The 144,179-nt window shown below is 45.6% G+C and overlaps 3 protein-coding genes across 3 annotated transcripts; 2 read left to right on the top strand and 1 right to left on the bottom strand.

Moving 5' to 3' along the window:
* Nucleotides 1-62,228: 62,228 nt before the first annotated feature.
* Fam43a (family with sequence similarity 43 member A) lies at nt 62,229-65,306 on the bottom strand. Its single transcript, XM_051191284.1, has one exon. It carries the CDS (start codon nt 64,402-64,404, stop codon nt 63,136-63,138), a length of 1,269 nt encoding a protein of 422 aa, XP_051047241.1. The 5' UTR covers nt 64,405-65,306; the 3' UTR covers nt 62,229-63,135.
* A 10,722-nt stretch (nt 65,307-76,028) lies between these two features.
* On the top strand, nt 76,029-100,842 carry Lsg1 (large 60S subunit nuclear export GTPase 1). The gene is made up of 14 exons (XM_051191283.1): nt 76,029-76,146; nt 77,761-77,887; nt 80,928-81,048; nt 81,756-81,842; nt 83,105-83,191; nt 88,781-88,841; nt 89,874-90,038; nt 92,277-92,672; nt 94,292-94,393; nt 94,476-94,619; nt 95,192-95,315; nt 97,734-97,813; nt 98,277-98,450; nt 100,423-100,842. Exons 1-14 carry the CDS (start codon nt 76,048-76,050, stop codon nt 100,600-100,602), a joined length of 1,947 nt encoding a protein of 648 aa, XP_051047240.1. The 5' UTR covers nt 76,029-76,047; the 3' UTR covers nt 100,603-100,842.
* An 8,993-nt stretch (nt 100,843-109,835) lies between these two features.
* Nucleotides 109,836-139,792, top strand: Tmem44 (transmembrane protein 44). Its single transcript, XM_051191281.1, has 11 exons — nt 109,836-110,085; nt 112,569-112,695; nt 114,407-114,500; nt 115,429-115,592; nt 115,770-115,856; nt 118,138-118,308; nt 119,526-119,669; nt 121,648-121,752; nt 129,123-129,281; nt 134,618-134,650; nt 138,854-139,792. Exons 1-11 carry the CDS (start codon nt 109,949-109,951, stop codon nt 138,962-138,964), a joined length of 1,332 nt encoding a protein of 443 aa, XP_051047238.1. The 5' UTR covers nt 109,836-109,948; the 3' UTR covers nt 138,965-139,792.
* The last annotated feature ends 4,387 nt before the right edge of the window (nt 139,793-144,179 follow it).

Below are 144,179 nucleotides of genomic sequence, written 5' to 3'. Positions count from 1 at the left end.
AAGATTTCTCTTCCTTTATTTCCTTCCTTCCTCCCCCCCCCCCATTTAAAAATTGTGTATTTGTATAAAGAAAAAGAAAGAAGGGGAGAGAGGGAATATAAACAATTTGCACTATGGGAACCTAAAGCATTTCCTCTTTCTTGTGTTGGGATGAAGTCCAGGCAGGCAAGGATTGAACCTCCAGTTTCCTTTTGCTTTTGTTTTGTTTTGCTTTGTTTTGAGTCAGGGTCTCAATAAGTTCCTCTGTCTGATCTTCAACTTGAAATGCTCCTGAGTAGCTGGAATTTCAGGCCTGTTCCACAGTGCCCGGTTGTTCCCCCCACCCCCCAAAAAAAAGAAAGAAAGAAAGAAAAGAAAAAAAAGCATTTTTTGACTCAACTGAGAACATATCTTATAATTTTTGAATGAATGCTGTTTGAAGGTTTTTCTTGTGCCTTTGCTGTCCTCCCCCAACCCCCACCCCCACCACCCCACACTTCCCCATTTTGGTTGTTGTTGCTGGTTTTGTTTCCTCGGGCAGTCTTTGTAGACATGGTACACATGGCCCAGTGGTGGCGAAGGTGGGCTCTGAGTAGGGAGCTTGTGGGTTGTTCTACTGGGATAATTCCCCTGCAGACCCACCCTGAAATGAAGGGAGTGTGCGCATGTCTTAGCCTTACTGCTGCTGTTTCTTTCTCCTAACATTGGTAACTAAGCAGCATGACAGCAGGGACAAAGGCACAGACAGGGCAAGATGCTCCATCAGCCCTGGTCCAGGCTCAGCATCACAGCACGTGACAGAGGAGGCCATCGCTTTCCTGCAGAGCAACTGATGTCTGCCATATGCTGAGGACAAGCAGCGCTGCAGGGGATCAGACCTTTAGCTGTGGTTGACACAGTGGAAAAAATTATCCAGGGGCTCAGGACTCTGGATTCTCCCCGGGAGCTCTTCTGCTTGCTCAGTCACCCCCTGCAAGTCCATCTGACCTGAGTGTTGGTCCTATGAGATGAAAGCACTGAACCAGACCTAACAACACACTGCCCTTCTGCCCAGTACATCACTCACAAGGCAAAACAAAAATAGAAAAACAGTTTGTATTTGGTTATACATAAAGAGACCAAAGACAATCCATTTGTTGGGGCTCAGTCATAACTGTTCCCCTCTGGATTCCTATGGGAACCTGGCTGGATCCCAAAGCTGCATGTTGGCTGGGTTAGGAGACACGCTATAGAGAGCATGCCCCAAGCTAGAACCTCCCAGAGATGGCAAGAGAATGCAGTTCTTTCAAGGTGTGGTCAGGTGATTGGGAAACACCCTAATGTAATCTCAGCATCACACCCCCATCATTGGCACCAAAAAGATCATAGCCTGGGACAGAGATCCGTTCCTCCCCAAAAAGGGCTGGAGGCACCTGCTCAGAGCCACCCTTCCATGATCCCCTGCAGCGCTGTTTGCTTTTGTCTGTGCACTGTAAACTAGGCACTTTGTCGGAACGGCATCCTTCCATTGGGCGATGAGTGCGGATCACAGAGCTAACGTCCGATGGGATCTTGGCATTTTTACTTTTTGCATTATTATCCTAGCTTTTCTGTGTGATTTAGTACAGGTCCTGTGTGGAGAATGCACTGTTGCTTGCTTTGCCAGGTGACTAGGAGCTTCAACAGCCATTTCAGTGGCTGTAAAATCAGGGCCAATTGGGAGAAGGTGGGGCTGGGAATAGCTGTTTGCCAGATGCCTCTGAGCGGACTTGTGGTACTCTGGCTCCAGAAGGCTGAGTCACTCCATTCTGCATCAAGGTCCTGGGATCTGTGGGAATCGAGGCATTTCTTCACATCTGCATCTCTATGGAACCTCACGTTGTAAGACAGAGGGATGGGAGATACATGTGCTACCAAAAAGTTTCAGCCTGGAAATGTTTGCTCCCTCAGCAGAAAACTGCCTCATCTCTCAGAAAGTCACAAAAGTTCAGGGAGCCGGAGTGTTCGGAAAATATGCATCTAGGTGTGAAGAAGCCAGGGACAAGTGATTTGTATTAAAATACATGTGCACAAATGAACATGCTTTGTCAGAACACATTCAAACAAAACGATTAATGTATACAAATGAAAATGGCCACCTTTATATAAAGAAGCAGAGTGCGATTGGGGCACAGGGATAATTACCTTTGGTACTCAATAAAGTCTTACCTTGCAGAGACCACTATTCGAATGTGACATGAAAGACTGAGGGATGTAATTGATTCAGCCATCAGGACTTAGGGTCCAAATTGTTTTAAAGAAAAGTAAGGGCTATGTAGGAGGCTAAAGCAGGAAAATTTACATGTCTAAGGGCAGCCAACCTGTCTACATACATAGTGAGACCTTCCCTATCAAAAAAAAAAATTAAATTAAAATAAATAAGGAAGGAATATTGTGAAGGAGGGAAAAAGAGAAGTAGGAAGAAGAGAGAAGACAAGAAATAACAGCCCACTAACCCAGAGGTATCATTAAGAATAGCATTTGAGGGCTAGAGAGATGGCTCATCAGTTAAGAGCAATGGCCATTCTTCAAAGGATCCAGATTCAATTTCCATCACCCACATGGCTGCTGGCAACTGTCTGTAATTCCAGTGCCAGGAGATCTGGCACCCTTTCACAGACATACATCACAGACATCACAGCAAAACACCAAAGTATATAAAAATAAATAAATCTAAAAAAATGGCTTTTGAGCCAGGTGGGTTGGTTGCACATGCCTTTAATCCCAGCACTCAGGAGACAGAGGCACATGGATCTCTGTGAGTTTGAGGCCAGCCTAGTCTACAGAGTGAGTTCCAGGACAATCATTTGAAAGTCTGTGTATGTTTTCGTAGGATTTGAATCCAGACAGGCTGCACAGATCAGAGGTACCTTGTGCTCTCAGCCATGGGAGCATATTCCACAGCCCAGGGCAGTTTTGAAGAGACCCTGGATGCCTGTTAAGTTGTCCTCAGGTGGGCCGAGGCTTTGGTTTCCTCAGAGCCTGGGAAGGCTGTCTAGTAGCTGGCTTTAAGGACTGCACTGAAGATCCTTGTGTAACACCTGGCATGCTCGAGAGACAGGAGGGCCAGCCGGAGCTGTGGGAAAATGTCTTTACAGAGAGGAAAGGTGAGTCACAGCCAGGGGTGGGACAGGGGTAGCATGTGGTGGGCACTGTTTTAGAAGAATGGAGAAGAAACTGGAAAGGAATTAGGGCAGAGGGTGCCAGGGAAGCCAAGCAGAAAGGAGAGCGGTGGGTGCCAAGAACAGCGATGGTGTCGAGGGGACAGGGCCAGGGGGGTGCTCATTATTGAAACAGTGACAAAGCCAAGGCTGAAGGTCCCTTTCCCAGCCATGGGTCTCGAACACAGCTCCCTGACTCCTCTGTCCCACGGACCGTTCTTCCTTTTCCTGAGGGGCACATCCTCAGATGCTCATCACAGAGGAAGGAAGAAGCTACCCCAGAGGGAGCCACCAAGAACAAGAAGACCATAGCAAGGAGTCTCTACTTCATAAATTAGGTGTGATCACTAATCCCTCCCTGGATAAGCACTTCCAGCCACTGTAGATGTTCTAACACCCTAGAATTCAGATCTTCTCGGCTTATTCTCCCTGTAATTCAGAAGGTCGTTTTTTTAGATTGTGTCAGTGTGTGTCAGTGTGTCCAGCCAGGGTTGTTCTTGTCCTAGCCATCCCCCAGCTTCCTGATACTCTAGTAACCCATATCTCATACTGCTGAGAAAGGGGACCCCAGCAAGTTAGCCAAAAGCTCTGAATGCCCATGTGTCCACAATACTAAGTGTTCTCACATGTACCTGATCTTTCCAGACAAGCAAAGACAGCCAAAGAGAGCTTTATAAATTTCCAAACATGAGGAAGCTGCTGTTGGAACTGGTCTTACACAGTTGGCCCTGACCAGTGGCGGTACCTGGTGGACATCAAGCACTCACTGAACTGAAGGAGATTGTCCCCTGGCCTCCTGTCAGGCACAGCTGTGGGGGCTGGAGCCCTCATTTGTGTTCACCATCTTAGTTACACTGTGATCTCAAAGGGTCTGGCTGGGTCTGCCCACAGTTCCACCCAGTGAGTGCTCATTGATGCTGGGGTCAGCCCTGCAACCCTTCTCCTGGTCACCTGGGTCCCAAATGTCAACTTCCTGGCAGGATGTTCTTCCAGAGAGCCTACTGCCAGTGTAGTCCTGTGAAGTAATCCTGAAGAAACCCCAAACTTTTGAAGATGAAATAGGAAGGAAAGTTCTTCAGCCTTAATGTCCACTTGCCTTCCCTACATTTGTCTGTCCACACACACACACACACACACACACACACACACACACACACACACGTACAGCTTCTCTCCCCTCTGACAACATTTCTCCCATTTGGTTGTTGGACTTATAGTACATTTCTAGTTTGTTGTTTCTTTACTTATTATTACTAATATGGAGAGATACACAGGAGCTATGGGGAGGTTCCTTTGCAACATCTCAGCTAAAAACCCAACTGATCGCCAGCATTAGTCATGAGACATGTAAGTGGAGATGTAATTGACTATATATATTCCATGTAACAGACTATGACAGCATCATGAACAGTGCTATCAGAGCTTGTGGGGGTGGTGGGAACATCACCGGAAGTAGCAGGTAAGATGGGGAAAGGGTAGACTCTGGGCTTGCCTGTGGCTACAATGAAGAGTGACTAGAGACAAGCTATGACATGTCATGATGGATGCCCCACTAACTTTTAACCAACCAGAGAAACCCACAGTTCTGGGAGCCCCATACTGCCAGTAGATTCAGTCACTGGGTGCTGTTGCCTTGCTCCAGGGATCTTAAATAAAACATCAGTAACTCATAGCTGGAGAGTCCCACCAATCAGGGGAGGGCAGGCAACAGGGAGGGTGTGGAATCAAGTGCCACTGTGGACATGGGTAGCACTGGCCTGGGCAGCTGCTACCTGCTGCAGGTGTGGCTCTTGTTAGCTGGGCACATAGTATCTTAGTCTCCTGGTCTGTAAAGGGAGGACAGTCTCATGTCCATTAAGAAACACAGCTGGAGAACGTGGCAGCAGAAAGAGCAAAGACTGAGCTGGCTGAGGGTGTCTTGTGCCGTGGCCTTCTTACCGCTCTTCTGAGCATATCTCTGCTCCATCCTTCAAAGGGTTCCTGAGGAAGTGCCAGTGAATGACACCAGGACATGGCCATTGGGGGGGTACATACAACAACTATTGCTTCACAGGTTAAGGATTTAAATACAACTTAAAGACAGTTTGTCTCTGCTTCACTATGTCTGGGGCATCATCTGGGAAGGATGAAGACTGGAGACTAAAGATAGCTAGGGTTATCTTCACTTACGTCTAGTGACTCATGTTGGCTATTGCCAGAACAACTATGTTCAACATTTCTGTGAGTTCTCTGAGCACAGGCTAGTCTGGGCTTCTCCACAGAATGGTGACTGGGTTCTAAGGGGAACTATCCTAAGAGAGAAAATGCAGGGCTTGTGCTCGCCCTGGCACTCATAGTGTGTTGGTTTGAATGAAACGGCCCCCATAGGGAGGGGCACTATTAGGAAGTGTGTCACTGGGGTGGGTTCTGAAGTTTCAGAAGCTCAATCCAGGCCTAGTGACACTCTCTCTTCTTGCTGCCTGCTGATCTGGACAGAGAACTCTCAGCTCCCTCTCCAGCACCATGTCTGCCTGCAGGCTGCCATTCTCCCTGCCATGATGACACTGGAGTAAACATCTAACCTGTAAACAGCCCAATTAAGTGCTTTCTTTTATAAGGGTTGCCATGGTCATGGTGTCTCTTCACAGGAATAGAAACTTTAACTAAGACACATGTAATATCACTTCTTCCATACCTCATTAATCAAGGCAGTCACAAAACTCTGGGTTGAAGATGGGGAGAAATGGACCTATGCACACACTCCATGGGAGGGGTATCGATGTCAATTTTCCAGGGAGATATGCAAGATGGCCTGTCTTATTGTTGCAACAAGTTTCGAAAACTATCTGACACAATGTCTGTTGATGACATGGCCCTGTCATTCAAATCCCTCCCCTAGACACTCCCAGTGCACAAACCCTATTGCAGGCAGGTGTCCGAGCATGCCTTACTGAGTTCAGCCTAAGTAGATGGCGTTTGTAGTTGGTTGTTTTTTACCGTTTGGTCTTTGCTGTTTTGGGGGTAAAGGGGGCTACCCCCAGCTCACAAATAAATACACATATGGAGGCTTATTCTTTCTTGTGAATCTCTGGCCTGAGCTTGGCTTATTTCTGGTCAGCTTTTCTTAGTAAATTATCCCGTCTATCTTTTGCCTCTGGGCTTTTTACCTTTCTCTGTTTCTGTATACCTTTCTTTACTTATTACTCTGTGACTTGGTGTATAGCTGGATGGCTTTCCCCGATGTCCTCCTCCTTTTCTTGCTCCTTGATCTTTTCTTCTCAGATTTCTCCTCCTATTTATTCTCTCTGCTTGCCAACTCCACCTATCCTTTTTCCTGCCTAGCTATTGACTTTTCAGCTCTTTATCAGGTGTTTTAGGCAGGCAATGTAACACAGCTTCACAGAGTTAAACCAATGTAATATAAAAGAATGCAACACATCTTTGCAAAATTAAAACAAATGTTCCACAGCAGAAACAAATGTAACATATCTTAAAATAATATTCCACAACAGGTGTTATGTTTTGTATTGGTTCCCTGGGTAGCAAGACCCTAACATTTACAGGATTCAGCTTCCTGACTTTGTTTGAATAACAGTTAAAAATTTTTTAAAAAATAGAATAAGGTAAAAGCCTCTTATCAAGCATGGATCCTGGGGTCCTATTTATTACTCTAGCCTGGGATACTTCTCTCTTGCACTTCATGAAAATTTTACTATGCTGAAAATATTATGCTGGCTCTGAAAATACAACCAACTGATGGCTTGTTTTCAGCTATAGTTATTGCTCGCACACTTAGAATTGCAGGTTGTCTCTCCCTACAAAATTAATAGCTGCAATAAATTAAAGGCAGCTTGTTTCAAACCATCAAATGGCATAGCTGACATTGGGTGTAAATATGATTACAGTTAATGGAATTTTTTTTCGATCATGCTTCATTTCAGCTCATTAGACCCATGACTAATAAAGGACTGGTTAGCATTGCTTACTAATTATTCCCCAATTAAATCAGCAAGTGAGCTCCTGCCTCCTATATAGACCCCAGTCCATAGTTCAGTGCATCTGATGATGCTCAGGAGTTGCTTGAAAGACAATGGAAATGCATGAATCAGCCACAGGAAGATATCCCTCCACATTCTGCCCAGAGATGCCAGGCCCTTCTGAGCACAGAAAACTAGGCGGAGTCCATACCAGTACATGGAGTTCCCACACCCATTCCTCACAGCTGGTGAAGCCTGGAGGGAAGCTCCTGTGGAGGAAGCTGAAGTTCAAAGAGGTTAAGGAGCTTTGGAAGATCAAGGACTCTTGGACATAAGGCAGGAACTTTGGGCAGAGACTTGTTGTTCCTGAGTTCAGCTTCTGGTCTCCTGTACTGCCAGAGGTTTAGCTGGCTCAGTCCCTCTCTGTCACTCGTCCCACAATACACACTCATGTGGTTGTTAATGTATAGCACAGTATAGCCCTGGGGAAGCAGAGGTGGGCAGAGCAAAGGCCTGCTCTCAATAAGCATTCGTTCCAAAGGAAAAGACAGCAAAAAGCAGTCAATTATATGCATAAGATAAAGCCATAGATAAAGTAGAATTCTGGAATAGAGAGTGGGTGGCTAGAATGATCAAGATGGGTGCTAGAAAGAGATTCTTATTTGATTTTGGGGTTGCTGTAGATCAAACCCAGGGCCCCATGCATGACAGGCATATGTTTTACCTTTGCAGTATTCCCCAGCCCGAAGAGAGGCCCTTTAGATGGGATAGTCAAGGCAGCCTTCCCTGAGAATGTGATGCCAGACTAGACTTAAGTGATGGTTAGGAACCAGCCCTGTAAAGATCTTGGAGGAGGAAAGTCCCATGAAGAAGAGGCAATGGTACAAAGGCCTTGGGGCGGGAGTAGGAGTGGGCCGCTCTTGTCAGAGGGATAAAAAAGCCAGTTAAGTCTGGGGCTGGGAAGAAAACTGAGCAGCTCTATGGAGCTAGATTGTGTAGGTCTCCAGAGAGAGTAAGGAAACTTTGGTTGGTTAAGGAAGGCCTAGGAGAGCTTGCTACCCCATACACGGCCTATAGATGCCTACAAGAACACGGCGGGTTTGGTATGTTTCTAATTTCTGTTTCTTTCCAAAGCAATCACGAAGGTAAAGGTATATTCTTGAGTCTTTCAAAGACTAAATGCAGCCTCATTTTGTGTCAGGTCATATAGTGTTTTTCCCACCCTCGCCATCTGTCAGTAGGTTGAATTTTTTTCGAAGGCATCACTCATTTCTGTTAACACGAATTCAGCATCAGTAAATTCATCACAAAATGTCCAGGCTCAGTTTCCACTTAAAACTCCATTTGATTCTGACATATTTGTAAACTTTCTCATGACAGAGAGTTGAAAAGTAGTCGGACTCTTCAGAAAAACACCAGGCCCCTGTAGAGGTGCCCTGTAAAGGGTGGGGTTGACCTTAAAATGAGTCTTCAAGTCTGAAGTTCCCCACAATACCAGGCGGTCTCTCGGTAGCTTCCCCAAATTGAAAACAATTCACCCCTCTAAACTTCAGGTGGAGATTACTTCCAAAGACTGTGATGAGGATTAAATATGTCGGTATATGTAGGACCCCTTCAAACAAAGCCTGGCTCAGAGCGTATGTTCAAGCACAGTTCTGTAGTCCGTGGCTGCAGTCAGGACTGTCAGTTCTGCTCTTCCAGTGTCATTCCCACAGATAATCAGATGTCTTCCCTAGCCCGTCATTTGATTTGTTATTTTCTCAGTCTGCTATTGTTAGCAGAACCTGCTGCGCTTTGTCTATTGTAGCTCACCAGTGACTGAGATGGCCCCACGGCTCTATGACACCCCCACACTGAAGTCACTGAGCTTCCATGGGGAAGACTGTGGGACCCGTGCACATCCTCTTGTTGATAGGATTGTCTAAGGGATGGGACAAGAGCAGGAAGACTGACTAGAGGGAACTTTTGGGTTCCTGGGTTTGATAAAGAGCTGAATGGCCAATAGCTAGGCAGGAAGAGGTTAGGTACACTTCTGGGAATAGAGAGGTCTTAAGAAAGAAGAAAGGCAGGGTTGTCAGCAAGCAAGACATGCAGGAGTAGAAAAAAAAGAAGCCACAAGTCACGTGACAGCATGTAGGTTAAGGTTAATATACATGGATTGATTTAAGTTATGTGAGTTCGTAAGAAACAAGCCTAAGCCAGGGCCAAACTTTCATAATTAATAAGTCTCAGAGTCATGATTTGGGAACTGGCTGTTCAAAAAGTCTGCTGCACAAGCCTTTCAACCTGCCTTCTGGACTTAGCCGTTGGACCCTGAAGATGGAGGAGGAAATGCCTGGAATTCCATGACTGCTTCACCGAGGTTTCTCTGCCATGGTTCCTGGTGTATCCAGGGCCAGCCTGCAGTCAGGCACTACCATGGCAGCATGAAGGGAAGCTGCCAAGATACAAACATCTTTTTTACCCACACAGGGAGACAGACAGACTCACTGGTGAGGGAGAGGGGCTCTGGGCTTACAATGAAAGTGGTAGCCTCTCTGAACTGAAAACAAATTCTCCCAAAATTCATGAGGCACACCCAAAGGCCAATTCCACTGAAAAAAGAACAGCAGTTTATGCCTGTGTGTTCTACGGTCACAAGTTGCCACTGGACCCAGCACCAGCATCTCTCCAAACTGTGGCAAGGACACCAGAGCACATGTACACACACACACACACACACACACAGACACACACACACATACACACACACAACTTAAAAAAAAAAAAAAAAAACAAGTCCACAGGGTGACTCACAGCCTTCCTGGCTCCACTCCCCACATCCCTCAACCTCAAGTGCTGAAATTACTGGCAAGTACCACCAGCTTGGGGCCCTCCCTTCCAATTTCTTTCCATTTCTTCTAAATTGCTGTGTGCTCGAGCACTACCCCCTCCCCCAAGCCTGTCTCCACATCAAACCGAAGACCGTGTTTACTCACAGAGGACCTTCAGGAAAACAGACATCCTGGGTTTTGCTTCCTAAACTTCCTATTATGCATACAGAATGCATTGTCTTTTCAAAACCAGGACTGAGACCTAGTATTTGTCCCATGAGTCACCACGACACAGTTAAAAGAATACAGGCAGCCTATAAGCAGCCTAGCAAGTTCTCAAGGATGTGACGCCATAGGCACTCAACTCCAGCTAGATACCTGTCTGCCAAGCTTTCGGGTTCCACCTGATGAGAATGCTTCAACCCAGCAAGGCCACCAGCCAACCTACAGGGACACTGGTGGGAGATATGGCTGTTCTCTCAGAGACATAGACAAGCAAAACATGGTGGATGCATTTCTTTTGGTGCTGTGGGAATGTAGCATTTAGGATTCATTATCTAGATGCACAGTTAGCTGTACAGATCAATCTTAAAACTTTAGTGCCAAGTTAAAAAAATCAGAATGAATGAGACGCATAAAACCTCACATCATTTGCATATATTACACAACATGCATCCTAAGCAAGTGAACACCAGTACCCTTTGTACAAGAACACCAGTCAACAAGACTACTAACGTGCCATACTGGAATACTTGCCTATATTTGGGGAAATGAGAATAATATTTGAGTGAAATATGAGTGGGAATTTTGTAGGGACCAACGATGGTAGTCTATCTATTGTGTGGTGTGGTGTGTGTGTGTGTGTGTGTGTGTGTGTGTGTGTATGTGTGTGTGTGTGTGTGTGTGTAATCAATCCTTCCTACCAGAAGAAGGAAAGGGAAGTTAGGGATTCTATAGCTATGATAAAACACTTGAGGTAAAGGCATATTTTGCTTACACTTTCACACCATAGTTCATCAAGGAAAAAAGCAGCAGGAACTCAAGGCAGAAACCTGGAAGCAGGAACCGGAGCCAAGGCTGTGGGTGTTAGTGGCTTGCTCACTTGGCTTGTTCAGTCCGCTTTCTATCAGCACCCAGGACCATTCACCAAGGGTAGCACTGCCAACCGTGATCTGGGCCCTGCCACATCAATTAGTAATCAAGAAACTGTACCATAGCCCAGTCTAGTGGGGACATTGTCTCAATTGGGATTCCCTCTTCCCAAATGACCCTAGCCTATATCAAGCTAACATTTAAAAACTTGCCAGCATAGGAAGGGAAGGGGAGAGAAGAGAATGTGGGAAACAGGTCTCTTCCAATCTGGCCTAGCCTATTTTTCACCCTCAGCTCCCATTTACTGTCTTCGAGGTTCAGCTCCAGCTGAACCTTCCACCCTACAAGAGGCTGTCCCCTATCTCCCTGAGCTACCTGACACTTCCTCTTTTCCACTCCGCAAAGTCAGTGGGTGTAGTCGGTAGTGTGCCATTCTTTCTAAGTCCAAATGGAGCCAAGCGTGGAGCAGCCCTTCCCAGGCCCTTGTCACCTTGGGTTATCAGCCCTCCTGTTGCAAATCACAGCTTCTAAGGGTGCTCTTCAAGGGACTTATCCAAAAGGAACAATTTTTCATCATAGAGGTGCAAGCCTTTCCCAGGAAAACCCTCCCAAAGGGGCCCAGGAGTTTGCTGAATGGCCAAATGGGACACTTCCAAGAATCTTTCCCTAGGGAAACCTAAGCCTTTTTCCCACGCCTAGCAGCCCTCAGGAGTATTCTCTCCTCCCTTCCAGCAAGCCCCAAGCCTGTCCCTTTCAGAGCCACTTCCAGCCACTTTCTCCTCTGGGCCTCCGTTCCTCTGTTATTCCCAACAGCTGATTCCCTCATGGCGGCAGATACTTCATCAGAACCAGCCTAGAGTCCTACAAACATAAAGCTCTTGGGATGGCAAACCTTAGAACGAAGAGAAAGTGCTGTTTCTGAACCTGCTGTAAAGCGCCTCCTGTAGGCACCTTTGAGCACCTTGTACCTGCTAGAGGCAGATGTGGGCCCTGGGGGTAGAATGGGTGGTAAAAGCAGGTGAGACTCCCTCCTGGGGCTGATTTAAAATCAGCTTCCCTAGGTGCCACCCCATCTCCTCTCGAGAGACTGAATTTGGCAAGTTCCATTTCCATTCTCCAGGGCTATGCGGTGCCGACTTCGAGGGAAGTGACTGACTGGAGCCCAGCTGCCCCGCTAGGCTCTGCCAGTGCTGGCTTGGGAGGCCTGGTGTTTCCCTTCTCAGTGCCTGGCTCACAACCAAGAGAGCCCAGCAGACTCTCACTGCCCTGTGACCTAGTGGTACTCCCAGCCTATTGACTGAGTTTTCTTTAAGAGTTCCTGGAGTTATTGGTTTTCTGTCCTGGGCGTGGAGGTCACTAGAATTATCCCTAAGGATGGAAAAGCTTGAGAAACCAGATCTGGAGATCTCGCTTATGCCAGGGCCTGAGAGAGAGGGACCCCACCCCACACCCACCCCTCTCTGCCCAGCCACTTTCCTGAGTGGCTCTGACCTTTTCTGATCGGGATATGGAGGGCTCTCCCCAGATAGGCATCCTGATCTTGCTGGAGTTGGGAGTGTTTCTTGAACATGTGATATCATGATTACTAAAGGGTTTCTTATACACTGTAAGAAACAAAAAAAAAAAAAAAAAAAAAGAAAGGTCCTACTGACCTTGTGTATTCCATTTTGCTGTGAATCTACCAATTTGACATAGATTAGAGTCATTTAGAAAAAGAGATGCTCAATTAAGAAAATGCATGTGGTGCATTTTATTGGTTGATGATTAATGTGGGGGCAGCCACCCCTGAGCAGGTGGTACTGGGTTCCATAAGAAAGAAGATTGAGAAAGCCATGAGGGAAATCCAGTAAGCAGCATCCCTCCATGGCCTCCACTTCAGCTCCTGCCTCCAGGATTCTGCTTTGAGTTTCTGTCTGTCCTGACTTCCTTGGAGAATGGATGTGTAAGTGAAAGAAAGCCTTTCCTCCCCAAGTTGCTTTTTTGGCTATGATGCTTATGACAGCAATAGAATCTCTAAGTAAGGCATATTCTTAAAAAAAAAATTAAATCTAGGGCCAGCAAGTTGCCTCACTGAATGGAAGAATTTGCTGCTCAAGCCTGGTAACCTGAGTTTGCCCTGGAACCCACATAAGGAAGAAAAAAAGAAAGCCAACTCCACAAAGTCGTCCTGACTTCTGCATGCATGCTGTGCACACATGCCTCGTATATGCCATGCCCCTCATATACAATAAATATATATATATACATCATGTATATACATGTATTTATATACATGATGTATATAATGTGTATATATATGATGTATATATACATATGTAATTTTAGAAGAACACTGGAAAGCCCTGGAGAAAGTAAACATAGGTAGATATCTACTTCGTGCATTCAAATGGAACAAGAACGGGAAGAAAAGAAAAAGGAGGGGGGAGGAAAGGAAGAAGAGAAGAAAGAGGTAGAGGAGGAAGAGAAGAGGGAGGAGGGGAGGAAGAGAAGGAGGGGGAGGAGGAAAAGGAAGGGGAAGAGGGGGGATCTACAGTCGCTTAAGAACAGGCAGAAAGAGATGTCAGAAGCAGAAGCAAATCATCCTAGTCAGAGTAGATAGTGAAGAACGGATGCACACAGAGACACAGGAACAAGGAAGGCAGCGCCGACCGAAGCCAGGAAGGAGAGCAGCAGGTGTGAGGGGTTGACAACAGAAGTCAGTGCAGAAGCAACAGGAAGGCAGAGAGCTGAAAGAGAAAGGGGGCAAAAGAGAGAAAGGGAAGGAAGGAGAGGGCAAGGGAAAGGGGAGGGAGGTATAGAGGAGACACTTGGGAGGCTGAAGGAAGTAGAAGCAGATGACAGAGAATCTGGAGCCAAAACAGAAAGCACAGAGGAAAGCCTCAGGGCCTGTGGATAGCTCAGCAGCTAACTGAACTAGCCACCAAGGCTGACGACCTGAGTTCAATACCCAGTATCCACATGGTGGGGGAAGTGCCCTGTCTTCCATACACATTTCATAGTGTGTGCATGTGTGCACATACATGCATGGCATGTGCAAATGTAAATACACACATATACACTAAATAAATAAATATATGGTTAAAGATAAGGAGAGAAATGGAGATACAGGGAAAAGAAAAACCAGAACAAAATAAAAGCCAATGCAGAAAACATTTGATGAGTAGAATAATCAGAATCCAAAACCAAAAAGAGAGGATGCCAAGACAGTGGCATAGAGGCAGAGGTTGGGGCAGGAACACAGAGGCAGAGACAACCCATGAGAGGCCAGAGATGACACGTGGGCCTGGAACCCTGGCTGATTTCCAAATTCAGCTCCTCCTGAAGACAGACGCAGGTGAGCTACTGAGTATTTGCAAGGTACATGTACAATAAAGAGCCCATATGCAAAGTGTATAAGGAACTCATAAAACTCAATAGCAAAACCAACAATAACATGATTTTAGAACGAGCAAAGGACCTGGATAGACATTTTTAAAAGACATACAAATGGCCAACAAGTGTATGAATATATACTCAACATCACTAATTACTAGGGAGGTGCAAATCAAAACCACAAAGTGGGGTGTCATCTCACACCTGCTAAGATGGCTGTCACCAAAATGCCTCCATGAGAATGTAAATTGATGCAGCTATTACCAAAAGAAATAACCCAGCGATATCACTTCAGGGTCGATAATGTTCAAATCAGCGGATTGAAAAGATACATGTCATCCTATTTAATTACATCTTTTACTCACAGCTTCAAGTCCCAAACATTTAAGTGCACTGACAGATAAATTGATAGAGAAAATCTGACACACAGCAGGGTACACAGTGGAAGAGAATTCATTCTTTACTTACTTTTTTAAGATGCATGCATTTATTTGTTTTATTGATATACGTGTGTATACACCACATTCATCATACCCCCTAGAATTATGGGTCATTACTAGAGCTGCCATATGGGTGCTGGGAATCAACCTGGGGTCCTCTGTAAAAGCAGCAAACTCTTTTAACTCCTGAGTCATCTTTCCAGCCCCATGGTTCACGTCTTCAAAGAAGGAAATTCTGCCACTTGCAACATGGATGAACATAGAAGACATTGTGTGAACTTAAATACGCCAGGCACGGAGACAAGAAACACAGGCTGTCTCTTAGAGATGAAGTCGTGAGTCATGGGAAAACAAACGCTGTGTGATCTTGTGTGTGAAATCAAAAGTAGTTGAGCTCATAGGAACAGGGGAGAGTGGAGGAAACAAGGTACAAAGTTTAACTTCTAGGTGAAGAGTTCTGGAGATCTAATGCTACAGCTTGCTAATTAGTTAATAATGAACTATATCCTTTCAAATTGCTGAGAAAAGTTCATAAATGATTTTTGGCATATGGGAGATGAAGCAGGTGTTAATTAACATGATTGTGATAATCACTCTGGAGCTATATAAACATCAAGACATCACATTGCACACTTTAAGTAATACAATTTGTATTTGCCATTCATGAGTCTCAGTAAAGCCTGGTGGGAAAGAAGAGTCAGGGATTGAGTTCAGGGTATGCAGATTCAAGCAGAGTTGGAAAAAACTGAACTTGGTGGAGGAGCTACGAGTCCCTCTAGGAAAGGAGTATGTTCAAGGCCCTCAGGTTCAGCTGGGCTGAGGTCTAGTGGTGGCCTGGGCCATCCTGACCTTTCATACCTATGTGTGAGTAGCAAGCGCTACAGTGCTGACCACAACCACAAACATGACCATGACAAGCCCATGAGTTCTCCTCTCAAGGGGTTTATGACATGGAGGCCAGTCCTGCCATGGGGCACTCTTCTGCTGCAGGGGCTATTGGCTCCTGGACTTTTTCCCAGTCACCAGATGTGCCATTGTGGTGACCAGGAGGGCTCCAAAGGGCCGAAGGTCAAACATGTTCAGACATTAAGAGGTTCAGGTTAAGAAAAGAGAGAGTCGAGGACAGCCCAAGCAGTCTTGAGGGTTGCTCTTTCCTCAAGCCAGCATCGGAGCTACCTCCAAGTCCAGAAAAGATAGCAATGTCTGTGTGGACTTAGGGGTCTCCGTTCTCCCCATGCCTCAGTGAGCATGAACGAAGAAAGTGGGTGTGGGAGCACTAGAGGTCCCAAGCTATGATGGGGTCTGTTGTCACAAGAAGTTCCACGTGCTGGCAGGATCTGGGGGAAGTATAGGGGGACTGAGGTTCCCTAGGAAAGAACAGAAGGGGGGGTCCGCATTCTTTCTCCGCCTGAGAAAGCTTCCTAAGTCTGGTGGATACCTGTATTGTAAAATGCATGCGATGTGTTTCAGAACATGGCCAGTTTGCCACAGAGAATATATGAGTCTGTAGTGTGGGGCAGAACCATGAGTTCCTTCGGGGCTGCTTCTCACAGCTTCCCATCTCGCCATCTGTAAAAAAAAAAAAAAAAAAAAAAAAAAAAAAGCGGCTTGCTCCTGCTGTGGGAATTCTGTCCCACAGCCATGTATTGGGGTGGCTTGGCTCAGTCAGCATGGTGTTCTCTGGGGATGTAAACGAACCGGGAGCAAGGGGTCCAGCTCTCTTGGGCGGTGGATAAACTGGCAGCAAGCCACAGCTTGAAGCTTTCCCATCATCTTTCGGGAGATTGCAGACCGGTGGAGAGCTGGTTCCCCAGCGGGAACCATGAGCAGCTGATGATGTGTCCAGGGTTCCTCATTCTGTCTTGTGCATGGATTTTGCTATTAATAAAAGGTAACACAATCCCCAGGCTCCCCTCTTTACTCTCCCACCCCATCATCAGTCTACATAAGTAACTTAGAGCAGGGTCTGGCATGCACTAAATGCTCTGTAGCTTCTCATTATTCATTAGTAAAATTATAGAATAAGTAACTACTAAGCCACTGATTGAGCAGTCACTCGACAGACAGCTCAGATGAACAACAAATAAGTGCTTACACTCCACGCAGGTCAAAAGTAAAAGCACCTCAGGAATAAAGGAGCTGTCACCCTTTGACACGGGGTGGCAGTAGGAGGGAATGTACCATCTTCCTCAAATCAACCTTGTCTTTGGCTCTACCTTACTTTGAGTGATGCTACCACTTGGGTTGGCTCCATATTTGCTGTTTCAGTAGCCACCATGACTTAATGGCAACAAAACTGCCACTCTTGCTACACTGAAGCATCTTTGCAGAATGCCTTGAGAGGCGCCAATGGAGAAACTGATAACAAGAAGGATCGAGAGTATTGGGCATCCATGTGACAAGGAGTGACTTCTGTATATAATATAGTAAGGTCTCCTGAGGTCCCATGCAAGGAAGGTATTCATAACTTTTCCTTCACATTGTTAAAATAATAATGGTCATTTGGCAGGGAAGGAGATATTGTCTCCTAATTTTTTAAATTAACTTCAAGTAGTGGGTTTTGTTCTGGCATTTCTGAGTCTCTCTCTCTCTCTCTCTCTCTCTCTCTCTCTCTCTCTCTCTCTCTCTCTCTCTCTCTCTGTGTGTGTGTGTGTGTGTGTGTGTGTGCCTGATCATATTTTGTTCTAATCAATTAATCCCCTTTCTCCTTATCCTCCAACATGCTCTCTGATTACTCTTATATTTCTTCCCCCAAATAGTATTTCCTCCTCCAAATAGTATTCCCTTCTACATCTGTATCACAGGCACTCCTTTACCCTCCTCTAGTCAGGCAGTGGTAGCACATGCCTTTAATTCCAGCTCTCAGGAGGCAGAGACAGTCAGATCTCTGAGTTCAAAGCCAGCTTGATCTATAGCATGAGTTCGAGAACAACCAGGGCTAGGCAGAGAAACCCTGTGGCAACACTTTAAATAAAAGACCCAGAGACATATATTAGGGTTCAAACTTCAAGCTGAAGATCAGGAAAGCAAAGCAGCTGGTCACTAGCTCTTATTCTATCTCAGACTGAAAGGTGATCCTGGCTCCACCAAAACTCAGACTGTTGCCTCTCATCATTGTGTTGCTGGAGAATCCTGAGACTTCAATGTCTTCCTTTTCTCTCTATGTGGCTGGGGAATGAGACCTTGCTCCTGTTTTATATACCTCCCTCCCTAATTCTTGGATTAAAGGCGTATGATCCCAGGTGCTGGGATCAAAGGCATGAGCTCTGTCACCCTTCACTCTTATGTAGACCATAGTGGTCTTAAACTAACAGAGATGAGTCTACCTTTTAATCTTGGGTCCTGGGATTAAAAGTGTGTACCACCACTGCCTGATCTCTATAGCTTGAGGCTGACTTTGCTTTCTGAATTCTCAGGCAAGCTTTAATAAATCATAAATAAAATATCACCACAATTCCCCTTCTGTCTAATACAAAAAGAAAAACTACTAACATAAAAGCTATATACAACAGGTACAATAAACATGTAAATATATACAGGTAATAAGTTCATCAACAATGTCTAGTTCATTTGCATTTGACAAATTCAGAGAACATACTTCATTATCTATCCTGTCTTGGTGAGTTCAAAGTCTTGTACCTAATTTATTTTCTATTCTAATTTGCATTATCAAATTATCTTTTAATGTCTCTCAAACTTACACTTTAGACCTCTTTAGTGTGTTTCTTCTCTGAGTCTGGTAAACAATGAAACTATGTAACTATCTAGTCTTCAACTCCCTCAGAGACCCAAGAAGGAAATAACATTAACTGCGTAAATAGGAAGTGCAAGCAAGCCACTTCTAAAAATTGTGAGAAATGATAGAAACAGTTGGCTGCCTGAACAGTCAACCAAGTTTCCTCTGCAATGTGTGGTCCTCCATCTTCCACCTATAGGCCTAGCATCTTTGACAGACTTTTCTGTGAAGTAGAATTTTGAAGGACTGTCCCACCTTGCTTTGGAAAGGTTTTGCCGTCACTCTCTTTTGTGTCCTGATTGTCCAATTTGGACAGCACACTGTCAGCAGTTGAGGCAAGGGCACTTTCTTGCGGGCTTACCTTTGCTACAAAGAAAGTAAACTCCGTGTGAGTTTCTTTTTCCTCGTCTTCTTTGAAGTAGATTGGTGCTGCCAAGAGCAGACTTGTCTCATTGTCATTAAAAATACCTATGTTCCTAAAATATCTTAAATGTCATATTCTGTAGATCTCTGAATTGTTTGAAGACAACCTGTCTTTCTAAAATATCTTTCTGTTTGACCTTGATGACATACCTAACATGACTACAAATTCAATTATAAGTTTGACTAATTACTAACCTACATTTCCTTATTATCTTGTACAATTGGTAATAATGACTTTCAAGGACCAGAAATTTACATTACTTTGATAAATGAGATGTATAGGTAGGTATAATACCTTGAATAAGATTAGAAACATATGAACAATATATTTTAACAATTATTCTCAAATTTGTATCAATATACAATAGTTGTATATAATATAAAGAAGTCAAATCTAATGTAAAATATTTAAAACTAGTAGTTGTTTTTTAAAAGTAGATTCAACAATCTACCTTTTTATCTCATCCTCCTGTCTCTAAAAAAATACAAAAGATCTCTTCCTCCCCTGTCATGGTCTGTCCTCTTTTTTTTTTACTTTCATGGCTACACACACACACACACACACACACACACACACACACACACACACACTCCACACACTCACACATATACACACACAATACACACTCACAGACACACATGCATACACACAGACACACACACTCACACATACATACACACACGCACTCACTCACACATGTACACACACACATACACACACATCCCACATTCTGATTTGGGCTTATTTTACTTAGCATAATGACCTCCCACCCCATCCATTTTCCTACAAATGTCATGACTTCATTTATACCTACCACATTTGCTTTGCCCATTTATCTGTAGGTGGATGTCTAGGCTGGGTCTGGTTCTCAGCTATTGTGAGACTACTGCATCTTCTCTCAGACTCCCATCCTGCGCTACCTCTACCCTGCTATCCTGGCCCCAAGAATCTTGAGAATGCCTTAAGACCCACAGCAGCCAGCAGATGTTCAAATGCAAACCTGACTATGGCAGAACACTGCTTCAGATGTGCACTGCCCTTAACAAAAAATAAAAGCCGAAATGCAGTGTTATAACAGCTACCCCCCCACACACACACACACACAATGCCTCAGCCTTCTCCCTTCCAAGTCTTACACACAACAGACTTCCCCCAGTCTGGTCCTGGGCCCAGCTATTCCCTATCTCTGGAATATTCCTTCTGTGCCTGTCTCCTATTCACCCCTATGCCTCCACCCCCACCCCAGATCTTCCCTTCTTCCCTAAGTACTCATCTCAGCAAAAGCCTTCCCCAGCCTCTGGACTGGATCAAGCCCCCTAGCTCTAAGTGCGTTTTGTTGGTTCTTTATTTAATGTCCACCTCCCCCACTGAGTTGCTCCCTTAACAGGGAAGGAAGTGCATTGGTTTCATACACCACTGCACACAACTGTCCCCCAGCTCCAGGTCCGCCCAGCACTCCTCCCAGCTAATAGGAGCTGTTCTGTAAATACCTTCTGTGTGAATGCCTCTCTATTTCTAGGTACCTCAGGCTCAGAAGCTGTGTTGCATAACAAAAGAATCATCAGGGGGTATCTAGACATCTGCATTTCAGTCCACTCCCTTCTAATGGAGCTCTGTGGTGACTGCAAGCACATCCATTCCCCTCTAGAGGCAGAAAATCTGTAGATGGACACAGGGCTGTGGATTGGTCTCTCAGGCTGTCCCAGTTAAAACTGTCCATAGCTGTCTCTTGCTGCCTATACTGATTTGGGGCTTCCCCTTCTCCCAGGGACACACAAGACCTAGCAAGAACACACTTGCGCCCTTTGTTGTTGCAACATTTGTTCTGCAAAGTGACCTTCAGAACCACCGCCAAGGGACTGCTTAGTAATCTCAGCTTAATTCTTGGTTCTGCTACTTAAACCCATGACTTAAACTTTCCATTTCCTCTCAAGATAGTCGGAAAGCAGGCATCACCCACCACAGGGCAACATATAGTCTATAGATCAACAATTCAACAATCCCGAGTCTTTTTAAATAAACAATTCACAACTGTTGATGTTGCATGAAAGACAAAATAAGGACAACTTGGGAACATTAACTTCCAGGGTCTCCTTTGTGTCCCCAATATACTTCTCCCCCTATAAGGTTTGCGCTTCTAAGTTCCATTCTTGGCTCTCTAGAATTAGAGTGTCTAGCTTTCACTTGTTCTGAATGCCAGATACTAATTACGACGCTTTGTTTTTTGGTGGCAGCCAGTGTCTCATATTTGCACACTTTGTTTCCAAACAGTGCTTAAATGGAGCAGAGAGAAAATAGAATCTTGTAAAGGAATCAGAAATCTGAGTAAGACGCCTGCTCCCCGTTATTCAGAGGCTTTGGAAACGTTTGCTTTTCTGTCTGGAGGAGCTGACTTCTCACTGGGAATCTGTGGGTATAAGGGTTCACTCCTGTTGTTGAAGCTGTTAGGTTTTAAACCCAGGACAAACAGAGATGCCTATTTAACATAGCAAAGCAGACCTGATGGTCATGTTCTCCCAGCATCCTTCAGTCCTTAACTGTTGGAGGTATGGTTGTCTTCTAACCTGAAGTCTCCTGCCCAGCAGCTAGTCTGCCCTTCCTTCATATAATGGCTACACTGATCTCTTGGCCTCTTGCCCCCCCTACCCCCCACCCCACCCCCCACCCCGGCAACCTCTTGTTTGGTGGCTCCTGTCTTGCTCTCCCTCTCCATCCCTCCCTCATGGTCCATTTTAGCCCACTGGCCATGTTCAGCCTGGACTCTTCCCTCTGCCCGTTTTCTCCCTTATATCTATAATAAAAATGTCTCCATACTTTAGGAGTAGTCATGTCTCCTCCTTTTCTTTCTTTCTTTCTTTTTTTTTTTTTTTTTTTTTTTTTTTTTTCCATTCAGAAAAGCCTGGCAGGTGTTCAGGGGCCCCAGATCCCTAGGATGACACTCAAAGTTAGGGACTCCTTAGGGCCTGCAACCCTGGCCGTTGTCTCTGCATTTGAGTGCTGCATGAGATGCCCTTGCAGGGACTCCTACAAGGCATACAAGGATGAGTGGTAACAAGCCCCCCCAGTCTGGGCTGTGAGCCCTTCTGGGCAAGACTGAGCATAGCATTTGCCTGTACCAATCTGCTCCAAAGAGGCAGCTACCTAGATGGTCCTCAGGCATATTAAAGTGAGTTCCGGCTAATTAGGTTTTTTTAAAAAAGCTCTTCTGGCTTAATTAATCTGCTCCGGGTGACTTGTAGAAAAAGCCTGAACACAAAAGAAAATTAAAACACGCCCCAAAGTGGCGGTGCCTCTGGTGTACTGTCTCAAAAATGGTAGCCATTTAAAATTTAATCAGAGGACTGGCTGTGATTCTTAGCATTCCCACAGTGCACTGGGAAAGCTAATAATAGTTGTGCCCCCTCTACAAAAAAAGTATGATTGCTATTGCAACATTTTTACAGGACCTGGGCACGGGAGGGAAGATGGGTGAATGTGCTACTGGGAACATGTCCTGACATTGTGACACACAGCAGTTAAGGTCTTCATCCCTCACAGGTAACTTTTGACAGGATACAAATAGCTTTCACAGGTATGAAGACAGGCTTAGTGGCTAATGTATTCCAGGCCCTGCTGTCAATTACTGCCAGCACTGGGATTGTGATGCCCCTGTGTGCTGCTCTTAGCTGCTAACTAGGTTACTTCATTTCCGAGTTGATTGATATTCATGCTCCATGTGTTAAATGAGATTTTCAGAAGGAAAAGAAGATAACCATTTAAAAAGGGGGGGTGGGGAGGGGGTAACTTAAGTATTTATTGCCAGGCTTGCTCTCTTCAAACAAGATTTTGGAAAATGTTAATGTTGTTTTAATTTTATGTCTCTACATTTCATTTCAAATATTGAAAAGAGGTACAGTGAATTTAAACTTTTGAACCTTTATTTTTATTGTGTATGGTTATTGTTTTGCCTGCATGTATGTCTGAGCACCATATGTGTACAGGACCTTCAGAGGCCAGAAGAAGCATCAAATCCCTTGGGACTGGAGTTACAGAGGGTTGTGAGCTGCTGTGTGGGTGCCAAGAATTACACTAAAATCCTCTGTGGTTTTTGTTTGTTTGCTTGCTTGTTTGTTTTTTCCCTGAGACAGGGTTTCTCTATGTAGCCCTAGCTGTCCTATAACTCACTCTGTAGACCAGGCTGACCTTGAACTGGATCTGCCTGCCTCTGCCTCCCAAGTGCTGGGATTAAAGTCATGTACCACCATTGCCTTCCTCTGTGCTCTTAACCAATGAGCCATCTCTCCAGCCTCCAGAGAGGTGTGTGTTTGTTTGTTTTATTTGAGATTTTCTTTAATTATTATTTATGTGTATGAGTGTTTTGCTTACATATATACATATATATGTGCACCATGTGCATGCCTGGTCCCCTCAGAGGTCAGAAGAGGGTGTTGGATTCCCTGGGGCTGGGTTTACGGGTGATTGTGAGCTGCCATGTGGGTGCTGGGAATCGAACCAGTCCTCTGTAAGAGCAACAGTGTTCTTAACCATGGAGCCATGTCTCCAGCCTCCAGGGGGGAATTTTGAAAAGCTGGGTGCTCTTGACTGTGTCTCTCTTTTGCCCTATCTCCATGCTGATCCGCCCCTTTAACTCCTCCCTCAGGTGGTTGGAGATCAAGAGAAGGTGGCCAGCTGGTGCTAAGGAGCAGGAAGATTGAGACAGGGAAAGAATAGAGGAGAACAAAAAAAGAGATAGCATAATAGAGGGAGCCATTATAGGTTTAAGGAGAAATCTGGCACTAGGGAAATGTCCAGAGATCTACAAGGATGACCCCAACTAACAATCTAAGCAATAGAGGAGAGGCTACCTTTAATGCCCTTCCCCTATAATGAGATTGATGACTACTTTATATGCCATTCTAGTGCCTTCATCCGGTAGCTGATGGAAGCAGAAGCAGACACCCACAGCTGAACACTGAGTGGAACTTCTGGAATCCAGTTACAGAGAGGGAAGAGTGATGAGCAAAGGGGTCAAGACCAGGCTGGAGAAACCCACAGAAACAGCTAACCTGAACAAGGGGAGCTCATGCACTCCAGTCTAATAGCTGGGAAAGCAGCATAGGCCTGACCCAGACCCCCTGAATGTGGGTGTTAGGAGGACTGGGCAGTCTACCGGGTTTCTGTTATCCCACATAGAGGGATACTCCCTCAGCCTAGACACATGGGGGAGGGCCTAGGCCCTGCCTCAAATGATATGACCAACTCTGAAGACTCCCTAGGAAGTCCTCACCCTCCCTGGGGAGCAGAAAGGGGATGTCTGGGGTTTGGTGGGGAGAACAGGGGAGGATGGGAGGGTGGGGGAACTGGGATTGACATGTAAAACAACCCTGTTTCAAATTTAAACTTAAAAAGAGGAAAAAAAGAGAATTTAAGTAAAACACTTGTCTTTCATCACCTGTTGTCTCCAACTCCTTGCCTAGCTGGGGCTCTCTAGTTAAAGCAAAGGACAGAGACCATGGAGCTAGCAGAGTCAGCTTTGCACAGACAGACCCTGCACCGGTGAGTTCCCTGTGTAAAGTGGAAGAAGGAAAGCTGACACCTCATCTTTCTTATGGAAAGGAGGAGAGGGAAGAGGGCAGGACCAGAGGGAAGTGCCACTCCCTAAACAAATGTCTTTGTGCACCACCTACCATGGGTTTAGTCCTGTGGGCCTGACAGCCAACTTAAACCAGCCCTCAGTTTGCCCAACCAGTTCGCCTGCTGTGTGCCCTTGGGCAGGTGGTTTCCCCTCTCTCAACTTCTAGCTCTTCATCTGTAAAATGGGACAACAATGGCCCTTACCTCAAAGTGGAGGTGGGAGGACTATAAGAGATAACTTAGGGGACTGCCACCAGCCAGGGCAGGGAGCCGCTAAGTATGTGGATCCCTTCATGATGTTAACTGTTCTTGTTGTTTGCTTTATTTTGTTTTTTGAGACAAGATCTGTCTACCTAGCGTGGCTGTCCTGGAACTCACTTGTAGACCAGGCTGACCTCAGACTCACAGAGAATTTCTGTGAGTCTGCCTCCCAAATGCTAGGGTTAAAAGTGTGCCGCTATGCCCAGCTTAATTTATCTTCTCTTTAGGCTTTTCATGGTGGCACTCACCTTTATCCCAGCACTCTGGAGGCAGAGGCAGGAGGATTTCTGTAAGTGTAAGGCCAGCCTGGTCTACACAATGAATTCCAGGACAGCTAGGGCTACTACATAAAGAGACCCTGACTCAAACAAACAAACAATAAAACACTGACATCCATGTCTTAGCCATAAATCAGGTGTACTTTGTCCTGAATGGCAATCCTCACTGTCCTGCCCAGAGCCTTCTGGTAAGATGGAAAAGGCAAGTGTCACAACTTCCACACATTCAGACAGAATGAGTTGTTAGCAAAAGGCTATACGTAGTCACTTTGCACACTGGTCCTCAGCTCTCAAAGGTTGAATAGTCTCTTAAATTCATAGGAAACGGGCTGCTCTGTGCCCAGGGAGAAGGGGCCATGGGACTGCGGGAAGGCAAATGTTTACCTGGTTCCCTAACAACAGTGGCTTCTGGAGGAGCACACTCCTCCCTTCGGTGGTTGTAAGCTGAGTTCAGGTTCCAGTCACTCCACTTCCTGGAGAAACTGGAAACTCTGAGCATAAAGTATTCTTTCCCTCTGAGTTCATTTTCCCATTTGAAAAACAGGCTTGGCTTGTTACTATCATGATTAGCTAGAAAATGTAATGTAAACATATGCTAAGTGAGGTGGTGTATGCCATTAATCTCAACACTCCAAACACAAGAAGAGGCAGGCAGATCTCTGTAAGTTTGAGGCCAGCCTGGTCTCCTAGTTAGGGTTTTTTCTGCTGCTATGATAAAGACCAAAACTAAAAGCAACCTGGAGAGAAAAGGGTTCATTTGATCCTCACTTCTACATCATAGTCCACCATCAAGGAAAGTCAGGGCCCAACTCGAGGCAGAAACTGATGCAGAGACCATGGAGGGGTGCTGCTTCCTGGCTTGCTCCCCTGGCTTGCTCAACTGGCTTTCTTACAAGACCTAGGACCAACCACTAAACCAGGGGGCATTCCACACCCATCAACCATAAATCAAGGAAACGCACCCCAGGCTTGCCCATGGGCACTTTCTCAGTTGAGGTTCCTGCTTCCAGAATGACTCTGATTTGTGTTGAGTTGACATAAAACTAGCTAGCACAGCAAGTAACAGGCCAGCAAGGGCTACACAGTGCAACTCTGTCTCAAAAACAAAGGAGAAACAACAGAAAGTAATGTAAACACATGATATCACAGGCTCAGCTCACTGCAGACACTTTGCAAACTGAGTCTGGGCTCCAGATTGAAATAGAGTCAAAGCGGCATTTCCGTAAGTGACCACACAAGGTGTTGGACCACTATTTGTCTTAATTCACACTGCCCCAGAAATTAGGACCCCTGGAGCAAGTACCAGCTTTGCCACTTATTTGCTGTGTGATCTCACCAAGGTTACTTTCTTATCCTGAGTGTGGGAGCTTTAAGTCCACAGAGCCCAGAGCATTGAGTCTTACTGCCTGGAATTGTGCTGTTGAACTGGCTAAATTAGAACAATACGATCTAAAGATGTTAATATTTGGCCCAGAAAAGCCACTCCCAGGGACATAATCAGCAGAAAGCCTTGTAGGGGCCTGGCCTCACTCACTAGGAGCTGTCTGAAAAAGCCAGCCAGCAGGAACAACCCAGATAGATGCCCAGGAATAACAGAGCATGAGCAGGTTGCAGTGTCACCATACAATGAGCTCCATGCAGACACAATGTATGTGTTCGTATACAAGAAACTTATCGTTCAACAGAAGGTATCATAGAATCCTCTTTGATCTTCAGAGTACCCAGTAGTCATTGCTTTCTATGCACTGATCACTGCCCTAGGGGAAAGTGGGGAGAGAAGGCTGCAGCTAGATGCAACCAAGAAGACACAGTACTGTTCTCTAGGAATCCCCAGTTTGAGGGTAGGAAGGTCGGTGAGCAGAAACAGGTGCTAGCCTGCAGATTTGAACAGATCATTGTGGGAATCCAGAAGAAAAAAGGGGGTGACATTTGAACAAGATCTTAAGAAAATGAAGATGAGAGAGAGAGAATATGCACAGACTGGGGAAACTCACTATGCTGGATAGTTTTATGTCAACTTGACACAAGCTCGCATCACCTGAGAGAAGGGAGGCTCGGCTGAGAAAATGCATCCATAAGATCCACCACACTCAAGTCTGCAGGGCATTTTCTTAATTAGTGATTGATGGAGGAGGGTACAGCCCACTGTGGCTAGTGCCACCCCTAGGCTTGTGGTCCTGGGTTCTAGAAGAAAGCAGGTTGAACCATGAGGAGCAAACCAGCAAGCAACACTCCTCCATGGCCTCTGCATCAGCTCCTGCCTCCAGGTTCCTGCCCTCACTGCTTCCACTGGTGAACTGTTACAATGAAACTCTCTCCTCTCCAAGTTGCTTTTTTGGTCCTGGTGTTTGATCAGCAATAGTAACCCTAAGGCACTATTCTGCAGGGATTAAGAAGGGTCCTGAGTGGGTGAGCAGAAGCTGTGGCCAGGAGCACAGGTGTTCAGCCTGTAAGTCTCACATCCCAGGATAACAACACACCATCAGGAGCTACTGGTGGAGCTTAGCAGCGGTGACTTCATAACTGGGTCCTATGGTGTCAGCCTATGCTTTTATCTCCCAATCCTAAGGATGAACTGAACTCTCCCAACAAAGGCCACTGCCATCCCTCTAATCTGCCCCATCACTGTCACCTACTCAGGACCATCACTCTAGTCAGGCTTCCTCTAATTCCTGCATCATCAGCTTTTCCCCTCTCAATGGCACCATTATTTCTCTGATTTTTAGAGAAGTGCTCTCTTTGTCTCTTTCCTCTGTCTGGCAACCACTTGATGTCACTCTTTATGACAAGACTCCTCAAAACACTGACAATTCTGGCAGCTTTGTCCTCCTGATTTTTATTGAATGTACTGGGGCTGAGTTTGCACCCAAACAATGTCCTCTTTCTTGCCAACCCCAGCAGCCACATCTCCACTGGACGCCACTAAACATCAGAGTTTGGTCTGGACAGTGACGTTTGGTAGAAGGGCTCTAGACTGGCTTTCCCCTGCCATGAACTCTGCTCCTTGTATTTGCAGGTCCCTTCTCATCTCTGTGGATCTGCTCTCTACCTACACTTACCTTGGAGCCCTCATTCAGTGTCAGACTTCTAGATTTCGCCTACCAGCTATTGACACCTAGACACTTGTCTCTGCCTCATTTTTATCCCCATTTCCAGGCACACACAACCAGCTGCCCATCAGACATCTCCACCTGGAGACCTAAGAGACATCCCAAACCACCCTGCCCAAAACTTGCTCTTCCCAGGCTGCCCCTCTCAGGAACAGCCACCCAATCCTTCCTGTTCCTCCAGCCAAAATGCTCATCTTTGACTCTTATCTCCAGTCTCCCACCCAGTCTGTCAGCAGACATTGTGAGCTTCACCTTCAAGTCTTCAGGAATCTGACTATCCTTCCCACTTCCAGTGTCACCTCCCTTTTACAAACCACCATTGTCCCCTAACTGTATCCCTACAATAGCCTTCTAAGATGTTTGCCTTCCCCAACCCTTATGCCCACTTCCAACACAATAGTGCTGTGCAATCCCATCCTTGCAGGAAGCTCCTTAAGTGGGAAGGTGAAGAACTCAAAACAGCTTCCAGAAGTCCCTGAAACTGACCAGATCACTAGACCTGCCCCCCCCTCACCAGAGCAAACAATAGAAAGCTAAGAGCCCCTCTCAGGAGGAAAGATGCTGAGCTTCAGAAACTCAGAGGAGAAAAGCTGCAAAGAAGACTAGACCAGACCAGGTGCCTGGAAGAAGCAAAAGCCGGCAGAGCTGCCTGGACCAGAGTCACTTGGACACTGTCCAACCTGTTGAGCTGCCTGCAGGCTATGCAACATGCTCCAGGTTTCTAGTTTTGTGAGCTGTCACCTATGCTAAGGCAGGCCTTGGTGATGCTGCTATCTTTCAGTCATTTCTGCTTCTGTAAGTAACCCCTCACCGTGGTCCTGTATGTAACACCAGTAGAACACATTGGTTTACCAAGTTGGACTTTGGTAGTATTCATACTTTGACGTATTGTGTGATCTGGGGTGAGTAGACATGAGTGTTGTATTTCCCCAGGAAAGTTTTGTCACACAAGTAGCTAGAGTGACCTCATCAAGCAATAAATTGGACCAAGCTTCCAATGGACTTCACCTCCAATCCAGGTACTCCACAGGCATCTGAGACCTTCTATGACCTGACCCACCTTACTTCCATCCCCATGGCTTCTAGTTGACCCCTTCTTTAGACATACCAGTCAGTCTCCTAGCTCTTAAGCAGGCCTGGTGTTTTTTGGGCTCCAGGCAAATCAACAAGGCTTACTTGCTGAATTCCTTAAGGCCTGTAATCTCTTCCCAGAGAAGTTTTCCATGGTGTGGTGGCTTGAATGAGAATGACTCCTATAGACTCAATGCTTAGACCCCAGTTTGGAAAAATAAGGAGGGTGTCCTTGCTGGAAGTGGTGTATTGAGGAGGTATATCATTAAGGATAGGCTATGAGCTCTCTCTCTCTCTCTCTCTCTCTCTCTCTCTCTCTCTCTCTCTCTCTCTCTCTCTCTCTCTTTCTGACTATGAATCAGAGTATAGCCCTTAGCTACTTCTCCAGCACCATACCTGCCTGAGTGCCACATGGCCAAAGCCTCCCTCCATGGTGATACTGAACTAACTCTATGAAACTGTAAGCCAGCCCCCAATTAAATGCCTTCTTTCATAAAAGTTGCCTTGACCATGGTGTCTTCACAGCAAGTAAACACTAGCTAAGCAAGTCCTTTGTACAATTGCAGCTCCATCCCCTAGCAGAGGTCCCCACTGCCCTCCCTTGCTTTGTTTTCTCCAAATTCCAGCTCCTTATCTGCTTTCCCTTCCTTCACTGCTCCCTGAGGACAGAGATGGTGATTTTTGATTGCTGTTGTAGCTTGGGGTTTACAACAGCACCTGCCTCACAGAATGAATGGGAGTGGCTTGACCAGCACTGTCCTTTGAAACTGCTATGAAACACTGCTATGCAGCATGGGGAAAAGACTGGCACTGCCTAGAAGTGTTTCAGTGATACAGGTAGGATCCAGTGAGCTTTGAACTGAGGAAGAGGAGAGTAAAAGAAGTCATTCAAGATAGATTTAATAAGCAAATTTGACAGCTACAAGTAGTAGCAGTATCAAAGGAGAGGAAGCGGCTAGCATGACTTTGGAGTCTCTGTTGGACGATTGTGGTGGTGCCTGAGCTATTAACTTGTATCTGGGAGGAAAACAGGTAAGAGGATTAGATTTTTAAAGGGAAAACTGTGACCAAATTTCTCTGTCATCCAAGACACACACACACACACAGTTAAAGGTGATGAGTCCCAGAACATGAGCCTCACCCAGCCTACAGCTCTATAGTGCCAGAGCCATGCCACAGACACCTGACTCCAAAACTCCCTCATGCAAAACCTGCCTGTGTGAACTGGAGCTTAGTCACAAAAGCCGCTGCCACAGTCTCCAGATGGCCTCTCTCTAGTCCTCTTAAATGATATCGGCTGAGCTAAGCCTGGTTCACCAGGGTTCCCCAGTCTGCCAGACCTTTGCATTCTGCATAAACACAACATGAGCTTATGAAATTTCCTGTGACCCTCTGAATTACTCACTAGCAACCTCAACTCAAGCGAACATTTTCTTCCGTTTCCATATGGATTTTGGGACACCAGGCCACTCTGGGTTTGGTTCTGTTTCATACAATAGAAGTTTCTCTCACAATCTCAAAATGCCTTGGAATTCCCAAATACTAAGTCGGGGGTTTGTGATCTTGGGGCCCTATGGATTTTGTGCATTGCAATAATGTTTTGGGTGTTCACTTTCCTGCTTAAGTTATGTAATGTGTTGACTTCTAAAGATCCTATAGAAAGTTATTGTATGGCAGTGGGAAGATAGCTCAGTCACGGAAGTACTTATTGTGTAAGCATGAGGCAGCCCCCAGTGCCGGGGGGGGGGGGTGGGGGGAGCCAGGGACAGTAGTATGTACCTAGAAGCCCAGCTGGGGAGGAGGAGGGGTAGGAGCAGAGGCAGGCACATCCCACAGGCTCCATCATCAGCTGGTCTAGCTAGGTCAGAAATCTCCAGGTTCAGTGAGAAATCCTATGAGAAAACATAAAGCACAGTGAAACTGAGGGGAACATTTAACATTTACTGCTGGCCTTACATGCATGCCTAGGATGGAACATGTGTGCCTGCACACCCTTGTACCTGCACAGGAACATGCACAGGCATGAACATAGGAGTGTTATTGTAAATTATTTGGGGGTGATACCCACTGGTCAAGGATTGGATTCAGTTTGTTATATGGCTCCAGATGGCTCTGGTCCTTATTCTGGTTGTATGCTTATGTTCACTTTGCATCACTATGACAAATTACCTGAGGCAATCAGCTTTTAAGGAGGAAGAGTTATCATGGCACATTATTTCAGAGATTTCAATCTACACTCATTAAGTCCTATTGCCTGGGATTTAGCAGGACAATCCAACATGGTGGGATCAAACTACAGAGGAAGTCTGTCTGCCTCCTGCTGACTGGGTATCATTGAAAGAAAAGACAGAAGGACCTGGGGCCCCAGAATCCCCTTCAGTAACATGCCTCCATGACCTGATTTCCTCCCACTATGCTCCACCCTCTGAAGATTCTCCTACCTCCCAAAAGCACTCTGTGCTAGAGACCAGGCATTCAGCACACAGACCTTTGGGAACCATTCAAGATCTAAAGCCTAGCAACAGGGTTGTGCTGAGGATGAGGTGTAAAGAAAAATCCACCAGGCTCTGCCTCCAAAGCAGTGTCCATACCTGTGGGGCTCTAACTTCCCAGAGAAGGTGCCTTGGTCAGATGCCTGCAAATGTGTGATATGGACTGGTGCTGGCTACACAGCATCTGCCAAATGGTGGAATATATGAGGGCGTGGACCCCGTCACCTGAAGCCTTCCAAAGAACTATTGGACATAGATCTGAAGGGTGCATATTGGCCATTGTTCTTTGCAACACTGATTTCTTGCATGAGGCTCATAGACTCTTCACATACATCACAGTCTTTTCTTGTGAATGAATGTACATAGAGTAAGTGGCAGGGAGTGAGCAGCCATAGCTAGAGAGGATTGTGCAGGCTTTAGTTAATCCCAAACTAAATATGTCTCCATATTAGAGAATCTCTCAACTGGGCTTTTAACCAAGGGCCAGAGCTTTGTACAAACAGTGAGTTCCCAACATGGGCATATGGTTGCTTAGAAAGTAAATAGCACTTCCTAGGCAGAACAAAGGCAAAGGCGAACTATGGTGACTGTTCTTGGTTGTCAGCTTGACTACATCTAGAATTAACTAAAACCCAACTGGCTGTGCACACCTGTGAGGGGCTGTTTTCTTAATTAAATCATTCAAAGTGAGTAGACCAACTTTTAGTTCTGATCCTTTGAGGTGGGAAGATCCACCTCTAATTTGGGCCACACCTTCTCCTGGCAGCCTGTATAAAGGACATGGGAGAAGGAAGCTTGCTCTCTTGGCCTGCTTGCTCTCGTTGGCAAACTTATTCCTTCACTGGCATTAGAGCCTATTTCTTCAGAATTCCGGTATATACTAAAGACCAAGTGAGACATCACTTGATGGACTGAATAACTACTGGATTATTGGAACTTCCATTGATAGATATAGCCTTGTTGGACTAATTGGACCACAGCCTCTAAGCCATTCTAATGAATGGTGTATGTATGTCTGATCAGTTCTGTTCCTCTAGAGAACCCTGACTAATACACTAACCAAGGATGCATTTTTCCAAAACAAGGGCCTAAATTCTCAGAAAATACTTGGCATTCTTTCTTCCATTTCCAACTTCAGTGTAATGCAAGGCATTTTGACTCAGTCTTGGCACCCTTTCCCTCAATGCAGACTTTCAACCCAGTGATCCAGGCAGCCACAACCCATTTGGCATACATACCTAAATCTAACTTCTTCCTACCCTTCCTTCTAACTAGTCTCCCACCCTTTGCTTATATATAATCAAACATGCATAGTCACAAACAGGAAAAACATACCATATCAGAGATGCTGCATCGTGGAAATGAACCTCAAAATTAGCCCACCTCCTTCAAGACAGTGAACGTCTTACCCAACATCTTCCCCTCCCTTAATTTGTGTCCACATAGCTTCTAACAGTTCTTGTGAGGATGGTCAATTCCTACCTTTTTACAAAAGTGCATTGTTGAAACACATTTTAAGTGGATTGTTTTCTTAAAGTAATGATGGGATAATTAGAGGTCTTGTAACTGAGAAGGAACTTGGCCACAAATAAATCACAAAGACAGACAACAGTATGCCATGCAAGCAAGATCACCAAGCATACTTCTAGGATTAGCCAGAGCATAGACTTTTAAAGGCCCCCACCAAAATGGATCTAAACACACTACACACATGGATTAAATAGTGTTAATATGATGCTTACGCCCTACTGAGAGCAGCCAGCAACACTGATTCACTGGCTTAAGCTGACTAAAACAAGGGTTTCTGTAAATGCTAATTAACCAATTAAGAAGAATTGGGCTTCCATAAGAATGAAGAAGGTTTGGGGGATAATGTGATGATCCAGATTTATTTAGAGAAAGGAAGATCTTGCCAAACGTATTCCGAAAAGGGTGGCACTGGCTGGTGTTTCTTGAAGCCTGTTGTGTGTTTGTCCCTGCGCTGGGAATTCCAATGGACAAAGCCAGTCAAATTCCCACACCTATCTTTCTCAGAGCTGCATGGATTGGGACCATCCTTTATAAAGTCAATGGTGCATTTCTTTATGTATTTGAACATCTCAGTACAGAATTTAGCTACAGCCTGGTTGTCACCTTTTTATTCTTCATCTTTGTCTTTCACGTGTATGTGTAAATGCTTTTATTAATTTGTGTTTTTATTCACAGTGTCATTTGAGGTCTCATGCCAATGGCCTGAAATCCACACCTGTCCATCCCGATTTACATGGATGCCTGTTCGTTAGAGTCACCGGGCAGTCTTGATGCTTAATGGCAGTCCACAAGTTAAATCAGAATCCCTGTTAACTCAACCAAGGCATCAGTAGCTTTTAAATGTCTTGCACTGTGCCCCAGCTAGGTACCAACTCTCAAGTGCTCTTTATTAAGTAGAGGCAATAGAGGCAGGCAGCTGCCTCCTGACTGTCCGCACCTGACGGCCTCACTCAAAGAGTCCCTGAGGGAGACCCATGAGAACCCAATGGTCCCCATGGGCTGTCTGGATACAGCGACTGCCCTCTCCTATAGCCTTTACTGCTTCCACCACAGTCAGAGCCACCGTTCCCAGATAAAGAAGAGCACTCAGATTGCTGCCCAGGGTTTGAGGGTTGTAGCCATCTTGCTGGGGTTAGCAGCATCTACTATGAAGCCTCGACCTTGAGTATTTGACTGGACCTTGAAAGCTCCATGGAAATTATTATAAAACCCCGGAACAACAAACAGCCCTGTCAGACTTTATTCCCTCCTTTTCTGACAGTACCCTGTTGTCATGTGGGTGAGGAAGTGACCGATTTTTGTGACTGATTTCCATCCCCACCCAAAATCCCAGGTTCACTTCAATTGGGTTGTACACTAAGACTTCATGATGTGTCCCCTTAACTGCCTACTTAATAAAACCTTAAAAACAAACAGGGTCTCTGAGGAAGAAGATGCGCTCTGCACTGCCTGTTATTGTCTTCCAGTCGGTACCACCATGCTTGGGACATTGAGGAGATGCAAGACTGACTGAAGGCCTCATCAAAGGGTCCCTGAGGAAGAAAGTGTGGAGAAGAAAAGTCCAATTCTATCCCCAAATCCCTTCCCATGGGAACTTCCTTCCCAGCCTGCTACACAAAGTACCACACATTTGGTGGCTTTAAACCTCAGAAATTTATCTTTTCCATCCATCTGGAAGCTGGAAGTTCAAAATGAAGGTGAGAAGAAGACCCCACCACCACCATTCCTTCTGGAAGTACTCAAGAAAATGCTTCCTTGGCTCTTCCAGCTTCCAGTGGTGGCCATTGACCTCAGTCACTCCTCAGTTTGTAACCTGACCTTCTGGCTCCACTGGCCTGTGACTTTTCCCTGTGTCTCTATGTATCTCATTGTCTGTGAGGATATCCAATCACTGTATTCAGGATTCCCCCAAACCCAACCAATCTCATCTTAATTTGATTCTGTTTGTAACAAGACTATGGTGGGTTGAACAAGAAATAACCCTATAGGCCCAGGCTTTTGAATACCCGCTACCCAATTGGTAGCACTGTTTGGGAGCATTATAGACGTTTAGGTGGCACAGCCTGGGGGGGGGGTAATATATCACTGGGGGCAGGCTTTGAGGGCTTATAATCTGGCCCCACTTCTAATCACTCTCCACCTTTTGTGTGCAGATGGAGCTGTGATCGCTCGGCTTCCTTCTCCAACTGGCAGCTGCCATGCCTCCCTCGCATTATGGACTCTCCCTCTGAACCTGTAAGCCTTAATAAATCCTATACATTGCCTTGGTCATGATAGTTTATCACAGTAATATAAAAGTAAATAATACAGATAAGACGACACTCACAGGTCCCAAGAGGCCATGTATTCAATGGGACAGATTCAACAAGTCAACTATAAGCCATCTGTGAGCAATTCTTTACTGCTGCTAGAATGTAGAGAGTGGAGACTGTCATCTGAGGTGACCTGAAAATCTGGTGAGATATCGAATGCTTCTGCAGGATGATAAAAATGAAGTCCTCTATCTGTGGCTAAAAGAAAATGGCATGGCTAACTAGACTTTCAAAAAATGTTTAAGAAAGAGTTGTTTGGGATTTTGTTTGGTTTGAAGTCAGACATTATGAGTTTTTGTTGTTGTTGTTGTTTTTGCTGAAGGGGGTGGGTGGGTGTCTTTGAATCTACATTTGTATTTCATGTTTCTGGCTACCAAGATAGTTAGCTCTGTGTCGTGTAGAAATAGGAAAGATTTATTTACCATATAATCAACTTTTTTTTTTCAACCTCTAATGAGGGTTGGCATGTTATTTGGTGCACATTGACTAAAAGTCTTTGGTTTTTTTCCACTTTAACCTTGGACCTACTAATGCAGATGGCCCAGAAAGCACGGTGGGGGCATCCAGGCCAATGGTCAGAGATCCCTGTGAGAGAATCCACAACCCCTTTGTATAGAATCCCAGGCAGTTTCCCCACATCTACTGTTTGTTGCTCTCAGTCCCAGGTATATGTACAGACTTAAACCATGTTAGGCTTGGAGGAATAAGAAGAGGCTTTTATAAAAATCCTCCAAGACCCCAGGGTTCCTGGGCTGATCTAGAGGTCTGGGCCTGGGAATTCACTGGTCCCACTTCCATGTCTTCCTATCATTTCAGCTGTCACCTTGGAGATGTCATAGCCCATATGTGCTTCCTTCTGTGAAATGAGGTCCACACTCATTGGCTACGGGGCACCAGGGGAGCAGCTAGAGCAGCCAGGGGATATGAAATTACCCTTGCCCTCAAGCCATGCCCGATCTGTGCTAAGAAAAGCAGAAGGCGGCAGGGCATTGAAGGTAGAAAACAGAACACAGAAAGGGTTGCAATGCACAGTGCTCTGCATTGGACCAGCCAGGTTCAAGCCATAGATCCCTCTTTGGGAACAAGAGTCAGAACTTTTCCTTAAAGTCTGTTTGCTCATCTATAAAATAAAGATTTGACAGCATCTGCCTTAATAGTCATGTAGAAGAAACACAATAGCAAATATGGTAAGCACAGAGTTCATAGTAATTGCTCTGTAGATGTCTGCCCTTACCACTTGAGTGACAGTTCTCACCAGTGTTTGTAGCTGTCTGAATCTTTAGAGGTCCCACTCGGGCCCACTGGGAATTAGTAGGCAGATTAGTGATACCTGCTGTACTGGCTGGTTGTATGTGCCAACTTGTCACAAGCTAGAGTTATCAGAGGAAAGAGCCTCGGTTGAGGAGATGCTTCAATGGGATTCATATGTAAGGCATTTTCTCATTTACTGATCAATAGGAGAGAGCCCAGCCCATGGTGGGTGGTACCATCCCTGAGCTGTTGGTTCCGGGTTCCATAAGAAGCTGGACTGAGCAAGCCGTGGGAAGCAAGCCAGTAAGTAACTCCCCTCCATGGCCTCTGCATCAACTTCTGCCTCCAGGATCCTGCCCTGTTTGAGTTCCTGTCCTGACTTCCTGTTGCCTGCAAGATGTAGGACTCTCAGCTACTTCTCCAAACACCACCATGCTCCCCACTATGATGGTAATGGACTGAACCTGTAAAACTGTAATCAAGCCACCCCTCGATTAAATAGCTTCATTTATAAGCATTGCTGTAAACATGGTATCTCTTCACAGCAATAGAAACCCTAAGACACCTGTCTTGAATGTGAACTAGAAGACAGATTTTCCTGGAGCTATATACAGTGATGGCCATTCCTGTAAGAACAATGCTGGGTTCATTTCTTTCTTCCCAAGATCTCACTCCAGAGTTCTCCATGTAGAAGGCCCTTGTCAAATAAGTGGTTAAATAACTTGTTAGAATTCTTCGTGGTCGGGCTGCAGAGATGGCTCAAAACCAAAAATATAAGAATTATGGTGGTTGATGTTAGGCAACAGGAGAAGGGGACCAAAAGTAGGTTCGGAACCAGATACAAAAAAAAATCTCTCTCATCTGCATGAGCTTGATATCACCCTTTCATAAACCAAGTGTTGCCAGGATTGAATAATCTTAGCAGTGGGTAAGTTCTAGCTTTGAAACTGACTGGGCTGGTATTCACTAGGGAGTGTAAAAACCCAAAGTGTCTTGTGTGTTAAAGGACTAGAGACATAGTGTCATAGAGGTCAAGTAAGGGCCATGGCCAGTCCCAGCTGCTCAGAAACTCTGCCCACATCCCTGAGCATCCCTAATCATCTCTTTACACTCAGCTTTCCTATCCATTACACAGGACCATAACGGGCACCTGTGAGGCTCAAGTGGCATACGATGAGCATTTAGCACAGAAGTTATTTTGGAAGAGTAGAAAAGTAAGGAATGAAATGCTACCTATTCACCAAGAAGCTCAAGAAAAAAATATTAAATATATATCACTCACAGTCAATTGCTTACATTTTTTTTTTTTTTTTTGAGACAGGTTTTCTCTGTGTAGCTACTCTGGCTGTCTTGGAACTTACTCTATAGACCAGGCTAACTCAAACTCACAGAGATCCTTCTGCCTCTGCCTCCTGAGTACTGGGATCAAAGGCACTCAGCCACTGCCTAGCCTGTGATGAGTTTTTCCATTGATAATTGGTACTTCCCTATCTCTCCTACCAAGGACTCTTCCTCCCCATCTTTGGGAAGAGTGTTTGAGTATAAATGAGGATATGACTTTTCTTTCACTGCCAGTTCCTAGGCAAACACCTATGGAGACTTAAGAATGTGACTACCCCATTTAACCAGAAAACAGACATCAGCCATGCTGCACATTGGATCAGCTAATGCTGAGGGAAGGGAAGTGACTTTAGATACAGCACTGCAACCCAGGCCACTAGAGATGTAGGCACTGATGCCAGGGATTCCAAGCGCTGCTTACCAGGCACACTTGTTTCTGAACTGCCAGGGTCCAAATCTTAGTTCCTCTTTTGGAGAACGAGACACCGATCTGCTCAAAGCCTGTTTATTCTGTGGCCACAACTTTGTGATCTTGGAGAAATTACTTCTGCTCCATCAGCTGGGAGCCTGTTGTCTGGGCTTGGGAGAACTAGCCTAATAGAAGACCACATCTCCCAATTTGCTAGATTGTTCACTGATGGGGAATGTTCTTCTGTATATATGTTTTTCTTAATGGTTGATGAATAAACACTGAATGGCCAGGCAGGAAGTGACGTAGCATGGCAGATACTGCCACTAGCTAACCATAGAGGTCTGGAGGTTTGTACAGACAGGAAGGAGGTAACGTAGCTGGGCAGAATTAGAATATAAGCAGGAACAAACAGGAAATCTCCTCTGTAGAGATGTAGCAGGCAAAGGAGATGCAGGGCTGGCATTCCTGGTAAGCCAAGACCACCTGGAAAGACTTAGATTGATAGAAATGGATTAATATTTAAGACAGAGCTAGCCAATAAGAAGTGCTAGTAACTGGCCAACAGTTTCATACTTAATGCATAGTCTCAGTGTGTTATTTGGGGCTGACGTGGCTCTGGGACCAGGCTGGTGGAAAAGTGCATGTAACAGTACACTACTGAGGAGTCCCCAGATCTCAGTGAAGGAAGATCATGAGTGAATGTGGAATATTCCAGATAGAACTACAAATGCATGAAGTTTGCAAAAACCCACAGAAAACCACAGCATCATTTTCTTGAGTGACACACAAAGATTTTGGGGTGTGAATAAACCCAAATTAACAGGAAACATCCCATATAGTCTCCAGAGCCAAGCTATGACCATGTGTAGAGGGGTTTAATTTTGGCTATTTACTCCAGATCTACAGGAAATTAATAGTGAGACCCCTTGACAGGCAAGATGATAATTGGCTCCTAGTCCCAGGAAAATAGATGTAAATATGAGCACCTTGGGAGGAAACCCCATTTGTTCCCCTGACAGCATGGGGTTACTTATATTATGTCTGCCTCCCAAGTTTTCCAAGGTAAAAGAGGGACAGGACTGAAAAGAACTTGTAAATCGGAAAATGCTTTCCAAGAAAGAATTGGAGAAACAGAATCAAGAAAAATGTGAGGCCTCTCCTCAATGTTTTGCTTGTTTGTGAGACAGGGCTTTCCTGTGTAACAGTCTTTGCTGTCCTCAACTAGCTTTGCAGAACAAGCTGGTCTCAAACTCGCAAGAGATCTGCCTTCCTCTGCCTCTTGAGTTGCTGTGATTAAAGGTGTGTACCACCACACCTGGCTGTCTTTACTTGTTAGGATGATGGGAGCAGTCCAAGAGAAAGTTGGGTGCAGTTGTATTCTCTGGAGATGGGCTAGAGCCTAGAAGACAGAGAGTTTTGTTCCCTGTGCTGCTTAACTGGTGTCTTTTTTTGTTTGTTTGTTTTTGTTTTTGTTTTGTTTTGTTTTGTTGTTGTTGTTCCCTGGTTCTGAGATTATGCAAGACTGAGCACAGTTGGAAAGCCTCATCTGAGCTGGAGGCTGGGACTCAGATTCTGCTGTAAGAATTTGAGAGTCCAGAGTAGTCTGGAAGAAAGGTTCATGCAAGAGAGGAGCAGTGGAAGAAGGGGAGGTGGCCAGGTGGGAAGAAACTATCCCAAACCCAAGGCCTGAAACATTAATCACTGAATTGGACCCTAGGGAAAGTGAACAAATGCATTCCCTCATGCTAGGCAAACCCAGCTGGCTAGTCCCTGCACTTGTAAATTTGATGAACAAGATATGTCTTCTGTAACCATGATGTACACTGACCACTGACCTGAAGGGGTAGAGCTATGGCAGCCCTTTACCAGGGGAGGAAAGGCAGGTCTGAGAAGGGTGTGATTTGCCTCAAGTCATTTCTGTTTGCTGGCTGGGGTTCTGAGGCCACTCTTCTGATGCCAGGCAAGGACACCAGGGAGATAACTCAGTTTAGATTTTCTCAGAATTTTGGCTAGCCAGAACTGAGCACATTTTATTTTACAAAGATTAGAAAAGATGAGGGAGACAGATTAGTAAATGCAAAATAAAACCCGAAAAGCAGAGGCTTCTGTGAACTGAGCATCTGGATAAGCTTGGGAACGATCAAACAGAAATCAGAATTTCTAGGCTGGGAGATTCTCCGTCTTTACACAAGTGGTAGGCATGAGCCAGCACTGTGTTGCACAAGCTCTGACGCAGAAGGACTAAAATTCCCAAGAAGGTACACAGGAGAGGGTATGGGTACCCCTGTTCCAAGGCAGTCCTGGGCTGAAGACTTCCATTGCAGGGTGTGGTCAGTCCCTCATGATGGAGAAGGTGTGGCAGCAGGAGCTTGAGCTTGCTGGTCCTATTGCATTGCATCATAGGAACCAAAGAGAGGTGGATGCTGAGAGGTACTGCGCTTGCTTCTCCTCATCTCCAGTCTAGGCGTTGAGCCCACTAACGGGTGTCAGTTCCTGGTCTTTTTTCCCTTCCTCTGTCCACAGAGGAAGCAGCTATCAGAAATTCAGTGCTTCTTGTTCACATGCATAGCAGTTTAAAGGCACTGCCTCTGTAGAGATCCGTAAATAATCAATATTAGTACAGTATTTTTAACTTAATAGAGTCATCCTGTAGGCCTGATAGAAATTCATATATTAATAAATGAAAATAATGTATGTGTATAAGAAAATATATTCATATTAAATATTATGCAATAAGTAATATTAATGAAATCAAGCTACTACTTTCTTACTGCTTACTTAGATTTTTGTCCAAGTCTTGATGTGGGATCTATCCATCCATGCCAATGTCAGTTACTTATGCATTCTACTATATAAAAATACAGAAATTTATGTGTACATTCTCCTTTTGACAGATACAAGTTTTTTCCAATGTCTTGACAGTTTTTTAATGTAATAAATTATGTCAGACTGAATATTCATATGCATATTATGTATTCTGGTTCTGTACCCAAGAGTGGAATTACTGTGTTCTGGGCACTGCAATAGTGGGCCCCAAACTCATCCCCATTGTTAATGTCTTGTTCGTTCCTTGATGTCACAGGTATTCTTCAAGTGTGGTCACCTGGAGCCCAGGTATGGACAGAAACTGTTGCCCACTGACAAGAGCTGATAGACTCGGGGATAAGAAGGCTTGGTGTGCTTTTCTGCATGGATCAGGTCTCCTAGAGATACACCAATAAGTTAAAACAATATATTTTATATTATAAAAGTAGATAAGTCAAACCACAGAATTCAGACCTACCAGTTCCAATCTAAAACAGGCCACTGCTCTGTCTTTCTTCGTTGTGAAATATTAGTTGAAGATATATTGCATTCATTTATGCTGTGGGATATTTAATGATACAAAGATGTCTGGCATTCTTGTTTTGTTTTGTTTTGTCTTGTTTTGTTTTGTTTTTGGAGACAAGGTTTCTCTGTATTGCTTTGGAGGCTGTCCTGGAACCAGCTCTAGAGACCAGGCTGGCCTCGAATTCACAGAGATCCACCTGCCTCTGCCTCCTGAATGCTGGGATTAAAGGTGTGTACCACCAACGCCCAGTTTATGTTGCATTCTTTTATGTTGCATTTGTTTAACTCTATAAAGCTGTGTTACTTTGCCTGTCTAAAACATCTAAATGGCCAATAGCCAGACAGGACAGGCAGGGCTGGTGAGCAGAGAAAATAAATAGGAGAGGAGAAGAAGGAGGAGAGAAAAAAAAAAAAAGGAGCAGGAGAGGGGATATCAAGGGCCAGCCACAGAGTAAGAAGGAAAGAAAAATATATAGAATAGAGAAAGGTAAAATCCCAGAGGCAAAAGGTAGATGGGATAATTTAAGTTAAGAAAAGCTAGCTAGAGTTGGGCAGTGATACACACCCTTAATCCCAGCACTGGGGAGGCAGAGGCAAACAGATCTCTGTGAGTTCGAGGCCAGCCTGATCTACAGAGTAAGTTTCAGGACACCCAAAGATACACAGAGAAACCCTGTCCTGAAAAACCAAAAACAAAAAGAAAGAAAAAAAGGAAAGAAACAAAAGCTGGCTAGAAACAAGCCAAGCTAAAGCTGGGTGTTCATAAGAATAAGACTTTGTGTGTGTTTATTTATTTGTTTATCTATTTATTTATTTGGGAGTTTGGTGGCTGGCTCCCAAAGAGTAAAAAGGTAAAAAAAAAAAAAAACAAACAAACAACAAAAAAAAAAAAAAACCCTACATTTCTTTTCTTTTTATTTAGTTTCTCCCTTACTGTGAAAGTATTCTATGTTCCTCATGTACATTTTAGACATTTTAGATTTTAACAGGAAAAATGGAGGAAGGGGGTTGAGACACATTCTCAAGCATCCCTGGGTACTGGGATTACAGGTGTGAGCCACAGGGCTCCAGAACGTACCACTCAGGTGTTCTCCATTCACATTTTACCATTCCTCTAGGTGTTTCCCCTTACTTACTTGTTATTTATTGGTCTTTTTCTTTGTTTTCTTGGTTTTTTTTTTTTTAGAGACAGGGTTTATCCGTGTAGCCCTGGCTATGGGGGGATTAAAGGCATGTGTCGTCACCACCTGGCTTGTAACTGTAGTTTTTAGTGACTGAAGATAATTGTTCTGTTTTAGACTTATGTCTCTTTGTTTCTACTGATAAAATAGAGTAGGTGTTGGGCATAAACCTTTTATGGCCTTTCAGATATCAAGTTTATAATGCTCAGAAGCATTTTTAAACTTTGATACCTAGGACTAAGGTGTTCTGGAAAGTGGTCCATGTGGCAGGCCCACCACTAAGTCTATAAAATTGTGCTGGCTAGCTCATGTCAACCTGATACAAACTAGAATCTGGGAAGAAGATACCTCAGTTTAAGAATTCCCTCCAGCAGATTTGCCTGTGGGCATGTCACATGTGGGGCATTTCTAACGGTGGATGAGAGAGATCCAGCCCATGATGGGCAGTACCACCCTTAAGCAGGTGGTCCTGGTGTATATATGAAAGCAGGCTGAACAAGCCATGGGAAGCAAGCCAGTAAGCAATGTTCCTCCGTGGTCTCTGTTTCAGTTCCTGCCTCCAGGTTCCTGCCATGAATCCCTGTACTTGCAAGTCTCCATGATGAACTGTAACTTGTAAGATGGAATAAACCCTTTCCTTCCCATATTGTTTCCATTCACTATCTTATCACAGCAATAAAACAGCAAGACAGGGCTCACCCGCTTCCACCCACCAGAGAATTGTGAGATCTCTTTGCACTGTGGCTCAGATGTGGAGCGGAAACCTTCAGATGTTGGCTCACCCCTGGAGAAAAATGCTTGGCTTCCTCCCAAGCCATTTGCATGAAGCCACTTCCTTCCATGAGAACAAATAGGACAGCAAAATAGATGGCTCACACTGTGGGAAGAGCAGACTTCACAATGAGACTCTTCTAGTAAAGATAGTTGAAACGGGCTATGGGACAGTAGATGGTATATTGCTTAGCATTCTTCAGATTGACCAGTCATAACAATCAAAAAGATATTGGCAAATTTAAGCAGGAAACAAAGTTAAACTTTTTCTGGAAGCTTACTAACAGGGATAAGGCTGTGTACTTTGGGAAGATGGCATACTGCACAACTGAGACATGTGAAAACCATTCATTCTGTATGAATGGCTCCTGCTGGTACTGGAGCAGAACGCTTCCCATACAACCACACGTCCACCCTGCTGGAGTATCTCATAAAACCATCTCTTACTATTTGTGCTGAAAGAACAAGTTTTTAGTGTTGTCAGACCTTGGACCCACTGTGGTCCAGGACTTAGATAAAAAAGGAACATGTTGCTAAAAAAATACAATGCCTTTGACATCTCAACAGTGTGGGTAGTGTGAATGAAGGGTAAGATGTCAGATGGCTCAACTATTAAAATACTTGCTGCTCAAACAAGAGGACCAGGGTTCAGATCCCCCAAACCCACATAACTGCCAAGTGGTCCCACCTTGGACTTCCAGCCTTAGAAGGCAGGAATGGGACCTTTGGAACAAGCTTAACCAGCTGCATTGGCTAACTCTGGGTTTAAGAGACCCTGCCTCAAAAGATAACCTGCAAGACAGATAAGGAAAAATCCACCCACAGACACACATCTGCATCTACATGTTGTGTGATATTTTGATTGAATTCTGACAGTAAAGCTTGTGCTCAATAAGGGGGTAGAGTTAGCCACTAGCTAACCAAAATTAACCATAGAGGCTTCGGAGGACAGAGAGACCGGAAGTCAGGTCTTAGAAAGGAGCTGAGTCCTTTTGGATGGAGGAACAGAAGAGATAGGAGGTCTTTGCCACTTCTGTAGTCATTCGGGTTCTTACCCTGATATTTGACTCCAGATATTTTTATTGATAAAGAATAATTAGATAAATACATTATCCACACATGTGAATGCACCTACATACCACACTCAAGAAACAAAAACACCAGCTCCCTCAGGGGCCACATGAATGAGGCTGGGTACACTTCTCAGATGTGTGGTGTTACCACAAATAAGTAGATGCCGTAGGCAGATAAGAAAGTAGGTTTCAAATTATTAAATCTGTGCTTTCTTATATCTGTTTTCCAGTGACTACATCATCTGAAATATGCCTCCCCACAAGGTTTATGGGTCAACTAAATTTGGAGAACACAATTGATTTTATCACACTCCTAAATAACCAAAAGGTGTACTAGTATTAAAAGCTCCTGAGAGGTGAGCTAAAACTTGTTTAGCTGTGATCAACCCAGTATTTCCCAAGCTCACTTGGTCACTAAACCTGTTTTAATGTAATGCCAGTAACCCTCTGGAGTTTGTGTCATAGCACATTCTGGGAGGGAAAAAAAAGCTTAAGAAATAGATATTCTCCAGAAATATCTGAGTCAGATTTGTGAAAGAATAAAGCAAAACAAACAAACAAAAAACAAACCTGAGAGCTGTGTATTTATAGAAACTTCTGGTAAGCTATGTAGAAAGAGTTATTTTAAAATATAATTTTAACATCACCCAAGCTATCATTTTCTAGGCTCAGAGTTTTGGGTGCTCAGAGTTATGTTTGTTTGTGTGTGTGTGTGTGTTTTGTTTGGGGGGGCAGGGTTTCTCTGTGTAACCCTGACTGTCCTGGAACTCACTCTGTAGATCAGGATCCAGGATGGCCTTGAACTCAGAGATCCACCTACCTCTGTCTCCTGAGTGCTGGAATTAAAGGCATGCACCATCACTGCCAGGATCAGAGTTATGTTTCTTAAGTGGGGTATATCTATACAGCCCCAAGCCTACCCTCCCAGGAACATTCCTTTCCTAGGTTGCTCTAACACTTCTTGTGATGCCTGGTACCCTGGTTCCTTTGGTGTAAAGTATATCTATGCCATTATGTGATGGCTTCTACAGGTCACAAAGCTAACTTAATAGTGTGGGGACATCTGTTCCATCCTGTGTGTCCGTGTAATAAAAGGCCCCAGCAGGATGAGCAATGAGCTTGAGAACAGTGTTAACAGTGCCTCACATCTGGGGAAGCTTCAGGGCTGGGCCAAAATTAATTAGTATAATGAAGGTCTTAACCTCTCTAATGAGGGCTTAGGATTTCAACCCAGATCAGCCAACTGGATTACAGGTCATAGTGAAGTGCATGGGCATCTGAGAACAGGAGACTGATACAGGCTACCAAGTCTAGAAATACAGACTATAATATAATAGATGGTTTATTGATATCACATTATGCATGGTAATATAATATCTATGTTTCCAGACTTCGTGGCCACACTGTAGCAAAAGCTGTTATTTACATCAAGCAGTCGAGTGTCGTGGCGTGCCATTATTGCTGCTTTACCTGCCCTTCCTAAATGAATCCTTATAGCCCTTATGAACTGGAGACTGCCATCATCTCCATGGGAATGGGCCAGAAAACTAAGGCATAAAAGGAAATTAGTATCTAGTCCAAGTTCCTCTGTTGATAAGGAGAAGAAACAAGCTTCCAGCCTGGAGAGACTTGATCTAGAGTCCAGCATGCTGAAGCTGCCTTCTCAGGAGACCAGAGGTCACAGTGCTTCACCAAAGAATAAATGAGCATAAATTTTGGGTACTCTATCTTACTCTTTTTAAAAACCACACACCAAAATTAGCATCTGGACAGTCATCCCTCGGTGTCTGAGAGAAGTAATTCTAGCCTGCTCCTTTCTGGGTGCCATATGAAATAGCATCATATTTGCATATAAACAGGCTTACATTCTCTTGGATGTTTTAAATCATCTCTAGGAAATCTATAATACCTACTATTATGTCAATTCTGTAAAAACAAATGTCGTGTCATTTATAGAATAATATGGAGAAATGTGTACATGTTTTACACAGATACTTTTTTATGATTTTTTTTTCAATCTGTGATTGGTCATTTTCCTGGGATGGGATTGCAGATGTAGAGTTCTGACTACACTGTACTTTGCAGCTGACCAATCAGGCAAGGACAATGGCTCTCAGTTTTAAAGATAAAGAAGCTGAGCCTTTGGCAGGATCCCTATCTATCAACTGGCAGAGCCGTGTCCGCTGACTCTGGGGTTACTTGATTTTAACTCATTGCTTATGTTAGGTTGTGCGAAGCTAATATTGAAGAAGGTGCCTGCTGATCTCTGCCTTTTGTATTACTTCCTCCTGCACCTACTGTGACTCTTGTATAATCAATTTGACACCATGAAAATGCTGATATATGTCTTCTGCAGCTAGGCCATGAAAGGTATTAAAATTTCGGTCTGTCTTAATCTCTTGGATTGTCACTTGTGGAGAGCCTGCTGTCAGGTTGTGAGGACACTCCAACAGCCCCATCAATACCTCAGCCAGCACTAATTTGCGAATCATACCAGCAAGCACCATTGGAAACAAACTACCCTCACTCAGATGATCATGGACCCATTGGCACTTGAACTACAATTCTATGGAGATTCCAAACCATGTCCACTTGGATACGTTACTTCTGAGTTTCTGCCTGACAGAAATCATGAGATAGTAAAAACCTAGACAGTCGTCTTAGATACTTGAAAGATTTTTAGTTGTTCATTGCTACTGCTGTTTGTCTGTTTTAATGGGAGAGAATTCATCATGGTTTCAACTTCAACAAATGGCATAGGTCTCTAACTAGAAATGTGATCTTCAGAAAATCTTCAGCATGTTCTTGGGAACTCAGTTTACTCCCCCTGCTAAATAACAATCTCGGTCATCCTCAAGGTAACTGATAAGCCATTACCACTGGGTTCAGAGAATGCCCTGCATAAAAGTGGATTCCTGGTTCACAAAAACTCTTTCATTGATGTCCCTGGGCCACGTGAGTATCCAAACAGTTCTTCATTTGTGCATGTAGTCTATCAAATCATAAGGACCTCTAAGGACCTCGTTAGGTCCCTGGTAACAACAGCCCCCTATGGTTATTAAGTATCGCTTATGTTCCATGCCAAGATACTTCAAAAGATGTGCCTTTGCAATATACTGATTAGTTCACTAGCAATGCCTTCCCCTACTCCACCCCACCCATCATCTTCACTCATCCCTTCCTTGTCCTATGTTCACCTCATGCCTCAAGACACTGCCCTCTGAACAATCCACAGTAGGATCAGCTTCAGATAGCTAGCAGAGGTATGCCATTAGAAGTGTATTAACCAGATCTCTATAACGGGGTATCTTGGTCAGGGTTTCCATTGTTACATTATAGACTATGACATAAGCAACTTGGGGAGGAAAGGGTTTATTTCCGCTTATAGTTTTATACTGTAGTCCATCACTGAGGGTCATCAAGGCAGGAACTAAAGAACCTGGAGGCAGGAGCTGATGCAGAAGCCGTGGAGGAGTGATGCTTACTGCCTTGCTCCTCATGGCCTAATCAGTCTGCTTTCTTATAGGACCCAGGACCACCCGCTCTCCCAGGGGTAGCTGCACCCACATCAATCATCAGTCAAGAAAATGTACCACAAGCTAACTCATCTGGTGGGAACATCTTTTTAGTTGAGGCTGCTTCTTCCAAAATGACTGCAGCCTATGTCAAATTGACAAAACTACCAGCACGAGGGGGAAATCATTATTTCTGTGTTGTTACTACTTCCACCATCAATGATTTGATCAGCTGCCAGCCTCACAACCCTGAATACAGAATGGGGAAATAAGTGTGGTCTGTTCTTACACCTCTGTTTCCAGTACCTCTCTCTTCCTCTTACCTGCTTGACTGTTATTAAATACCCTTGGGATGTGTCCTGTCACCCACGATATTTCTCCTTCAGCCTCAACCTTCCTCATCATTGCCTGATTATTGCAAGAGGCTCTACACCTTCTCTCCAGATCCTCTTCACTCCCACCCCACTTCCACAGTCCCATGGACACAAACCCCACCATCATCTCATGCTACAGCACCATCTATTCTGTGAATCGAGGTAGTCAATGAAGCTATTGGAAGTTACTAAACATACGAGCTCTGGATGACCCCAACCCCTGTGTACTTCTGCCATCTACACACACACACACACACACACACACACACACACACACACACACACACACTCCCAGCACACCTCTCTGATCAGCCATGCTTCAGCTTATGTCCCCATGACAAGCCTATGCCTGGAAATCCCTTGTTCCCAGTCACAAATCTCTCTCCTTTCTCTGGCTGTGCCGCTATTGTCCTCTTCCCTGCTAAGTATCAACACTTCCTGGGCTCTCTGTTTCCTTGTTTAATGATATGGTACAGGGGGCTCAATTTCACTTCCCATGGGGAGTCCTGGATGATTCTGATACATCTGGTTTTCCCTTCCCAAAGCCACAGACTCTTCCAGGCAGGAGGACTCTTTATGAGTTTCCCATTCTTCCATGCCCAGAAAGCTTCCTCTATTGGGTCCAGGAAGGGCAGAGATGTGTGAGAGGACAAGTGAGGTGAGGTCATGGGAATGATGTAGTCAATGTCCTCTCCTGCCTAGGAAGTCAGAGAGAGATGTGGGTGGCTGAGAGGGGGATGTGAAGGGGACACAAAGGGACAGGAGCCCATCTACAGCCCTCTGACATGGTTCAGACTGGTAGAACCACCACCTCCCCTCAATCCAGTTTCTCTATATGTCTCTCCAGAGTGAATAGCCTACTCTCAATAGTTAAAATTCAACCCTCGAGGTTCTGTGTCTTATATTGCTTTAAATTGGATAATTATGGGCTTGAAACAAGCTCTTGTTAAGAAGGCTGTGGTCCAGACCTTAATCCAGAGCACGGAGGGTAGTCAGTTCCCTCCCCAGGAACATCTAAACTTAAGACACTGGTTAAATGGACCATGGTTTGGGTCTCAACAGTAAGAAAATGCCCTTAGCATGTTAGTTCTAGTCCACTTATAAGGGCTGAGCAAGTCTCCTCATTGCAGCTAGCTTCTCTATCAGAAAAAAAGAAAAGAGAATTTGTGGCCAGAAAAAAGGTCACCACTACCTCTGACACTGTGACTCTAAGCCAATAGGCCCTCTCTGGGCCTTAATTTTCTAATCTGTAAATAAGAATAATTATCTCTGTCCAAAGTCAGTTATGGTGGTTCATGGCTATATTCCTAACAATAGGCAGAACAATTACCAAAAAGTCAAGTCCTTGTCTCAAAATAATAACAATAATATAAAAATTAACTTCTACCCATTTCAAATGACATAATGCAAATAAAAAATGTCATTGTAAGCTGTAACTATGCTTTATTAGTTATCATAAGTAAAACAGTATATTAATACTCTTTTATTGATATTCCAGAGTTATCTAAGTCAATTTTACAATGATTAAGGACATCATGGTGAATGTTATTTAAGAGAGAAGCAAGAATATACCAAAGGCATGTCCTCCGAAATGGGTGCTCTTTCCATGGCTGAACCAACTCAGGAATCACAGGCCAGGTGTGGTGGCATGCATCTTAGTGACAGAGAGGCTGAGACACTATGACCTAGAGTCTGAGACAAAAATTAAAGAACTACAGACAGGCCACGAGCCAGGCCTGTGTCTATAGTTTTCTGATTCCTCTTTCATTCCCTGAGTTCTATTCCAAGGACTGGCCATTTAAATCCATGTTTATTCTAGACCATTTAAATGCATGTTTATTCTAAGGCTTGTCCTGAATGTTCAGTCATCCTGTTAACAAATGTGCTAAAGGGAATTAAAGTAACTCATGCCTGTTTGCCTTTTCCAGGTAGAACATAACTAGGCCACCGTGCTGTTTCAAAGCCTCTTTGTCATTGTTATCATTCAGCTGTTCAAAAGCAAGGTCAAGATTCAGAAGTAAAACAGGTCTCACTTTGATCTTCAAGATCATGGCCACACTCTGCCTCAGAAGCTTGTATCCTTGTGTCTCCAAGCACTATAAAAATATGATTAGGAAATCTTTATAGTGTCCTTGAGCATCACTATACCTAGAGTGACTGAAGCCAGAGACAATATAACTGAATCACTACATCGCTTTTACCTAAAAACAATTGGCTACCACTTCTCTATGCTGAAGCTATAGAATGAGCCCCTCTTTGTCTTGCTTCATAGAGGAGCAGAGACCCAGAGACAGACCAATTATTAGGGCAGCTTTTGAGGATGATACTGGAGTACAGTTCCTATTTCAGGAGTGACATCTGATGCCTAGACTGCAAGATCAATCCCTGTGCAACTCACATTTCATTAACATACATTAACATAACATTCATTAACATATCTACGTAGGTGGACAGAAGCAGACAGGCAGGTGACCAAACCACAGGTGACATATCTGTCTTGTGACGTGGAATCCTCTGCTGATGGGAGACCCTGAATAAAAAAGCATGGCTTACTTTTGTCCCCATCACAGACAGAGTTAGCCAGGGCCACCACTGACCCGCAGCCCAGGAGCCTCCCTGTATCTGAAGCATGGCCTGCTGGAAAATGATATGAAAGCAAACCCACAGACATATTGTGATCTAAATCACATTAACAATATCTAACATGAAGCCCTTGATGCTTCTAAATTAATTTATGAATAAAGATGTGCATTTCGCTTGCCTGCCATCTCCTAGGACAGCCATACTAATTAGCATAATATTGAATTATTCCATATATGTTAGAAAATGGCCACTAGCCCAGTCTGCTCCCTGGCGCCACCAGGCTACCATGTCTCTTCCATGAACCCTTCCCCTCCTGAATTCACATGTGCCTAGCTGCTGAACAAATAACACTTAGCCAAGCGGAGGACCCAAGCCAGGTCCCTATTTGGGTCAATGACTGTTTAGACTGGGGTGCCCACACTCGACTGTGTGCCTAATACTTTGCTATCATTGTGTTTTTCTATACTGAGTGAGTTACTTGCATGCAGCCATTCAGGGTACCCATGGTCTTTGCTGTTCACACTTGGACCACTAGGTGTGGCTGGAGGGGACCCCAGTGTAGGGGCATAAGTCATGAGCCCCAGTGTAGTCACAGGTAAATGTCCAGAGCCTAGGCAGGCCCTGCTTTAGCCCTGGAGTAAGAGTAGGAAATGGTCTCTGTGACTAGCACTTAGTGTGACCTCTTTCCCCTCAACTGTGCCCCAAAGCCCTGTGTGAGGTGCCTCTTAAAACCCAGAAATAATAACACCTAACAGCTACATGGGCAAGTCCTTAACCTGCTGTCTGCATCCACATCCCTCAGCTCAGTCCAATGGAGAGAGATAATGACCTATCCTAGGTTTAATTAACAACTGGGCTCTGCAGCTGGGAGAGTCCCAAACCCACTTCTCCCTGTAATTGCAAGTCTTTATTTATTTGGTTACTTTGATGACAGTCGCATAATAGAAGTGATGGCCCCAACCCCACCCACTCCCTTGTACTTGCCAGCTGTCATCCTCCCATCATTCCCCTTCCCACTCCCCATCCTCTCGGTGCTCCTTAGCCATCCCCTCTGCCTGTGCCACTTTCCCCTCATTGAACGCTTAGAAGCAGGGGTCTTGGGACTCCAAGTCTGGCTCTGCCACAGTTTATTCTCTTACAATGATATACCCCCGTCTGAAGCCAGCAGTACTTTGCTGTGTGTGTGTGGTGTGTGCCATCTTGTCCTTTCTGCTGCTCTCCCCAGGTCTTTCACCTGAGCTGAGTTATTAATACTCCCCTGGCTGTGGGACACCCTGGATGCCTATGAACGTTGGGTTAGCCGAGAAGAGCATTGCTGTGTTAGGTTAGGTCAAGCGTACCGTGCACACAGAAAAGAGACTTCCTCAGGATGGGGTATGGATGTGAGAATCGATGGGTGCAGGATCTAGCCTTTCACATCACAGTTCCCAAGGAAACACAATGTCTTGGGACAGTGTGGTTACTGCAGGAATTGAATGAAACAGAGATGGCAACAGCAGTCAGAATCTCTCACTGGCATCCTCTGTTTCCCTCCACCATGCTGAGTCACAGCCTTAGCCCGGTGATTCCACAAGACACGGCTTCTGTTCGTTGTTTCCTTTGAATTGAACAATGCCACAATTCTCCCTACTTATGAATGATCATGAGATGGACACCTCAGAATTCTATCCCTTGGGACATGCGGGGAGGGGGGGAGCGCTGCAAACAGAATTGCTGGTGTGCTTCCCTTCTGGGTGTCAAGTTCACCCAGCTTGTTTACTTGGCTTTCTTTATTCTTTTCTCACTTTCTTCTTGTTTTCTTTTTTCTTGACAATGACACCTTAATTTCAACTATTTACAGATTCATCACTAAAGTTATCAAAAGATAATAGCGAAAATCCCCTCATTAGTCAATTCCCCAGATATCCTTTTAGGAGCCATAAGCATATTGAAAAATGCCATGCTAAATCAAAGTATTCCTAAAGCATATTGTGTGGTTTATTTTTAAGCTGGTGTATTGTGTGCTAATAAACAAAACAAAAATCCAACAAACACAGCATAATATGGTCAAATGCCAGGCACATTTACAAGTGACAGTATAGCCACCTGGATTCATATAGCTATGTTCTATAATGCTAACACAATGACAAAAATCTCCTAACACCACCAGTAAGTGATTCATAACTATGCAGAAACTCGTGCACCCTCCAGACCTGTGTGGAGACTCATCAGGTTAGTAGAGCCCTTTCTGACCAAAGGCAGTGAGCTCTCTAGTGCTGGAGATTGAACATGGAGCCTTGAGGATACAAGGCAAGCACTCTAGCACCGAGTTACAGCCCCAGCCCAGTGATGAAACTTTTTCCAGACACCATGTGGGGTTGTGGCAGGGAATGGAATTTATTCGGGGCAGTGGTTCTCAGCCTTCCAAATGCTTCAACCCTTTCCTTTAATACATAAACTATCTGCCTATCTCCACCAGTCACTTCCCTGTTCCCTGACACTGTGCTAAGGGTTATAGGTGTGAGACCGTGCCCAGAGTTTTACGTGGGTGTTGAGATGACCCAAATCCAGGACATCATGGTTGCTTAGCAGACGCTTTACCCTTTTAATATTTGGGCTGATTAAAGTCCCATCTTTCAAGATTCAAATGTGAGCATATGAACAGACTTGCAATGACCAATCATGACCCCTTTCGGCATGTTATAGTCTCTGTCTGTGCCTCTCTTCTCCACATCCCTTTCTGGCCTGGTTTTGCTTTTTGTTTTGTTGACACATGCTGGGGAAAAGACCCTCAGTGGAAGCAATGCCTCCATCAAGCTGCCTTCAGACAGTGTCTGTGGGGCATTTTCTTCATTTATAGTTGATATGGGTGGGCTGTCATCTCTAAGTGGAGCCACTCCTGGGTAGAAAGCAGGCTCAGCAAGTCATGAAGAGCAAGCCAGTAAAAAAGCACAACCCTTGCTCAGTTCCTGCCTCCAGATGCCTGCTTTGAATTCCTGTCTGGCCTTCCCTTCACGGTGGACTGAGCTGTACAATGAGATAAACTCTCACCCCCAAGTTGCTTTTGGTCTTAGTCTTTACTACAGCAGTAGAAAACCAAACCAAGATACTGTTCCTAGCCTTCTGAAGAACACAGGCTACTTCCCTTGTATCGACAGGTACAACTCCATTCTGCACTCCAACCAAGGAAACGTGAGCCGAAGCGATGCATCACTTCCAGACTTGACCTGTTAGAGCCTTGTAAATGGCCATGAGCACTATAGGAGCCTCTCTTCGTGGATGTAGAGGAAAGAGCTCCTTTGTCTTGGAGTAGGTGTCAGAATCTTTTTATGTGCCCTGTAGCGCAGCAAACGCTTCAGGCTGTGGGCTGAACAGTTGTGCGAGTCCACTTTCTGTCACTATCACAGCAAGAACATCCAAGACAGTTCATGAAAAGAAAATTTTTATTTTATTTCATTTTGGAGTCCACAATTCACAATTTTGGAGAGTCCGATCTATGCCACATTGGCCCCATCACCCTGGGCCTGTCATGAGGCAGCTCATCGTGACAGGAGCAAATGTTAGAGAAAAAACCCTTACCTCATTAACAGAGAGGCAAAGAGAAGTGAAGAGTCCTAGGGTGTCACAGTACCCTTTGTGACTCTGTCCCCAAGACATAAGGACCTTTTATTATGCCTACCTCCTAAACATTCCTCCAAAGCTTTAGGCATGGACCTTTGGGAGATACTTACCCAAGTCATAGCAACAGTATTGCAACTATAGTTGGTCCTTTGTATCCTAAAGCTTCACATTTATAAATTCAGCCTGCCATGGGGAAAATGGTAATAATAATACAATCAAAATGCAAATTAAAACAAGAGTATCAACTACCACAGAATTTACTTCTTAATAGTTACTATAAAACAAATATGGTTTAAGGTATACTATATGACATGCCTAAATTATACTGCAAGTAAACACCATTTACACAAAGGACTTAAGCACCCTCAGATTTTATTATCTTTGAAGGAGTCAAAAGACATTCCTGGAACCAAGTAGGATATCAAGGAACAGAATATGTTAGACCGTACTGTTGTAGTGCATAAGCAAGTATAGGAAATATGCAAATGAACAAACTTCATATAAAAAACAAGAGTCTTGCCTAAGGGAATGGCAGAGCCACAATGTAGAAGGAGACTGGGATCCTGAATGACTGACTCCCTGGCAACCAGAACTCTTTATATTTAACATTATCTGACGAAACAGAAACCTTCATAGCAAGCCAGTAAAAATATGAGACTTGTTCATGTAACTAGTATCTTTTACCCCATTTCATTAGGTCCACCATTCTATCTTTATAGATGCCATGTTTGTGGATGAAAAAGTGGACCAAAGTGGAGGGAGAAAAATTAAATGTTCTTCCAGAGGAGACCTTAGCAAGCACTATAGGGCCAGGAACTTAGATAGATAGAACTTGCCTAGGATGCATCCCTGTTTGATCCCCAGTCCTGCATCAGCTTGGCATGGTGGCCCATACCTGGATTACAGCACTCAGATGTGGCCACATGAGGTTCAGAACTTCAAAGTTATCAACTTCCTAATGAGTTCAAGGCTAACCTGAACCACATGAAATTCTGTTAAAAAAAAAAAAAAAGTTTTCAATAAATTAGCTAGAGAAATACCTCAGGGGTACTAGCATACCTATTAAACCCAAAGCCCTGAATTCAATCCACAGCACAGCAAAAAATATGCCCGCACACCTACAATCCCCACTTCAAAGGTGCAGCTAGGAGGAACAGAAGTTCAAGGTCATCTTCAACTACGTGGAAGTTTAAGGCTAGCCTGAGATACATAAGACTCTGTCTAAAAACAAAACCAACAATAAACAAACAAACAAACCGTCTGGTAGCCAGCCTTGGCACAAGTGTCTGTATCCCCTGAGCCATAACCTCCCCCTCTCCTTTGTTACACCTCTTTTCATATTGAAGTGGTATCCTACGCTCAGCATGTTACAAGTGTGCTTTCAGAGAGGGAGAGAGCCAGGAACAATGAAGGCCTGCGCACACTCACATGGAAACGGCCTAGGTTGCAGGTGGGCAGTAGTGTCATTTTGAGAATGGAAGGTGCTTTCACTATAATTACTCAAGGGCACTGGGTACTCGCCAGGGCTATCTTGAGCAAGCTGCAATCTGTGGCAAGTCTGACAATCCAATGCTTTGGGGGACAATGGTCTCCAGTATAACGCATCCCCAGATGGAACTGGTGGGTTTTGATCAGCTCAAGGACATATACATATACATATACATATGTATATATGTATATGTATGTGTATATATATATATATACATATATATATATATATATATATCAGAAATTGAGAGCATAATGGAGGAAAGGATGATGTGGTTTGAAGTTTTTCTTGGCAGAGGATCCACATGGAGCTCTCATTGCCCTGAGTTCTCATTGTCCATTTCACATCGAAGCCAACCACAACAGCTGGAGTATGCAGCACAGCTTGTGTTCTGTGCATCGTTCCAGCCATGCCCACCCACAGGGCACACACATGTGGACAGGCATGTGTGCACGCTTGTGTGCACACACACACTCCCCTCCCACTTTATCTTCCCAGAAGAATCCTAAGAGGGCCTGCAGGGACTCTTTTCCAATATATAATGTCTCCGAGGAAAACCTCAGATATTCCACACTTCTGTGACTCTTCAGAGTTGCTTTAAAAGAATCTGTGTGCATTTCAGAGACTTGTAAGAGGCAAATCTTTATGGGAGGAGAGAGAGAGAAGAGACAGAGAAATAGAGAGAGAGTGTGTGTGTAGGGCTTTAATTACACCAGCAATATTGATCTGGAGCAATAATCAAATACTGGTGCTGCACCCCATTACATGGAACAAATACAGATCCATCTAGAGAACACAGGGCAGTGCTAACTCCTCTGCTGTAGCTGATGGAAAACAGTTATAGAGATGGCACAGAGCCCATGTAGGCACTGAACACTTTGGTAGGAATGTCAGCCCATAAACTTCCCTTGTGTCCTGTTAATACTTACCTACAGTTTCCTACTCTTAATTCATTGTGTCCTCATCTTCACACATTTGCCCTCTTGGGCACTGGAACACAGTGCACAGAGGACTCATGTGGTGTGTAGGAGCCCCACAGAGACCCTCCAGCCAATTGTCATTTCATCTGACTATCGTAGCAGCAACCACTCTTTCCCTACACACTTTATCCAGCATTTACTCATCCACTGGTTAGGTTCCCAGCCCAATTGCAATCAAAAGAATATTCTGTCAGGTTTCAGTGTTTCCATCCCACAAGAAGAGCTGCCCCCAATGGAAAGTTGCCAAGGCAAAAGCTGTACTGTGTAGAGCCAGGGCTACAACTAGATGAAAAGCTCATCTCCTCTTTAGCTGTACCTTACAGCCTTGCCCTCAGGAACACAGCCCCACCTAGTCTGATGGATAACTTTGGACATTTGCTAGGATCTGGATCAGGGGAAGGGAATGGAAGGTTTAGGGTATGTGACTGAAGTCATGTCATCTCAACAGTGTGAACATGTCTAAAGGGGCTGACTGGTCTTGAACTGACTCTGTCAGTTCCTTCACTGACCAGCTACCTCAGACCAGTGGGCCACACAGGACATGGTGTTGTCTGTGAATCTCTTCCTGTCAAGCAGTGTGCTTTTGCCTAGGCACAAGCAGTAGAATTTGTAGAAGCAAGATACCTATCTGTTTCAAAGCCAATTCTAAATGAACCATCATCCTCTGAGCCAGAATCATCTCTCCCTAGACGTCTGAGGAAGTCACAGGAAAAATCATGGGAACCGAAGCTCAGGTACAAGAAATGGAACCAACTTCCCACTTCACCCAACATGGGGTCCTGAAACTTGATTCCTCTGCCTAGGTGGTGACATTGAGACTTTTCAGGCTCTACTTGAAGCCTGGAGTGGAGTGACGTCTTCCCTGCCTCGAGTATTTTCTGAGCACCTACTAGATTCAAACCTCTGTGCTCTGTAGAGTGAATCAGAGAAGCCTAAGACACGTGGTTGACCTTGAAGAATTCTGCCCAGCAGGAAGAATATAGATGATTAATAACCATGATGCTGTGGAAAGAACTCCTTGCTCTTGCCTTAGACCTGCTCTCCCAGGGTGGAGTCTGGCTAGACCAGCTCCCAAGGGTGAAAGAGTAGATTAAGCTGCTCTGAGAACTGCTTGCCACCCACCCACCAGCAATATTCTTCTCTGAAAGACAGGCACTTGACCCCTCTCGCCTCCAGCACTGTGCATCTTACTCATATTCGTGGACATATAGTGGTGGTATGCTCACCAACAACATAGACATTTATCAATGCTTGAAGGGTGGGGAAGCTTCCAGTTCTGCCATCCAGAGGCTGGTGAAAGCCACTTTGACTTAGGACTTGGACCCTGGGGCATTCCTGTGTGGCTTTGGCCAGGATAAACCCTTTATATTCCAGTTTCTTCATCTCTTAAATGTGGGGCCAGGGTCATGGGGGGCACTAGTGGGGGGGAATAAAATGCTAAAATTTCACAAGTAGCGATGATTGATAGTAACGTACTTGCCTTGCTGTCCCTTTAACATTTGCAAAGTCCATTTTGCTTTTGGGTAGCTGAATTTCTGAGCATCTCTGTGGAAAGATGGGAAATGAGGCCAGGACTGGGTGCAGACTGTAGCAGTAGAAACTGGGTGTACAGTGGAATAATGTATTAACAGAAGGAAGCGGGATTGGGGAGAGATAAAGAGGGAGACAGAAATGGAGCCTGTTGAAAGGGCCACTGACCATGGGAGGTGGAAATAAAGACTTTCATTGGTGCCACTGAATATCCCAAGACAGAGGGAAGAGCAGCTGCCACCTAGCTGTTCAAACCACTAAAATGGTGACTAGCCACGGCTGCTCAAGTGTGGTCACCTCAGAGCTTTAGAAAGTATCGTGGCAGGGACCTTTGGACTATGAACAGAGAGGAGCCAGTAGGAACAGGAAAAGCCCAACTCACAATAAAACCAGTTCCAGATGTGGCCCTGTCCACCAGAGCCGGGAGCATCCAGTACAGCATGCCCTGGCCCCCATCTGCCTTTGGCTGCAAGTGCTTTCCCAGGCATCTGCCGTGGCACCTGGCTCTTGCAGGCCATGTTGTCATCTAGCTCTGTTGTGCATTCCCTGTCAGCAGTTGCTGGGACTACAGATGCAGCCCACACAGAGGGAAAGGGCCTGCTGATTAAATTAGCAAACCCTATTAGAAAACAGGCCAAGTCACTCCTAATAGAATTTTTATATTTCTCGTGATCTTCAATGACTCCTGTGAGATTCTGAAACCTCCAGTGTGGTGCCAAGGTTAGATTCTTCCTAACAGTTCATTCTCTTTCAGGGGCAGAACCCTCAGACACAGCCGTGTCCCCTGGGAAGGGGGTGTGCCCTCTCAGTATACCAGAGCCTTCCTAATTTGTTTGAGAGCCACTGTGCTCCTGGCGTGGGAGTGCAGAGTGCAGGGAGAGGGCTTTCCTGACTGAGGCATATGTGCTGAGATGGATAGGTGGGGGTGGGGTGGGTGTTCTCTGAAACTATTACAGTTGAGAGTGCCTATCATGCTATCGTTTATTTTATACACCTCCCTCCTTCTCCCTCAACATATACAACACATTACAGATGCCAACATGGGATGTTTGCACTGAAAGAAGTTGACAAATGCCTGCTCCAGGGACTCCAAGCTCTCCTGCCTCCAGAAGTCACTTGAGTTCCATGTAGTCATTGCTGCATGGATGGACTGCAAAAGAATGTGCTATGTCTTGCTGCATTTAAAACACCACTCAGTTTCATACATGAAGGAGACATAGACACCTCACCTTGTAAGAAGGAAAAGGTCAATTTGATGACTAAAACCAGACTTTAGAGCTTTCTGGAGTGTTTTTTTTTTTTTTAACATGGTCTGAATTGGCTTTTATCACACCATTCCAACACCTGCAGGTACCAGAAACAAACGAAGTTTAGTTTTGTTTGCGTTAGAGACATTTCTCCTTTCTCTAATGATATCATCCCTGGAAGACAGAGATGCAACAGGAGGTGAATCATGTATCACTTCACATCTCTTCTAGAATTACATCAGCCAAGCGCCCTGAGGAGCAGTGACAACAGCCAAAACGCCAAGAAGAGAAAGAGTAAGACAAGGGCAAGGCCGCCGAGGAAGAGAGCTGGTTCTTTTTCTGCCTGCATTTTTATTTCATACTCTTCAGACCTCCCCCTTCCTGCTACTCACAAATCAAATACGAAGGGGAAAAACAAAAACTTTAAAGAGGTAATTACCCTATACTTATTGCTAGCATTGCGTTAAATGTCTTTGTCATGTCTACATGCATCACTGGTCAGAGCCAAACTTGGCACATTGTCTGGCTAACAGTGAAGGCCCCCCACTACCAAGCAGTAGCCAGTCGGGTGGGATGTGTCTTTCGTGACCTCTACTTAGACATTAAAAAAAAACGTCATTCAATGATATCTGTGAAAGGGACAAGAACTCTACCAAGTCAGAATAGAAGATTAAAAGGTGTGGCCGGTGGCCTTAAGAAGACATTGAGTATTTTAAAAACTACTTCCCGCCCCCAGCTCTTTGCTTTTCTTTGTAAAAGTTAGACTTATTGCTGAACCACTCCCATTAATTAGGAAGAAATTTTCACCCTCCCTTCCTCTCTGATTCCAGTGCATTCCAGTCTCCTTGGGCTCCTTAGGCCTGGCTGTTCAGAACATATTTATGAAGAAAACAAAGCAAAGCGGCCTCAGGACACCAGGGAAGGCTGGGAGTGAGATCCATTTCTGCAACCCAGGAAAAGAGGCCCAAAGGGGCAAAGGGAAGAATGATTGGCAGAAGGCAGTTTTGGCAGCATTGTATTACCACTCGCAGCTGATTGGGTGTAGCCCAACCTGAGACATCTGGTTGGAGTTCACAACAGAAACAAACACAGAAAGCATGAACACCCTGCAGCACACACCCCCACACCATGCCAACAGCTCCTCTGCCTTGTTCCCTGATAGGTTCCCACTGGGCCAGGCTGGGCTGTAAGGGAAGGAAACAGGCTGTTCATGCTATCTCCCCCAATCCCACCTGCACCATGACTCACTCCTGGCTATCTGGAACCTACAACTTTTCTATTTGCTTTTTTTTTTTTTTTTCCCCACAAGAGAAAAACAAAGCAGACACCACTCCACAGTGTCCCTTTTACAATGCTAGTTGGTCTCCAAGCTGCAGAGGAAAAAGTATATATTATGGTTATACTTGATCATTAGGCTGACCCCCCGAAAGGTAAGGGAAAAAAAAAAAACAGCATATATTGAGTCATTCAGTAAACAGTCATTCCCATCTAAAGAGCGTGGGCAATTGAGTTTACTCTGATCTCTCCAAAAATTAACTTAAAGAAAAAAAAAATCCTTATGCCAGCATAGTGGCTCACATCTTTGATCCCAACACTTGGGAAGCAGAAGCAAGTAGATCTCTGAGTTCAAAGGCAGCCTGGTCTATATTATGGAGTTCCAGGCCAGGTGGGGTTACAGATAGAGTCCCTGTCTCAACAGCAACAAAGCAGCAAAACCCCACACATACAATGAGAATATGAAATATGCAGACATAACACCCTGATCCAAAGCACTCTAGAAGATGGGTAATGCCGGTTCACCTTCTTTCCAAGCTCCATCAGGACCACACTATGGGAGGAGGCACAACCCCCTGCCACCTCTCCACCAGTCACCTTCAGCACATTTTCAGAGGCTGTTCTGGCAGCTTTTCCTCTTTATTCTCACCCCACTGACATGCAAACAGAACCAAAACAATGCTGCTCAAAAAATAACAAAATGTTTTATACACATTTCTGTATATACAACTGAACAACATTTTACAGCTGTCTTTTGCACAGCAAAAGATATATAAACATTCAGCTCCAAGAACAACAGTTATGTACAAAAAAAAAAAAGTCAAAAGTACTTCACAAAGGTGCAAAAATATTTTACACAGCATCATGGAGTATGTATGCTCTTTGGGACAGGAGGAAGGCGTGTATTTCTAAAAGAAAATTCCTTTTTTTAAGATATTAGATGTCTTTAACTGTAAACAAAACACAACTTCCATACCTTGCCCTCCCCAGTACAATTATTTGAGAAATTTGGCATACTTTCAAGAGTTTTGAGTCTGAGGTAAACAGCCCAAGCTCTCAAATCCAAAAGAACTGGGGGCAGGTAAGCTAGTGCCAGCAAAGCCTCCAATATGACTTTGTTAATGAGATATTGATGACAGAAAGAGGCCTCCCAGACAAGGGGTCTGGAGAGGAAGTTACCCCTCCTTCCCAAGCCCCAGCTGCCTCACAAACAGGAAACTGGCTGCTGAGCACCTCTAGCCTGCCCTTGGCCTTTTCCAACTTCAGCCCCCTTTCCCTTTCCCTCTTCCGAATCCTCACCCACCTCGGAGGGCCTGTCTATCTTTCGATTGTAGCGCCTCGCTCTCCTGAACCATCTCAAAGCCAAAAGTGCTGGAGCAAATTGGGAGAGACACAGCCCCCGGGAACTCCAGACTCAGGTCTGGACCTCAGGTGCATAAATTTCCCTTTCCTGGAGGTTAGGGGGAGTAGTACTACGGCTGGGGAGCCACTGTGGGGTGCCAGGCGCACGGAGTTTTCTGGGAGCTTAGCCGGAGTAGGGCTCATCTGGGCTGGTGCTCTCTCCTGACGGGTTGCTAGAGGTGGCGGAGGCGGCATCCAGGCCTCCGCCCTCGATGGAGCTCTCACTGCCCGTGCTCTCGCCCGACAGCAGGCGTGTCACCCTTAAATCGGACTCCAGGGTGCGCACATCATTGCCAAAACTAAGGTCGCCCAGATCACTAATAAGCTGCGACAGCTGGGCCTTCATGTCGGAGGCACAGCCGGGCAAAGGCGGTGATGTTCCAGAGCTGGGACCCAGCGAGACTTCGCTGCCCCCCAACGCCTCCTCGTGGCCATTCTCCAGCGGGTCCAGCAAGTCCCCACATTCCAAGTGCATAGCCACAACCAGCGCCCTCTGCGCCTCAGCTTCTTCCTCTGCGGGGTCCCCATCCCCCACACGGTCCTCTTCTTCCTCCTCCTCCAGGCAGCCCTCGAGGTGCTCCTCTTCTTCCTCCTGCAGCTCCTCCTCCTGCTGTTCCCCGAGCAAGTCCTCGGTGATAGAGCCTAGCTTGGGAGCGCTCCGACTGCGCTCCACTGGCGGCTTGTAACAGCAAGGTCCGTGCAAGAGCAGCTTACGCAGCGGCACTAGCGGGATGGTGTGTGCACCCACCAGCTCCTGCTGCTGGTGACGCGCATCGTCCCGCCGCTTTAGACGTTTAAACTCTGCCAGAGCGTTAGCAGACGTCTGGTAGAGCAGTAGGGCCATGGCCTGAGCCTTCTCTGGCTTGGACACCAGCACTGCGTGGCAGCGTAGCATAACCGCCTTGTGCTTCAGCTCATGCCGGTACACCCAGGCGAAGACTTTGGGCAGCCGCGCGTCTGCCACACAGTAGGTGACGCGGTGCAGCAGATATAGGTGGCCCGGGCGCCGCAGCGCTCGCTCCTCGGCGTGCACCATGCGGATGCCTTGAGCGCTCACCGTCAGCTTCATCTTCGTGCCTTGACGGCCTGCCTCGCTCTTGCTCCAGATCTTGCCCACCGCTAGGTCCGTGCAACCGTCGCCGCGAGCCTGGATGGTGGTAGCATTACCCAGGTAGAGCACGGTGTAAGTGGGGTCCTCACTGGTGATGTGCAGCTTCTTGCGCTTGGAACGGAACATGCTGCCCACCCGGCTGAGCGCGCCTTCCGGGCAGGCCCTAGCCAAGGAGCTAAGTGCAGAGTAGTGCAGGCTCACAGCGTAGCCCTTCGGCTTGGACGCCTGCCGCGGTGGCGCCTCGGCCAGCAGCTCGAACTTGTGCTTCTTCCAAGGCAGCATCTCCGGAGGACGCCCGGGAGAGGCTGGGCGGCGGCGGCCGAGCGCGGGGTGCGAACCCCGCAGGGCCACCAGCCCCGGCTGCGCTTGGCCCGGGCAAGCCCGGAAAATAAAACTCTAGCTGGGAGCACAGCGGGGACAGGGAGAGATGGAGGCAGCAGGGGCCAGATAGTGCTTGAGAACCCCGCAGCGAGTCGGGGAGAGGGGTATAGAATATTAGAAAAAGAAAAATATATTCAGCTTTGAGTGTGCGGGGATGGGGGATAGGAAGAGACAGAGAGATTTTTTTTAACAGAAGCCTAGATGAGGAGGACCAGTACAAAAGTCTCAGACAAGCAACAAAATAAAAGAGAGAGGTGTGGAAAATATTTTAGAAAAAAAACGTATGAGTACGTGCAAATAAATAGAAGCGGGGGCGGGGGGCTCGGCCAAAGCACCCGGGGTGGTGAGAGAATAAGCAGGAACTCTTCTTCAGCGAACGTGACACACACACAAGTCCTGGACCAGGGCCAGGAGCCGCGGAAACTACAGCAGTGCGCTCAGGAGCCGGTGTTCCCCACCCTCAGTGGGTGCGGGAGAGGGCGAGCCCCTCGACTGGGCTGGTCCTGGAATAAGCAAGCAGCTTGCCCTAAGTGCGTTCCGAATGGTCCGGCTGGCCGCGGCGGGCCAGGCACAGGAGTCCCGCGGCTCACTGCATCCTCGCTCCGAGGGGACACCGGGGACTCGCGCTCGGCCGGCTTGGCCAGGGTAGCGCGGGGCTCCGAGGGCAGTACGCGCGCATCGTCAGCTCCGGGGACTGCCGCTACCTCATTGCTTCCCTCCGGGGGCGTCCGACTCCGCTTCGGGGTTCTCGGCGGTCTGCAGCGCGCCCTCTGTGGTCGTGCGCGCGGTGGCCAGCTTGCCCGCCTCACTCACATCATTGCCGTCCGGGAGGAAGATCTCGGGTTAATATAGGCTGGCGCGAACCATTCGCCGCGCGGACAGGGGAGGAGCACCAAGAGGATCCACAGGGCTGCGACGCCGGACGCATTTCTGGCCTCTTAAAGGGGCCCGGTTACAAGCACTAGTCCAAAGAAAGGGAAGACTAGTCCAATTAGGCAATCATGTCCCAAATTTACCGGCATCTCTTTTATGTTTAGAAACCACAAAGACCTGGAGTTACCCGGCAGCAAAAGGAACTTAAACTTTGACACTCCACCCTAGGGTAAATTGCAACTCACTGAATAAATGTATGTCTAGATCGAAACTTCTGGAGGAGGTGGTGGAAGATGAGATTATAGACTCTAATTTCCTGAACAAAAAAAGTTGAGGTTTTATCCTTGGGTGACAACTTCAAGAGAATTTGCAGGCTCTGTTCTCGATTATTCTTTAATAATCGTCTATTAAAGAAAACACAAGAGTCAAGGACTTAGTTGTCTTGGTGCATCTATCTTCAGGTGGACTACAGGTAGAAAGATGACTGGAGTGAACAATATTGAACACAATAGTGAGTGGGCGATAAGGTATGGGCTTTCAATTCCTACCCCCGACCCAATAATACCCTCGCTTGCCAGAGACCTTCAGAGTGTGGGGCACCACTTTTTTGAGATATATGACATTTCTAGATAAGGCTGTGTTGCTGTTTGTAGACCCATCGGTTTTATTAAATCACTCATACACTTTGGATGAGAATTTTTAGGGAAAATTCAAATGTGCTAACTGAACAGTATGGGATTTGTTTTGTTTTCCTTTTTTTTTTTTTTTTTTTTTTTTTTTTTTTTGGTCCTTTGTGACAGGATCTTGCCTTCTAGATCAGGCTCGCCTCAAACTTGGACCCTCTTGCCTTCAAGTCTGGAATCACAGGCATGCATAACCATGCCTGGCTCTGGACAAGATACTTTTAGTAGCTCACCAGCTTGCCCCTCTGCCAGTAAGTTATTTGTGAACCCTTGAAACAACCTGTGTAGCACTAAGGGCCATTCAGCCCAAGCAAAATGCCTTCTATTCAATGGATGAGACATGTGAGTGAACCCAAAGTCCTCTGAGAATCCAGGAGAAGACAGAGTTCACTGTGACTAAGAAAATCAAAAAGACTCACGGAGGGGTGATGTTTGAAAGACGATTTCACCAAACAGGAGGAGAACTGGAGGGCTTCCTGAGAGTAGAGGATGACAAAATTACAGAATGAAGATGCAAGCACTTGTATAAGATAAGAAGAGTCAATGATGATAACAATAAAAGAATGTTTCCTTATCAAAGAATTTTCCTGACAATGGATTAAAAACCCTTCTACTCCAGTGGAACAGCGGTCCTCAACCTTCCTAATGCTGCCGCCATTTGATACAGTTCCACATGTTGTGATTGACCCCAACAATAAAATTATTTCTGTTGCTACTTCATAACTAATTTTGGTAGTTTATGAATTGTGATATAAATATCTGATATGTAGAATGGTCTTAGGTGACCCCTGTGAAAGGGTTATTTCACACCCTCCTCCAACACCCCTCGAAAGGGGTCATGCCCCACAGGTTGAAAACTGCAGCTCTGGAGAAAGGAATGGCCCTTGCATGGATGACTGGGCCTGTGAAACCTCTTAACTAGGTTCCTACTGCCTTACTTCCTGGCATGTGGATGGGTTATTGGTGGGGGGGAGATTCCAGACACCTCTATGGAATGGACTACAACTATAATAAAGCATCAAGCCATCACAATTTTTCTTTTCTGCTGAAATGGCTGGAATACCATGCAGTGACAATCATGCTAATTTACAATCCAAAGGACAAAATAATTCTAGAGGAAGCCTACTGACATAGACTCAGCTGAGTGACCTTTTCCTGACTGACCTATAATCCCAAAGTCTGAATTCTAAAGTAGACACACACACACACACACACACACACACACACACACACACACGTAAGCATTTCCACATGGCTGGGACATCTAGGGGCCAGAAGGGCTTGGGGATGGAAGAAGAGGACCAAGACTAGTCTCACAGCCCTGGAGGCACAGCCATGAGCCGAGAAACCACAGAGATGGTAACAGGGAAGCATCCACTGGCCACCACAGGTCTTGGTAGCAGCCAGAGTGTCAGTGTCAGATGTACAGGCTGTGCCATGCCTACCTACCTATTTAATAAGCTTCTTTCGATCTTGGGAGGGCAGAAAGGTTCTAGGCTAATGAGAGCATCCCATGTGTGTGTGAGTCATGTCCTGGGCTTGTGCTCTAAGACCCAGGAGAGAACCCTGGCTATCTAGCTCCTCCGGGCTTGGACCTGGGCCCGCTTCTGGGGTCTGCCTACCTTGCCTTCTGGAGAACCTGGCCGCTCTTGCTGAAAGCACCCATCACAACCAAGCTACACCTCCTCGGTGGGAGAGAGGAATAGGAGACTGGCTAGCTTGGGATACATTGTAACATCTGAGATCCAGGTCAGCTGTAGGAAAGAGAGTAAGTACCTCTGAGAAGCCATTGAGAAACCGGTTAGACACTACTGCTACACTTTTAATGACATTGCTCCATCTACTGGTGGTAGACCAAAGTGCCATTTTCTCCTAAAGTTGGCCGAGCCAGTGGTTGAATCAATTGAGCCAAGGCACAGGTGGAGGAAGGTAACACTGCCCCCAGGAGTGCCAGGCTCCAGTTTGGCATCTGAGAACCAGCCTTTTATCCCCTGGAGGACTCTGGATGGGCTTTCAGTCACTTTGTGTTTTGTATAATGTTCCTCCATCAATATCCTTCTCCCCTGATGGATGACCCACTAAATGGATATTGACTTCAAGGGAGACAATGCTGAATCTAGAATCTTCAAGTCCTTCGAAAAATATTTGTTGAGAGTCTGCTGTGGTGATGATGTTTCTGGGAACAAAGCAGTCTGGAGTGTTTCCTTTCCTGGGAGTCATAGCCCTTGGAGAGGCAGATAACCAGCTAGTGATAAGTCACTGGAGAACAGGTAGCAGGACTAGGAGTGAAAGTAGCTGTTTTTAAAGCAAGAACATTGAAAACCTGAGGGATCCAGGCACTCAGAGAGATGAGATGAACACTGGCCTGCACCCGCCAGTAAAGTTGACCTGTGTGGCTGTTGAGCACCCAGAGGCCATTGGCTCAAGTTGAAGTAAGCCACAAGCATGCTTTTGATGACTTAGTAAGACAAAAAGTTGAAATAATTTTATGTAAATTTTATGCTGAATAACAATATTTAGGACACAATGAGTTAAATAGAATACATTGCATTAAAATGAGCTTTCCCTGTTTCCCCTTCCTTCCTTACTGTGGCTAAAGGATTACCCAGGGCAGTGTTGTCCTAAGCAAAAGGCATCACTCACATGAGGGCCTTTAGGTTTTGTAATAAGCTAAACTGGTTCAAGGACTTCCAAGCTTTTTTGTTCCATTCCATAATTCTAACCTCTTACTCTTCCAGCCCTTTGTCCTTGACTTCTGTCACGTCAGTTTCAACCTTCCCATGGTCCCTGCCACCTTCACTAGCATTAATGAGAGGCCACTGCTGCCCTCGGAGGAGGCTAGTTTGTGTGGGACACCAGTTACTTTCCACCGTATAATATTACTATGAAAGAGACATGGCCCTCGGATCTTTTTCCAGCTTCATGTCTCACCACAAGATTTCTCTGTCATGTGTAGGCTCTCACATATGCCATCTGCCATGACATGATGCAGCCAAAGGACTTCTTGGCAGAGCTAGTGCCATGTTGTTTAGATTTTAGGTTTCCTAAACTGTGAGCTCAATAAACCATTTTCTTTCTAAGTAGCTAGCTTTATGTGTTTTGTTTTAGCAACGGGAAACCACATATAATTGTCTCTCTAGTGTAGCCAACCAGAGCTGATCTGATGCTTCCCCAACAATAGGAGGCAGTTAGAGAGACCTTGACTCATGTCCCAACCCAGCTAACTACAAACAGCGTATCCATGCAATGCTCCCTCTTTCCTGTACATCCATGCATATATCCTCTCTTTTCTGTACATCCATGCAATGCCCCCTCTTTCTTGTAGATTCATGCACATGCCCCTTCTTTCCTGTACATCCATGCAATGCCCTCTCTTTCCTCACAGCTCAGCAGTCTCTCTTTTGACCCGTCTCCCTCGGAGCTATCTGTATAGTTACCACACCACAGCTCTGGCCTTGTGCCTCTTCCTAGTTTTAACCCTGAAGTGGCTTTCCACAAACTCTAGATGCAGCTCTACAGTACGACACAACTAACCTTCTGATGTCAGGCCCCTACCTAGCTGCCTAGCCTCCTTCACCTTTCCTAGCATCACAATCTATGCTAAGGATGAAGGGTGGCTTGCCTTTCCCCTCAGGCTCCTATGGCTGCTGCTTCTGTTCCTTCCATCTAATGAAATGGCTCTTGTGGATTTCCCTGGCTGGTCCCTAATTTGTCCTCCTCCACCACGACGACCCTCCTCCCACTCCCCTTCCTCCTCTCTCTTTCTCCCTCCTGCTCTTCTGTGTTGGGAACTAAGAGCCATGCTATACAGAAGCACTCGCTGCCTTTCAGCTCCAGCTCAGATGCTTTCTTTTGCAGGGAACAGTCTGTCTCCTGAGCTCTTCAACCTCAGCCATGCCCTTTGTTATAGCTCTTGCCTGGTTAACTCATCTTGTTGACTTTCCACTTTCACCAGGGCAATCTCTTTGGCTGCAAGCTCAGGCCTGCTACCAAGGGGCAGCAAGTGGATATTTTCACAGTAACAGCTCTTCCTCAAGCATACACTGCCATAATATAGTCAAGTCCCTCTGCTTTTACAGTAACTGAGGCCCAGAGAGCGCATGTGCATGACCAGAGAGCAGTTTAATGGCCAAGCCAGGAAATCTCGATTTCAGGCCCCTTACGTCTGCTACCTATAAGGCTAAGGCTTTTAGAAATGTGTGTATAGAATCCATTCATGACACTCTGAGAAAGTCTATGTTTTAGGGATCTTTGGTTCATTTTGTCAGCTAGGCTCAGGCAGCCTGCACAAGCCAAACATAGTTCTCTCCATTTACTGGCCCCATGATGCACACATTTAACCCCAGTACTCTGTAGGCTGAGGCAGGCAGATCTCTGTGAGTTTGAGGCCAGCCTGATCTACAAAGCAAGTTCAAGGACAGCCAGAGATACACAGAGAAACCTGTCTCAGAAAAAAAAAGAAAGAAAGAAAAGAAAATAAGAAAGGAAGGAAGGAAAGAAGGAAGGAAGGAAGGAAGGAAGGAAGGAAGGAAGGAAGGAAGGAAGGAAGATTACAATTACACTTAGGCCTGGTGGGTTGGTACACACCTTTAATCCTAGCACTCAGGTATCCAGAGTTCAAGGCCAGCCTGGTCTACATGGTTCCTTCCAGGACAGCCAGAGATACATAGAAAGACCCTGTCTCAAAAACAAAACAAAGAAAAAATATTATACTTAGGTACATGAAAGTATGATAACCATGGAATTCTTTTGTTCTATTTACTAACTTTGACCTTTTCAGTATTTTTAACTTCAAAAATAATATCTGCCTGGATCCATTTCTCTGGAAATACTAAAAAGTAAAACTGAAGCTAAATATATAGAGGTACTTGAAGATTTTCAAATGGAAAATGAAGAACACTACTAACTAAGCAAGCCTGTATTTTACTTGTCTTTTGTTTTTTAAATCCCCCCCTCCTCTTCGAAACAGGGTTTCTCTGTGGCTTTGGAAGCTGTCCTGGAACTAGCTCTTGTAGACCAGGCTGGCCTCAAACTCACAAAGATCTGCCTCCTGAGTTCTGGGATTAAAGGCGTGCACCACCACTGCACAGTTTAACTTCTCTCTTACAAGTGGACTTGGCACACATTTAGCTACACCGTGTCAAGAACTAACGTGCTGGGCGGTGGTGCGTGGCAGGCAGATCTTGGTGATTTCTAGACCAGCCTAGTCTACAGAGAGAGTTCCAGGACAACAGCCAGTACTATTTCACAGAGAAACTCTGTCTCAAAAAACAATAATAATAATAGTAATAAATTTAAAAGCACAATTTTTAGTATTATTTTTAAAAGAACTAACAGCATAATGGCTATTCAATGTAAAGATTAATTCAACTGGCTTCTATGCACTTGATACTGGGAGATATATGTGACCATATCCTTTGGAAGTTCATAGTTCCATATTCACTGATAAGGAGAGGGCTTGAAGAGGTGGCTTTCAGTATGCTTAGGATCTACCTGATGATTCATTCTGTGGCCCCCATTGGGCTATGTAACCCTGGATGATTGTCTGATGCTGACTCTCAAGGGGCTAATGGTCAATAAATTGATGGAGGAAATAAATGAACAAGTAGGAATAACCTAGGACTTCCTATCTGCTAATTTTTGATTTGGTGATTACTAAACCTATATCTATATCATTTAACTTTAGTTAAACTATTCTACACTTTCTGCAACTTTTAGGTGCAGAACAATATTGATGTCCTTCTTATCTGACTGTTGTGAAGGGAAAAGTTAATTTTAAAGTCGTTTGTGAGCAAGACCATAGATACTTCACATGTAATAGTTGAAGTTTTACAAACCCATAGGTGTAAGAGCTGACAAGATGATTCAGGAGTAGAGACACTTGGTGCACAAACCTAGTGACCTGAATTGAATCCTCAGAACTTCTGTAAAAGGGGGAGGAAAAGGCCTACTCCAAAACATTGTTCTCTACTCACCACAGGAGTGCCATGGCACACACATGCATGTACCAATAATAAATGCTTAAGTTATTTTTTAGATCCATAGGCCTAGGCATATATAAAATTCATAGAGGATCCTAAAGCTGCTGTTTACTTTAGGAGACATAATCAAAACAAGAGCCTCTTGGTACTTTTCCATGCTTGTTCAACTTACACAAGCAGGCAACCAATGTTTAATTGCAATGACTGGATCATTAATAATAACACCAATAAATGTGTGCAAAATTATTTAAACTCACTGGCATGTGAGAACCCACCCTATTCCAATAAAGATAAACTTAGAACGACTTATAATAGGAGGGAGTTCCCCCGCTGATTCATTGACACTTACAGAGATGACCAGACTTTAATTTTCACAACTCTCAGGCTTACAAAAACTGCTTTACTATTCCTGAATAAGAGGTGTAGAAAGTGAGAGATGGAAGGGATAGGGCTCTACCTAGGGAAAATGTCAGCCAGTGACACATTTGGGGCAAAGAGGTAATAAAACTAAACTACAAGCCAAACTGCTTTCTTTCTCCCTCCCCTGACAGATGTGGAACTCAGCAGCTCAGCTGTGTAGAGCTGGGTTGCGGAAAGCTATTCCAAGATTTGTTCCTGGGTGTGAGTATCAGGGCTTGCAATTACCTATTATGCAACACCATGAATGAGGAGCACTCCCTGTGCTGCTATTTGGAAGGATACAGACTTCCAACCCAAAACCAATGCAGCCTTCTCCAGGAATCAGCTCTCAGAAAATCCTGGTTTCCATGGAAGGATTTAGCTCTGGGAATTGGGAGGATCTAACAAGTCTTCAGATGGAAGTCTGGTAGATGAGCATTTCCGGTGCCATGACAAAGCAATGGTGGGAGTTTGGCTGGGCTGTGTTGTTCCCTAAAGCGTGTGGGTGGAATAGCTCCTGCAGTCAGAGGGCAGGGACCTGGGCTGATTCATCACTGCAACCCCCTCCTTCTGGCAGCAGCCAGCACCTTATTCAGTCCTTCATCACCATGATCATCTCTCCTCTTATACTTGTACTTTGTTCTCTTGAGTCTGGCTCCTATGCTCTTGCTTCATCAGCACCCTCAATTACTTACCTCTCTGCCCTCATCCCTGAACAATTATCTAGCTGGGTTCTCAAGTATATTGCTCAGTTGGGCTGTGTGTGTGTGTGTGTGTGTGTGTGTGTGTGTGTGGTGGAGGGGGTGGGGTGGGATTCAGCTGTGCCAAACTGGTACCTCCACAAAGTACTGAACAATGATCTTGAAGAATTATATATTATTATTTACATTTGAAAAACACAAATTGTGACCACCATTCTGCTTGTTTTGTTTTGAGACAGTGTCTCGTGATGTAGTACTGGCTGCCCCTGGTATTCTCTGCAGACCAGGCTGTACTGGAACTCCTCAAACCCTCTCCTGACTCCCTAATGCTGGGATTAAAGGCATGCATCACATTAAATGCATAATGACCATTCTTATTCCTGTTAGCCAGGCTGTACTTGAACTCCTCAAACCCTCTCTCTCTGACTCCCTAATGCTGGGATTAAAGGCATGCATCACATTAAATGCATGATGACCATTCTTATTCCTGTTAGCCAGATAAGAAAACTGAGACTCAATTTTCTGAGTATTGTGTTGAGAGTGGACTCTTAGAATAGGCTGTGCTTTATTTTTTATCTGATGGAATAGATGCTGCTAATTAGTCTTACAATGTTGACACTCTATTGACAGTCCCCAACCAATTTTGATTAAATTTTCACTTTGGTTTATCCTCTCAAGATATTTTAGAGCCCTTAAAAGAGTGGCATTAGGGCTGGAGAGCTGGTTCAGCACTTAAAAAGTTAGGCTCACAACCAAAAATATAAGAGCAAGGTTAGAAACCCAAAATGGCTGAGTATGGTGGTAAGTGCCCAATCACTTGGGAGGCAGAAGCAGGAAGTTCTGAGTTTGAGGCTACCCTAGATTATGAACAAAACAAACAAACAAACAAAAAACAAGTGTTCACTTTTTCAAAAGCCCTGGAAAAGGAAACTAAGGTGAAGCATTGAGTTATCTGCTAAACTCTAGGAATGAGATGACCATTTTCTCTACACTGTCTATTATTGTTGCCTTTATTAAAAGGCATAATCCTTTTCCTTTCCTTTCGTTAGAGCTATTGCTAACAATGCCAGAGCTCTGTCTAATTCTGTCAGGATGTCTTCTCCCTGACTTCTTCATGGAAATTGTGTTGAGAGATTTTACAGGCATGCTTCTAAATTAGAAAATAGAGCAATCATGGTCTTCTCAGAGAAAACATTCCTTCTCTGGTCTGTTGGCACTGCCTTTTCCATTGCCTTTCAAACCACTGCTGGGTTTGTCAGCTCCCCGAAGTTCACTCCACTCAAGGAAGAGTCTAGTGGAGGTGCAGCACACAAAAATGATGGGACAAAGAGTCAGAAGTTGGTGGGTGCCATGGTCCCAATTCTGCCTGCTGCTAACTTGCTATGAATGACCTCTAATTAGTCCACTCAGAGTCTCCCTCTGCACCAGAAAAGAATGGCTTGCTGTTGCTACTAAAATTGTGGTCTGTGGGCATTTTGAATCCTTGTTACCTGGAAACTTGATAGAAACAGAGACCCTGACCCAAAGTTTATGAGTCAATCAACCTGTTAAAGAGATTTCTGTGTACATTAAAGCTGGAAAAGTACTAGAGAAGGTGACTTCTTGATTCTTATGATTTCTCTTATTTTAACTGACAAATATAGTCATATTTTTAAGGTTGTACATAGCTTAATAAAGCAAGTTAACACAAGTGAGTTGTCTTGATCCTATGACTTCTACAATATATGTTAACCCCTAGTTCTCTCAATAATGTATGGAAAAGTAACAAGACTTGAGTTTGATTCCTGACACTGCATATCTTTGATCTACAGCTGGTGCAAATTGCTTCCTTGTCAGAGCGGCAAATCGTAGTGGTCTCTCTAGAAATGAGAATGTTGTTCCGCACACACGTGATTATAAACTGGTACTTCTGGGGGAAGAGGAGAGAGTTCGAGACAGGGTTTCTCTGTATAACTTTGGCTATCCTAGAACTCGCTCTGTATACCAGGCTGGCCTTGAACTCACAAAGATCTTCCTGGCTCCGCCTCCCGAGGAAAGACTTGCACCACAACCGCCCGACTGTTTTTCTTTTTTTAAGACAGAGTCTCACTGTCCTGGAGCTCGTTTTGTATGTGTAGAGATCTGCCATCCTCAGCCTCCCATGTGGTGGGATTTAAGGTGGGCCTCACCATGCCTGGCTTAATCCGACTTTATATTCACATTATAAGGAAAGCTGACGATTGGTGGGGGCCACTAAATATCTACTAGTGGAGCCAGTTCACTATTTTCACTTTAATTTTAATTATAGGAAATATTGATACAAAGCTCACTGGAACGGGTAAACTTTTTTGTTTTCCTCTCTTTTCATAAAGCAGAAGGGCGATGCTCACTCCAAAATGAGCAGGTGGGAACTTTTCTCCCGCTTTACAGCTATAGAATACTAGGAAAACAAAAACCTATTTAATTGCTGGGCGGAAAACCAGCATCAGGAACCTCCTGCCACCTAGAGCCACAGAGGTTCCCTATACCTGAGTCCCCTCCTCCTTCTGACGAAGCAGCAGGGAAGGTGGAGTTAGTCCTGTGAGCCGGAGAGGTTGTATTTTCTCGTTGCCCCAGTTTCCCACCGAACTTTAAATACTGACGTACAAGTCTGGAACGTACCATTTTCTTAAGTAGGTCGATCTATCCAAAATTGAAACGGTCGTAGGAATGGCCACAAGGAAGTCCCAAGAACAATCTTAACATTCCTTCCCTATAATATTTTGAAGCTCTATATCTGCCCAAAGCGTTCGGAAACAAGTCTTTTCGTTTCCTCAGCTCAACTTCGGGACAGAACTATTTGGACTCGCTCAACGTCACTTCCTGATTCAGAGGCAGAAAAGCCGGAAACTTCTCGTGCTGAGAGGTTCCTGCCGCTGTAGAGTTGATATGGGCCGCAGGAGAGCGCCCGGTAGCGGGTCTCTGGGCCGGGTGCTTATCCGGCATCAGACTCAGCGTAGCCGCAGCCACCGTCATACTGACTCCTGGGTAAGAAAATCCTTGTTATCCTTTCCGTGTCGTTATAGAGCCTCCATGCTACAAAAGTTGGAGCAAAGTCACACCTGAACAGGATTTGAAGCAGGTCCCAGCAAGGCGCGGGGCACAGAGGGACTAGTGTGATGGGAATGAAAACGCGTGCAGCCTTTCATGCCGGTGTTTGATCTTTGCGCTACAAGCCATGGCGCTCTTGGAAATCTCTAAAAAGAAAATTTGTTACCTTAAGTTTTTTGAAAGAGTCTCTGTGTACATCCCAATTTGGCTCAGGACTGCCTTCCTCCTGCCCCTGTCTGAAGCGTACTGGGATTACAAGCTATGTCCACCACGCTTGGATGGCTCATTAAACTTTGCGGTTTTAATTACCCAAAGAATCGATTCTCAAGAAGTAGTTGGTTCTATCAGAAAAACTCCGACCCCTGCCCTCCCTTGTGTTTCTCTCAAAGAATTAACGTTGTTAATTCTAGAAGTTTGGAGAAAAGCGAAGTAGGAGACTTAAAAGTAAATGAAGTGTAGAGATTACTTTAATCGCAGCACTCAGGAGGCAGAGACAGGCAGATCTCTTTAAGTTCAAGATCAACCTGGTCTACATAATGACCTTAAGGCCCACCATGGCTACTGTCTTTAAAGAAAAATGAAGAGGTTTTGTTGTTGTTTATTGTCACTATTACTCTCCAGAATATTTAAGAAAATTCTGCGCTCTCATTAAGATCTTGTGTTGAAGTTGTTTGTCCCTGATGCTAATTTGATTGCATGTCTGTCAAACCATCCCGTTTTCCAACCAACCTGATAGTCTAAGGAAGACACACATGCTTCTCAGTATACAAGTCTGGAAATTTGATTATTGGTCATTTATTTGATGTTGTGGTGACTTATTGTCGAAATAGATTTTGTGGAATAGTGGGACTGTTAACCTTTAAGTAAGCATATACCAGGTAGTACTTGTCAAATTCTGGGTAGTATGAGAAAATCAACTTAATAGTTTGCAACTAGATCTTTTTTTAATGGCCATCCCAGCCAATCCAGTCTTCCAGCCCTTGGGGGTTTTAGGATAGAAGAGACTAAGGGGAAGTGGGGAGTAGAACCTTAACACAATTCAGGATGGCCCTTAGACTGTGGTCTCTGCTCCCGTGATCACCACATGTGTCACCCTCCTGGCTTTACAATATTCCTTCTCATAAGTCCCTATGGAAATCTGACTACCTGGGTGGCAGAGTCAGTACAGTCTGGGTTCTAGTTCTACCTCACTACTCTAGACAAATTATTTTACCTACGAAGTAGTAAAATGACAATACAATAAAATCCACTTCAAACGAGTCTGAAGATGACACTGGTGGAAAGGAAGTCCCCTCGATGAGGTAAGGAAGGGTTCATTTAAGTATTTGATCTGGGGTTTTTGCATTGCTGGATGTCGATGCCATTGACAGCAAAGGGTGGGTATCGAACTGAGCAATGCCCCAGCCTAATTAGCATTAGTTATTAGTAGTGAACGTTCTAGAAGTCAAAGCACCTTGAAGACATAGACCAGGACCGGCAAAGTTTAGAGCTGATTTGACACCAAGCACAGAGGAGAGCTGCTTTCATCTTTCTACTGTGTTTTACTCACAGCTGCACACGAGTGAACTCAACGATGGCTATGACTGGGGTCGTCTTAATCTCCAGTCAGTGACGGAACAGAGCTCCCTTGACGACTTTCTTGCAACTGCAGAACTTGCAGGAACTGAGTTTGTAGCCGGTAAGTGGTTTATTACCGAGTGCCTGTGACACTGACCTCTGCCATCTTGCTCACTTCATGTGAATAGGCTGTCTTTAATCCAAAAGCAGTATGGGAAAGTTCCATGGGTGTAAGGTCAAGTCCACACTGGTTTTTAAACTCAGCTTTAAAGAATACTATTTCCATTAGTGTAGTATTCATCCACATCATTACAGATGTCGAAATTCTCTTGTCTATAAAGGGTTAGAAATGCTCTTTTGTACATTTGTACAGTTTGTTCCTCAGTACAATACAATCGTCCCTCAATACCTGTAGAGATAGTCATGGCATACTCACCCCACTCCATTACACAGGTTCTTAACTCCCTTATATAAAATGTCATAGCATTTGTATAGAGCCTCTCCATGGCCTCATGTATGGGGTGTGTGTGCACAAGCGCCTGGGTGTTTTGATTACATGTGTATCTGTGTCCCAGGTCTGCCTGGCCATCTCCAGCCCTTATTTTTATTTTTTAATTTTGTTTTTCAAAGAAATGGTCCTCACTATAGTACAAATCAGCCTTGTGCTTATTGTGTAACCCAGTCTTACCCCAAGCTCATGATCCTTCTGCCTCACCATCCTAAGTGCTGGGATTACAAGCATGCGCCCGCCACCTCGGTTCTTCCTTCCTTCCTTCCTTTCTTCCTTTCATCTTTCTTTCTTTCTTTATTTAAGGAACTTTTTTTCTGTTTTCTATAATTGCTGTACAAGACTTTAGTGTTCTAAAAGTTAACTAGTGGCTTTAAGGAGGAAAGATGAATTAGGAGACATGTCTTATTCAGATCTGGAGGGACGAATAGGGATGGGAATGTTGGGTGCAAGAATAAGCCAGGCCAGCTGGGCAGGGTTGGTGAAGAGCAGGGGGTTGAGAGTAAAGTATTGGGTTTTACCTCTGACACATGCACCTCACTAGCTGACACTGCTGACATTACAAAGATTGATAAACAAATGTTTGGTGAGGCTGTGGAGAAATTGGAACCTCATACATTGTTTGCAAAATAGTGCAGCTCCCTTAAAAGCTATGTTGGCAGTTTCTCAAAAGGTTAGAATAAAATTGCCATATGATCCAGCAGTTTCACTGCTGGATAGATAACAAAGATAACCAAACCATGACTACATAAACATGTGTACATTCGGTTGTATCATTTACCATTAGAAAACAAAACGGAAGCACCCTGATCTCCATTAACTAATGATTCAATACACAAAATGTTGCACATCTGTGCAGTGGGTTCCTATTTGACCATGAAAGAAGGGAAAATTCTGATATGGGCTACCACAATCTGAACTGGGGATATAAGTCAGTAGTAGAGCACTTGCCAAGCATGTGGTAAGTCCTGAGTTCAGTTCCCAGCATCAGGAAAGAATAAAAACACATGATTTTATTTATATGAAAAGTTCAGAGTAGGCATATTTGTAAAGACAGGATAGGGGATGGGAAGTACCTGCTAATGGATAAACATTTCCCTTTGAGGTTTCTGTCTGAATGTGGATTACCTCCATAAAGCTGAATTTTAAAAGGTTCTTAGTACCCTTTGCCAGACAGACCATTTCCATGTGGTTGAAAGTGGGTGGGTGGGGGAGGAAGAGTGAGAATGAGTGAACCATAGATCGTGTTGTATGGGTTGAAAAACAGCACACACCCTTAATCTCAGTAAGGCAGGTGGATTTCTTCCAGTGGGGCCAGCTTGTTTCCATAGTGAGTCCAGGACAGCTAAGGATAAATAGTAAGACCCTACTCCTCTGAAAGGAAGACTTTGGGGTTTGCAAGATGAGTTAGAAGTGGGAAGTGTACGTCTATGAACCAGCATGCTGCTTCTCTGTGGCTGCTCTGAGGGGTTCTATTGTTACTGGGCAACAATGACTCAGAGACCTGGTTCATAAACACCCTCCTGGCTCTTCCTCTGGAGACTCTGATTCAGCGAGTGTGGTCTGGACCAGAGCCTTTCCATTTGTAACAAGAGCACAGAAAATGTTATATGTAACTGAGAATGTGAGAGCTGAGTGCATTGGTGTAGACAGGCTGAACTATTGAGCAGCAGTTGAAAGGAATGGATTAAACCCAGGCAATAATATGAAGGCTCAACCAAGACCTATCATCAGACTAAGTTGTAGGACATTAAAAGTACCTGATCAGGTTGCAGATATGCCTCAGTGGATGAAGTACTTCTGCCACCCCTCACACCCTGTGTTAGGTCCCCGGGAGAAACCCAGCTCCATCAAGTTGTCTTCTGAACTCTGGGTGTACCATACTCCCCACTGCCCCCATAAATAAAAACAAGGTGTATGTGACCAACCTAGATATGCATGTGAATATTAGAAGAAGCTACATGTTGAATTCAAGGGAGGGTCTTGGAGTGGTAGGGATAGAAAAGGTGGAGGTAGAACTTACTTTTCAATTGTGTCTTTAAAAGTTACATTTCAAAACAGATGAATAAGGGATTGGGGCAGAGCTTGAGCCTGCAGGGAGGTGAGAATAGAATGAGGTTGGAAACAATAGGAAAGGTCAGTTCCTACAAGGGAAGGAACGAAGTTTCTTCTGAGGCAGGAGGGAGGGTGCGCATCTAGGAACCTGTGGAGCAATGGTGTCTGTCTAGCAGCTTCTTTTGCTCCTTCATAAAGTTGATGACAAGGCTACCCTCAGAAAGGGGAGGACAGAACAACTGCCACTTAGGGACTGGGTCAGTTAAACAAGAGCTAGAATGAGTTCCCACTTCTGTGAAAGCCTGGAGTCTCAGCCTAGCCATTGCCATTCCAGGTAGCCATCTTCTGGTGTCATTTCCTATGGCAGTTTGCATCTCATGACACCTGAGAAGCAGGTAGAGTTTAGGGTACAGTTTTGTAAGGAATCCAGCAGTGATTACGGGTGAGTATACATATACTTCCAGTTAATCAGTAAGAGTTACCTTTCGACGGTGCACAGTAGACTGGAAGAAAAGACAGGAATCAAGGGGCTAAGTGTGGGTACAGTGGGTAGTCACCATTAGATGGAGATGAATAGCACTTTTCTTTCCCTGAACAGAGAAGCTTAATATCAAGTTTGTGCTCCCTGAGGATAGAACTGGACTGCTTTCTTTTGAGGAGAGTCAGAGAATTAAGAAGCTCCATGAGGAAAACAGACAGTTCTTGTGTATACCAAGGAGGTAAGTTGAACAAGAATTTAGATCACTAGAGGGCATAGAATGGGAAGGGATGGGTAATGGTGGTGCACACCTTTAGTCCCAGCACTTGGGAGGCAAAGGTGGGTGGATCTCCAGGTTCAAGGCCTGACTGTTCTACAGAGGGAGTTCCAGGACAGACAGGGCTACACAGAGAAACCCTGTCTGGAAATCACTTCTCCTTGCCCCTCTCTTCCAAAAAAAAGAAGACATAGAATGGGGCTGAAGAGATCTCTCAGAGATTAAGAGCACTGGCTACTCTTTCAGAGGTCAATTCCCACAACTATCTGTAATGAGATCTGGTTCTCTCTTCTGATGTGCAGGCATACATGCAGGCAGAATATTATATATATATATATATATATATATATATATATATATACTAAATAAATAAATCTTTAAAAAAGAAAAAAAGAGCTGGCTGCTCTTCCAAAGGACTAGATTACATGGCAGCTCACAGCTGTCTGTAATTCCCGTTCTGGGGCATGCGATGCCTTCTTCTAGCCTCTGCAGGCACAGTCATACACATAAAATAATTTTAAAAATTAATAAAAGATTAAAAGAACACTTATTTTATATTGTTAATTGTTCATAATTTTCCTGCTTCCTTCTTGGCTGCCATTTCTGTCCAAATTCTCTTTTTATTTTGGTAGTTTGTATATAAAATTTCTTCCTTTCTATGATTGTTTCAGACCCAATTGGGACAGAAAAACTAGCCCAGAAGAACTGAAACAGGCAGAGAAAGACAACTTCCTAAAATGGAGACGCCAGCTTGTCCGGTGAGTATTGAACTCTGAAGATTTGCCTGGAAGTCCTGAGTTTAGGCATTTTAGCATGTACTGCCATTTGCCTTCTGAAGTTTTTAATCTTTTAAAGGGTAATACTGGGGCTGGTAAGATTGCTCAGCAGGTAGAAGCATCTGCAGCCAAGCTTGATGACCTGAGTCCAATTCTCAGGACCCACCTGGCAGAAGGGAAGAACCGACTCCCCCACATTGTCCGCTGGCCTCTAAACATGCACACTAAATAAAATGCAATTTCTCATTTGGAGAGGGTGGAATACTGTCTTTCACAGGCGGGCTTGGGTATGCGTATAGACAGCATTGCTGGGTGCAGGTGCTGCTGTGCACAAAGGTGCTTAGTGGTTATTCCACACTATTCCTATCTTTTCTTATTATTTATTTTATGTGTGTGTGTTTGCCTGAGTATGCAAATGTGCATGCACCATGTGCATATATTGCCAGCAGGGGTCAGAAAGGGGCATCAGATCCCCTGGGATTGGAGTTACAAGTGATGTAAGATGCTATGTAGGATGCTCTGCAAGAGCAGCCAGTGCTCTTAACTGTAGCTTGAATTCTAATTGTTCTTAATAAAAACCCAGAGACAGATATTGGGGTTAAAGCTGAAGATCAGATAAGCAAAGCAGCCAGCCGCTAGAGAGTCCTCACCTCTACCAATGCTGGAATTAAAGGTGTGTGCTACCACTGCCTGGCCTCTATTGCTAACTAGTGTGGCTAGCTTTGCATCCTGGTCTTCAGGCAAGCTTTTATTTGTTAGATCATAAACAAAAATATTTACCACACTTAACTCTTTAGCTACCCATCTGGCTCCTTTTAGGTCCCTTCTGTGGGCCAGAGATGCTCCTCTGAGCATTCTTCTAGTAAAAGTTGTGGGAGAGAAACTCCTGCAGTGTAAGGATAAAATCTGAATTTGTGGAATATAATATGACTAAGTTTTATTCTTGTATTGGCTCAACAATGGATGGAGCCTGGTCTGGTGGTGTAGGCCTGTAGTTTCAGCTACTTAGAAGGCTGAGAAGGAAGATTGCAGGTTCTCAAGGCCTTTCTAGGCTACAAAAAAAGTAAAAGGAGGGCTGGGATATGGCTGAGTGGTAGAGCTCTTGCCCAACAAGGACCATAAATAATAATAATAATTTACAGTGTTTGTATATGTATCTTTTTAATGTGATGAATTTGAATATTTATAATTCTTTAAAACTATTTTGATCAGACAGAGGTGTAACCTTCTCATTCTAAAGCCAGGCTAGAAGAGGAACAAAAGTTGATATTGACTCCCTTTGAAAGAAATTTGGACTTTTGGCGCCAGCTCTGGAGGGTCATTGAGAGAAGGTGAGTAATATTTCCCTTGTTTAATGAGGGCATTGCAGTGTTGTTACTGGATCTAATGTTGACTATGCTCCCAGCTCTGGATCCAGCAGGAGGGAAATGAGTTACACAATGAGCTGTTGAGAACTGTGGAAAACAGAAAGTGGCCCTGGCTAAACTATAAATAATTCGCAAAACTAAACCAAAAGTCTAAATCTGGGAAAAGGACTAGTAAGGTGTGGGAGGTGGAGCTAAGAGAGGGAGAAAGAGAGCATAATCAGAGTGCATTATAGGCATTGATGAAATTTTCAGAGAAATTGAAGGAATAAAAAAACTGAAAATACAGGGCTGGAGAGATGACTCAGCAGTTCAGAGCCCTGGCAGAGGACTCAAGTTTGGTTCCTAACACTCACATTAGATAATTCACAACCATTGAAACTCCAATTCCAGGGATCTGGCCTCCACGGACACCTGTATACACTCCCATAGCCACACACATACACACAATTTAATACACATGTCTTTTTTTTTTTTTTTAAGAAACCTGAAAATGTACTATATTTTATTTAAATTGTAGTGGGTGGTTTTTTTTTTTTTTTTCTTCCGGTCTGGGAGGTAGCTGAGTTGTTAGAACACTTACCTGGCATGTGTGAGATCGTAGGTTCATTCTTAGGTACCAGGGAGTGAATGAATAGGTGGGTGGGTGGGTCGGTGGATGGATGGATGGATGGATGGGGATATATATAATCAATATTAGATGAGTATATTTTATAAGATGACAAGTGTGTAAGAATAGTGATAGGGTTAGAAAGATGGCTCAACACTTTAGCGCACCTATTGGACTTATGGAACCTGGGTTCAGTTCCCAGCACCAAGGGGCAGCTCTTAGCTATCTCTAACTCCAGTCCCAGTGGAACCAGTATCCTCTCCTGCCTCCAAGGCATTGCAGATGCATTGTGCACAGACACATATGCACCCAAATACTTGTACACACAAAATAAAAATAAGTAAATAAATGAGTAAATGTTTGTATAAGGTGAGTTCTGAAGTGCCTGTGGTTACTTCAGCCTATGTACATTGAGTGTTGTATTCCTTCTGGTAATATGGAAAGTAGGCACGGAAAAAGTGCAGCTTCAGAGGTTCTTGCTGTGAGGGAGCCTGCTCAGCCAAGCTCCAGGACAGTCCTTACGCTCAGCACATGGTGCCTAGTGAAAGACCAGGGGTGGTATGGTTGTAAAGAGGACAGTGGGGATTGATAAGGATTGAGGACAGCCAAGGTTTGTTTTGGGAATAGAGTTTCTCTGTATAGTCCTGGCTGTCCTGGAACTCATTCTATAGGCCAAGTGGCCTCTGCCTCCCAAGTGCTGGGATTAAAGGCACCACCACGCCCAATTGACATTTTTAAATTGTTTTTTTCTGATGAGTTGTGGAAGGAAGATTCAGTCTTTGCCACATGCCACTAAGGAGAATTCCTGGATCATCATTCTCTATTTCTCTTCTTCTGTCTGGTTAGAAGGCCATATTCTTCTCAAAGAGTTTTTTAATTACTTTCAAGGATTTAATAAGAGACCTTGTGTTTATTTCAAAGCCAGAAAATGTACCTAGCAAGAACAGTCAGAAACAAGTTCCTTTAATTGGAGTTGACTCTAACTTGTAAAAAATTGCATTTCTTTTGTATGTTGAAAACCTTCAAGAGTTAGTGATGCTGGCAGAGCTTTGTGAATATTCTTAAAACCATGAAAAGGGATGAATGAAGCCTCAGCTTTTTAAAGCCCCTGAACCTCCCACCCAACAGAAGTTTGCTGCTTGTGGAGGGTTCTGCATAAGCTCCTCTTAAGTCTTGGGCTTTGCTGAGCTTGGAGATCTTATACTCTTCCCCTGGGGAGCTTTGGCTGAGCAGAGTGGATTTGTGATTTTTAGAGCTTCTGTAGCAATTGAGGATGTGTTCTGCTTATTTCCAAAGAGCAGTGGACACAAGCTCTACAGTACTACACTGTTGACCTTGATAGAAGACATCACATGCTTCCTGCAGTTCCTTTTTCTGTTTATCCTGGCTTCTCCTGTTTACATATGAGGCTTCCCAAAATGACTAGCAACTGTTTTCCATTCAAATTTAAAAATGCAATATTACAAAGTGTTTAGATATACTTTCCCTAGTGGTGAACATCTCTGTAGAGAGACTGGGCAGGGATCAGTTGCATTTGTTTGGAATACTCCAAGGTGTTAGTATCTTTATATCTTTCCTTAGCACCTGTCAGGGTTTTCTGTTGTTGTTATTTTTCCATATTTATTTTATTGTGCATGCGTGCCAAATGCATATATGGTCAGAGAAGTTGGGTCTCCCGAGAATTGAAATTGTATGCTCAAGTTTGATGGCAAGCACCTTTACTCATTGAACCATCTCACCACCCCCTGTGAAAAGAAAAGAAAGGAAGCAAGGAAGGAAGGATAAAAATTAAACACAGCATACCCAAATCTATGGGGAAAGCCAGTTCTAAGTGCCTACATAAAGAATTAGGGAGGGAGACATGAGGTGGCAAGTATCTTTAGTCCCAGCTCTCCAGAGGCAGAAGTAGCTGGACCTCGAGTTCATGAGTTCAGTACCAGCCTGGTCTGCACAGTGAGCTCCAGGTAGATGAAAAACAATAATTAAAATCAGGGCCAAAATTAATGAAATGGAAACAGAAAAAAAAAATAGAGTTGATTCTTTAAAAAAATGATAAAGATGAACAAATGCTTTGCCAAATCAAATGAAAGAGAATATTCATCAATAAAATTAGAGGCAGAGGAGGAACCATTATGATAGATAGATATGAAATTTGGAAAATTATTAGAACATACCTTAAAACATACTGGAAAAATCTAAAAATTAATGAATGATATGGTATGATAGAAAGGAGCCGGCATCTTCACAGGTCAGTTTATGTTTAATCCCTCCTCTTAAATACTATATCTACCTTCCCCATCTTGTCCCATCCCAAGTCTAAGTCAGGCACCCTCAGCTTCATCTTATCCATAGTAAACCCCAGCCCTCTGCTTCTGGGGTAGAGGATTGCTGTTTGGTGGCTGAGCTAGAACAGCAAACCAGCCTGGGTGCTCAACTCTTGCTTGGGCCTCTGGGGTATAAACAGTCTTGCTTCTCAGTGGTTAAGACATTTCTGGTAGCTTTTGGTCATTCTTGTTCTTTAATGAGGGTCGTTACTTTTGTTCTTGTACGGTTTTTTTTTTTTTTTTTTGGGGGGGGGTGGCAAAAGCAACCATATATGTTCAGTCTTCCATGACTAACAAAGTTGTACTGTAGCTACTTTTTATGGCCCTAAGTTAGCATCTGGGTTCCCCAAAGTGAGTCTATACATGTTAAAAACTGGTGGTTTAATTGGCATACAGTGTCACTTGCTGAACCATTATTGTATTTCCTTTTTTAAATCTCCCATTACATTTAAGTATTTATGAGTATACACTCGGTGGGGACTGACATTGACTGCCATGGTACACTTGTAGAAATCAGAGAATAACTTGTGAGAATTGGTTCTGTCATACACCATGTGGGTCAGGGGCTAACTCAGATTATCAGACTTGACAGCACGTGCTTTTACTAACTGAGTCATCTTGTCAACCCATTCCTTAATACAGCAGTGTGTTTTAATCACACAATATGGTATCACATAACAATAGACCTGAGTTATCCAGAAATATTAGCGAAGTGACTGCTGCCACATCATTAATAGAAAATATTTTATTGATGTGTCTTCCCTATGGCAGATGTCTCCTGTTTGCTAACAGGCTGACTGAGCCATCTGTCTCTTTAATTTCAACAGTGTTTAGATTTGCTATGTAACACGGAGGAAATGCAGGAAAGTGCAGAGGCCCAGGGCGCAGAACATGCTGTCCCAGTGAGGCATTTCCACTGTGCTATTGCCTGAATGCCTCCAGCAGGCTAGACTGCAATATCTCCTCCCTGCCCCCCATGCTGACCTGAAGCTGTTTATTCCTTCTGTGTGGTGGCAGATAGAGCTAAGGTTTGTTTGTCTTGTTGTGGTTTAGGCTATTAGTTTTTGCAGTCATTTAGCTTAATTTGGTTTGAAAGTGAGGTTCACCATGAAGGAGATACTGAAACTAACTTAATTAGAGAAGTTTAAAACAGTTTGTTAAAAATTAGCAAATGAAAACCACCGAGTGCCCTTAATCCCAGCACCTGCAAGATGAGCACAGCAGATTCAGTTCGAGCCCAGCATAGTGAATTCTGTGCCTATAGAATGAGACCTTTGTCTTGGAAAACAAAGATGCTGTAGGGTGTTGCATCTGCAGTTTATCCCTTTTCAGTGTAGTGATAGCCACTTGCCCTGGCCATCATTCTAGCCACAGAGGCTGAAGGAAGGCAGGGAGCCTCTGGAGATGGGAAGTAAGAGTTCTAAGGAGGGAATGCTGCAGTGCTGATCATGCTGTCCTGAGTGTCTCTTCTACATCTAGCTGAACCAGAGGGGCTTGCTGTCAGCTGCAGGAAGCTGTCTTAATGTCACATCTAACATGTAGACACACATCTTACATGTAGACCAACATCCATGTTTCCCTGAGGCACCTTAAGCTGACACTTAGTTTTATTATATTGTTTAAATACATTCTCTAAATCTGTGGGTGATCATTGGCCAGGTGTAAGCTCTCCTCTTTGGCAGTCTTGGGTTTAAATACAATACTGGCTTATAATGGGAGCTGTCAACAAATGATTAGTTTGAATTCAGATCAGACTGAATACTTAGTAAATTTCAGCTTGGGGTAGTTAGGGTATTCTTATCTGACCCAAAGTTAATAAAAGTTTTAGTAGACAGTTTAGCAGTGAAATGTCATCTGAGCCCTCTAAGCCAAATTAGAGCAGTAGAATGATGAAGAGTGTGACCTCTGGTCCATACTGCCTGGGTACCCATTCTGGTTTTGTCATTTAGCTGATTTTGGGCAGATTATATAGAAACTGAATAATTGTACCTTAAGGATTTAGTATGTCAACTGTTTAATGTATGGAAAGCATTTCCTATTACCATTAATATATGGAAGTGGTTCCTTTTTTTAATGTTTTTCTAATTTGAGAATTTCATACACATAATTTTTTTTTTTTTTTTTTTTTTTTTTTTTGATAACCCACTGAGTCCAATTTGTGCTCGTGGGTATGGGGACCTCCACTAGAGCGAGGTGGATGAGCCAGGGGCCACAGCCACAAAGAAGACTGGCCCTCCTGAAGCCTTCAAATGTCAGTAGCCCCTTGGCTAGAGGAAGAGTGTAGGAGCCCCTGTCCTACTCTTAGCTGGAGTGCGACTGGCTTGATCTTGCTTGGGTCTTGTGCAGGCAACCACAACTGCTGAGTTCATGAGTTCACTGGTCCTGCTGTATCTAGAAGACACTGCCTCACCATGGTCCTCAACTTCTGGCTTTTACAACCTTTCTGCCCCCTCTTCCTCAAGGGTCCCTGAACATTGAAGAAAGGAAGTGGGATGTGGCTGAGCATTCCACAGACATTTAATCTGCATTTTAATCTGTTGTGAGTTTCTGCGTTAAGCACTGTGTCCGTCAATGTTCACTTTTACTTTATAGTAACTGGATTATCTCACTTTCCCTCCGCAGTGATATTGTGGTCCAGATAGTGGATGCTCGAAACCCGCTCCTTTTTAGATGTGAGGATTTGGTAAGAAAAGTTTGACTTGGATCCTTGAACAGTAAAGAGAAGGCAGCATTGCTCACAGCAGTGACTGTGAACAAGCATTCTGTCTTCTCTGGCTTGTTTACTTAGATTTCCCTCTTCTTGCAAGGTCAGGAGCTTGCATAATGCACTGTTTAGACAGAGGTTTGCTCCAGAAAGCACAGAGATTTGCATGCCTTTCTCTAGTTGCTGGACTAGAAGGTTCTTTATTGCTAGTCATTTGCTAGTCTCTTGTTTTTAGGAAACAGCAGTCAGGATGGCATTTTGCTTTTATTTAAGATATTCCAGTCACTTTTTAATCCATCTCACTAAGTTCTCTCTTTTTTACATCTTATTATACCTATGCTATTTTACAAATGAACTAAGCTTATAAAATACAGAGTAGTACTAAGGCATATGGGTTATTTAAAATGATGTAATACATGAACCCATGAAACTGTACATATGTATGGTGTACATATTTTCATTTGAAGACTGTAGTGGTTTTTCTAAACTCATGAGTAACAAAAATCTTAATTGGTTCTTTTAAAGTTCTTTTCAGAGCTCACAGAAAGGATCAATTAGTAGAATGTATCAAAATTTCTAATCTTTAAATTAGAAAGTGATTAAGGGCTTCCTTTGAGGTGGCTCAGCAGGTCTAAAGGCACTTGCTGCACAAGCCTGAGTTTGATCCCTTGAACCCATGTAGAGGTAGACCAAGAGAATTGCCTCCTCAGTTCTTTGACTTCCATATACATTCTGTGTCATGCGTGTGTGCAGGTATACACACATTGTGCACACAATAATAAGTAATTTTTTAAGGAAAGTGATTTTAAACATGGTGTTGGCAGTGGAAGCAGCATTGGCCGCACACGCCTTTAGTCCCAGCACTTGGGAGGAGAAGACAGTCGGATCTCTGAAGTCAAGGCCAGCCTGGTCTACAGAGAGAGTTCCAGATCAGCCAGGGAATCTCCAGTGTACTTAACCCAGTATCTGTGTACCTTGTTTGACAGACTGGAAGTGCCTTTGTCTTTACAGGAATGTTATGTGAAGGAGGTCGATAATGCTAAGGAGAACGTTATCCTGATAAACAAGGCAGACTTGCTAACTGCTGAGCAGCGCCTTGCCTGGGCCTCGCACTTTGAAAAAGAAGGTGTGAAGGTTATTTTCTGGTCAGCTTTGGAAGAAACCCTTCACTCTAAGGTAACTGAGGCTAGGGAACTATCTGTGGTGGATTTTGGTGATTACTTTGATTTGATTAATGTGCTTTGTTTATTTTGGCAATTTGTAAGAATTACTTTTGTATGGGAATTCTCCTTCCACTGGTGCTATGATGGTAGGATAGCCTATAGAAAATACTTAGAATCTTTAATCAAATCATAATGATACTTTGTGATTCCAGATAATTGGAGATGCCCAGTATCACATCTGGGACCTTAAGGAAGTTTCATAATGGTTTTATACTTGCTTTTAAGAGAATCTTCTCAGTGCATACAGTAGAGCTAAAAGAAATAGTAGTTTGTCAGGATTTATGAGGATCTGAGTTTGTTTTTAAAACAAACTCAATTTGAATTAATATACATTGTGCTGTTCCTTTTATCTTTAACCTATATTTTATTAAAATAACTTCAAAAAGTTAAACATGGAATCTTTAATATTTAGAAGACACTTAGAGGTAATAGTCTCCATCTTCTTTTATCTATCAATCATCTTTTGACCTTTTGATTGGGGTTAATGTAGTGAAAGACCCGCAGAGCGTGGACCTTCACACTCCCACACAGGAAAGGCGACACCCCTAATCACTCACGAGAATGCAAATAGCATGAGGAATTTTTATTCCAAGTGCACTGGGGTCCACAGTCATCGGACTGAGGACCTCGAGGGCAGAATTGAGACAGTTTTTATAGGGTTTACAACAAAGCTCACACATAGGTCACTAGGGAAGGGGTTTGACAAGTAGTTTGCAAAGTCGGATAAGCGATTAGCCAGCTCATTTTCTGTTATCTTAATAGGCCAAGATTACGTACTCAAGGGCCTGTCTGCCATAAACAGCAAGGAGTGTGACCTTGTCTATTTACTGGCAGAGGACAGGGTCTGGAATTTGAGGTTTTTAGAGCTTTTTAGATGGTATTTCTAAACTTCTAGCTTCCTGGGGTAATCACAGAGTTAGGCTGTATTTTTCCATCCTTATATTAGGTGCTATGCAGGCTGGGTGTTGTTTAATCCCAGAGTAGTCAGAAGTATCTCTCTGAGTTCGAGACTAGCCTTATCTACATAAAGAGTTCCATGACAGCCAGGACTGCACAGAGAGACTCTGTCTCAAAGGAAAAACAAAACACAAAAAACCTTTCTCCTTAATGAGCTCATAATTCACTGAGCTCTAAGCTCCAACTGAAAGAAGACATTCCTTCCGCTACTTCCTGTCAGATGGTCATGTTATCTATTGCCCACTGAGGCTGTAACTCAGTGGAACAGTGTTTGCCAAGCATGCAGAAGGCCCTGGGCCCTAACTTCAGCTCTGACAAGCAGCTCAAGGCCAGTCCTTGAGCTTATTCCTTTTTAATCTTTGACTGGAAAGTTCTTCCCTTTGTGAAGCTGTTAGCTCCTTCATCTTTGATCTGAGAGTTCATTCTTTATCTTCTTGGTTCCTTCCTGCACAGATTGTTCATTTTTTGCCGTCACATATCTCATATGTATCACTTTTGGGGCTCTCATCTTGGTGCTCATCTATTTCTTTTGGGACTACCACTAAAATTGATGGAACCTAATTGAACATATTTATTCCATGTGTTGTCTTCTTGGACACATGTGTATAATATAAATTTCTAGATTTGGGAAGATAGTTCAGTGAGTAAAGTGCTTGCCTTCAAGTGTAATGATCCCAAATAAGTACCAGTCTTGGCCAGCCAGGTGTTTTGGTGTGCGCCTTTAATCCCAGCACTTGGGAGGCAGAGGCAGGCAAACCTCGGTGGATTCAAGGCCAGTCTGGTCTACATAATAAGACCCTGTGTCTAGAAATAGTAGTAATACTGATAATGAAAATATTAGCCAATCTAAAATTAAGTTTTGCTACTCCAGAATTTCATACACAGGAGTTTGCTTAGTAGTACTTTTTTACTTATTCAAAGCAATTATAAAAGCAAAGCAAGGTTAAGTATAGCTCAAAGTTACAGTCTTGCTTCATCTCTAGAAGCATCTGGCTTAGTCTGAGCACAGCAGAAACGGCAACCAAAGTGAAGATCTGCCTCTCCTGGCCTCCCTAGGGCACTCTGGTAATAGTCCATCCGCCTGTGTGCTTGCACTGGACAGATTGCTGTTCTTTGCCCCCCTGTAGCCACATGCCTGTCTAGCATAGTTCCTGTCCTCCTTCCGTGACTAGCCCACTGAGCGAAAAGTACAGTTACATAGGTCTGAAGTTTTGTGTTTCTGTTACTTCATCAGAACCAAGAAAACAGTGTTGTTGAAGAAGCCAGCAGAACTGAGTCTGAAAACTCCAGTTTGGATGAGCATGAAATTCCATGCAGAGATTTGCTCTCACTTAGTGAGGAGCTCACGAGTGACGAAGATGACAGTGAGTATGAGGACTGTCAGGAGGAAGAGGAGGAAGACTGGCAGACATGTTCAGAAGAAGACAGCAGCCCTGAGGAAGAGGAGCACTGTGGTCAGCACTGGAAGGAACACTGTTCTGTCGATTCTGAGGCTCAGAACAGAAAAAATACAGAAAACCAGCAAATCAACAATTGTAGCAACCTGGTATCAAAGCAGGAATTGCTGGAGCTCTTTAAAAAGCTACACACTGGGAAGAAGGTGAAAGATGGACAACTAACTGTTGGACTGGTAAGGTGAAGTAATTCATGGAGCTAGTTAGCACCACATGAGTTCATTCCCTGTCCTTCCATTGCTGTGCATCGCCCCCAGGTAGTCAGGCTTCTGGCATCACAGGGAACGTGCCCTTCTGTTGCCCTCTGGCATCATGGGATAAGGCATTGTGACCGGCAGGGTCCAACTCAAAGGAAGCATTTCTGTGTTTATATTGTTTTCATACATGTTTATATTAAATGTATTCTACATTCATCTTCCAGTTCAGTTCTTTGTCAAGTCAGTTACAGAGAGACAGGAACAAGAAAGTTTTTGATGTTGTTGCCAGACTTCAGTGTGGTGTTCTTTTGACATCCTGTGATCCTTGCCAGCTTATACTGTTTCATATACCATTAGGGAGAATCCCAGTCTTGGCCAGGCAGAAACTTTGATGGATACTTTCATTGCATAAACATAACAAAAATGGGGAAAAGGTAAACTATATGACTTAATTCTGAAGGTGGCTGTAGAGCTGCCCACACCCCAAGGATACAGCCTGGCTCTAGGTGACCAATCATTAACTAGAGGCTTGTAAGGTGTTAGAGATGATGTTTATCATACAGATCTTTCCAGGGAAACAAAACAGTGGAAGGGGGTCACAAGCAGGTGTAGTCTCTTAGCTCTTCAGTTAAAGTTAGATGCAATTAATCCTTGTTGTGTTTAGCCTCTCTCTGCTGTGTCCCACTACCTAAAATAAAACAGGAGGCCTGTTTTATTATTAAGCATATTAATAAATTTAATAAATGTAGGTTCTAAAGAGATGACTCAGCAACTGAAAGCACTGGCTACTTTTGCGAAGGTCCTGGAATTGGTTCCCAGCACCCATGTGGCAGCTCACAGCTGTCCCTAATTCCAGGGCATCTGACACCCTCTTTTGGCCTCTGAGCATTGCCTGCATGTGGGGCACACACGAGTGAAGGCAAAACACCCTTACGCATAAATAAATTTATTTTTAAAAAGAAAGTGATGACGTAAATGGCATTTTACTGTAGTGTACTGGCTAAAGACCTGCCTTTGGGGTTAGACACACATAGTATAGTGTCTGATTCCACAGTAGAATTAACCTGAACACAGAAAGTTTCTTAATTTCTCTGAGATTTAAGGCTATATTCTCTGTATCAAAAATTCACTTCCATGTGTATCAGAAAGCGGAGCTTCTCTGCATATGCCTCTGATGTCTAGAAATAGAGTAGCCTCCTCTGCTCTCTGAATTCTGTAGTCTGGGCATCATCCTGAGTGAAGCTTAACTTCCTATTCTATGAACAACTCTGCTTCATCTGGCACATTTCTGCTGGGCCCTGACTAAAGCGCCGCCATCCTTAGATGTTTGGAAGTCAGCTCCACCCCCTTGTTAAAGAAGCAGTGGAAACGGTGAGATGCCTGCAAATGGAACATTGCAGGGCAAGCAGAGGAGATGAGGCAAAGTCCACAGAAACAGCTGTTAGGGCTGCGCCGTGAGTCAGAGAGGACTCAGAGGATATGAAGCCAAGAGACTAAAAGTGAACAACAAGCATACAGAGCATCTCCAATCACGTTCAGAGCAACCAGGCACTTGGGTCGCATTTCTACCATTCAGTTAACTTGTGGTTCTCTTCTAGGTGGGCTACCCTAATGTTGGTAAGAGCTCAACCATCAACACTATCATGGGCAACAAGAAAGTGTCTGTGTCTGCCACACCTGGCCACACCAAGCATTTCCAGGTATCCACAGTTCTTTGCCACAGCACTATGCTTCCCTTTCACTTACCGTATGCACATCATAACCTGGTTGTGTGTCTTTCAGACTCTGTATGTGGAGCCTGGCCTCTGCCTGTGTGACTGCCCAGGCCTGGTGATGCCATCCTTTGTGTCCACCAAAGCAGAGATGATTTGCAATGGGATCCTCCCAATTGACCAGATGAGAGATCACGTTCCACCCGTATCACTAATATCCTTTCTGTTTCAGCACCACTCTGGTTGTTGGTGTGTGTTAAGGCTTTGAGGAGTTTTGGGGACATTGCCTTCTAGCAGCATAGTTGTAGGCATTAGAAACAAAGACATGGTTCTTTGTAGCTCCACTAGGATATTCTCTTAAAGTTGGAGTTTGTTTATAGTATTGTTCCTTAATGTATTATTGTTAAGGTCTGTTTCAGAGATGATTGTTTTTATTTTATGTGTGTGTTTGCCTGCATGTATGTCTGTGCACCACTTGCATGCCTCGTGCCCTTGAAGGTCTGAAGAGAGCACTTGATCCTCTGGAACTGGAGCTACACACAGTTGTGAGCTGCTTTGTGGGTGCTGGGAATCAAGCTCTGGTCATCTGCAAGAGTAGCAAGTTCTTAACCACCACCTCGTTCTTTAAACGCTTTTACGGTGACCATTAGTGTGTATGGCTGTTTAAATGGATAAATAACTGTACTCTGTTTAGAGAGAGAATGTTGTCAGAAGCAGCAATAATAATGTATTGTATGCTGTGGGTGCATAGAGTCAGTTCAAGAGTAGGTTCCTTAACAAGTTTAAGTTTGCCAGAATATCCCACGACATGTTTTGGAAGCCACCTATGGTATTAACATTATAAAGCCTGGAGAAGATGAAGACCCCTACCGACCTCCAACCTCAGAAGAGCTGTTAACTGCTTATGGATGTGAGTTGTCTATCATTGTAAATCATGGGGAAAATGGCTCATAGAAGTTTGGAGAGGGTCACTAGGCATCAAAGCCAGGGCTAGCGTGAGCTCCCCATTTCATTCTAATGGCATAAGTACTGATTTTCATCTAATACTTCAGATCAAGTCAATATGTCCTATTTGTAAGAACAAATGACCACACATGTACAGTTGCTCAGACCACTGTCCGTACAAAGCTCTGTGTAGAATACAGCCTCTAGCCATGAATTTTAAAGGCACTGCCAAATTACTCTAGTTTTATTTTACATTTCTTTTTAGGATGCATTATTTTAACTTATTGTGTATGAGGTTGTGTGTATGAGTGCTGGTGCCTGTGATAGTCGGAGGCATTGGAGCCCCTTTGGAGCTGGAGTCAGCTATGGTTGGGAGCCCCTCAGAATGGGTGCTGGGAATCGAACTTGGATCTTTTGAGCTCTGTGCAGTCTTTACTACTGAACCATTTTTCCAGTACCTACTTTGTATTTCTTTAATTTTGTCTTTGTTTGAAGTGGTCTCTTGCAGAGATCACCTACCTTTGCCCACTGAGTGCTGGGGTTTAAGGTGCCATAACACTTAGCTACTTTGTCTATCTGCCTCTCTCTCTCTCCCTCCCTCCCTCCCTCTCTCTCTCTCTCTCTCTCTCACTCACTCCCTCCCCCTTCTCTCTTCCTTCCTTTTTTTTAAAGATTTTTTAAAATTTCATTTTCTGTATGACTGCTTTGCCTACATGTATGTCTGTGTGTCATGTGCATGCCTGGTACCTGAGGAAGCAGTGAATGCTCTGGGACTGGAGTTACAGACAGTTGTGAGCTGTCATGTGGGGGCTGGGAAATAACTCTGGTCCTCTGGGAGAGCAGCTGCTGAGCCATCTTTGCAGCCATACTTTGTATCTCTTTAAATGCTGATGGAGTTGAAACTTTTTAAAAACTTTTTACTGACCTTTGTAGATGTCACATCCTGATCCCACTCATCACCCAGTCCCTTTATATCCCATCTCTGCCCTTGCAACTGCCCCCCCCCCCCTAAAATAAAATTTAAAAGAGAAAAAAAGCAAAAACAAAGTCAGAGCGTGGAAGCTATAGTGTGGCACAGTGAGTCGTGTAGTATACCTGTTAGTCCATACGTCTTTACTTGCAAGTGTTCCTTGCAGTGAGTAATTGGTCTGGTTTGAGGCTTCTGGTTTCTGCTACACACTGGGACTCTTGGATATCCTGCTGTTGTCCTGTGTCAGGGGGATCCTGCAGCTCTGGATCTGCAGGTCTGGCCCTTTCGCATGCTCCAGCAGTTCATAGATGAGCTGCATATTGGGGTACAGTGGGAACTTTTTTTTTTTTTTTTTTTTTTTGGCCTTTATATTCCTTCTAGAAATTATGGAGTTTGGTGGCTGGTTGGTTTGTTTCTATGCATTGTTTCTGTCTTAATTTGTAAAGCTTGTTGTTGTTCTGTATTTGGCTAATTTCTGTGTAATCCTTCCCCCATCCTCATATTTGGTTTCTTTGTTCTATCAAAGTTGCCAGTTAAATTGTAGAATTTTTCCTTCGGGGCTAGCCTGTTTGGTGTTTTACATGTGAGGGTCTTCCTTATTCCCAGAGAGCAACTGTGTAATACTTACTTTAACAATTAAATTTTTTTAAAGATTTTATTTTTAAGGGGGTTGGGCTGCATGTGTCTCTGTAGGGGTTTATACACATGAATACAGTGTCCTCAATGGTCAGGAGCAGGACTATAATTCCCTGGAGCTGAAGTTACAGGCAGCTGTGAGACTCTGGGCATGGAGCTGAGACCTGAAGCTAAGACCTAAGGTCCTCTGCAAGTGCAATACATGCTCTTAACCATCTCTCCACATCAACATTTAGGGTTTTAATATATCTGAATTTATTTTTGTGCGTGATGGGAATTAGGATTCTAAATTTTTTTTTCTAACTTGAAAAGACTGCCATAGCTAGTGTGTACAGGGGCTGAGTTTTGAACCCAGCATTTCTGCAAAAACAGCTGTGCTCCTCCCCTTGCTACACATTAAATGAGAATTAGAGAGATCTTCTTGGTATGTTTGGAAAGCTGAAAATCAGATGTAGTTATTAAATTAGGGCATTTGCAGTGTTGCCGTTTGTTTTGCTAATAATATTCTCCTGCAGGTAGCCTCCATGGGTTAGATCAAGGGATCGAAGAAATAACTAGTTGAGAAACTGAACTTGCCTGTCATGGTGCTAAGTGCTTAGATATTAGATGAGTTGCAGAGTCTACTGTGTGTTAGCAAATGATGATGATGAAATGTGTCACGGTGAGAGGAAGTTAATTTCTCAGGGCTGTGGGAAGGGCCCCAGTGCACATCAGCTCAGTCACTCATGTTGTGGATTCTGCCTGACTGAGCTCTCATACAGTTGCTTTTTCTTACAGGCATGCGAGGATTCATGACAGCACATGGACAACCAGACCAACCTCGATCTGCACGTTACATCCTGAAGGACTATGTCAAAGTAAGTGAACCTTTCCTATTGCAAGCCTTCTTCCCCTGCACTGTGTCCTCGGCTCATGGCAGCCTGTTCAGGAGATATTTCTACTGAGGGGAACTGATATGCAGGACTGTTTCTAGTGATGCTGACGCTTGAGCTGTGGGCCTCACACAAGCTGACAGGTGCTCTGGCACTCAGCCCCAGCCCCAGGCCTCAGAAATGATCTTGATTTCAGACTCTAACCTAGTGTTCCCAGGATCGGTGTCCTGACATAGAAGAACACTGAAGACTGCTTGGTAGAAATGAAGAGCACATGAGAAAGTCGCAGAGAAGGAGGAGTTATTGTACACTCCAGGGCTCTGGGAGGAGCTGGGTGTCAGAGTAGGACTCTGCAGTTGCTACAGACCAAACTCACCTTGACAGAAAGCTGCTTCAGCCTCCGCCTGGTTGGCACTTGCCTTGAGGACCTTTGCTTTTGTCACTGCAGGGGAAGCTACTGTACTGCCACCCCCCTCCTGGAAGAGATCCTGTGGCGTTCCAACATCAACACCAACAACTCCTGGAGGACAAAACTAACGGTGAAGAAGGACGGCTGCAGCCAGGCAGAAACCGAAAGGCCAACCAGATTGAAAATGTAGTCGACAAAACCTTTTTCCATCAGGTGAGAGAGAGAGTCTGTATTTAACTTCTTATCCAGTACATTTAAAAATAGTCAAAGTATTGACTATTTTAAGCATCTAATTGACTGGAGAGATGGCTCAGCCGTTAAATGCACTTGCTGCTCTTCCAGAGGACCTGAGTTTGATTTCCAGCACCCACATCGAGGCTCACAGTCACCTGTAACTCCAGGTCCCAGGGATCTAATACCCTCTTCTGGCCTTTATGGGCACTGTAAGTTCACTTAACACACTTTTTATATGTATATGATGTTTTGCCTGCATCGTGTATGTGTCTGTGGAAGTCAGATGAAGGCATCTGGTCCCCTGCAAATGGTGTTACTGATGGTTGTGAGCCACCATGTGGATGCTGAGGTTGAACCTGGATCCTCTGCAACAGGTACCCCACTGAGCTCTCTCTGCCCCCACTTTTTTACCTTGGATGTTGCTTTGTGCCTCAAGTTGCCCTTAGCTTCCCTAGTGCTGAGATGACAGGTGTACATCGTCAAATCGGCCTCCACACACAGTCTCCCAGTGTGCAATAGTTTATATTATATCCAGAGTTGTGCAGCCGTTATCACAACCAGTTTTAGAATTTTATCATTCCGAAAAGAAATCCCATACCATTGACATCTACTCATTTTCCCTCTCTCCTCCTCTTCCCTGACAACCACTAATCCGCTTTTTCTCTGTATGTGAGGTTGTCTGCTCTGGACATTTCACATGAGTAGAGTCATACTGTGTGTGATCTTCTGTCCCTTTGCTTAGCTGTTCTAGGGCTCACCTGTGTTCCTTTTTATTACAAATAAGTCACTGTGAAGCAGTCCATAGTTCTTTTTCTCACTCACCAGCTGGGTTGGTGTCACATTTTTGTCTATTATTATTAGTTTGCAGTGTGCATGTGTATGTTTGTGTAGTGTGTGGTTTCTCATCTAAGATTTTATTTTTAACTGGGGGACTGGAGTGCTTTGGTTATTTTGTAAAGCCACACTTGTAGCTTGTGAGGTGCAGCCAGACTGTCCTCAAGAGCTGGGATTAAAGGCGTTCCCCATCACTCCCAGTGGCTGGTAGTCAATGTCAGGTGTATGTACAAGAGTTAAGTCATTTAGTTGTGTTTAATACAAGTTTTCAATGTTCTTTTTTGGGTTTTTCGAGTCAGATTTTCTCTGTATAGCTTTGTAGATTAGGCTGGTCTTGAACTCAGAGATCCCGATCCACCTGCTTCTGCCTCCCCCATGCTGGGACTAAAGGCTTGGATCACCACTGCCCACCTGGCCATTTTCAGTATTCTTAAAAAATGACTCAGTGGCTAAAAACATGTTGCTCTTGTAGGGACCCTGAATTTGATCCCAGTGCCCACAGCTGTCACACGGGACAGTTAATTTGAGTTTTTTAAGGACTGCAGAGATTTATTTCTGGAGGCATTGCATGAGAAGGCTGAGAGTTGCACTATGAAAAATTATTTTCAATCAAAAAAGGAAGAAAAAAGAAGCTGAAAGCATCACTTTAACTTAATGTCCTATCTAAACCTTCGTGTGTGACAGTCATGGGATATTAGTTTAATTTTCATATTGTTAAATAAACTGCATATTTCTTGAGCATCAGTGTCTAATGTGAGCTGAAACAGCTTACACCTGACATCCGTGGAGACTCAAGCTCTATATGGTGGTTGAACACCTACAGCCCCAGCACTCAAAAGGCAGAGAATCAGGAATTCAGAACTTGTTGGGCTATACAGTAAGACCTAACTCAAAAAAGAAAAAAGAAAAAAAGGAAAAATAGAAATTCCCAGGATAGCTTGAATTATGAGGGTTTTGGGGTGGTTTTAGACGGCACTGGAAGTCATTGGACTAAACAGTAGACAGGAAGGCCAGGAAAGAGTACACAAGCCAGAGGAGAGGGAGCCACGTGCTGAGTGATGAGTGATCTGCTCCTGTCCCTGTGAAGCCTGTTCATGTCTTCTCTGTTTCCTCTCAGGAGAATGTCAGAGCTCTGACCAAAGGGGTCCAGGCTGTGATGGGCTACAAACCAGGGAGCGGCCTGCTGAGCGCACCTGCTCTGAATGCTGAGAAAGTGGCTGGGAAGCCCTGGAAGAAACACGGCAACAGAAATAAAAAAGAGAAAAGTCGTAGGCTCTACAAGCACCTGGACATGTGAACCTGGCTCAACAGAAGTGACACTGCACTGTGCAGGTGGACAGGGACTAAAACCACTGCTGCCCGTGGGACTTTCCAGACACTGGCTGACAGACCGCCTTGGAAGCACAGACTCTGGCTGTCATGGTCACTCAGTTGCCCCAGAAATCCTCAGAGGGCTGATGGATGTGTGTATAAACATACATAACAAGTGCATATTAATTTTGTTTTCAAAAGCTATTAAAACTAGTTTGCCACTAATTGATATTTGTATTGGCTTAAATAGGTGAGCTGCTTCCATTCATACATTTCATGTTATAATTGTAATTTGCCAAAATGTGAGTAGGAGAGAGTCTAGAGAGATGGCTCAGCAGTTCTGAGCACTGGCTGTTCTTCCTGAGGACCCAGGTTTGGTTTCTAGCACCCACATGGCAGCTCACAACCATCTGTAGCTGCAGTTTCAGGGGATCCGAGGACCTCTTCTGGCCTTGATGGGCGCACACACACATGGGTATGGTTCACAGGCAGAGAGAGCTGACTGGGAATGAAATGGGCTATATAAACCTCAAATCCCACCCTCAGTGACACGCCTCCTCCATCAAGGCCACACCTAATCCTTTCCAAACCGTTCTGGGGACCAACCATTCATATATATGAGCCTATGGGAGCCATTCAACCCACCACTCAGGGTCACCTCTACAAAGCAGAGAAAGCCCGAGTGAGTGGAGTCCTGAGTGAATGTGCTGTGCAGTGGGCACAGCCATGTCAAGGACCTCAAAGCCTTTTGCCAACCCCTGGGCCTCACCACAAAGGGAAATGGCAGAGGCTTTCGTTCTGATCTATGTGTAGATATTGACAGTGATGTAAAAACTGTCCACAGTAGCTTTCTCCCTGTGAACAGTTTACAGTCCAGAAGCTGCCCCCTTACAGAGTCTAGCTAAACCTGTCTCCTTGTCCCAGCCTTATACCATAAACCCTGCCTCCTCATTCAACTGTATGTAATAACCCTGCCTCTCTGTTCAACTCTATACATCAGACAGGATGAGCTTTGAGGGTGCTATGGTTTCTCCATCCACCTGACTCCAGTTTTTCTGTGTGTCTGTATACCTGTCATTTCTTCATTCCCTCAATGCCCCTGTCAGGTGACCAGAACATACCTCGCACTTAGGCAACCCTCACCTCAGGCTCCTAAGAGCTGGGCTTACAGGTGTGAGGCACCACACCCAGTAAGAAACTACATTTAGCAAATATTTACCCATCAGCTACCTTATAGCAGGAAAACAATCCATAAAGAAACCAAAGTTGGGAGAGGAAGAGTTGTAGAAGCCAGTGGTGTCCAGAATCAACTAACAGGCTCACGGGAGCTCACAGACTGAACCGACAGCCAGGGAGCCTGCATGGGACTGACCGTCTGCACATATGTTGCAGGTGTGTATCTTGGTGGTCTTGTGGGGCTCTCTAACAGAGCAGGGGCTCTGTTACCTGCTTTTGGGACCCTCCTCCTCCTGGGTTGCCTCATCCAGCCTTAGAAGAAGAGGTGCCTAGTCTCACTTGATATACCATGGCTAGCCGATCCCTGGGAGGCCTGCCCTTTCCTGAAGAGAAACAGGAGGAGGAGTAGAGGGGAACCTGCAGTTAGGGTATAAAAAACAAAAAACAACAACAAAGAAACCAAAGTTGGGAAGCCCTGTAAAAGGAGCGAGCGCTAGTCTGGAAGTTAGCTATAGCCAGATCGATTGGAACCTTGAAGTTCTAAAGGGATTCTGGGTGTGAAAACTCAGGTCAAGTGAACAATGAACTGCATTGTAGTCTGCTTTTAAATAGTGAAGACCTGGGCATAGGTCACTCTTGGAGTCTACTCAAGGAGGCAGGATTAGAGGCTCCAGGCATCTCAGCTACCCAGAAATAAGTGAAAACTGTATATACGTGTAATCCCAGCACTCAAGAGGCTGAGGCAGGAGGGTGATCAATTCTGGGTAGCTGAACATGACCCCATCTCAAAACAGTAATGGGTAAAAGTGAATTAATTCCTCCCAAAACTCAAGTAGACTTAAACCCAAACCAAAGACGGTATCCATCTCCTGGGTGGAACTTGCCTCTTGACAGTCTTACTCTATAGTTCAGGCTTATAGCTCACCATGCAGAGCCTGGCTGGCCTCAAATCTTGACAATTCTGTCTCAACCTCCTGAGTGCTGGGATTACATGCATGAGCCACCACACCTGGTTGTTTAGAACAGAAACAAGAGTCAGAACATGCAAACCCTGGCCATCTGCTGAAGGACAGTGTTGCAGGATGATTTATCTTTGCTCTTGACTTTTTTTTACTCTTTTTGGGGGGCCCGACACCCAGCTCCCAAATAAGTCACACACAGAGGCTTATTCTAAATTCTGAATGCCCGGCCTTAGCTTGGCTTGTTTCTTGCCTGCTTCTCTTGAATTGTCCAGTCTACCTTTCTCCTCTGGACTTTTATCTATTTCTGTATACCTTACTTTCACTCTTACTCCATGGTTGGCTGGGTGGTTGGGTTGCTGGGTGGTTGGGTAGCTGGGTGGTTGGGTGGCTGGGTGGTTGGGTAGCTGGGTGGTTGGGCGGCTGGGTGGCTGGGTGGTTGGGCGGCTGGGTGGTTGGGCGGCTGGGTGGTTGGGTAGCTGGGTGGTTGGGTGGCTGGGTGGCTGGGTGGTTGGATGGCTGGGCGGCTGGGTGGCTGGGTGGCTGGGTGGTTGGGCGGCTGGGTGGTTGGGCGGCTGGGTGACTGGGTGGTTGGGCGGCTGGGTGACTGGGTGGTTGGGCGGCTGGGTGACTGGGTGGTTGGGCGGCTGGGTGACTGGGTGGTTGGGTAGCTGGGTGGTTGGGTGGCTGGGTGCTGGGTGGTTGGATGGCTGGGCGGCTGGGTGGCTGGGCGGTTGGGTGGCTGGGTGACTGGGTGGCTGGCCCCTGGTGTCCTCTCCTTGTTCCCTCATTGCTTCTTTCTCATTTCTCCTTCTGTTTATCCTTTCTGCAAGGATAGCCCGACCCATCTTTGCTCCTACCTCACTATTGGCCCTTCAGCTCTGTATCAGGACCACCAAGTGTTTTAGATAGGCACACAGCTTCATAGAGTTAAACAAATGCAGCATAAACAAAAGTTAACACACCTTAAAGTAATAGTCTATCGTAGGACAGATAGAAGTTGATACTGATGGACAAAGCCTATAGCAACAGAAAAACTTCAACACCACACAGTTTACTGGTAAAAAGCATACAACCCATGAGTTTAACATAATTAGAGTTGTGCAACTGTAGTAAGTTTTAGAATGTCTTTATCCTTCCACCCCCAGTAAAGAGCTCAACCCAAGAAGTCATCAGTCCCCAACCCACTGTACTGGCTAGTTTTATGTCATCTTGACCAACCAGCTAGAGTCATTTTGAGAGAGAGAGCCTCAATGGGGGTGGGGGAGGAATGCCCTCTCTGGACTACAGAAGCCCGTGGTTCATTTTCTTTTTTCTTGATTGATGATTGATGTGGAAGGGACCAAGTTACTATGGGCTGTGCCACCTTGAGCTGTGGTCCTAGGTGATATATGTGGGCTGGGGGGAGGGCGGGGGGGGGCAGGCTGACCAAGCCAATAAGCAGCATTCCTTCATAGCCTCAGCTTCAGTTCCTGCCTCCAGGTTCCTGCCCTGGCTTCTTTTGATGATGGGCTGTGATGAGGAAGTGTAAGCAAAATAAACCCTTTCTTCCCCCAGTTGCTTTTGATCATAGTGTTTTAACACAGCAAGAAAACCCCTAACCAAACCCCTATTTATCCTGGATCTTCACCTTGCCCTAAGCAATTATTCTATTTCATCTATGTTATATGCAGGTTGCCTGAACGGACACTCCATGTAAACTTGATGGAATTTGATAAGGATGAAGTCTGGTACCTCAGCTTCCCTGTCACACACTGGGTTCATCCTATATGTTCTTCAAACGATGCCCACAAGCTGGAGGCATCTCGTTATTGGCCCTGCAAGTCTTCTCTCCACCGTCACCATTCTTCACTTCGTTGGCATCTTGCTCTTAGTCCACAGTAAAGAAATGGAGCTGAAGTCATACTTGGAGTCTGAGTAGCCTGAGCTCCTGATGGGGGAATTCCCATTTTGGCCTTTGTTTCTAAATGCATCTTATTAAGGTTTCCCTGCAGGATGCTTTGATGTCTGTCCATTCAGAGTTTTATGGTCTAGCTCTATGAATTAGTCATCATCACTATCACTTTCCAACATTTCATAAATGGTAATCTGCTATGCATCTGTCATCTGTTTACTTTCAGGAAACTAAAAGGAAGTTGAGGTTTTTCCCAAGAAGTCAATAGCCACATACATTTGGGTTTTTTTCAAGGGAGGAGGGTGGATAAACTGGAAAAGTTGCCAACAAGCCGGAAATCTACTAAGGCACACATTGCTTTAACAGGTTTTTTCTCTTGTTTGGCTTGGAAATGAGGAAAATCATTCAAAACTCTCACCCAGTATCCACCTGCCACGTTTGTGTTCGGCTTGTTGTATCCACTTAAGAATGGAAGACACTGGAAGGGGGTTTCCTTCTATTCACACTCTGTATAAAGGGAGGACAGTTTTGCACATGCAACAAGCAAATGGTAATACCCATATAAAGAGTGGCCTGTGGTAGACTGGATAGTTTTACTTTTTTGAGACTTATCTCTGTTTTATAAAATCAATGTGTATGCCTACATATATGTTTGTACACCATTTGTATGCCTGGTGTCCTTGAAGGCCAGAAAAGAGCATTGAATCTCCTAGAACTGGAATTACAGAGGGGTGAGCTGCCATGCGGCTGCTGGAAATTGAACTCCCGTCCTCTAGAAGAGTAGTCAGTGCTCTTGACCACTGAGCCATCTCTCCAGAACCCTCAACTGGCTTTTTAATGTTCTACTGAAATGTACTCTGTCTACGGAAAGTGCACAAGTCGAGGTGTACGGATGAATAGCACCCTGATCATGGCGCCAAGCCTGTCCCACCCCCAGTGCCCCCCCCAGATTTTTTGCTTCCTTTAGCTGCTGCTTCTCTAAGTAGCAGCCTTTCTGTTCTGACCTTTCCACCGCCTTCCCTCACTGAGCCGTCTCGCTGGCCGGCATGGGATTTTAAACTATCACTTACTTAGTGAATAAATTACACTTGTGGTGGGCAGATAGCTGATGTCACCTGAAACAAGAGGTCAAAGCTGGTACCAGGGAAAGTGGCAGCACCTGATAGGTGTGACAGGAGTGCACACTGCTACCTCTTTCTTCACAAACATGACAGACCTCGCCAGGCCCACAAGGAAACCATTATATGATCCAGCCTCGGACACAATACAAGAGGCCTTCTAAAGGATATGCAGTTCAATTACTGAATATTATACTAGGAAAACCATGCATTATTAAAACAAGTGAGCAAATTTTCATGTGGATTATATATTAGGTGGCATTGTCATATGTATGGAATGGAAGAGGCTGGAACACTGTGTAGCCCAGGATGGCCTCAAACTTGTAGTGACTGTCTTGCCTCAGTATCCCACATGCTTAAACTACAGGTGTTCATTCAAACTGAGTTTTTAAGAGAAGAGTCTTAGCTGGGTGGTGGTGGCGGTGGCAGCGGCACACATCTTTAATCCCAGCACTCGGGAGGTAGAGGCAGGTGGATCTCTGTGAGTTTGAGGTTACCCTGATCTACAGAGTGAGTTCTAGGACAGCCAGAACTACTCAGAGAGAGAGAGAGAGAGAGGTGGGGAGCCTTAAATTCATAGACTACCACAAACTGAGGTGCAGTGACATGAGACTGAAATTTCACGTGGTGGGGGAGGGGCAAATGTGGCAAAATATTAACGACTGGCAATGCTGGCTGGCATCCCTTTGCCTTTCCTAAAGATTAGGTGTTGTCCACAAAGAGGGAGGGGATGGAAAGGGATATGGAAACTACCAGAAGAACTCGGGAAGCAGCTTTAAAAGCAGACAGGATTACACTAGAAAGCCTGGTGTGGTGGCCGCACATCCGAAATCCCAGCACTTGGGAACTTGAGCCGGGAATATGACGCTCAAGTCCCTGGCTCTAGAAAACGACAACATGGAAAGAAGGAATGGGGGGGGGGGGATGCATTGCTTCTGAAGGCTTCTGTCAGTGCCTGTGTCTCTCTAGCAGGGTGTTTTGCTTTGACCCTGACTGGTCACAGAAGGCTGTCACAGCCAGGGCCCTTCCTCTCCCTGCTGCACTTTGTTAGAGGTAGACAGGAAACCCGGTGCCTCAGCTCTGGGCCCTCACCAAAAGGAAAGCTGCTGCAGGAGACCCAGGCCCAGCCCTTCCTTCTCTGCAGGACAATGCAGGAGGCTGCACTGCCTCCGCCAGCAGGAAATGCCTGGGAGAAGTGAGGTGGCCCACTGCCCAGGAGAACAAGAGGCTCGGGCTCTTGTTAGGCTTTCTTTTCAGCAGAGTCTGAACCGTGGCCCAAAAGCAAAGTCTAAAGCCCTGGGCTGCTGCGGGATTCTAAGTGGCCTGGAAAAGGAGGCCAGGAGTATCTGAGGAACTTCCAGGCAGGGATGAGGTTAGACTGCCTTCTGAACAGCCCGAGATGTTCTCAGGCACAGACCTCTCCTGGCTGCAAGCTGTCACTGTCTCAGGGCCCCCTTGAACCCCCCCGACCGCTATCTTTTATCTTTCTCAGGAAGCCATTTCCTCCTTGTTTCTAAGAGGGCCTTTGCAGGGCTGGTGCTGGGACCACTGGCCAAAAGCATGAGATGGGTGGCCTGTGTTCTGCCACTGGTGTTTTTACCTCAGGTGACACCAAGTGCTGGCTGGCTGGAGCTGTGGGAGGGAAAAGCAAGAATTTGGCTGTGACCAGTTCAATTAGACCCAACTGGAAAGAGCAAGTAGACCGCTGAGCATGTGAGTCTAAAGAATGAGGGGTCGATAACCCAGAGGAAGGAAACAAACCACACAACTGCAACTTCCTAAGGTTGGAACAGAAAGCCTGTGCAACAGAGGTGAGTAGCAATTACAAACCCACTCACAGAGCTGAGTCCTACCACACTGGAGAACCCCGCGTGGAAAGGAGGTTTGACAAGAGATGGACGTGTAGGAGATGCAGGAGCAGGGATAGCCCAAGGTATTGGGGGAGGGGAAACGACCAAGAACTGAGCTGTGGTCTCCTTGTCATTAGCTGACAGTTTTCTTCACTATCTTTGAACCCTGCTTCCTTAAGATGACAACAAACAGATTGACTTTCACCACTGCTTAAACCCGTGGGATTTCTAGTGTCACAAGAACACTAAGGCAGGTGCCACCATCCCCTCACTTTGGGTTTTTACTTTTTGAGACAGGGCTTCTCTGTGTAACAGCCCTGGCTGTCCTGGAACTCTCTCTGTAGACCAGACTGGCCTCAAACTCACAGAGATTCGCCTGCCTCTGCCTTCTGAGTGCTGGGATTAAAAGTTTACACCACCACCCCTCAGCCATCCCTCACTTTTAAGTAGGAACAGGTGCTCCAAGGAGCAGAGGGTAAATACCAGTCTAGGATGTCAGGTCCGCAGCCATGTGCTGATAGCTCTGTGTGTGTGTGTGTGTGTGTGTGTGTGTGTGTGTGTGTGTTCATGAATGCACATGTGAACACATTCAAGTGACTCAGAGGACAGCTTGTGGGGTCAGTGTCTTCATTGGGGTTTCTATTGCTGTGAAGAGACACTATGACCGCAGCAACTCTTATCAAGGAAAACTAATTGGGGCTGGCTTACAGTTTCAGAGCTTTAGTCCAATACCCTCATGGCAGGGAAACGTGGGGACATGCAGGCAGACAACATGCTGCTGGAGAAGGATCTTAGAGTGCTACATGTCCATCTGCAGGCAGCAGGAGACTGTACTACACTGGACATAGCTTAAGCATGTTAGACCTCAAAGCCCACCCCCACAGTGACACACTTCCTCCAAGGCCACACCCAAATAAGGCCACACCTCCTAACAGTGCCACCCCCTATGGCTGAGCATGCACACAGGTGAGTCTATGGGGGCCGTTCCTACTCAAACCACAGTCAGTTCTCCCCTCCTGTCAGGTGGGTCCCGGGGATTGAACTCAGGTCTTCAGGCTTTGCAGCAAACACTTTCACCCAGTGAGCCCTCACTGACCTGATGTGTGTGTGTTTTTTTCCCCCTGCTCCCCTCTGACAGAGTTTCACTATATAGCTCAGACTGGCCTGGGACTTTGATCCTCCTGCCTCAGCCTCTTGAGTGCTAGGATTACAGTTCTATGCAACCACACATCTCAGGGTGACTCTTACTTATTCCCATGTGCACACGCACAATAGCTAAATTAAAGTAGTTTAATTTGGTTCAGCTGTGTGTGTGGGGTATATGCTAAGCTTAAGGGGAACTATAATACAGAGGTAAAGAGATGTTGAGCTGGGTGTGGTGGCTCCGGCAGGCCTGCAATCCCAGCACTGAGAGGTGGAGACAGAAAGACCAAAAGTCCAGGGTCATCCTCGACTACTTAACAAATGGAGGCTAACACGTACTACATAAGATCCTGCCTCCATAGCAGAAACAGAGGCAGTAGTGAGTAAGTATATGGAACTGAGAGCATAAGGCTCCCCTGCCTTGATGCTGGTATATGATGACATGAGGAGGGCTCCAAGTCGAGTTTAGAAAGACAACGAACGGAGGAACTCTGGTTTCCCCAGAGAGCTGAGGATGGAGCGCCCACAGGCCAGCACCAGACAGGATTTCTCTGTGTAGCCCTGACTGTCCCGATCGAGGCTGGTCTCGAATTCAGAGGTCCTCCTGCTTCTGCATCCTGTGCGAGCAAAAACCCTGCCTCAAACGCTAATAAGCAGAGGAGCGACAGTCGTGCTGTGCTTTAAGCAAATTTACTGAAACCAGTAAAGGCACTTTAAAAATATTCTGATGAAAACACTCTTTTACCTAATTGTGTGGCACTGTGGCTGGATGGGACCGGCACGTTCTAAAATTAACCCCTCCCTGGCTGGATCCAGGGAGACTGGTGGCACAAGGCATGTCCTTGACTGGCTCCGCAGAGTGAAAGGAGGAAGCAGAGGCGATCTGTGCGCCCTCCGTCCCCCACCCACCCTTCTGTGGTGCACCTTTTTAACCAGTGACCTCGAGCCTGGGAGTCATCCCATCACCATCACGGACAAGCGCTTGGCAGCGCCAGAGTATTGTCTGGCTTGGCAACCGGGGTGATCCGGCTAAGGGACCCGGTGTTGGCAGAGCCCTCCTTTGTGCGGCGGCTGAGCGCGGCTCCACCACTAGGGGGCGGCCTGCGTCCCGCAGACCCCGACAATAGGCAAGGCTGGGGCGCCGCGCGGTCGCGGAACTTTCCCCGGGGTCGGCGGGAGGCTCGCCCGGGCCATGGAGGAGGGGGCTGGCACCGCGTCCCCGCTCTGGAACTGGGACTACCTGGACCGCTGCTTCGCCCACCACCGAGTCTGCATCTCCTTCGGCCTGTGGATCTGCGCCTCCTGCTGCTGGATCGCCGCCCACGCGCTGTAATGGGGCCGGGACCCGCGCGAGGGGTGGCGGGCCACCGGCGGGGGAGACTGGGCGCCACTTGCCTCGGCTCTTCTAGGAAACCTAGGGCAAGGGGCGCAAAGGGGGCGTTCAGGAGGCAGCTCAACTCCGTGGTCAGATCTGACATTGCTCAATGAAGTGGAGTCCCTTGTGGATTCCGAGCACGGGGAAGCTGGGCTGTGAGCCTAAGGCAGGAGGCTGGGTGGTGCAGTAGATGCAGCTTGGATTAACTTCTATTGTCAGCTTTTCCCTGCTGGCTGGTGGGGAGCAAGGGCAAGGCCTTTGGGCCTCCTGTGAACGAGGATATGCCTCATAAAATTAATGTGAGGATCGAATGAGGCACAGCGGGCAAAGGACTTAGTAAGTGCTCACTAAACACCATTACGGCTCTGGATCTGCCACTCACCCTAGGGACCCTAGTAAGTTCCCCGATGTTTTCTAGTTTTAATTTATCCAAAGCTGGGAAGAGGTGTGACAGTGGTGATCCGGCTTTGGCCACAGTTTTGGCTTTTGTCAGTTTTGGCCAGGTAGTCCCTGTCACCTGGGTTCTGAGAGTGAAGCCTGCAGGTCTTCAGCCACACTGTCCCATACACAGAAATCCAGAGACAGTTTCTGGGGTGGTGCCAACCAAGTATTCCGAGGCAGGAGGGGAGGGTCCGTCCTCCCTCTATCTCCACTGAGGTAACTGGCTCATCTCTAGTGCCCAGGAGATAACCCTCAGACTTTCCAAGGTGGTTCAGAGTCTGCAGTCTCACCGCCTAGTGGCTGGAGTCTGGGAATGACACTCTGGGCCTGGGTTGCATTTCTTCCTTGTCTGCCCCAGTGCCTAAGGAAGGTTCAGATGAGGAGCCTGCGTACAGAGCAGGCAATGAGCCAGCCTGTCCCACCAGCAGACTTCAGGGATCGGGCTGTCAGAGGGTGCAGAAGTAAGAGGGCTCTGCTGCACCCTCTTTTTTGTCACAGCATCGTCTCTTTTGTTCCTCAACTAAGAGAGGTTAAGCGTAGTGCCGAGAATGCCTGGCTGTACCGGCTTGAGCACAAGGCTTCTGTGTCCGTGTACCGTCGTACCGTGTCGTCCCCGCCCCCCCCACCCCGCCTTAGGCTCGACATGGCTCCACCATCCCTGAACGCCTCTCCCTGTATCTGTCTGCAGAGAATGGCTCTTCCGTGGTGTGGTGTGTGGGCTAGGTTAAGGTCAGTCCAGGAGTCCTGGCCCCTGAGAGGTTGGAGGACATGCCTGAGAGCAACAGGGCACAGGGCAAAGCCTCTAGCCTGAAGCCAGAGATCTGTCATCTACTTGATCCGCAACCTAGGTTGGATGTTCTCCTCTCTCAAATGCAAAGGTTAAAATAAAGTATTGATAATTTGAGTCCAAATCTCTTATTGGACTCTTCACTCCTTGACTTTGGAATGGTTTTAATAGTCTGGAGCTTAGATGTATATAACTAATGATAACACTCTGAGCTTCAGGCTTGGGGCTGGCAAACCCAGAAATGTTTAGGGTGTTAGCTAACAGCCTTCCTTCTGTAACTATGGTCCTTGGGACTGATGCTGAGAACTGAATCAATGGAGTGAGCACCAAACTCCCTGTCTGAATAAATGAAGGGGCAGCTGCTCCTGGCCCAATTCCCTATACAAATCAGCAGGGAGACACCTGAAATTCAGTGTGGTGGAGATGGCATGGGTGATATTGCCAGAGGATTCTGGCCTCTGCTAGTCTGCCCTGCCCTTTGTGTGGCCCAGGGGTGTGAAAGGTGGAGCAAGGGCTGGAGGGAGAAAACCCAGCAGTTTGGAGAGCTAAGGAGAGGGGTCTAGAGCACGTACTGCCGCTCCATCTTGCTTTTCCTGTGTTATGAATATGCACACATTGCTCAACTGGCAGAGTCTGCCACCCATGCACAGATGGATTGTATAAATTTCACTCTAATTTCAAAGAAACAAATTGCCTTTTAAATTTAGGCAATTATTGATATACTTAGCTGTGCATGCACGTGTGTGTGTGTGTGTGTGTGTGTGTGAGAGAGAGAGAGAGAGAGAGACTTTTAGAAATTTTTTCCCTTTCAGGAAATAAAACCCAACAGCTAGCTTGTGAGGGAGGAGAGGGGTTGGTATGCTGATCCAGCCTGATTTGGAGAAGGCCCTTATCTTTTCTTAACGATGAGACCTACTATGTAGTGCAAGCTGGCCTCAAACTCAAAACCTGCCTCTGCTTCCCAAGTGGTAGGATCACAGGTGTTTTACAACATACCGATGCTTGGAAGAACCTGAAGTGCATGCCCCTTGCCCAGCTGCCCCCTTTTTATAGAAGAGGATGGTATCTCTACAAGGAGAGCTTCAGTTCCTCTCCACCTGTAGACGACGCTGCATAGAACAGAGGTCACAGCTGGCTTTTCTAGGCGTTGCCTCCAGCCTCGCTTCCCACTCACAGCCTCTGTGTTCTGTTTGCACCTCATCACCTCAGGATTCTCTACCTCAGATGCACAAACAAGTGTGGCCAGGACCAGTCGACACTGTGTGCTGCCTTCTGCCTCCTGACCAGTCTGTGTGAAACAGTGGGGGCGATTCTAGCCAGACAGCTCACGATCCAGGTATGTCCAGCACAAGTGTGGCTTCTGTTTCTCTGTGGCAGCCATGGAAGCCTGCAGAGCAGTTTCCTCTCAGAACCTTGTCCTTTCTGCCTTCTCAAGCGCTCTTTCTCTCCGTGTCTCACCATTCATCATCACCTCTAGAGTCACCTTCTAAAGCGTCCTGGGGCAGCAGCGATGTCCCGTGGGTAAGAGCACACACTGCCCTTTCAGGGGACTACAGTACCTATGTCAGGTAACATAATTGTGTGAACTCCAGCTCCACGGGATCCCATGGCTTCTTCTCCTGGTGTACCTGTACACATGCAACATGTACATGTATTCACACACATTTTTTAAAAAAGACCTCCCCTGTTTGAAACTGTAGCATCTCTTCTACAAGTGCTCCAAGCTCCCTTCTGCTGGGTCTTAGTTTACCTTTCCTAGCTTACTATGTCTTAGTTAGTTTCCAGTTGCTATGATAAAACACCATACCAAGGCAACATATAAAAAGAAAGCATTTAATGGGACTTATGGTTTTAAAGGGTTAAAGTTCATGATAGCAGAGCAAAGGCATGGTGACAGGAACAGCTCACATCTTGATCTGCAAGTACCAGGCAGGAACACTGGGAAGAGCATCAGTCTTTTGAAAGCTCAAGACCAACCCACCCCCAGTGACACACCTTCTCCAACAAGGCCACACCTCCTAACTTCCCAAACAGTTCCACCAACTGGGGACCAAGGATTCAAACACATGAAACTGTGGGGGAGTTCTCATTCAAGCCACCACAATAAGTTACCGTTATCAGAAGAACAGGGCCTTACTCACCGCTGTATTGTCAATGTACACAGCTCATAGCAGACCCTCAACAGAAAGTCATTATCATTACTGATTGCCGGGCTGAGACTTGGCAGTGGCCTCTCCAGTCCTTTTCCAGGTGGTGATGTGGGATTTGGCACAGGGAAAAAGCAGTTTCTAGTTCCCCTAAAGTACAGGCCCTCAAATAAACGGTTCTAGCCCTAAACACATATCCCAAGGAATATTTTTCGATCCCTACTGCAAGGAACTCATGGTTTTACCTTTGTGACCACACAGGTAGAGATAAAGGAGGACAGCCTAGTGGTCAGAACAGTGCCATGATGGCTTCGGGGCAGACTCCCTTCCCATTGGCCTGTGGGATAGAATGAGGCTCTGTCCATGGCCACTAGGGATGGCTGGCTGGAGTTTGTTAACTATTTAACCGCATCCTTGGGGCTAAGGTCTCCTTGTGTATTAACTCATTTGCTCCTGAAGCTGCCCTGGTGCTGTCATCATTCTTCTGCTACAGATGTGGAAACCGAGGTACAGTGAAGCTTCTGTAAGCCCACCCTCTAATATATGCCAGGGCCAGGATTCCAAAGACACAATGGGCACTCTTCCCATTGATGATGCTCTTGTCTCTGGTACTGTTGACTCTCTCTAGGTCCTGGTCCAAATACTTGCCATGAATTGTCTCTAGAAATCTACATAGCAGTCACTGAGGGAGACCTGGTTGTATGCCGATTTTATAGAGCGGGAAACTGAGGCTCAGAGAGCTTCCATGTCTAGGCTATAGCTCCACAGCAAAAGCTACCCATGCCATAGACATGCTGCCCCGGTGTAGCCCACACGGTTGAGGGTGTCCAGGGGTGACTGTGCTGTGGTCCCTGAGGGACGGTGCTGGATTGCCCAGGCTCTGTCTCCCTTTGCTTACAGGTGTTCACGGGAGCCTACCTAGCAGTTGTCGACTTTGTGAACTTTTTGTCCATCCTCTTCCCAGTCTGTGGTTCCAAATCCAAGTCGAAGTCTGGTGAGTGGTCACATGCGGCCATCCCTCCGCCTTCCTTCTTCTGTCTATCCATACCCTCAGTGCCTATTCCTTACCACACTCTGAGACAAAGGAATGAGGTCCCTGACCTCAGCCACATGAGAAAGATGTCCCCCTCAGGGGACAGACTCTCAGGGAGAGATGAGATTCAGAGATAGGAAAGCATGTGACACCAGGACCCATGGCACAGGCAAGCAGGACCACAATGGGCCAAGGCCAGGAGCAGCGATGGTATATGGCTTCAGGGGACAGTGTGAAGATCTGGCTGACCAAGTCAAGCTACACGATTTCTGGAAATGGATGGCAGAAGCATGGATGACCTCAGCATGCATGAGCAGAGCTGGAGGGACTGAGATGGGATGAATAGCCCTGAGTACATAGGACTGGGGGTTCCTGAGAAGAGAGCAGTGTCCTTAGACTCTTGTCCAGAGGCAGGATGGTCAGTTACATTGGTGGGTCATGTAACATGCCCTCAACCCAATCCGTGTAGCTCAGAAGAAAAACGTTCTCTAAAATGCTCACAAGAGTGCACGTTCTGTGTTCTAAGATCATCTGTGAGGATGTCCTCTCTGGTTGTTGTTTCTCCCAATCACAAAGTAGGTGGCTTGACACACAGTCACTTACTTATCTGTGCCAGTGACGGGAATGGTTGGAACATGGTCACTGGGAATGCGATTCTAGGAGAACTGCTACTATCTACATAGATATTAGCATTAAAAGAAGATGAACAGTAGCCACTGTGGGTGCAAGCTGTTTCTGGAAGAGGAACTTGACCCCAGGGCTTTGAAGGGGGGGGATGGGATCAGGAACTGCCATAGTAAGCCATGGGAGCAGAGGCTAGAGCCTACACCAGCCATCTGGTGAGCTCTCTCATCCAAGAGCATCATGGGGGCTCTGGTGTTTCCCACAGGTCGGGGCAGCAGGGAGAGGAGGAGAAGGCATCTGAGAGCCAGTGTGTTTGCTCTGGCTCTGCCGCTGTGCCTGGGTCCAGGCTGGGCAGTCTGGGCTGCTGTCCCCAAGGCTTCAGCCCCAGTCCGAGGGCCACAGCGGAGGTTGCTGGGAAGTCTGTTGCAGGTAAGGTTGAATATAGGAATACGTGAAGATACGGGGTAGTATGGGTGGCTTCCCTCCCTGTGCATCTACTTGGTTCCCTAGAAGAGGGCAAGGGTTCTTGCCACTGGAAGGAGACATTATGTTGGGTCTGTTGCTCCTTGACGCATAAGCACAATCTCTACACATCCATTCTTGCAGGAAAACCCGGAAGTCTTTGGCTACCTGCTGGGTGGCATCGCTGCCTTTGGCTCCTGGGCATCCCGGATCCCTCCATTCTCCAATATCGTGAGACTTGGGTGGGGCTGGGGCTATGGGTCATGTGACCAGTCTTGGGGCCTCAGGAGATGCTGGGGGTGTGATGTCTCTGTGTGGGGAACCATTGTACAACAATAGTGAGGTGTGTGCGTGTGTGTCTCAGAGAGAGAGAGAGAGAGAGAGAGATAGAGTCTGAAGGGCCGGGGAGTCCTGAGACCTACAGAAAACTTCCAGGAAGTCTGAGGTGCTTCTCCCTACTTCCTGCAGTGAAGGAAAACTAGAGCAGGGAACAAGAAAGGCATGGAAGTCCAACACAGTTAGTTACTCGGGGTCTTATTGGCAGATATTTCCAAACGTCTGGCCTTATTGAGGCTGAACCTGATTTGCCTTTGGGGAGCTCTCAGCCCCATGGAAGACTCAGATGGTAGAGTGAGGGATTTCCCTGCTCTCCAAATAGTGGAAACAGTGTTTGCTTGGGAAGTAGGAGAGAAGGCCCCTGTGCTGTCAGGGAATGGGAGAGAAACCAGGCTGCAAGTGGTCTTTCATAGTGGTTCACAAGGGCAAGCGGATCCAGGGGAGGCAGAAGCTGAGGAAGGGCTGCGTGGACACGGGAGGGGACGTGGAAAAGCCACCACACAGGACAGTGCCTGAGCGAGCTCTGCCGGGATGGGTGTAAAGCTGTCAGGTTTTCTCTGTGGAAGACCTGCTGTAGCCCCTGCCTCCACAGCCGGACAAGCACCAGCCCTGACACCCGGAAGTGAAATGGGCCTGTCATTTAGCCTGGAGAGAGCCACTTTCCCAGGAGCACCTGCTTTAGTAGTGGGCTTGTGACTGGGTGCATGAAGAGCCCAGCTGTGCTTCGAGGCCTGGGCCCTGAAGTTCTGGAGTCCTGTCTCCAGAAATTCCCGGGCTGGCTGCAGCAGCCTGTGGGGAGTCTTCAGGAAGGGGTCTGGGCCATCACATGTCAGGGAGACCTCCCAGAGAACAAGGGCAGTATCATGACTACCTGTCCCTGTTCCCTAGGACCTGCAGCACAGGGGTCAGGCTGGGGAACTCATAGGCCCTTAATGGCTCTGAGAAGCTTCCAGGGTTGTGGGAAGGAACCATAGAAAAGCGCGGCATTACTCTCAGGCTGGGTGCTGGCTCCCCAGTCAGGTGCTTGACTCGGTCTCCCTACTCACTGGACTTCTGCAGGTGGCAGCCAGGAGAGGCTGGGGATAAAACTAGCTGTTACAGGGCGTATGTGGCCTTCCCAGCAGCTTTTGTTTGTTTGTGCAGCACTGAGCTTTTAACCCAGGGCCTGACATGTACTAGGCAATCACTCTACCCCAAGCCACACCCCAGTCCATCTGAGCATTCTTTGGGGGATTTAAAACAAAAATGAGACAAATCAGCCAAAATACACTTTTCTCCTGAAATTTGTTTCATTCCTTAGCCAACACCTTAGTCTTTCTAAATACCATCCCCTAACAAGCAAACCAGGTTTATACGTATTTTGTACTTACATATATATATACTTAAATATATATTGTGCAATTTAGTATGTAGTCTTGTGTATGCATGTATACATGTATATATAAAGTGACTTTTTGAATATTTACTTATGGGGGTGCTGGCAGTCTGGCTCGGGTGTTCCGATCAGGGGACAATTTGCCAGAGTCGCTTCTTTCTTCCTGCATTGTGGGTTCCAGGGATCCAACCTAAGTTGTCCACAGCAGGTGTCTTCACCTGCTGAGCCACTGGCTCTAAAGTGGCTTTATGCCTATGGAGACTCCTTACATAAATATCAAATATGTCCCTTTTCCGTGAGCCAATGTCTCCATTGTTCATTCTCTCAAAATGTCCCCTTTGACTTCACGACTTCCAGAATGTCATCTCTCAATCCCTTGACCTCCCAGGGGAAAAGCTGGGCAGTGACCCTATTATAACTCACTCTCCCTCATTTTCTGTGGCATTCCCAAGTTCCCAGTCACTGGCAGGAGTTGAGTGATGAAAAGGGACTCTAAATGTGTGAACTCTTGCATTCCTCTGTGTCAGAGGGATGTGCCAGGTGTGATGGGCTCCAGAAGAGAACTCGTACCCCATAGGGTGAAAACAGTAGGAATAGTTTCCCATTGTTAAGATCAAGCCAGATTCTGAGGAATGAATAAGAATGTGCCAGGCAAAGGCAGCAGCTTGAACAATAGCTAGACGCCTGATAGGCAGAGTGCCCTTTTTGATGGTCACTTGTAAAGGCTTGTCATATGCCACTGAGAGCTGGGGTCTCAGGATCCAGTATCCTTCCTGACCAGCCCCTCCTCTCTCTGCACAGTGTCGGGGGAAGTCATTCTCCTACATCCACCTGTGGACTCGGTTCCTGTCAGCTCTGGCTGGCCTCCTCTACGCCTCGGCCATTGTGGCCCATGACCGGCAGCCTGAGTACCTCCTCCAGGCCACACCCTGGTTCCTGATTTCCTTGGGCAGAGCTGCGCTGGACCTCGCTGTATCCGCTCAGGCCCAGAGGCTGGGGAGGCTGGATTGCCCGCAGCCACTGGCCTCATTCTACCTCCCACCTGCCATGCCCTCTTTTGGTCTTGCTGGGTGACATGTGGCCTAGCAGTCCAGTGATTTGAAACCTGGGACAGGCAGACACCGCCACAGTGATCCTTAGTTCAAGTGCTTTCCCTGCTCAAAGACAATTGTCTGTCCCAGAGCTGTCCAAAATAGCAAGGGAAGTGGGAAGGTTCTGAGCCTTGGGGTCAAAGGTCCCAGCTGCAGGCTCAGTTCTGCTTCCTACCAGGCATCTCTCCATGGATCATGCCCTCTCGGGGAAGGAGTGTGTTTCTTCTCTCCTGACAGGCCTTTCTGAGAGGACTGTGTAAGCTGGCCTGCCACACAGGCTCATTCTGCTCTGTTCTCTTCTGCTGGTGTAGAGATCAAAGGTGACAGATGCCGCCTTCAGTGGGTGGCTCCTGGGGCCCCAGAGGTGCTGCCTGATGTGCTGTCTGTCACCCAGGTGACCTTGCATGAGTGTTTCAAGGGCAAGGGAGGCTGAGGTGGTGGCAGGAGGAGAGCCTTTGAAGGTGACCCTGCTGTTGTGGTGGGAGAGTGCAAATTACCCAGAAGTCTAAGATCCAAAAGCGGGCCACTCTCAAGCGCTCCCCCACAGCCCCCAAAGCCGCCCTTCTGATGACCTGTGACCCCCAGAATGGTTTAGCTGTGGCTTTATATTGTTTTTCCTTTATGAGACAAGTTCTTGGTATGTAGCCAAGGCTAGCTTTGAATCCAGATGCTCCTGCTTCGGCCTTGGACGTGCTGTGAGGGCAGGTGTCATCACATCTTCCACAGCCTGCCTGCTTTCACATATCTCTGCATGTCTTGACTTCTAAGGACCCCCGGCGTTGTGTGCAGGCCCCCTTTGGCTCTCCTTTCAAATAAGGTCCACAGCCTGTGTTTTCACGTGGCCCACTGTGTGTGCTGCCACGGTAAGGCATGCCCGAGGAAAGTCTCCCAATGTTTCTGTCTCACAAGCATTTAGCAGGGAACAGACCAATAGAGCAAAATTGATCAGGCCCTGGCTTCAAGATGTGCTCTGTCCGCCTGGGACAGCATCGTTCCAGGGAGGGACCAGGGCAGGCTGCTTGGGCAGCTGGGGTGTGGAGGGCACCACCTGGAGGCTGACATTCTCCACTTCCATCTACCTTAACTTCTGCATCTCAGATCATCTTTCTGTCCTGTGTGGTAAAGAGCAAGATGAGACGAGCCTTCGGATTTGCCGTGGAAGCCAGAGAGGGCCCTGACACACAAGCCCTTTTGACCTGCGCGGAGAAAGAAGATGGTCAGGAGGCCGGGACTGAAGACAAGGTCTCTCTGGGTAGAAAATGTCTGATGTGCTGGCTGGGTGCACAGAGGCGGGAAGTGTTGGGGACAGGGTCTCTTAAAAAACTACTTTTTATGTGCAAAGCTTACATGATCCTGAGTGCAATGAGATCCTCTATTTTCCCAGTTCCAAGAATTCTTTTAGTTTTTTTTTTTTTGTGTTGTTGTTGTTTTGCTTTGTTTTTGTGATTCAAATCATTCTTGCAGTTGTGTAGTTGGATACTCAAATAGTCACTCACGTTACTCAAGTAATTTACTGACAGACGTACACACTCACATACTGTCTAGGTTAGTGCCTTAATTTTAAAGTGTGGGCTTTTCCACTCTTAGTTGATAAAGTCGCTTCCCCACTTTCCCATGCGTCTTTGACATCATCGCCACCTCCGGACAATTCCAGAGTACGCTGAACTCATTCCTGCCTTTGCACATCTGTGTGACAGTTTCTGGAAAACTGTCCCAGGTCACAAGGACCCACTTGTTTTTGTTTGTATGGCGATAATTCGCCACTAGTGAGAGTCTATGTGTGAGGCAAGTGTTTGTCTCCTTAGTTGCAGTCTTGGGGATGGATGAGGGCCTTCTGCCCACTAGACAAACGCTGTCTCTGCGCGGCACCCCCGGCCTCTTGACTCTTTTTGCTTGATCCAGACTGGTGACATCTATGAGTAACCAGAACTGACTCTAGCAAGCAATTTGTCCTCATCAAAAGACTGTCGTTCCACAGCGTTGTGGAAGCTTGTAGGAAGGTTAAGCTAAGCAGCTCCCTTTACAAATGTTGGGGGCCTAAAACTGTGTCACCTCCTTCTGGGGCCCTCAGCACTCCAGGTCCCTTTTACAGAGCAGGACGTGAAGGAGTGTGGGAACCCTTTCCTGAAAGGATGGGAAGAGGAAGAGAGGGGGTGAGTGAAAAAATAACAAGTAAAACTGTTCCACAGAACATTCTAGGCTCAACAATGTATCATGAGCTGACAAAATGGAAGGGACAGGTATTATATAACAAAATCTAGGTGGGTTGTTGGGCTCTGAGTTTGCAGGAAGGCCCTGGGTAGGGGCAGTTACATCTTCACTCTAGCAACTGTAGTAAAGTTGTGCCTTGCCAGGGAGCTGGCAGTACAGAGGTCTGTGTGACTCAGAACAGACCAGGAGAGAGGCCTTTGGGTATCTGCCATGGTCTTTGTAGGTGTGTCCAATTTGACATTGTCACCCACTGTTGTCATCCGCAAAGTTCACGCTTGAGAACCACACAATTAAGTTACAAAACAAAAACCCACACAGAAATATATCTAGCAGAGTTGTAAGTGAAGTCATGACCTTGGGTTGGGTTGTGTTCATTCATGGTTATTGTGTGGCTGACAGGCTGTAGATTGGACACACCTGCTGATGGCAAAAGTTCACAGAGTGAGGTCTCCGGACCAGATGTCCCTACTCTAAAGCCAAGGTGGCCAGTAGCAGGCTTTCCCAAGGTCACATCAGGTCAGCACCACTGCATTGAATCAGGCTGTACTCAGTGCCTGCGGTGGTGGCTCCCAGATACTGAGCACACAAAGATTCTGGGGAGCCACTTCTTCTGAGGCAGCCTCACTGTGTAGCCCTAGCTGCCCTAGAACCCATTATGTAGACCAGGCTGGCCTTGAACTCCCCCTGCCTCTGAGTTCAGGAGCAAAGGCATGCGCCACCATGTCTACCTTAAGGATTCTTTTTTTGTTTTGGTTTGGTTTTTTTATTTTTCGAGACAGGGGTTCTCTGTGGCTTTGGAGCCTGTCCTGAAACTAGCTCTTGTAGACCAGGCTGTTCTCGAACTCACAGAGATCCGCCTGCCTCTGCCTCCTGAGTGCTGAGATTAAGGGTGTGCACCACCACTGCCCAGCCTGGTTTATGGATTCTTTTGAATAAAAGAGGCCTTCTTTTTAGAACATGCCTCCTGGCTTTATAATTTCTCCTTGTTACCTTTGTTTCTGTTTCAAAGAACTCAGATTGGGTGCCCCTCACCAACCTGTCACACTGCAAACCACTGGGGACAATGACAGCCATCAGCCGCTACATGGAGCTGACCATTGAGCCTGTACAGCAGGTGAGTGGTTCTGGGTCACAGCTGGTAACCAGATGGTGAGAAGGGCGCAGCCTTGGAGGGCTTCCTGGAAGAGGTGGTACTTCAGCTGCTGGGGTCCAGTTAGCGCTCTCCAGCATTGCAGTGGAGGGTTAGTCCACGGGAGGAAGCATTCTTTTCCCTCTGCTCTCTTAGGTACTATGGCTGAGGACTGGGAATCGAACTAATGAAAGAGAAAGAAACCTTTTAGTTACCTCCATATGGGTGTTTGCAAAGAAAAATGTGGTCCAAGGAAGTCTCCCGATGGTTGAGGCTTCATACCATCTCAGGCTCAGGAAAAAGGGCCTTGAGCTGCGGGGTCAGGAGGTTAGGAAAGGAGAGGGAAGTGGCTTCGTTTGCAGTGAGTCTCAGGTGACAGACAACAGCTGTGTCTGGAAGTAGCTTACCTGGCAGGGGGCAAAAATGTTTTTTTTTTTACAAATGTGAATTACTGTACAGAAAGGAAAATATATATAGTAGGTCTCTTTCTAAGATTTTAGCTTCTATTTACTTAAATGCTTTTTTTATTGTATTTGCTCATCACAGATGGTTCCTTATTTCCTAAAGATACTTTCATGCCAGTATATACTGTGTATATGCTTATGTATGTTGTATGTATACCGAATGTTCCCCACCCCATGTATTAGTACTTGAAGCTCCCTGAGAGCTTCAGGGAGATGGGGGTGATTTGGGCTCACATTTCGGGGGGTACAGTCCATCGTGGTGGGGAGCTTGAGGCGATTGGTCACTTGGCATCCATGGGCAGGAAGCAGGGAAAGATGGGTGCTTCTGTGCAGCCTCAGGACCCGACCCTGGGATTAGTGTTGTCCACTCAGGGCGGACCTTCCCACTGACCCACTCTTCACATGCTTCACCTAGGAGAGGCTGGTCTCCTAGGTGTCTCCAGGTCCTGTCAAGTTGACAGTATCCATCATACCACCCCTGCTTCCTATCTCTTTTCTTTCTGCCTCCTCTTCCCTTTAGTTCACATTGTTTTCTTGGACAGTGTCTTAGGGCTTCTATTGTTGTGAAGAGACACCATGGCCATGGTGACTCTTACGGAAAACATTTACTATGTGGCTGACAGTTCAGAGGTTTTGTCCATTATCACCATGGTCAGAAATGGCGGTATGCAGGCAGACATGGTATTGGAGAAGGAGCTGAGGGTTCGACATCTTGATCCACAGGCAGCAAAAGCAGTCTCTGTCCTGCTGGTCAGACTTGAGTTTATAAGACCCCCAAAACCCACCCCCACAGTGACACACTTCCTCCAACAAGGCCACACCTACTCCACAAGGCCACACCTCCTAATGGTGGCACTTCCTGTGGGCCTAGCATCCAAACACGTGATTCTCTGGAGGCCATTCCTATACATACCACTGCAGTCAGTTTTACCTCTATGCTCATGTGACAGACACTTACATAATTGTGTCTGATATAAAATCAAAGAACCACACATGAGAGAAAGAGTGTAATAATTTACATTTCTGAGGCTGATTTAATTCACTTAGTGTGATTATCTGGAGTCAAATCTATTTTCCTGCAAATGACCTGGCAGTGTTTTTCTTTAAGCCCATTCCACTATGTATGTAAGCCACACTGTTTATCCTGTGGTTGTTGGGTATCTAGGTTGGTTCCATAGCTTGGCTACTCCACATAGTGTCATAGTAAGCACTGATGGGAGGGGTCTCTGTGACACATTGAGTAGAAGTTCATACCCAGGCCAGGAGTGCTAGCTGGGTCATGTGCAAGATCTCCTTTTGGTTTTGTGAGACTTCTCCATACTGACTTCCCAATGGCTACACTAGTTTAGTGTAAATGGAGTTCTTAGTTGGTCTAAATAACAAAACCCAAAGTCAGATATGGAGGAAAATGCTGAGAGATCAGAAAGAAGAAGGAGCAAGCCACCTCACACCTTGCCTCCTAGCTTCTCAGCAAACAAGAGAAAGTTCCTGTTTCTCCCTCCTTATATCCTCTCTCTGCCCAGCTACCTCATTTCCTGTCTGTCTGTACTGACCTCCAAATCTTTATGATTAGCTCATGGCTAGCTCCATTCTCTGATCTTCAGACAGTCTTTATTTGTAAAAAGCAAAATATCACCACAGTTTATATTACCACCAGTAAATGTTTAAGGGTTGGTTCCCTAGTGTGTGTCTTTGTCAGCATTCATTGTTTCCTTTTTCATTCTCTCTCTCTCTCTCTCTCTCTCTCTCTCTCTCTGTGTCTCTGTCTCTCTCTCTCTGTGTGTGTGTGTGTGTGTGTGTGTGTGTGTATGCCAGAAGAGAATTACAGGCAGTAGTGAGCCATGTGATGTGGGGGCTTGGACCTGAACTCAGGCCCTCTAGAAGGGCAGCATGTACTCTCAGCCGCTGAGTCATCTCCCCAGACCTGTTGTTCATTTTCTTAATGACAACCATTCTGACTGGGGTGAGACACAATTTCAATGTATTAGGACTTCTCTGATGGATAGTGAGGTTGAACACTCTTTGTATGCTTATTGATCACTTATATTACATCTTTTGTAGACTGTACACTTCACTAGAATATTTATTGATTGAGTGATTGTTTTCTTATTGTTGAGTTTTTTTTCCAGCCCTTTGAATATTTTAGATGTTAATGTCAGCTGTATAGATAGCTAATATTATTATTATATAGACCAGAAAGTAATGTCAAGTAGCAAAGATTTCTCTTCCCTTCCATAGGCTATCTCTTTATTTGATTAACTATTTCCATTGCAGTTCAAAAGCTTTTTAATTTTATGAGGTTCCACTTAGCAACCCCTGAGTGATTGGAGTCCTGTTCAGAAAATTCATGCCTATGTGTGTATCTTAAAGTAATTTACCCACCTTTCCTCTAATAATTTCAGAGTTTTGGGTCTTACATTAAGGGCTTTGGCTCATCTGGAGTAGTTCTTCGTCTTGTTTTGTTTTTGTGTTTGGTTTTTGTTGTGTTTTTATCCCCCCCCACCCCCTCACGTGACAGGTTCTTAGCTTACTAGGTAGCTCTCGCTGGCCTGAAACTTGCTATGTAGACCAGACTGACCTTGAACTCACAGAGATCTTCGAAATTCAGCACCATCCTATGTAAGGGGCTTTGAGCACCCTGAGTTTCACTATCCTTGGCAGTCCTGGAAGGGGTTCCCATTCTGAGGGATGACTGTACTGTTAGGCAGTTATGAGATGGCAAAGAGTCTCTCCTGTTTGTATTAGTTTTTACTTGTCTTTAACTTAAAATAATCCATATATCAAAGAAACACGTTTTGGTCCCTCTCCGAATGCAATGCATGTAAAAGATGGAGAGGAGACAGGGGACCAGGGATGGTATCCAGCTGTCATCCTAAGGGTAGTGACTGCTGGGGAGGCTTTGTGTTTAAGCTCAAAGTCACCTGTGCATGTCTAAACCATCATTAGGCGGCAGATAGGCAGGGAGAAGTGACTAGAAGCAGGTGGTCAGCAGGGGTGACTGTTGGTCTCGGGAAGAGGTGGTGAGACTTTGGGTTAAGTCTGGAGTAGATGGAAATGCGGAGAGTTGTGAACAGAGTTGGGGAAGGGGCTGCAGGGCTCTGGACTATCTTCTAGGCCTTCAAGAGGGAAGGGGCTGGGAAGAGATGCTGACTCTGGCCCCAACCCTGTTTTCTCGCCACCTTCATACCCACTCACTGTTAGCTTGCCCTCTGACTGGGATTGCCTCAATCCTGCTGGGGAGTGCTCCCTCCTCTTGCTGTGCTCATGCAGACCCCACTCCCACTGCCTGCTCCTAGCTCCTGCTGACTCCCAGGATGCATCTGCTGCTCTCCTTACTTCCGGTCCCAGATGCCCACATGCCTGTTCACGGCACCACGTGACATCTCATTTTCGCTACATCCACACTGCTCAGGCTTTCCCCGCCAAGATGCACTCCTTCTGCATCACAGGAAGTGCTGCCCCCACCTATGCAGTCGCTCAAGCCCATCCCCTCTGCCTTCCCCTTGCTCCGTCCTCTTCCTAGCCAGTCCGTTTGTTGGTCCTGCAAAGGCTTCTTTTAAAATAGCTAATGAAACCTGTAGTCCCGTGTTGGAGGGCCGAGGCAGAGGATTGCTCCAAGTTCAGAGTCAACCTGGGCCACACAGTGCGTCAACACCCAGGATATACTGAAACCCTGCAACAAACAAAACAAAGTGTTGCCTGGGCTATGTAAAAGCAACCCAGGCTGCACACAGACAATGTCTCAAAAAAAGGAGGGGAGTGGGAGTTCCTATAGCAAACAGCTGCCTACTGGCCCACGCTGCCTACTGGCCCACGCTGTCTTCTGGCCCACGCTGCCTACTGGCCCACGCTGCCTACTGGCCCACGCTGCCTACTGGCCCACGCTGCCTACTGGCCCACGCTGCCTACTGGCCCACGCTGCCTACTGGCCCACGCTGCCCGCACTCCTGTCTCACCCTGACGTCTACACCAGCAACTGTAAGGGTTGTTTTTGGTTTGCTTTGGGTTTTTGTTACTGCTGTTTCTTTGAGATAGGCTCCGTAGGGTAAGCTGCCTGAAACTCAGCTCCTCCTACCTCAGACACTGGGGTTGTAGGTGTATGCCAACATACCAGGTAGGAAAGCCCTTTTACAGATGTAACTTACATCTTTAAAATATTATTCATTATTTTACATGCATGTGTGCATCTGAGGTATGTATATGCACCGTGTGTGTGTGTGTGTGTGTGTGTGTGTGTGTGTGTGTGTGTGTGTGCAGGAGGCCATGAGGTAGGAAGAGGGTGTCAGATCCCCTGGAGCTGGAGTTTTGGTGCTGCGTTGTGAGCCACCATGTGGGTGCTAGAATCTGAACCCGGATCCCCTGTAAGAGCAACGAGTGCTCCAAACTCCTGAGCCGTCTCTCCAGTCCCCGAAGCTTACATCTTAGCCTGCCTTTGTTTAAAACACTTCTCTTGCTTTCTCTTTCCCACAGAATCAAATCTAAACTCTTCCAGGAACTCCAGGCCTCCTAGGCCCTGGCCTGTCCTTCCCAGGCTGTGTCCCCACTAGGCCCCTGCTCAGAGCTCCCGCCTTCCAGCCTGCTTCCTTCCTCCCCCAGTGCACTGCACAGGCCTTCTCTCTACTCCCCTGCCTCTCTCTCAGCCCCGAACCCCCACCCCCAGGGAGCAGTCATCTCCACTGCTCTGCCCTCTTCCTTGGTTCTCTTTACTCTAGGGTTCTCAGCAAAGCCCTGGCCACTGTCTTACTTTTCTGCACTGGCCCTCTCTCCTCCTGAAGCCTAGGACTTGCGGGTCACGGGCCCTCAGTACGGGTGCATTTTGCCCACGTGGCTCAGTGGTGTGGCCCCTGCACCACTGTGGGGTGCACCGGTGCTCAGAGGACCTGGTGCCTGACAGCTGGACTTGACGCTTTGCCGGGTTGTTGGTGACTCCCTCTGCCCAGGATGAAGTTTGGAGAGAATTTATAGTTAATACCCATTTCATCCATGAAAACAGTGTCTGACCGGAGGGAAAGAAGAAGGGCAGTGAGGAGAAGTTGGTTAGTTAGATAGTTAGCTAGTTAGTTAGTTAGTTAGTTAGTTTGTTTGTTTGTTAGTTTGTTTGTTAGTTAGTTAGTTAGATAGTTAGTTAGATAGTTTGTTAGTTTGTTAGTTTGTTAGTTAGTTAGTTAGTTAGTTAGTTAGATAGTTAGTTTTTGTTAGTTTGTTGTTGTTGTTTTGTAGTTAGTTAGATAGTTAGTTAGATAGTTAGTTAGTAGTTAGTTAGTTTGTTTGTTTGTTAGTTTGTTTGTTAGTTAGTTAGTTTGTTAGTTTGTTTGTTTGTTAGTTTGTTAGTTTGTTTGTTTGTTAGTTAGTTAGTTAGTTAGTTAGTTAGATAGATAGTTAGTTTATTGGAGGTTTTTTGGAGACACAGTTTCTCTGTGTAGTCCTAGTTGTCCTGGAACTCACTCTGTAGACCAGGCTGGCCTCAAACTCACAGAGATCCTCCTGCCTCCACCTCCTGAGTGCTGGGATTAAAGGCGTGTGCCACCACTGCCAAGCATGGAAACTATGATTCTCAAATCACAGAACTTAGAAAAAAAAGTGTCAGAAGGTTTTCTGGGGTGGGGTCTGGGCTGTGACTCCCTTCTAGAGTGCTTTCTTAGCATGTGCGGTGAGGCCCAGGTCCCATCCCAGCACTACAGAAAAGAGAACACTGTGGAATTGTGTTCACCTTCAGCCACCTCATGCCTCCGTGTCCTATGGTCGATACTGGGGAACTGCCCTCCCTACTACCCTGTGTCCCCAACCCCTACCCACACACAAGGGGTGTGCCCCTCCCTCATTCTCCCCCACTGAAGCCCAACCACCAGGCTGTTTCACCCAGCCTCTTCCACCTGTGTCCACCAGGGGGCGTGAAGACCGAGGTCATGTGGACCAACAGCTCCATCCTCAATAGAGAAGTTTGAAAACCCTGGTTCATCTGTTGATTTGGGTGTGGATCTGCCCCGGGGGGTTATAGGGTTTATTCTGTTGCCTAGAAGCCACCTGCTTCTCCACTCCACCCACAGGCTTCTATTTCAGCTCCATTCTTCCAAGGGCATCAGGATGGCGCCTACCCGTGTTTCAGGGCTCCACCCAGACAAAGCCTCCGGGGGATATGCTTTAGCTGTCCAGGTTACAAATGGACACCCCCTTTAATCTGAAAATTCCTAGCGATTCTCTGAGTACCCAGAAATCTTAACTGTCTGGCTGCATTTGTTATTTTTCCATTACTTTGAGAAAACACCATGACCAAGGCAACTTATAGAAGAACGAAGGTGTTACAAATCCAGAGAGTTTAAGAGTCCATAGCAGTGAAGGCAGCAGACATGGCAGCTGGAGCTGGCCACTGGAAACTGAGAGCTCACACCTGAAGCTGCAGACACAAAGCAGAGAGAACAAACTAGCAATGGCACGAATCTTAAAGTATCAAAGCTCACCCCACTGATGTACTTTCTCCAACAATTCCACACCCCCTAAACTGCCCAGAGTCACCAACTAGGAACCTAGTACTCAAAGCCTACAAGGGACATCTTGTTCAAAACCACTGCACTGGTGTGACTTACCATGTCAGTGCAGACTGGAAAAGCAAGAGATTTCACAGCCATGAGTACCCATCGGTAAGGGTTCAGTGGGCTATGAACATCTATAATGCTACTCTTAACCAACCCCCATAGCATCGCATATAGAACTATGTCTGAGGCATATCATTAAGTGTAAGAGACTATAGTGTGTCACTGTGGAGTGAGGGTCCAGGGACACTGCAGCACACACATTCCAGCCTTTGGAATACTGAAATGCACGCATGCTTTAAATGCTAAAAAGTGAAGTAAGTCAAGTGTCCCTACTCACCCTTTCCTTCACTCCTTGCAGGCAGGCTGTAGTGCCACCAGGCTACCCGGTGATGGACAGACAAGCACTGGAGATGCCTCCCTGCAGGAGCCGCCCTCATACCCTCCCATTCAGGTTATCCAGGCCAGAGTATCTTCCGGCAGCTCCTCTGAGGTCTCCTCCATCAACTCCGACCTGGAGGTACAGGGCTGCCTGGTGGGTGGGTGCATGGGTGTGTCACCTACCAACACTTGCTGGGGTCTTCTTGAGATTGACATGCTTTCTCACCCCTATTAACCTCAAAACTACTAAGCATGAATGAAGCTCTGCATGGCTCCATGATCAGCGGAGAAACTTTCCAACTGGGATAGGACTCCAGCAATTCCATGGTTGGGCTGGTCAAGGAAATACTGAATGTTGGGGTCCATTTCTTATAGACTGTTTGCATATTCAGATCTTCCTACAGGAAAAAAATATATGTAAGAGTAATCAATCTCTTAAAAGCCTCCATGTTGTGGTGTAGGATTGATGGCTTAGGCTGGTTCAAAACAAAGCAATAAATTAAATATATATAAATTTTTAGAGTTCAAACTAAGCAAGTGGCTCTGGCTGGGTCCTCGCACGTTAAAATATAAATTTGAAAGCCAGGCCCATGCCTTTAATCCCAGCATGAGGCAGAGGCAGGCAGATCTCTGTGAGTCCAAGGCCAGCCTGGTCTACAAAGCGAGTTCCAGGACAGCCGGGTCTAACCCTTGTCTCTTGAAAAAGCAAACAAAATACTCACCCTTTCTCTTTCTGTATTGTTTTGTTTACTGCTGGGGACTGAACCCAAAGTCTTGACCAGCCTATAAGAGCACTCTACTGTTGAGCCATATCAGACCTATGTCTTTAAAAAACGCATACAGTATCTGTGCCGATGCTGGTCTGAATGATCATGGCTCCCATAGGTTCATATAGTTGAATGCTTGTTTCCCAACTGGTCGCACTGGCCAGGAAGGGTTAGGAGTGTGGTCTTGCTGGAGGAGGTGTGTCACTGGGGGTAGACTTGTGCCTCCCCTTGCCTCATGCTTGTGCCTCAAGATGTGGGCTCTCAGCTCTGCACCAGCACCACGCCAGCCTGCCTGCGTGATGCCATGTCATGTAACACACACGTGGGGGCAGAGAGCAAAGAGGAAATTAAAATCAAGCCCCTGGCTCACTAACCGACAGTCATCTCCTCCGTGCTGTTGGTTTGGGGAGCCATGTTCCTTGAGGGTGTTTGCTACTGAGTGAGATCAGGAAGGTGTCTGTTAGCGGATGATGTAACCATGTACCTCACCTCGGCATCTGCTCAGTCATCCAACAAACATTTTCTGAGCGTGGGCATTTGAAGGGAAAATACATGAGGAAAGACTGACTGGCCTGAACCTGCCCACAGGCAGGCAGCTACAGTGCCCCTTGGCCATAGTGACAGACCTTCGAATACCCTCAGATGGGAGGACGGGGTCGCAGGCAGGCCTCCCTCTCCCATCCCTAAGCTGGCATCATTCACATACTTGATGGCATTCGACTTGGGCATCCAGGACATCTCCTCCTCTGGACGCCTCTGCCCTGTCCTGCCCCTCTCCTCTGAATGCTACTGAGTGCCCTTCCCCCACCTCCCCGGCTTGAATCTGTCACTGACCACCTGGGCTTCTGTTTGGTCCCATGTAATGCAATCCAGGAGAGAGGTACCTATCCTGTCTCTCTCTGGCTGATCCGAAAACGTGAACCCTGCCAAGTCAAGTACCGTCTTATGTCCCTGGTCTTGGGACAGTTACTTCTCCCTAAACATAGGAGGAGGAAGTTGGACAGATGGCCTGCAAGAGTGTACTCCAGTTCCCAGTCTGTAGCTTAAACCTAGAATGTGCCCTTATTTCCTCAACACTTAGCCCCCTTCACTTCCTCAGGAAAAGGAGAAATACTGCCACATGCTGTGTCACATGTTTCTTGGTTTGAGCAGCATGAGAAAGCATGTTGTAGGAAGTTTGTGAAGTGAAACACCATGTACTGTGGTTCACAGACTCACGGGCTGAATAACCTCAGAATGCATGGGACCAGGTATGGTGGCCGTGCCTGGAGGTCCAGTCCTTGGGAGCTGGAGGCTGACTCGAGTGACATGTCAAGGCCCTGCCTCAAATGATAAAGACTGCGGACATGTTTATTGTGTGTAAAAGGGAAAAAGTATTTGCACAATTTGATCTTATTTCAGTGTGCATAATATATACACATGGTATCATTATACATACAGTATGACTGTGATAATTGTTCCCAGAAGGTTATTCTCTAAGTGTTAAAACAGAAAATCTCCCACGGATAGAATATAGAATGTGTCTATGTACTTTTTTTTTTTTTGCTTTTCAAGACAGGGTTTCTCTGTGGCTTTTGGAGCCTGTCCTGGAACTAGCTCTTGTAGACCAGGCTGGTCTTGAACTCACAGAGATCTGCCTGCCTCTGAGTGTTTGGACTAAAGGCGTACGCACCACCGCCCGGCTGTGTGTGTATACTTTTAAACATTTATTTGTATTTAATTGTATGAATGGTTTCCTGCATGTGGGTCTGTGTACTGTGTGCATGCAGTTTATGAAGAGGCCAGTAGAGGGCACTGTACCCCCTGGAATTGGAGTGAACCATCATGTGGGTACTAGGAGTCAAACCTAGGTCTTCTAGAAAAGAAGCCAGTGTTCTTAACTGCTGAGCCATCTCTCCAGGCCAGGGTGTGTATATATTTTGGAGTCTTTTTTTCTTTTCTTTTTTTTTTTATAGAGTCTTATGTAGCCTAGGCTAGCTTCAAACTGATATGTAGCCTTGAATAAGGATGGCCTTGAAGACTTCAGATTCTCCTGTTACACCGCCCCAGTGCCAGCTGGGTGTTGTTCTTTTAATCTTTTTCTGTGAGAAATAAAGAAAAAAGTTTTTTCCTTTTTTCGTTTTGTTTTATTGTTAATTTTGAAATAGGGAGACACCTAAAAAAATTTATTTATTGTTAGTCTTTTGGGAGTAGAAACTTCTGTTACAAAGGTTTGAGTTAACTGGCCTTAAAATGTTATCATTGACTCAAAATGATAACTTAAAATAGGTGTGGTGGTGCATGCTTGTAATCCCAGTACTACAGGCAGAGGCAGGATGGGTGTGGGTTTGAGGTTAGTTTGATCTACATGTAGAGCCTGTCTTTATTTAAAATATATATATATCTCCACAAAAAAAAAATCCCTAACTACTTCCAGCAGAGGGCGCTCTTCTCAAATCTCATGCTGTCCCTGGTGTTGGCCATTTGGAATGGCTTCACTTCCACCTAGCTGAGAGACTCAAGCCTCCCTACTGGTTTGCTTGGCTTTAAAGAAACTTCATTTTGGAATAATTTTGGACGTACATAATTTTTTTCAAAATTAGTACAAATTTCCCATTTGCCCTTTTTCGCCCAGCTGCCTCTGTTCAAGTCTTAAATAATAATACGCTACATTTAGCAAAGCACAGAAATGAACCCAGTACATTTCCACCAGGTGGACTCTGGATCTCAGCAGTTTCCCACCAGCTGCATTTGGTGCAGGACAGCACACTGCACTCTGAAACGTTCCCCAAAGAACCGAGTGCACACCAACTGTTACATCACAAACTGCCATTTACATTTTGTGGGGCTGTCTGTATATTTCTAAGGCAAAGCAAGGTGCTTCTGAATTTAACTTCTCTTCTTACTTCCAACCACACTAAAGTTGTGGAGCTTTCTCAGCCCCTGCTTTATATCAGTTTAGTAGCCCGTACCTCTTCTAATGAATTTTTTCCACTTATGTTTCCCCTAGAAGAGTATCATTTAAAAAATGGATGGGACTGAGTGCCCTCATCCCAGAAGCCCCTGCCCCGCTGGCTGCAGCAGCATATCTGCGCCATGCATTTGCTTCTAAATGTTTCCTCTCCACTTAGGAAAAAAACCAAAACAAAACGGAGAGGCTAGCAGAGAGGGGGCTGGGACAAATAAGAGCAACAATGTTACAGATGCATTCCAACTTAAATAGGAAGGTGCATGCTGGCCGGTCATAGTGGTACATGCCTGTGATCCCAGCACTGGGGAGACTGAGGCAGGAGGATAACATGTTTCATGCCAGCCTCTGCCACACACTGAGAGCCTGTTACAAAAAACTGATCAATTGAGTTAAATATAAGAATGGCAGCTAGGGGTGCGGTTCTGGCAGAACTAATGCTTAGGCCAGTTTTGGTGTGTCACACCTGAAACCGAGGCTCTTATGATTGTCACATGTCCCAGGCCAGCCTGAACTACAATAAGAGACCTTACCTCAAAAAAAAAAAAAAAAAAAAAAAAAAAAAAAAAGATGATGAAAGGAGGGAGGGAAGGAGGGAGGGAGAGGAAGAGAGGGACAAAGGGAGGAAAGTTCAGGCTTAGTATGCATGGGGCCCCGGGGTTTCAGGATAAGTGCCCCCTCCCTGCAAAACAAGAAGACTGTTAAGGATTCTGCACAGAGGTTAGCTGGGGCCACATGGAGATTACATTACAATTAGGATTTACAATTTACCTAGCATTTTACATTATTTGCAAATAAAATGATTTACTTTAAAATACCAAATTAGAAGATAAGAGAGCAGGCTGTCTCGATGGCCTTCTTTATTCCCTCACTTTTGTGTGTGACTAAAAACCCTATCATTAAAGCATTTGACATCGAAAGCATTGAACAAGCCGGGCAAGTCATCACTTCCTGGTAATCCAGCATTTGGGGGTGAAGGGAAGGGGATGGAGGCCAGCCTCAGCTATGCCATGAGTTTGAGGCCAGCCTCAATTACATGAGACCCAGTCTCAAAAAACTTGAACCGTAGAAGCTTTGTTTTCAATAACCTTGAATCCAGTGCCTGCTAGGCTGCTTACTAGAATTCCACGGATAGGCTTTCAGCATAGATTCCTAGCTCTTGTGTCTCCCAGGCAGCGAATGAAGAGTTGGAGGAACGAGCAGACCGTATGAACTTCTCCGGGATCTTGGGGCAGGCATACTTGAGGTTTGGAGTGAAACCAAGCCTGCAGTCAGTAACCCTGAGTCAAAACCATGTCAGCTGCTTGGCAAGCCCTGGAGGTGGAGATTTTATTTGCAGCTCTTTCTTAATTTTATGAGTTTTCATTGGATCATCTCAGCTATGTGGTTAATAAATAGAAGATTTAATGTTATTATTACTATTATTAGAACTACTACTACCATCCATAATTTATAATTATAGTAATTGTGAAGTGTCTGAGAGTCATTTCTCCCAGAACCCTGATCTGCAAAAACCACGGTGGGTTTGTTTTATTTTATTTTGATCATTTAACTAACTTATTAAATTAATTGCACTGCTAATAGCAACTGCCTTCTTGCTTGCTGGAATGTGGAGCTGACACCCACCCCACCCCCACCCCACCCAGCCATCCAAAGCTGTCTGACTCCTGGCTGGCTGAGCACAGGGGCTGACTCAGTTCTCCTCTGTGGCCCTGGGAGAGATCTGTCCAACACTCTCTGTCTCTTTCTTTTATCCTACAGCAGAAGTATTGGGAAGCCCTAAACTCGGAGCAGGTATGGACAAATGTTTGGTCTCTTTTGGGAGGGACTTCTGTGGCTTGATTTCCCATTCCTGATTTCATTTGAACCCTCTTTGATGGAGAACAAGACAGCTTTCTTAGTTAAAAAGAAAATAATGTGGGGCTAGATTTGCAGTTCAGGAGAGGACTTGCCCAGTACATTCTACTCCCAGCACTGCAAAGCCAATACATGGGAAATAGGAAAGGTCAGGAGGCAAGTCTGGGGACGTTTGGGGTGCTCTGTTTTCCAGGTCCTTTCTGCACTGGGAAGTATCCAGGACCAACTGGCTGAGCTTGGAAAGAACTCAGTGTGACCCAGCAGAAATACAATCTATTGGGGAGTCTGTGAGCCCTGGAGTAGCTGAGGGTCACGAGTGGTATTTGGGTGTGGCTGCAGCAGTAGTTATGAGAAACAGCCTCACATGTTGGCCTTGTCTTTCTGAGACCTCATGGAGCTGGCAGTCTCCTCACTTGCAATAATAGATAAGCATATTTGATGACAACTACCTATGCCTGTCATCGCCTAGGATAGTTTGTGACACAAGAATACATCTCTCACCCAAATTAGTTTTATGATTTCTTTCTTCCTTCCTTTCTTTCTTTCTGTCTATCTTTCTTTTTTTCTTTCCTTGGTTTTTTTTTTTTTTTGTTTTTTTGTTTTTTTTGTTTTGTTTTGTTTTGTTTTGTTTTGAGACAGGGTTTCTCTGTGTAGCCCTGGCTGTCCTGGAACTCACTTTGTAGACCAGGCTGGCCTCAGACTCACAGAGATCTGCTTGCCTCTGCCTCCTGAGTGCTGAGATCAAAGGCATGTGCCACTACTGCAGGCTTTATGCCTTCTTTCTAATTATGTTTTTTTTTTTTTTTTTTTTTTTTTTTGCTCAGAGCATCTTAGCACATTGTCCTATAGATCTCAGCACATTATCCTATAGATCTTAGTACATTATCCTGTAGATTCTGAAGACAGACTTTGCATGCTTTCTAAGATGCAGTCTAAGGGTTCACCTGCTCAAAGTGCCAGACTGTCCCTGTTCACGGGCAGGTGACTCCATCAGGGTTAGCAAGAATAACTTACAAAATGTTTAAGAAGTTGGAACAGTGGCTTTCAAACATCAGAGCATCTAAGAAGTGCTGTAGTGACTTGTTAAGATGTCAGACTGTGGGGCTGGAGAGATGACTCAGTGATTAAGAGCACTGACTGCTCTTCCAAAGGATCCGGCATCCATAAAAGGCAGCTCACACTGCCTATAACTCCATGATCTAACACCTTCACACAAGCATACATGCAGACAAAACACTAATGCACATAAAAATAAATACATTTTAATTTTTTTAAAAAAATATGTTAAACCATGTGTCACTCCACCAACAGTGGCTGCAGAGCCCCCGGCATCAGCCCAATGACTACTGGGACATGATGCTTCTGCCACTGTTAGTTCAGGGCATGTTCTGAGATGTCTGGTGTAGGACCTGGGTCTGTGCATGCCCACCATATTCATCAGAAGTGCCCTGGCCATCCTTAGAGGACAGAACAGGCCCCTTCTCCTGCCACTGAGCACATGGCTCTGAGGCTAAGGACCACTGAGTTATTTTATGCAGAATCTCTGGTGTCTGGAAAGAATTTGGTGAAAGGTGCCAAGTCTGCAGCTACAACTATACAAGAAATTTTCACAACCCCAGACAGGTGCAGAGGAGCTGTGTGAACCCAGCTACCTCAGTGCCAGGTCTGCGGGCCACTGAGCTACAGTGATCTTTTTCACATGGTGTGTGTGTGTGTGTGTGTGTGTGTGTGTGTGTGTGTGTGTGTGTGTGTGCACGCACACACTCGTGTGTAGGGTGTACAGAATGTCATCCACTCATGAAGGCCAGAGGAGAGCATCCTCATTTATTCCTCTCCACCTCATAAGTGGAAAGGGTCTTTGAATAAGGACTAGGATCTCTCCGTAAACCTAAACCTTGACATTTTCAGCTACACTTGCAGGCAGCAAGCCCCAGCAATCCTCCTGTCTCTACTCCTCATATCACTGCGGTTACTGGTTCCAAACTCAGGTCCTTGTGGTTGTGCAAAAAGCATTTTTAACCACTGAGCCATCTCTCAGCCCATTGTGGGGTTTTTAATCGCCAAGTAGAACTTGGTTCAGTTATGTGGGTGAATCATTAATTGAATTAGGTTCTTTATTCAAAACAAAGAAGAAATTTGTGTTTTAGAGCTGACATGCTATGGGCGTTAGATGAAAGCCTTGCCGGTTTTATGTGGGATTCTCAGAGCTTCGACAATGGTGATGATAAAGTATCTTTCTCTGAGCGCATGTGTGTGTTTGGGTCTACGATGCTGCCCAAATCGATCTTTCAGCGCAAGCTGACATAGCTCCAGGACCATTGCTTGTTTCTATATTTTTGTTGTTCTGTTCTTTGTTTGGTTGGTTTTGTTTGTTTTGGTTTGTTTATTATTTTTGGTTTTGGTTTTGGTTTTTCAAGGCAGGATTTCTCTGTGTGGCCCTGGTTGTCCTGGAACTGGCTCTGTGGACCAGGCTGGACTCGAACTCATTGAGATCTGTCTGCCTCTGCCTCCCGAATGCTGGGATTAAAGGTGTGTGCCACCACTGCTTGGCTTTGTTTTGTATTTTTTGTGACAGGATTTTACTGTATAGTCCCAATTGTCTTGTAACTCTCCATACAGATGTCTATGTAGGCCTCAAACACACAGAAATATTGCCTGTCTCTGCCTCTGCCATGCTGGAATAAAAGGGGTGCGCTACCATGTCCAGCGATAAAATTCTTCATCTTCAATCATGTGCAGGATTCATGTTCTGCTTTGTCATCTTTGAGGAGTATTTTGCAGACAACTCCATCTACACTTCCAGGACTGTTTCTAATCCCTCCCCTCAAGGCTTTTCTGATTTCATTTGTCATTCTTTGTTGTTGTTGGTGGTGGGGTTTTTTGTTTGTTTGTTTGTTTGTTTGTTTTTTGAGACAGGATTTCTCTGTATTGCTTTGGAGGCTGTCCTGGAACTAGCTCTGTAGACCAGGCTGGCCTTGAACTCACAGAGATCCACCTGCCTCTGCCTCCCGAGTGCTGGGACTAAAGGCGTGCACTACCAATGCCCAGCTTCAAGTTGCCATTCTTATTGGAGTCAGTGATGGCAGCATCCATCAGGCTGAACTGGCTTTTTAAAAATTGTGTGTGCATATATGTGTGTGAGAGAGAGACAGCTCACACGTGGAGATCAGAGAACAACGTAGAGGAGTCAGTCCTCTCCCTCCTTTGTGTGGGTCTCAGGGATCGAACCCATACTGCCGGACTTGGCAGCAATCACCTTTTACCCACTGAACCCATCTATTTTTATTTTGTGTGTGTGGAAAATCTTTGTCTGCATGTATGCCTATGTACCACAGTGCCAAAGGAGCAGGAAAGGGGGATCAGATCCTATAGAATTAGAATTACAGATGGTTGTGAGTAGCCATGTGGGTGCTAGGAACCAAACCCAGGTCCTCCAGAAGACCAGCCAGTGCTCTTACCACTGAGCTATCTCACTGGCCCTGAGCTGGCCTTTAAGAGTTCATTTTAGACATGTCTACTGAGCCTCAAGCTGAGAGGAAAAACTACATGGGGACAAAGGCCCAGCTGTGCTCTGCTCCTTAGGAATTTGCCATCTCCAGGAGGGCCAGGTAGATGTCCAAGGAGAGACCAAAGCTTTCAGTGTGAGGATGCAAATAAGTGTGTGTGGGGGGGCAATACCCAGTGAGGGGTGGGAGCTCACTGGACTACAACTTCAGAAAATAACACCAGAGGAGCCGTCCCCTTGGGCTGGAAAGAGTTGAGTTTAGCTGCCCTTTTTCAGGAGTGTTACACATCTAGGGGATTTTAGGGCAGGGCTTGGTGAGGGATGGAATGGCGGAGATAAAAACAGAGGCGGGGCTTGTCTTCTCAAGGTGGCTGCTCTTTCATTCCTTGAGTTAAAGCTACACTATGTGAGGGTGGTGACGCCAGTATGGGGATAGGAGACACCACTTAAATTAATAAAGCTATGTTCTCTCTAGATCCTAGAACACAGGCCTGCCTTCCTTGTGCTTACTGACTTTCCCTTGTCTTTGCTTGGGTCACGAGACCCAGGATTGGGCTATCACCTGGAGGTGGCTGGGCTGGAATTGTTGGAAAGGACCTGTCACACCTAGACATCTTTTCTGTCTTTTTCCACAGTGGGATCCCGAAGATGTCAACCTGGAAAGGAACACGAACAATGTGGAGCGCCTCGGATCACAGATGCACAGGGGCTCTTTGAGCCCGGTGGACTTGACCTCTGATGACTGACATCACTGGGAGCCAGTCCATCAGCTCAGAACTCAAGGTCAGGCATCTGCCAGTGACTAGATGGGGACCAACCTACAGGGCCACCCATGGCAGAAATGCAAGCTGATGCAGAAGCTTCCCAAGGAGTGAGGAACATGGAGCTGTCACTTAGCTTGGCTAGTCTACCCCCATGGCTCAGAATGGAGCTAAGGCTGTGGGGCCTGTGGATGGAGCTGTGCATGCCAAGTTTCCTCTGGTGACGAGAAGTTCACAGGTGAATCCTGTTTGTATACATAAGCTTTCTCCCAAAAGACACAGAACCTATTCCCATGAGATTCGAGAGTAAATATTGTTCATTGAATAACAGGATTGAACTCACCAAGATTGAGTTCCAACACTTGGATATTAACAGACTACATTCTTCAAGATTCGGCTAAGGCCAGATGAAAGAGTGGGTCCACCAGCGAGGGGACCTGGGCACACACACAGGAATTGGCTTCTGCCGTCCAGTCACTAACATAGCTGCCACACATTAACTAGGACTGCCTGCTCAACTGAACATTTGGAAGATCACTGGCAGGGCCAGGGCACCTGCTACCTGATCTTGGTAACAGGATTCCCTCCAGCTTGGCAAAGTCTGTGCTGGGGCTGGGTTTGCACATTAGGGGGCCTTCTGTGCTTTAGGGCTAACGGGGGGCATGCAAAAGGTAAGGGAACAGTGCAAAGTGCAGCCTCAAGTGTGGCGGGGTTGTCTGAGGATAATACTGTGACTATGAATGAGGGGAAGAATGAAGGGAATGGGACAAGGCAGGAGCAAACACTCGTGTGAATAAATGTTGGATGAATGGATTCAAATATCTGACGGTGGAGTGCAGGAATATTCTAGTACAGAAGTCTGCCACGAGGGGAACCGGAAGAGATGCCAAGAAACACAGCTCTGCTCCCAGCTGGCCCATGACCACCTATGACTCAGCTGCTGTTGCCCAGTTTCTCCTGAGGGACGGTGCAAGTCCCAACAGTGTGAAGAACGGGGTGCCGGTGGAAGCTGGTTGGTTGTGCAGGTTTCTGCATAGTGCCCAGTTCCCTGGGGACCTCTAAACCACAATTCAAAGCCATATTATCTGCTTTGAGTCCTTAGTTCTCTTGTGCGGGAGCTTGCTGGGGTCAGCTTTGCTCACTGAAACACTTTAAGGAAAGAGGACTACGGGGCATGGGGTGAAATGGAACATTCCAGCCCAGATCATAGCAAACTCAAGGCAGGGAAGGCTGTGATTCAGCCAAGGACGAAGAAACCTGACTGGAACCACGTGGTTTTGAAAGGAGAGAGCTGGAAAAGAACCAGGCCATGGAGACTAGGGAGTTAGTACTGAATGCTGTAGCCACAAGAGACACCAAGACAGGAAGGTGACTGACTTGCTCAAGTAGGCTCTAATTAGTGAGTGTCTCTTAACGCTGAGCTACCTCTCCAGCCCCAATTAGTGCGTTTCTTATCCCACACTTTTCATGAAGCAGAAATGTAGCCATGGGTACAGAGTAAACATGAGATTCATGCTTAAAGTATACTCCTTAAAAAAAAAAGAAAAAGAAAAATCAGGGACTGTAAGATGCCAAGATAATCTCAAAATCATAAGCCTCCTATCTCAGTTTTCCAAGTGCTGGGATTACAGGCAGAGCCACTTTATAGATAAGGACACATCCTTAACCAAAGCATCTGCCCCACAGTGCACACCCTGCTTAACCTCCTGGAGTCAGGGCTATGCTGTCTGCCCGAAATCTGTCTGATGTAGGGGGTGCTCTGATTACTATGTTGTCTTAACAGCTTGCCTGGAGGGCTGTGGCTCAGGTGGGTGAATGCTTTCCTAAATGCATGAAGCCCTGGTTAGTCTCCAGTACAGCATAAAGGAGATATAATGAATTGGGAGATGGAAGCAGCAGGATTAGAAATTCAAGGTCATCTCTCTTTAGCTACACAGCAAAGGTCAGTGTGGGACATAGGAGACCCTGTCTCGAGTGAGGAAAACAAAATAAAATAGCATAGATCTGAAGAACTAGTCACTTCAAACCTATCCAGTAGTCACTCCAGAAAGAGGTTTGTGAGGACAAGGACATCTGATGATATGTGCATGTCTGTTTCTATGAGAACTGAGCTACTAGTCTAAGAAGGCTCTGGGCCCAAGAGGTCTGAGGCAGTGTGCTGTCGTTCCTCTTTCTGGGTCACAGTTTCCCCATTTGTTAACATGAAAGGCCAAGCATGGTGGCTCACGCTTGTTAACTCCACACTTGGGAATCAGGGACAGGAGGACTTCCACAAGGTCAAGGTCAGCCTAGCTATCAAGACCCAGTTTCAAAAGACCAACAAACCAGGCAGGGTGTGGTGGTGCACACTGTTAATCCCTGTGAGCTCAGGGCCAGCTTGGTCTAGTCATCAGAGTTCCAGGACAACATAGTGAGACCCTTCCTTAAAACAAATCAACCAACCACCACTGACTGAGGATACTACAGCTTGCCTAGCATGCATGGGCCCAGCATGAATATAAGTTTTTCTTCCTTTTTTCTTTCATGAATATGCCAGTCAGCATTTCACACATAAGACTGACACCTTTACACTCAGAAAGAGATGTTATATGAAGGTAGGTTTCATATACACCTTGAAAATAGTTAACATTATATAGGATATACTTCTGATTCAATTTATTATTTTTTGTGTATGTTGCACCTGCACGTATGGAGGCCAGAGTGGCCACCTGCAGGTGCTAGCTCTCTCTTTCCACCATGTGGGTTCTGGGACTTGAATCGGGTTTCAATTTTAGCAGCAAGTGGCTTTACCAGCCCTACCCCACCCCCCTGCTTAAATTTCACTACCCATTTAAGATAAATACTAGGGCTAAGAGGTAGCTGTGTGGTATAGTAGATGCTTGGCATGAGCAAGACCCTGGGTTCGATTTCTAGCATCAAAAAAGGCCAAACCTTCACAATACTTTCAGAGTTCTCTGCACATTTCCCTCCTGCTCCTTCACGTTTTGTAAATTGTGCAGACATTTTTCTATGCTCTCCTACCCTCTCACTCATCTTTTCTAAAGTCAAAAGGCAATGTATAGGTAGAGGCGGCTCGGCTCCAAAACAACAAAACAAAAAGAAACTATGTACACTGTAGTGTTCCAGAACTCTTTAATTGGTGAGAGATGATTTCTGACAAGTTCAAATGATACAAAGAACGCCTAATATGAGCAGGGGACTGATGGCACTGACCTGTAATCCCAGTTATTCCAGGCTAAAATGGGAGGGTGGCGAGATCACCAAGTTCCAGGCTAGCAAAATCCAGTCTCCAAGGTGAAATAATTAAAATAATAATAATAATAATAATATTAAATGAGCTCGAGTTCAGAGACAAAGCGCGTGCCTAACACACGTTGTGGCTCTGGTTTCAATGCCCAGTGCCGAAGAATGTTTAATCTGCTTTTTCTCTGCCTAAGTCTGACAGCCGAATACGGACATTTGAAACTACCCTGCTGCTTCCAAGCAGGGTAGGTCGTTAAACTCCTAGGTTCCTGCTGGAACCCTGGCGGCTGCAGCCAGTGTTGGAGGCGGAGCCCGGGGCGTTTCTTCGTATTCCCCGGGGTCTACAAGGTTCACCCTCGACGGATAGCAAGTAGTGTCCTCTAGCAGCGGGGCCACACAGAGCAGAACTGAGCAGGGACAACAAATCGTTACGGCCATTTGCGCCACCGTGGAACACTTCCGGGAAGAAAGGAAACGGAGGGCAGGCGCAGGCGCACCCTTCTGCCTCCGCCTCCCGGAGCAACGCAGACTCCGCCCAGTAGGCGCCTGTGCTTTGCCGGGGCGTCTCTGGCTTAAGTCTCTCCTCATAGAGTTTTTAAAAGATAGTAGCAAGGCTGTTCTGCGGTGCATTCGCAACTGTCCAACAGCCTGAAGCTGCAAACCATCCTACCTAAGTACATTCAACTTTTTAAAAAGCAAAAGCGCAGGTGCATAATTTAACAAAAGAAAAGCAGATCGTGCTTAAGTTTATTGGGAAAACAACAGCTCTCTGACCACAAGTCCCCAACAGCCCTGCTTTCATCTTCCGTTGGATGTTTTGCTTTGCCGCCAGAAACAAGACATTCTTGCGCAACAGTAAATTCAAAAGTCTAGATTTCCCTTGGTAGCTTACAACTGGCGAACACAAGTTCTTTTATTTTGATCTTAATTGCTAATACTAAACTCTCAGATCACACACTGCACATCACCATGTAATTGTACATATATTGCATGTATGGGACACTAAATAGCTGCAGAAGAGTTAAAGGGGTGGGTGGCAGAGTCAGGGGCTTGGCTGGAGGCAGAGGCAGAGAGCTGGTAGGGATGCAGAACAGATATCAACAAACACAGTCTGAACATTGTGCTAAAGGCAGAGAGCCAAGCCACAGGGTCACAAGGGTCCAGTGTAACTGCAGAGGCTCAGGATTATGAAGGCGAGGTGTAGGACCCTATTTGGACAGATGGACAGACAATGCAATTCCAATAGTGGAGACTGAGCTAAGCTGAAACCCTGGGATGTAGAAAAGTGGATGAGGTCCTTAGTATTGCCCTGTTAGGTGTCCTTTCTCTGTGCTCTAGGTGAGGGTTTAGTTGATCTAGTGAGTTTAATAAGTTATTGGGTCTAGTTTTTACCGATAAGAGTTTAACTACACCCATGTGCCCTTCCATCCCTAACTTTGAAAAATGTGTAAGTGATACATTTTTACTTTTGGGCGCTTCTTGGTCTGTACCTCATATGTGTTGCTGGACTCATGAGGGTGTCTTCATGTACAGCAAGGTACAGAGTCACCCGGTCTCTTAATATGCACTCATACAATGAAGACAAAGGGTGCTTGAAAAATGGAGTTACATAAGGCAAGGCCCAGCCTGAAAGCTACCGCTCTAGATCACTAACACTGTAGAGTGATCTAGAACAAGGCACAGCGTGGTCTCCATCCTTGTACCTTCTAAGCAAGCACATCACCACTTAGATTTATCCCCAGACTCCAAGCTGCTTTCCAGCTTCAAGTGCCAAGATTTTAACTTTCTTAACTAGATTATCTCCAGCTCCCACTGAGCACCAGTTAAAGAGTCAGTAGTTAGGCAGAGACACTGGCAGATTAAGAAATGGAAGCAACCAGCTGCACACCTGGAGTCACTGTGGAGGCTTCCTACCAGGACCTGCTGGGTATTCCCTAGCTAGAACCTGGCTTCTGAG

This window comes from Phodopus roborovskii, unplaced genomic scaffold (assembly GCF_943737965.1).
Source record: "Phodopus roborovskii unplaced genomic scaffold, PHOROB, whole genome shotgun sequence".
NCBI lineage: Eukaryota > Metazoa > Chordata > Mammalia > Rodentia > Cricetidae > Phodopus > Phodopus roborovskii.
Note: the sequence above shows the minus strand (reverse complement) of the source record. Positions and strands in the feature narration are given on the sequence as shown.

Coding starts and splice junctions, on each gene's coding strand:
- Lsg1 (XM_051191283.1), top strand. CDS start 76,048: ATGGGCCGCAGGAGAGCGCCCGGTAGCGGGTCTCTGGGCCGGGTGCTT. Junction 76,147..77,760: donor ACCGTCATACTGACTCCTGG/GTAAGAAAATCC, acceptor TTTTACTCACAG/CTGCACACGAGTGAACTCAA. Junction 83,192..88,780: donor TGGAGGGTCATTGAGAGAAG/GTGAGTAATATT, acceptor TTCCCTCCGCAG/TGATATTGTGGTCCAGATAG.
- Fam43a (XM_051191284.1), bottom strand. CDS start 64,404: ATGCTGCCTTGGAAGAAGCACAAGTTCGAGCTGCTGGCCGAGGCGCCA.
- Tmem44 (XM_051191281.1), top strand. CDS start 109,949: ATGGAGGAGGGGGCTGGCACCGCGTCCCCGCTCTGGAACTGGGACTAC. Junction 121,753..129,122: donor CCATTGAGCCTGTACAGCAG/GTGAGTGGTTCT, acceptor CACTCCTTGCAG/GCAGGCTGTAGTGCCACCAG. Junction 134,651..138,853: donor AAGCCCTAAACTCGGAGCAG/GTATGGACAAAT, acceptor CTTTTTCCACAG/TGGGATCCCGAAGATGTCAA.